Source organism: Melitaea cinxia, chromosome 2 (assembly GCF_905220565.1).
Source record: "Melitaea cinxia chromosome 2, ilMelCinx1.1, whole genome shotgun sequence".
NCBI classification, from domain to species: domain Eukaryota; kingdom Metazoa; phylum Arthropoda; class Insecta; order Lepidoptera; family Nymphalidae; genus Melitaea; species Melitaea cinxia.
Genome location: NC_059395.1, coordinates 6,482,405 through 6,626,583, shown reverse-complemented (window position 1 = coordinate 6,626,583; position 144,179 = coordinate 6,482,405). Strand labels below are relative to the sequence as shown.

Sequence of the window (144,179 nt, the reverse complement as noted above, 5' to 3'; positions counted from 1 at the left end):
TTAGGCACTTACTTCGGCTTGGGTACGAATGTCATTATCTATAGACAATATTGTATTTAGTAACTGGTAAAATTGCGCCTGATCTCCTGCCATGTTGAACCTCTTCGAAAAGGTTCAGTTTTTTTTAATGAAAATTTACGCGCCGGCTCAATAGGGTCGTGTTGCCAGTATTACTGTTATCAGATCATTGTCTAAAAAGTTTTTATAATGTAAAATGTAGTATTATGACTATTATGTTTATTTTTTTTAATGCAAATTGAAGCGTAATTTTAAAATATAACAATAAAAACGTGTGATGCTACTGATAATGATAATATGAATCGTATGCTATGCTGTATTTTTATATGTTGTATATGTATGTACATTTTGTAACCATTTGAGCCGTTAGCCAGTGATGAAAACTTACCGATTTATCGGTGGAACCAGATTTTGGTAAAAAAATATTGGTATAACGAATTTAGGGAATAAATTTCCCAATTTACTCCATTTTAGTACATGAAACTTAAATTATACGAGTTTTAAGGATTGTAATACTGTTTGTACCTAAATTTAACTGTCCATAAATGGTAATTCCCGGAGGCATGTTATATTGGCCTCTTATTAAACAAGCTAATCTAAGCTGTCTTTCATAGGTACTAAGGATTGAATATTATTGTTCTTGGAATGTAGGGGCTCCCCACAGTTATAAATTGCAAATGAAACACAAAAATCAATAAAAAGTAGAGTAGGTTAAAGATTCTAAAAAATAGGACTTTTAAATCAAATTAATGGACTCAAAACAGCTTTATGACAATGTTACCCAACATAAAAAGAAAAATCATAACTCGATCACAATTTAAGAGTACCAATATTTTTGTAGATTTTAATTTTAAGTAATAAACATTGATTTATCTAATTTATGGTGTTTCCTTTGTTCATTTTATTATTTAATCGTTATTAACAAATTATGCTTCTCCGTTGTAACACAACAGCGAAAAATGTAATAGATTTTTAGTACCTTCTCGTCCTCTTTTGGTAGAATTTAGTAGTTTTTAATCTCCACAAGCAGTAGATTCGTTAAATGAAATCTGGTCACACTGGTCCACAGAGTACATTGTAATAGTAGAATAGTAGATCCTGTCCAGTGTTGCCAACTTAGTGGATTTTCCACTAGATCTGGTGGTTTAGACACCCCTTTTGGCGGGAAAAAATTGGTTTTAGTGGCTAGTGGATTTTTTAGTGGTTTAAGTTTGTTCCAGTTAGTGGTAAGCTTCATAGCTTACCACTAAAGAATAATCTAGTATTTTTCTAGGATTTTTTTTCAGACACACACACAACAGGCAAAAAAGGTATATTTTTGTTGTGTAGGCAACACCGAACGAATTCAAGCCTGTCGGCTGTTTGGAATTCCCCGAAAATTGTTTATGAATTTCTTGAATGAACATAAACTTTATATGTTCAACTATTGGGTTAAGTTTTATTTGATTCGAAAGACCAAGTTGTTATTTATTTACTCAGTCGTCAGTCAGTTCAGTGAACAGTACAGTTCGCTATTGATTCCCTATCGTTCTCTAATCTGTAAATGATACTTACTTCTCAATCTTGCTTTAATTTGTTTTTAAACTGTTTAGCGCTATAAAATTATTTTTGAAATAGTATTAAATAGTATTTGATAATGCCCAAGCCACAGTACACCCAAAAGTTTCGAGATTGTTGGTTACGTGACCCAGGATTAAAGGATTCGTTGCAAGTTGTGGAAAGCACTGGTGGTCCAGTAGCTAAGTGCAAGATGTGTGGTACGTTATTAAGGAATCTGGTAATAATGTACATCGCCGGCAAGAAATTGATGGGGTTGGGGGGGGAAATGGGGGTAGGGGTGGGAGGGAGTGTGGGTTTTTCACCCCCCCGGACAACTATTTTGGTCTAAACCCCGTTTTTACAGAGATATCGTGGTTGAAGTTTTGAGGTTCCATTTTTAAATCGGAAAAAATAACCTACCACCTTTGAGGTTAAAATAACGCTTGGCTCCGGCGCTGCGGAAAGTGCAGCCCTTCCGAGGGGTGCCCTCCCTCCGCGCCTCCGGTTTAAAAAAATACTCTAGGGGTAAGGCAGACCAAGACCACGTGGACAGTGGGGTGCTCCGATTCGGTTTTGGATATTTTTCGAATTTCTATACCTATATTCTAGCACACAATGTTACGAATTTTATTAGAATATTATGTCTGACGCTTTATTTTGTTTAAAAGTGTCTATTAGTCAGTCGTTAAAGGTTAGTTCGTATCGTATTTTGATCTTGCAGTAAAGCTCGTTTTTACGTAAATTTGTTCGAAAATAACGCGTGAAAGTCACAGAACGGAGCATGAGTACACTTCCCGCAGAATTAAGGTAGAGTCAGAAATAACAAAAATTTAACCTCCCATAAATTAGTCTACCTGTGATGTACATGATAGCCATGAATTCTTGTACGAACCTGTGTGTCAGAGGCAAGACCTGTGCGAGCGGATATTAATTGAGGAACGAAAATTTTGTTTTCGAATGTTTAATACTAACTAGCTTTCGGGCGTAGTTTGGGTGGCGTTAAATTTTGTGATGAAAAATATATTAAAGAAAAAACTAAAACATAAAATATATATTTTTTAAAAATTCTTTATACAATAATTAATGATATTTTTAATAGAGATTTTAAAAAATTTCATTGTGTATACTTGTTTTTTAATTTTTAATTTCGCGCTCTCACAAGTATTCGCTGCACCAGCCTCTCTGTGTCCTGAATCATTATTTATCATTTATCTTTAAAACTATTAACTTTATCAAGATTGTTAAAGAGAGCAATGTTATTAATAATTAAATTCTCTATAATTTGTTTCTAACAATTTTTTTTCTGGAATCAATTTAACAAAATTTATTTAAGCATGAATCGGAGCATGTAATTAAAATTACTTTTTTATCTGTTTATATTACTTTTTTGTTACTAAAGCAGAAAGTAATTCCATTACAAATTGCAGATGAAGCTGATTCATCAGAAGACGATCTTCTTTAGTAGTTATGTACTTACCTAATTGTTTCCTTTTTTTAACCGACTTCCAAAAAATGAGGAGGTTCTCAATTCGACTGTATTTTTTTATGTATGTTACATCAGAACTTTTGACTGGGTAGACCGATTTCGACAAATTTTATTCTTTTCGAGTTATATCTAATAATGCGTTTTTACTTGACGCTTTTTTCGCGACCTACGTTGTATTATAACCGCATAACTTTCTACTGGGTGTACCGATTTTGATAATTCTTTTTTTGTTGAAAAGAAGATATCTCTAGTTTAGTACCATAATAAGGAAACCAGGATCTGATGATGGGATCCCAGAGAAATCGAGGGAACTTCTTGAAAATCCGCAATAACTTTTTACTGGGTGTACCGATTTTAATAATTTTTAATTTAATCGAAAGCTGATGTTTATCATGTGGTCACATATAAATTTTATTGAGATCTGATAACTACTTTTTGAGCAATCTTTGATAACGCGTAGTTACTTGACTATTTTTTCGTCGATCTACGTTGTATTACTCGTCGATGTAATTGAAGTCGGTTTTTTTTTTCGTTTGCGAGCAAACACAATTATCACCTTATTCTGTAGTTACATTAATTATTGTTTCCTGTAGTACGTAACTTAAATAATTATTATTTTATTTCATGATTAATTACGTACAATAAAATTTAATTACGTTGTTGTTGTTGTATTTTCAAATTATATTTAGGTAGGTAGCCGTTGTCCTTGATTTTTTTAGTGGAATTCTGGTGGTTTGAGAGGCCAATAAGTTTTAGTGGTTTCTGGTGGTTTACACGGCTTCATTTGGTGGGTTGGTAAAAATAAAGTTGGCAACACTGATCCTGTCTAAAAGTGTCTAAAGCACAGATGCACAGAGTACTATACTGACTACTGACTATAGTTTTGGATAGATACATATAAAATTTGATTCATTACTAAATAAGTAAATATGGATATGTAGTCAATTTTAAATACAATATTTTACATCTTAAAATCGAATGTTTCTTAATAAAACAACAAGTTTGTAACCAAAAATGGTATGTATAGTAAATAACCTAATATTTGAAGAAATGTATGAAAACTAGTTTATGATGAAATATAGAATTAAAATGAACTAATTTTCAGGCAAGTTCAATAATACTAGCCGGCTTAGGCATGGCTGCCGTGGGATTCGCTGGTCGATATATATTACGACAAGTGCCCAACGCATCTGTAAAATTTGCAGAAGCAATGAAGAATTTACCAAAATTTGATTCCGAAAGTTTAGCTAATTCAAAGTATTATAAAGGAGGATTTGAACCTAAGATGACGAAGAGAGAAGCGGCCTTGATATTAGGCGTTAGTCCTACAGCTAGTAAAGCTAAAGTGAGTTCATTTTATTATTTTGTAATGTAATTTGTCAATAATTACTTACTAAATGGTTCCTTGATTTCACCCTATTTTATTAAGTAATTTGCAATGAATAATCTATTTTACACCATCAAAACGTGAAGACGTACAAATTATGATTATATTATATATGCTGGATGCGCCTAAAGTATTGTCTATTTTATTGTGCATTTGTCATTCAAATTACAATATTTTTTTTTTATTTAACAGGTTTACCTACAGTTATTTACATTAATATAACTTAAAAATAATTACAAATATTTCAGAATTAAATGTTATAACTACTTACAGGTAAACACCACATGTTTAACAGATAATGATGATATATTATAACGACACCAACAATTTATACTACGCCACCTCGAATTTTCGATAAGTTGGTTTTTTTAATGCAATTTTGATAAAATGTGTTTTTATATGTAATAAAAAAAAATTGTGAAATTGCAATGAATAAATTAACTATTAAAGATACCAAATTTCAAATAAGTTTCTTAATTAATGTAAAAGGTATCACGTTTTCCCCCTTTTATAAGTCTCTTGTTTCACACGCAAAATAGGCGCAAAGTCGTCGAGTTGCGGAAACCAGCCCGTGTTAACCATACCATACCAAGTCTCTTGTTTTGTAATGTAAAGTTCACTTTTATGAATTAGCTTAGTATAAATTGCTGGTGTCGATATAATATATGATAGATGAAGATATATAAAACATAATATCGCTACTAAATGCTGTGATATTATTATTTATTTTATTTTTACACTATCAATTCAGATAAACAATAACATTTTAATATAATTCATTTAACTTTTTCAGATACGCGAAGCACACAGAAGAATAATGTTACTGAACCATCCAGATAAAGGAGGATCACCGCTCATCGCTGCTAAGATCAATGAGGCTAAAGACATACTTGAAAGTGGAAAATCATGAGTTGGTTGTAATTAGTGAGAAATGAATGTAATCTAGTCTGCCTTAATAAATTTAGCTACTTCATTTCAACTCATTAAAATGAAATTTGCCACAAACTTGTAGTAAAAAATATAGTGTAAACTTTTTACTTTAACATTAGTTATAATAAAAACATTATTTTATTGTTTGTTAAAATTTTTAAAAATTCCTATATTCTTAAAAGAGATAATTAAATGATGTTACTGCAATAATTTTACATCTACTCTGTTATTATGATATTTTCATTATAAAGTAGTGATCTGCCGGATCGTCAAAAATGGATATCCGCGGATACGGATACTGATCTTTATTTAGTCACTCAATTGGTGTCAGTGCGTGGCCTTGTAACAATAGTTGACATCCCTCCCACCACAACGATGAGCAGGACTAAGGTTGCCAGATTGAAAGACTATTATCGGGAGAAAAAAACAATTTTTCAGGATACTGGGTCTTTGGCTGGGAGAAAAAAAAATTAATTTAATTTAATACACATATTTTTTAAACAAAAAGATTTAAAGCTATTATGACATCGTCCGCTGCCGATACAAATGTCTATATCGCATGCTTAATGGAATACTGACTTAACTAAAAAAACTCATATTTTGGGAAATCGCAAAAGAAAATTTTGCTAAGACGACTCATCCTACTTGTTGATGCATAAAATGAATACTGATGATTAATAATCACGACTGATTGTTTTTTTTAACTTTTGATAAAGTAGTGATCAAATCTGCGTGAAAGAAATGCCAAAAATATTATATTATGCTACCATTTTTTTTATTAAAAAAAATAGTTTTCAAGTTAAGTCAGTTTTTCATTAAAAGTAAAGCAAATATTTTTAATTCAATTGTTCTATTGAGTTTTAAGTTTGTTTCATTTTAAAATATTTATTTTTTATAATGACTCATTTAGTATTTAGTCTGTACATGATTAATATAGTAAAACACCTTCAGATATTGTGACACTTTTTTCAAAATGAGCAGATAGTGAATAACTAAATATCGGCCATATTCAATTATTTAAATAAAATACATAAGTGTATATATATCTATATAGTCTATTATTGCAGTATTCTTCAAAACAACATAGAAATAGAAAATAAAAAAAAACATAAAAAAAACTTCTAAACAGCATACATTTTTTCAGTCTTATTTATCAATATCAAAATCAAATCGGTTAATTACTGAATTTATAAAACAAAATTGCCTTACCCTATTTAAAAATCTAGCAGTTCTTATAAAATTACTTAAAATGTTGCTTATATATAATCTTAAATATTACTTATATATAATCTAGCAGTTCTTATAAATACTTAAATATTAATATTACATTTGCTATCTTACAAATTAAATAAAATACTATTGTCATGATCAGTCTTAATTAAATCACTAGAAAACATAAAATAAAAATTTCTAAAACGAACATACTTAGTTAAATTTAAAGGACCTTTCTCTTTGGATTAACTTTGGTAGTAATAACCAATATCAATCAATATTAAAATTGCTATTTTATAGAATACTATAATGTAGGTACACTATTAAAGAATAGAGTTATAAAAGTCTGAATAAAAATTTGAGATTAATTTTTTTTCCAGTAACTCTCTCAGATCTTTCTTCTTATTTTCACTTAGCTCTTGCTTTTATGTGTAGACATTTTCTTTCTTTTGTTTCTAATGCTTACTTCCTGGTATTCGCTTTGTTTGTAAGAATTTTTAACGAAAAATAAAAAAGGTGTATCTCTGTTAACTTTCATCACCTTCATTCAGGTCATTCCATAATACAGTTCTTCCGTCATTAGTTTTATTAAAGTTAGGCCCCCAATCTTCTTGAAGTTTTTTCAAGTCTATAAATGACTCGAATGTCAGTTCATGTACTGAAAATTTCTTGCCAGACTTCTTTGCATTTTTTATTACGGCTATATATTGGTGAGGAGAATATATTGGCCTAGATTTTAAAATTTTCGCTATCTCTTTTTCTATGAGGCTGTGAATATTATCACCCTCATTTTGGGTATGGTCTTTTATTAGGAATTTATGAGTGATAGATTGAATGTTAAGATGAGTGACTGCAAATAGTTAAAGAACTACTATGAATTTATTTTTGTTTTGACCGATCAATTATCTGAATATAGAATTAATTTACACCTATTATCATTTGATGATTCAGCTGACAATTTTTCAAAAACTTTTAGTAAACAAGATCCGATTTCGTTGGCCCCGCGCTTAGCATCAGTCTCATTCCAAGAGAAACATTGTACATCATCATACGAATCATTCAGCTGGCCGTCAACCTTTTTGTTTAAAGACGTGACTGTGAAGTTATAACTATTTAATTTTGATCTGTAATAAAATCCTGAGGTATCTCCTTTAGGAGATTGCAGAACAGCTTGCAAATCGAATACAAGAACTTTATTTTTATTATCTATTTTACAGCGGTCATTGTATTTTTCTCGGCGGCTTAATGTTTTTTCTTCTAAGTGGGTATCATACGACTCATTAAGTAATAATTTCTGTTCTGGCGTAGAGTTCGTATATTGTAAGCACAAATCGCATTGATCTTTTCTTGGTCGGAAGAATGATATATTATAATCTTGTGTAAATATTTTATAAAATGTACAGTATTTACCAGCTGCTTTATTATTTTTATTTTGAGCTTCTACAAAGTCCCTGAAAAGATCTGAAATTGTTTTCCCTCCATCAATGTACTCACGAGTAGAATATTGCCTAATATAATGGGATTCAATACTCGGTATCCCATCTATGAACTGTTTAATATCGAAGAGTAGTTGTTCATCAATCTTTATATGATTGCTGTGCTGTCCTCTCTGATCTTGTGCTAAAATTCTGTATTTATCTATTTTCTCTTTTACAGTACGTATAACACGATCCGAAATATCTAAGTTTTAATAAAAAATGTTTTACAGACACGAAGAAGTGGAATGATTGATTACAATTCCTGGGATTGCATGCATTTGTATATTTATATCTTGGGGTTATATTGCTCATACAAGACATAATAAAGGATCTTTGAGCATTAACCTGGCCGAGATTCCAGTACATATCAAAAATTATTTGTCTTTGTTCTGCAGTTATTTTTTCATACCATTTGAGCCTACATTTAACACCACAAGGTGGTTGAACAGAACGAGATTGGATTGTTTTATTTGTCTTACTAATATATTGTTTTCCAGTATTTTTTAAACCTTTTGCTTTATTCTATTTTCCAGTTTTCTTCGTTTCGCTTGCGTTTTCTTCCTTTCTTTGTTTCTTCTTGTGATGTAGTATTTGCACTGAATTTTTGATTCATTAAAATATCTGTCATTATAGATGCATCAGTGTTTCTTTGCTCGGATTCCTTTTCTGCGGTTACCTGATGATGTGATGTTTACTTGTGTTTTACTCTGTCCATTAAAGGATTCTGTATCGGAACTATCACTGGAAGATTCTGAAGACGATGAGGACGAGGAAGACGAAGAAGATGATGAACTACTTGATGACTTTAACGGACTAGGGTGTACTGGTATTTGTTTTTTTTTTTTTGTACTTGGAACTTCGTATGTTGGATCTTGATCACTTAAATCGACATCGCTTTGTTCAGAATATATTATCTCGCCAGTGCAATCATGGACTAATGTTGTGTTTTGAAGGTGATTTTCATTATAGACTGAATGTGAATTTGCCGAAGAATGCATCATAATATCATTTGAGTTGCACTGGTTTTCGGGCTTGTTTTGCCCGTAAAATACTTATTTCTTGTTGTAGATGTTATCACGTAACATCTACAACAAGAAATAAGTATTTTAGTATAAAAAAAAAAAACAAATATCATACACACAATTTTTAAGTCTTGAAGTCATTTAAGATAGTTACCGTAACTTTAGTTGTTGGCACTGATTCGTGTTCTTCAGATTGTGTTGCATGATCTGAATGATTTTGAGCCTCAACAAGCTCTATCATCTTTCTGGACCTATTGAATGGCATTGTCACCATATAACATAAACAGTAATATTATAAGCCTTTTGTACATACTTTTATCGTAATTTGTTTTTAGTAGTACACAGACTTAATATAAAAATTTGCAGGCAATGAAAAAAATATGCATTATAATTCATTATTTTTATTCAAACAAAGACTCAACTAATATAACGGCTCCTAAATTACAATAACTTTTAGTAGTAAACAGACTTATACTTGAATGTCACAAAGTATTACATTAAGTAATGGTTACATTTTAATAGTAAACTGCCTTAAGTCTTAATGGGCCCGGAAAAATATAATAAAGTTTAATGATAAACTGTCTTAATAGGTAATGTTCCATATAACTTATAAATAAAATTAGCAATAAAGTAGCCTAAAATTTAATTTGTCAGTACTAAATTACGAAATTTGATATAACTTACCTTTAAATTTAGTAGTAAATACGCTCAACAACGATTCAGTCTTCGTTCAATAAAATAATAACAACCTTGTTCCGCAAGAGCCCGACACAAACTGGCATAAGTCGTTATTCCGCGCAGACACAATGAAAAATCCCAAAAAATGAAAGAGACGGATATATCTCTGGAGCGTTGAATATTCGTAATTTCGACATAATTTAAACGGTAGACGATAGATGGCGTTTACAGAAGCCTGTCACTGTACATAACTTAATTCTGACCTATGTACTAATGAGTCAATTTTCCATTAAGCATGCGATATAATTAAACACTAACAAAAAAAAATAGAAAATGGTTTTCTTATTACTTATATTATCGTATTATCAATAATAATCAACGAAATTGAATAAGGTAATTTATTTTATAGTTTTCCACGTGTAATTTCTGTTAATTTTCACAGATTTTACTATTTCTTGTGATTTTTCACGATTTAACTTGTAATCCAAACAATTTACCTCAATGTTGAGTGAAATTATTACTTCTGTTTTTATTAAATGAATGGTCAGTAAACTAAACCCTCTTCCACAATAAGCATTGCTTACTGGAATAGACAGCAGTAAAACAAAATAAATACAATTTTTTAATATGTACGGTTTTATTTTTGTGCTACCCACACATTAATAATTCTAAACATTTTTGAATATCATATGTGTCAGACACTGAATAGTTACGGGTTTCTGTAAAGAAATGACTATAGGCGGCGACACGTTTCCGAATATAAAAATCATCATATCAAAAATTTCGATCTAGTCGAAGCTACATCGTTCCATAGCTTAATTGGCTAGAGCGCCGACACGGTCAGTCGGAGACACGCGTTCGATCCCTGCTGGAGCGGTCAATTTTAGTTATGATATTCAAAAATGTTTACAATTTTTTAAAATAACTTTTTACCCTTTTGCAACCTACTAATAAATTAGGCCCATATTTTCTCATTGGACATATTCATTTTTCCTTCTGAGAGGTGATTTAAATTAAATGTTTCTTTTAAAGAACAATAAAAATTATACAATTCATTATTATTGATGTCATTAGAAATGTTCAATTTTTCTACTAGATACAAGAGCTCATTGCATGAGAACAAAGTCTCCTTTTTTAGTGAAAATTGGGAGTCTTTTAAAGAAGGAGTAAAATCATTCTTCTAAGCACTTAATAGCTCGTTTGAAAAACTACTTTATAAAATTGTTCCTTTTTAGCATCAGATACTCTAATTGATATGGATCTGTTCTTACTGCTATAGAATTTATCTTGCATTCGGCCTTTGAGTTGGCTTGTAGCTTTCTCATTACAGCATCTTTTTTTATACTTATAGACGGTTGCAACACCAGAAGCATCGCAAACGCGTTCCTAACCCTACCCCTAACCCGCCCTCAGGACACCTTACTCATCACAGAAACACAAAACTATTATATATCTGTGATCAGTATTATTAAATTCGAGGTACTTCCTACTACTAGTATGCCGTGTGGTGTCGGACGAGTAGAATAGCACCACCCCCTTTTATCCTGTGGGGGTCGTAAAAGGCGATAAACCTGGCTCAAAATCATCAGGGTCCTAGAGAAGGAAAACTTCATTTGAAACCCGGAATGGGGTCTCCGTCAAGCATTCGTGGCATAGCTCTAAAATGCGAAAGACTTCTGCAGCCGAACTGGCTGGCTCCACATGTATCGACTCGTCGTCCTTGTGGGCCTAGCCAGTGAAGTCGAGAGGGTGGCACCGAGCTTAGGCAACTCTGAGTTTTCCTGAAGTGTCCTAGGCGACACAGTGTCTGTCTGACACTGTAAATCGTCTGCAATAGACGGACTAAGGCCAAGCTCCAAGTTTTGAGTAGGATATTTCCTGCTGTGCTCTACCTGTTGCATAACAACATGCCAATACTGCCAGAGCGCCGAGTGGCAACGTTTCGTTTGACGAAAATTCGGAACTTAAAATTATTGTTTTCTAAACCGAAGTTGTCTTTTGAAAGTTTGTTTTTCTTTGTCGGGAGTTGGGAAGGTATACAAAAATTCTGGAGAATCCCGCCAAATCCCGACCATCAGGCAACCCTAGGTAGTATTGCGCGCGTATTACTTTTGTTTAGCAACCAGGTCCAGGAAACATCGGGTGTCTAAAAAACTTAATAAACCGCGATAAAATCCGAAAGAGTTGTTTCAATAATAATTGTGATTGCAGACAAACGATTAAAAAAAAGACTTCAATTATATCGACAAGTAATACAACGTAGCTAGATGAAAAAATAGTTAAGTAAATACGCATTATCAAAGATTACTCCGAAAGTTGTAATCAGATCTCGATGAAATTTAAATGTGACCACATGATAAACATCGGCTTTCGATTAAATTGAAAATCATTAAAATCGGTACACCCAGTAAAAAGTTATGCAGATTTTCGAGAGCTTCCCTCGATTAGGTACTCTGGGATCCCTTCATCAGATCCTGGTTTCTTATCATACACATAACATCACTATTGCAAAGTTATATTATAAGATGGGCTTTCTGGATGCAGCTATTGTATAGAAGAAATATTTTTCTTTCTTCGGTAAAGAAAAAAATATCTCTAATCAAACATAAATCTACTAAAACTTCATTATACTGTATGTTATTACGAATCACAAAGTATTTAACAAACTCGGAAAATAAATAAGACATAGAAGGTTTGTTTAAATGCTCATATAGATTATAAGCCGTTAAAACTTAAAAAAATTATAAAATTGTATAGTTCAATATGGATTTAGTAAATACAAAGAATCAAATATAACAAATCAATAATTTATTTTATTACCAGTAACTCTCAAACATGTATTATTCTAATACACCAACACTCATTAATGGAGTTCCGCAGATAATTAAAACTAAGCTAAGCTTTATTAATAAACACACATCAAGATTTTATAATTATATTCAAATTGACTTGAATAAAGCTCTCACTGCTTTATTTAGAATTCTGAGTGCTACTATAAAATAATATAAAAATATATATATCTGAGTACTATTACATATAGATAAATAAAATATAACAACATTTTTATAGTTAATTGTATGTCAAAGTTCTTTGTTGTCATACTTACTAACATTTTTCTATCATAATAATTCTGACAAGTCTCACACATAGTTTTAATTTTAATAATTTTAATGTACATAGTAAATTCCATTCAAATGACAAATACTAGAAGTATGAGTAATATATGTTTGTCTAAACTTGCTTACTAACTTAGTAAGATTCAGAAGTAGTATAAATACAATGATATAAATAATTAAAAGCACTGTAGAAGTTCTTCATTTTAATGAATTGCTAAAGTTATTTGTGCTTCTTGACTTCATTATAAAACACCAATTTCAATATTACAAGACATAGATATTTACTAGAGATACTAGAGATACTAACAATAGTACTTACTAGTATTATCAATGTATTAAAATCTTCAACTATCAATTTTTTTATTTTTTATTTATCAATAGAACTGTGTGTACGATTAATTATGTAAACTAAACTACACTGTCATTACATTGCTTTATAACGCATCAAATAATTTAATCCACATTTTTACATGTAAATTAAAAGTGATCATAATTAACAAATATTCTCACTCATATAGATGCTTAAATAAAATAAATAATTAAATCTAGAATACCTAGTATAGTTCGCGTCATGTAAAAAGAACGCTGGCCTTGAAGCTGCGCAGAAGCGATTTATCGGTCTATTTGGTGGTACGGGTAGGGGGACGGGAGTGTTTATCACTGTCGCATGCTTGCCGGTGTGCTATTGGTTGACAGCGGTTGACAGTTCGACGTCGACTCAAATTATTATCGCGCACAAAAGTTTTAAATACCAAAATTCTCCATTTACTATTTATTTCACTAAAAAACAATTATCAATTTATCATTTTAAAAACATAAAAACTATTAAGATACGAATATCGAGAGTACAGATAATAATTATTTTTGAATACGACATTTCAATAACTAAAAAAATTTGTTATTGCTTTTGTTTAAAAAAAAATTGTGATTTTGTAAAGTGATAATTATTATACTTATTTAGTCCGAATAATTCGCACTGGTATTTCTAGTATTTTTTAATGTACCTACCAATAACCATTATACGAAGCCGCGAGTGAAAGCCTAATTAAAAAATAAAACAGTAGTACTTGTGCGCGAGTATACCCATGCGCAAACGCACCCCCTCCAGTTTCTTTCAGCGTTCTTTTTACATGACGCGAACTATACCTAAAAACTATTTATTGGGGAATTTTACAATAACAATAAGAAACAGTAATTCTCTGTATATACTTGATTTTTCCATGATTTCCCATTTAAGCCAAGTAGTTTTTTAAAAACTATTATTTATGATCTGTACAACAAATAATTTACAGTATATGCAAACAAAATCATTATAAAACTATGAAATAAATTTTAAATCTATTAAATTCCAAACTTTAACAAGATTAAACAGCATTAATACTGCCTGAACCAAAAATTTATTTTACAATTTTCAATGTTTGAGTAACAATACATTTAATAGATGTGCATATTATAAAAATGCCATTTTTTTTTAAATACATGTAGTAAGAGTTGTAGCACGGATAAACAAGCAAAAGCTACCCTAGCAACTTTTAAAATCCACATGATTGAAATAATAATAAACTTCCTAAACTTTCATTTCTATTACATAAAGAAATTTAATAAAAGAGGTATTTTGTGAGTTTCTGGGCAAGTTTTGCAAAAAAAGATGAAAAACAGTTTAAAAAAAAAATATGTAAATACATACTAAAGTTTGGGTATAGGAATTTTATACTATATACGCAAAAATGATTCGCCTAAATGTATGCACGCGCAAAAATAACCGAACAGCACCAATTTGAACAATTATTATTTTCAAGGTTTTTATTTTAAAAAAATCTTTATACATACGAAAAAAAAGTATGGCAGTTCGAGGGAAGCAGGGTAGCAGCTAGTTTTCTGAAAATATTACGATTCAACTATAAATCGTGTTAAGTAATATGGAAATTAAACAAAGGCAGTGGTTACTTTTTACTTGGTTATCAGTCTGTGCCTTTTGTTATATCTTTTGACAAGATGAGATCAAAAGTTCCGGGGACATTGTCAAACCAATGATTCACCGTGGCTCCTTCTGTTGTTGCTCTCGACGCTGCTTTGCAAATCGTGCTCGGAGCTTTATTATTGTCGAATTTGAGAGAGTTCCAGGTACTTTAAAAATTGACTAAAAAAGGAAATTAAAATTTTATTACTAAAAATATTTTTACCTTATTTTATTAATGTACTATTTATTACAATGACAGTCAGAAAGTGTGTGTTAGCTCCTACATGCGTCTGGAGTTTACTCCTAAAGAACGATTACTAAAATTTATTAATTCAAATGTATTGTTAAATAAATCAAATTATAATTAATTAAAACATTAAAACTCTAAAATCAAAACACAAATTGATGCTTGCTATTCATATCTATGCAGTAAATGCCATATACCAACATACATAACTAAAAGCGCGGAAAACTCCCGTCACTCTCAGTAAAGAAGAGCAGAAGTAAACTCAAAAACTTAATTTTTTAAGGTAATGCTAAAATATGTTATAATTATGTTAAAATGTGTGAGTTATATTTATTACTGGAGTCTTACCTGCATGAATTCATGGCAGTGCAATGCACTGGCATTTTTGACAATTGCCTTAAAACATTCCGCTAAGGATGTAAAATCATTACAGGCCATTATAGAAGCTCGGTTGTTCTTGATCAAAGTCAAACAAACCCTAAACAATATTTTGGAGCCTTCGTAAAAAAGGCAGTCCCAAATTCTCAAAACCGTTTCAATTGGCAGAACTTCTGCAAACAGGCATACAAACCACTTTGTGGTTATAACTGCCCAGGGTAGACCTGTAAAGAAATATTGTTATTATAGTCTACTATTAACAAATTAATACAATTTAATGGAGTTTATGCATTTAATTCCAAAGTCAAAAAATGATAACAATCAGTCTTTATATTATTCCTGAGGTGGACATAAAAACTTTTAATAAAAAACTATAGATGCAAATTTAAAACACTTAGAAGACATCGCTGGCCCCGGGCAATAAAGCGGTATACGCCGGTTACACCCTTTTTAATGTTATTTAATTTTTGGCTTCTCTGAGTATCAATCTATCACTCTTATTTTTTTCAGTTTTTTTTATTAATATTTCGTTAGAATAAATGGCAATAACCATTTTATTGCATGGATAATTCTCTTACGATTAAGCTATGTATTATTGCATTACTCTAAGAAAAATAACACAAAAAACCGGTGAACATCTTTACAGTAATTGTTAATGATCTTGCAATTAAAATAGTATCATCTATGAATTATATTATACATTTTTTTTAATTATTTCATTAAAAAATTATACGATTTGTTTTTAAAAAATTATTTTTAAAAGCTTAAATTGGTAAAAAAAATAGCTTTCATTTGACATATTGAACGTCTGTTTTGGATCACTGTACACTGCACTGTAAACAAATTAGCTTCTTTTATTTCTCCTGTAAAATTTGATTTTTGATATTACCGCTTTATTGCCCGGGGACAGCGACATGTATTCCTTGTTTGATTGTAAGTGACAAAGGCAAGATAGGAAGTCCTATTTTTAAGTAAATTACTACATCTTTTTTTTTAAATGAGATAATAAGAACTTGAATTTCCATACTCTACATATGGTACGCCGCATTGGCGTAACGGTCACAGCCATAGATTGTGCCTGTTGCACTGGCGGTTGCGGGTTCGATCTACGCACATGATAAACATTTGTATTGGCCATACAGGTGTTTGCTGTAGTCTGGGTGTTTGTGCAGTCCTTGTGAGCCTTCCCACCATACCTCGCAGAGCACGTTAAGGCGTCGGTCCCAGTTGTTATCATATACACCTGATAGCGATTGTTACTAATAGTAGGGAATATATCCACCAACCCGCATTGGAGCAGCGTGGTGGATTAAGTTCTGATACTTCTCCTGCATGAGGAAAGAGACCTATGCCCAGTAGTGGGATATTACAGACTGAAGCGACGACAAATGGTACAACCAATTGTTGATAATGATCATGATATAACTCATAGTAACGGAACAGCAATCATATCAAGGTAAAATTTAGAATACAAGTTTTTACTTGGTCATTTATTCATCTTATTTGGCACTCCAATAGCATTATGTCATAATAATATAATACTACATTATTTAAGCATAAATCAAAGAAGAAAAGTCAAAGAAGAAATAAGAGTATTGAACTTTCATAACATAATATTTCATGGGGTTGTTGAAATCATAAATTAACAAATGGACAAATCTACTAAGTCATTTTATGAACAGAGGCTTATAAACCAAATAATACTGATATCAATGTATCAAATGTCAGTTATCATAAATTATCTTTTATGATTACAAAATACATACAATGATTGGATTTATTAATTACGAACATATAAATTACGAACCTAAGTTGATAACATGCTGGTGTACATCTGGTGCTTTAGCTTTGACTAGTTCAGACAATACTTCAATGTCTACTATGAGACCATCCATTGTTTTTGTGTAGTAATCTGGAAGTATCTTCTCCACCAGGACTTTCAACAACCAAAACGATATCTCTTCACTTTTTGTTGAGAGCAGCAACAAACCTGAATTAGGAAACATTGCAGTTAATAAAAAAAAAAATTGAATACCATTTTGGCACATTCATTAATGTTATACATATTTATTTATTAAATAAAAAAAATTAAAGAGTTCACATGTTTTGTAGTTTAAAGGTTTAAATCAACCTAATAATAGCTTTTTGCTTTTCCTATGTTATTGGCATATCAAACCTCAGCAAAAAACCACTACCATTTGTGTAATATATTTAAATTTTATTAATAATATATACATTGAATTTTTGTAGCATTTAGTATTTGCAGTATTTTTTTTTAATTAGTATAAATTATTACATTAATATATTTTTATAATATCACGATTCAGCCTGTAACATCCCACAACCTATAACTTTCTTCATATAGGAGAATATAGAAAAAGAATTAAATAATCCAAAGTATGCTTACCAGCTATATAATTTAATCCTTGACAATATCCAACTACTCTATTATTATGTGCATAAGCTATGAGCACATTGAATAAATGAGCCTGATGATTAGCCTCCTTGGTGAAGTATATGTTATCAGGAAATGTGCGAGGCAGATCTGTCTTCACAAGATCAACTAGTTCTTTTTCAAAAGGACTGTCTAAAATCTTTTGGTATAGATCAGGGCTCTGTTCTCTCATTTTATCAGCTTCGGATATAGCCATCCATACGGATGGACGATGCTCACCTGTAATATAAGTGTGATGTTTTATGCTATGTACTATAACAATTTTGGTTAAACAATGTTTCTCTTCAGTCAATATTTACTTTATTCAAGTAAGTTTCAAGAGCACTTTCAAATTGTCATTATACATATGAAAATATAATTGTTTTAGTTAATTAATTATAGTTAAAAGTAAAGCTATCATCGATTCAGAATTAGTTTCTACAGTGAAGAATCGAAAAGAAACTATGCAGTAACTCTTTAAAAAAAAAAACTATGTTTTACTATAAAATTAGTAAGTCTTACATGAAATACAGCATCATTAAATCCAGTTATTGAATAAAAATAATATTTTAATTAGTTATACCTAAAAGTAGAATTACTGGCATTCACTTTTGTATTTTCAATATCGCAACATACATATTTCATTGATGACTTAATAAACAATTTTAACGTCATTAATATGTTACTAAATTAATCATTAAAAGACGTTCTCAACAACACACTCAGATGTTCGTCTGTGATAAGATAATACTGATTATATTATGAATTAAAAACTGTTCAATGTGATGAAAAATGGTCTCTATTATAATTATTATTCTTATTGTTGTTAGATTAACAATAGCAAAAGCAAATTCTGTGTATATTTGAGCAAAGCTTTTTTGGTACTTTTGATATATGATGATATGGGTAAATTTTTGGTACACAAAAAATAAATACAACTATTTAAACTATAAAACTTACTAGGTATTCCTTTGCGCACATATCTTTTCACAGTATTAGTCCGTTTGACCGACTTTCCTTCACCAAGTAAAGTAGACCATTTTTGAGCTCTGGATGCCAAAACTTTTAAATAAGCGGACATAAATTCTTCATAGCTTTCGTAATCGAAATCATCATGTCTCTCGAAGCCGTATTCATCTACAGCACTAGAAATATAGGTAATATTTGCGTTTATGTATTGTTAATTCTAAATTAATTTGCAAACGATATATCTTAGATATCTTAAGTCGTTACCTGAAACTTGAGTGAGCCATTGTTACTATTTTATAAAAGATTATTGTCTTTTATTTAAAAAATGCATAATGTACGATTAATGATATTTACAAATTAGCGATTATAAATATGAACTACTACGCCCCCAAAACACCCCACTTGTAATTCAAGTTCTATCAGTCACACATGACAGACGTAATTGCAGGACAAAATTAAATTAATCGAATGAAGTTTGAATGAATGAGTGCATACATAGATAAAATATTTATATTAAGCTATAGATACACTGTTGACTTTTTATAACTAGTTTAAAAAAAAAGGAATAGAATTCTGATTGGTTTATAGGTGAACGTCGTAAAAAAGTTATTGGAGCATTACATTCCAAAGCTTATAAAAGATGAAACAACCAACAATTATTTCTGATTTTTGAGTAAAATTGAAAGAAAACAAGAAATATACATATAAGTAGATGCGGGTAGCCAAAAGCATTTTCAGACGTTTGTACAAATGCGATACGTGATAAAGCATCTGCATGGGTACAAAAGGTAATACTTAATTTTCTAAATGTACATATCCTTATAATTTTATTAAATTTTCCAGCTTTTTTAACAATTTGTAGAACTTACCTTGAAACTGTAAGGGGCATTTTTTAAGCAGCTGTATTTCATTTATTAATGCTTAAATTTACTTCCCATTCGTCAATTCTATATAAGCATAATACTAAGAACGGATTTTCACATAGAAATACTCAATATTGCCTACTTTTTAAAAATGATAAATTCGTTTAATTGATACCATTTTTTTTAAGAACTAGCCATGTACGTGGTGTACGATCCACAAGTCAAAATCAAAAATAACTTTATCAAATAGCCTTCAAAGCATTTTTAAAACTTCATTTTATAAATTACAAAGATATTTTTCTTTTTTTTTGTAAGTTAATTATTGGTGGAGCAACCACCGATTCGAAATGTAGAAAGCACACAGAATACAGAAAAGTCATAGAGACTTCGGGTACGTTTCACTAAACGCCCGCAAATATTATTTTATTAACTTTTACTCCAATCCATGCGAAATATTTACTTACAAGCTACAACCCCCACAGCTGCAAATTTTTATCATGTCGCCATATTGTAAGCACACAGTGTTTAAAAATGCGTTTCACCGTGTCTACCTACAAAATTCACCTACGATGCCTGCGGCGTTTTTACGTTAGTGGAACGGCAATTTCAGCGGTCGTGGACGACGGCGTTGCGGGCTTTAAGTGGTACGTAGCCTTCGTAGTAAGATAATAAATACCAGTATATAAGTGTATAATCTATGATAATAAAATTGTGTCAGAGGGAAAAAGCGCGGGAACTTTGAAGTGAAAAGGCGGTCTTTTTTTTTCAAAAATATTTTATTAATTTTATAATTCATTCACTGGAGTCTTTTATAAATAAATACTTATAAATTAATCAAGAGATGGGGAGAAGTAAGAAAAGGAAAAAGAAGGAGGAAGGTAACGCTGAGGACGACTCGTTGAGCTCCGACTCCGAGTCCATAAAATCTGTTGAGCTAACAGACGCCGAAAGGTATGCCCCGTTTCGGGTAGCCGATTACGTGCGGCACTACCCTGAGAACGGGGGTAATTTTGACTATATTGTATTCCTGGAGAGTACAGAGGCTGACAAGCCAATCGGAACAAGAGACATGATGACACTCGCTAATAGCATAAAAAAATATAATAAAGGCGTGAAACAACTAAAACGCATTAATAAAAGTAAAGTTGGAGTTATCTTTGATAGACCTGCTTTTGCTAACGCGGTCTTAGGCAACAAAAAATATCTTGATGGGTACAAACTTAAAGCTTCCCTTCCGGCTGCCGCTACAGAGGTCACTGGGGTAATTTCTCATGTGCCTATAGAATTATCCAATAAAGAAATATATTCAGCTCTAACTAGCACGAAAAATATTATATCTATACGAAGATTTATGAAACGTGTAAGAGAAAATGGAGAAATAAAATTAATCCCCACAAAAACAATTTCTATAACCTTCTCCTGTCCCAATTTACCAGATAGTGTGGACCTCAACAGCTGGCGGTTCGAAGTACGGCAGTACATCCCGCCAGTAAAGCAGTGTCTAAAGTGTTTAAGGTATGGTCATATTGCAAAATTCTGTAAAAATTCACAAAGATGCAGCATTTGTGGCGAAGGTCACAATTTTAAAGATTGTCAGACTCCTTATACTGCAGCCAGTTGCTGTCACTGCTCTGGCAATCACATTGCCATATCCCCTGCATGCCCTGTTAAAAAAGAAAAAATCCAGCTTAACAGAGATAAATTTCAGAAAAAAAGCTTTGTTGATGTTTTAAACAGCTCTCACTTTCCATCATTAAACAAAACTGATCAGTTCTTATCTCTTTTAAATTCCGAAATAATACTCAAATCTATTACAGAAGCTTTAGTAAAACTTATAACACTAAACAAAAATAATGAAATACCTATCTCTTCCCAAAATATTAAAAATGTCCTGCAAGATACATTAAAAAAGGTTACTAATAAATAATTTGTACTTTATGGATACTTTAAATATTGTGCAATGGAATGCTCAGAGTATTCTACACAATCAACATATTTTTAATTATTTCCTTTTGGACAAAAATATTCACATTGCGTTAATTTGTGAGACTTGGTTAAAGCCTTGTCAAAAATTTAAGATACGTCATTACAATGTAATTCGTCTTGATTCAGGAAACACCCACAATGGCGTAGCCATATTAATACATAGCTCTATTTCTTATTCTAAAATTGATACTTTTTATGATGACTCCATTCAAAATGTTGTTGTTCGTATAAAATACTCTAGCAACAAAGAACTTACTATCATAAGCTTTTACAGTCCAACTAATTGCAATCCTGCTTTTTCTAAATCTAAACTAGACAGGTTAATTAAAAGTTTACCAGAACCAATCTTCCTAGCAGGAGATTTTAATGGCCTAAACTCAGCCTGGGGCTGTTCTACTTCTAATTGTCGAGGCAAAGACATTTTAGAGTCTATCAATAACAATAATTTGGTTATACTTAATGACGGAAGTATGACCACTGTTGGTTCGCACATATGGAGACAGAATGCTCTTGACTTAACCATAGTATCACCTTCATTGGCTCTAGAGTGTGACTGGTCAGTACATGACGATCCCTTAGGCAGCTACCACTTTCCTGTAATCACAAAAATTTTACTTAATAACAATCATTACAATGCCACTCCTATTCCCAATAGTAGCTCACTACCCTGCTTCCCTAACCTGAACAACGTTGATTGGAACATTTATAATTTAAATGTCCAACTATTGCTCACTGAATTTTCTCTTGATACACAAGACCCCCTTCATAACTACACAAAATTTACAGATATTTTACACTCAGCACTGTGGAAATCATCTTCTATTTCTAAGCACTCTTTGGTTAATACAGCTTTATCTTCATGCTCTCCTTCTAACTTAAATAAAAAAAAAAACTTCTTCCTTGGTGGAATTTCAATTGCACCAAAGCCGTATTAAATAGCAAAAACGCTTATTTGACTTTTAAATCTGATCCCCTTGAGGCTAATTACATTAATTTTAAAAGACTACAAGCCACCAAAAAATATATTATCAGAAATGAGAGAAGAAACAGTTGGATAAAACTTTGTGAACAATTTAACAGATCGACTCCTATATCAGTCATTTGGACGTATATGCGAAAATTTAACAAAAGCTATTCTCCACCTTCCCATAACAACTCTGACTATTCTTGGATCTTTGATTTTCTCAAAAAATATACTCCAGATACTGTAGAGCCAGCCTTTAATCTTAATTCTTTCTGCCATATTCTTCCTAATCAAAATTTTATTATAAAATCTTTTACCATTGTCGAATTAAATTCTGCTATTTCATCCAGAAAAGACTCTACACCTGGCCTTGACTACATTTCATATAAAATGCTTAAACACCTGTCTTCTCAATCTAAACTAATTTTATTAAATATCCTGAATCTTCTTTGGGAGCATAATCTTATTCCTATGGATTGGAAGGTTGATTGTTTAGTACCTATCTTAAAACCCAACAAGGACAAGTTTAACTTTGATTCATATAGACCTATAGCATTGACTTCTTGCATGGGAAAAATATTTGAACAACTTTTAAAACAAAGATTGGAACATTTCATAGAGTCTAATCATATTTTACCTTCTAATCAGTTTGGTTTTAGAAGAGGCAGGTCTTCAAGGGAGAGCATTGCTCACTTACATCTTGATATTTATAATGCTATACAATCAAAGCAAGCTCTCGCTGGAGTTTTCTTCGATGTAGTTGGAGCCTTTAATAATGTTAACCATCATATTCTATCCACGGAATTAGCTGCGATTGGTTTACCTGTAAAAGTTATACAATGGATTTTTAATTTTTTGCACAGTAGGAAGGTATTTGTTAAGTATAATAATAGACTTATTGGTCCAAGGCTTTCTCATAAAGGTACATGTCAAGGTAGCATTTTGAGTCCATTGATTTTCACACTTTATATACATAGATTAAACTTAATTCTAGGCTCTCATATATACAATTTACAGTTTGCTGATGATTTGGTAGTCTATTGTTCTAGTAATAATATAACTACCCTAAATCTTAAGTTAAACGAAGCTTTAGTTAAATTAAATTCTTATTTTAATTATCTTGCATTGGACATTAGCTTTGAAAAGTCTAAAGTCATAGTTTTTAATAAAGTAGGGTCTGAAAGAATTAAAATAAACTATAATAATATATCTCTTCTTATCACAAATGAAGTTAAATTTTTAGGTGTTATATTCATGAATAACTTATCATGGAACAAATATGTAGACCACATAGTTGATAGAGCTCTTAAGGCTCTTAATATTTTAAAGTCTCTTGCAAAAACATATTGGGGTTCTGATCCAAAAATCCTTCTTACCCTATATAAATCTCTTGTACGCAGTCATTTTGAATATGGATTTCTATGTTTTTCTGCTAATGACAAGTTGGTTAACAAATTAAATATTATTCAAAATCACAGCCTGAGACTTATCACTGGCGCCATGAAAACAACCCCAATTAATTCGTTACAGGTCGAGTGCAACATTTCCCCTTTACACCTTAGATTTAAATATTTGAAATACTGTTTTTTGCTAAAACTGTTTTCCATTAGTAATCATCCTCTAATTAAAAAGCTTAATTACTTACATAGTAAATATCCTGTAAATGCTCCATTAACTTCTAATAACCCATTTATTCTCTTCGAATATTCATTCATGTTAAATCTAAATAACCAACACAAAATACACAGTTCTAGCAATTGGATGTGTTACGAAAAGGAGTTTGACTGTCTTATTAATCAAATCGATATTATTATTGACCATAAGCTAAAAGAGCGCCAGGAAGTTTACAACCTCATAGCACAATACTCTGATAAGTTCAAACAAGTTTACACAGATGGATCAAAAAATGATATAAATGTTTCCATGGCCTATTATGTACCTCATCTGAAGTTTGGCCAAGGCGTCAGATTGAAAAAGGAGATATCAATATTTACAGCTGAAGCTCTAGCAATTACTGCTGCCCTAGAATTCATTAAAAAACAAACTAATCAATATTGGCTGATCATTACTGACAGTATGAGCGTTCTAAAGGCTTTAGATAATTATCAATTCAGTGCTAATACAAACTTCATCATTTTAGAAATAAGACATCTCCTTTATCAACTATCCAGAAGAAACTACAACATCAAATTATTGTGGACACCTTCACATATAGGAGTAAGGGGAAATGAACATGTGGACTTTCTGGCACGTTCAATTGTTGACAGTGACAGCGGCAGCCCTGTTGATGAGAATGTTGCCGTACCATACACTGATCTATTAGTTGCTATTAAATCAAAAATCCTATCTGATTGGCGTGATCTTTGGCGACAAACCTTGTTAAGAAAAGGATCTTGGTATGCTCAGATAAATCAAGATATTGGAAAAAGTCCTTGGTTTACTAAATCGCATCAACATAGAAGCAGAAAATATTATACAATACTATGCCGCTTGAGATTTGGACATTGCAGATTTAATGCACATTTGAATCGTATGCGTATCATCTCATCGCCCGTTTGCCCACATTGCACCAACAACTCTACACAGTCTTTAGATCACATATTTTTTGAATGCTCCGCTTTTAATCTGGAACGCCTCTTATTTATAGCCAACTTGTTATCAACTTCTGGACCAAAAAATGTCCCGCGCAATACACAAGATTTATTGACTAATTTGGATAACTATACTAGTATATTTGAATTTATTTGCAATACTATCAATGATATTTGAAACAGGATCAGGACCTTCATTCATCGGATGTGAAATTTTATTTTGATATTTCAGGCTTCGGCCTATTACAGACTTGGTTTCGACCTCGCCTATCACTTATAGACAAAGAAGAGTAGACGAAAATATGAAATTTCAGACTTGGTTTCGGCCTTACTCTACCAGTCATCGAATCAGAAGAACAATAAAGTTACTTCAGACTTGGCTCCGGCCTTTTGATATATCAGAACGAAACTTACAAATTCAGACTAGGCTGTATGGATTATAGTCCTTTGCCTTTCCCTATTGGGGATAAATTTTAAAACAACAACATAAAATTGTGTCAAATTGACAATTTGACAGCAGTTTTTTTGACATTGTTATTAAATGATTCTTGGATTTATTGTTTATGTTTAAATATTCGATGCCCATAATTTTAAAGTAAGCAATTTTTTTATTAATAAAGTAAAAACGTATATTGAGCCATTATGGGTCCACCACCTGTAGTTACTGGTATTTCTCCAAAGGAAGGACCTCCTGGAACTAGAGTAACTATAAGAGGGGAGTTTTTGGGTACCAGTGCTACGGACTTAATCGGTAAGTTCGAGTCTAATATATTATTTTTTTGGTAATAGTAATAATTTATTTAAGTAGAATTATTAGGTAAATTTTAAAACATTGTTAACTTTACACTTAAACTTTCAAAATCTGTCGAGCACTCTTTTCCTTAATTTCACCTACAACAACAATTGATAGTAAACTTGTTTATAAAGCTATTTTTTACATATTATATATATAAACTTGGAATAATTTTTTAGGAATTTGAATTCTACCTGAATAAATTTGTAGAATCATATAATATATCTGTACCATACCATATTACACAATACCATAATATATCTGTGTAACTTACTGTCTGTCTATTGTAGGGTTGAAAATCTGTGGGTGTGAATGCCTACTGTCTGCAGAATGGAAAAGTAAGAATAAAATTGTTGCGAGATCTGGTCCCTGTAAGGGCCGTGGTGATATCATTGTTACCACAAGATCTGGTGGTGAAGGAACATCAACTGTTCAGTTTAGAGGTTTGTTTTTAATTGGAATTTCATTTCTTTAAATATTAAGTCAGCCAGCATTTGTATAAAAAACAATTTTGTCTTGTATTTAATGGAAAATTGTATAAATTGAAAAGTCTTCTTTAGAATTTGTACGTACAGTAAAAGTAATAGTTATAGTGAAAAACATTGTCGTACACCAAAATAAAGAACAAATAGATAGAATAGAAGATAAAAGTTGTTATATATAAGTGTTTTGCAACCAGAAGTACTGTAAAGCAATTTATATATGTACTGTAAAGCAATACTGTGTAGCTGTAAAGCAATACTGTGTAGCTGCATGTACTGTAAAGTGGCAAAAGCAGTACATTAAAATTTTGTATAAATTAAACTATAATATTTACATTTGTAGGGTATCACGAGTCTATAGGACCTGTGAAGGAAAGTGCAGTATGGGTAGAGGAAGCCGCTCCTCCTTCATTACCTTGGGGTCGACGTCCAATGTCTCCCACTGCCTATACCCCTCCTGATCCACTTGGCTTGTCAACTGAGGGGGATGACTGCAAGTTCCCTGAAGATGAACTAAATGAACTATTTCCAGATGGGTAAGAAATTTATCCTTATAAGTATATAATATGTGATAAGTAAAAATTAGAAAATATCATATGTTATTAACATATAAACACAGCTAAAAACAACAACAACGGCATAGTTCCTAAGTTAGGCAACTGAACTTATGTTTTAGGTAAAAGCCAGCTGAGTTAGACACATATGTACTTTATTATGAAGTACATATAAAATAATTCTTCTGTCTAGATTAACACAAGTTTGGGAGGATAAATTAAAGTATTCCTGTATACAATTTTATTTCTAACCAGTTTTATTTTATGCATGAAATTGTTGTTATTTTTATTTAAACTCCATTCTAGTTCTGGAAAACTGTGTGATGAAAATTTCCAACCAGGCTGGTATCTCTTGGAGCATCATAGTAATACATCATTTGAAGATTTAAAAGCTGGAATGGTTTTCCTACAGAGAAAGGTAATAATTTCTTGTTATTAAATATGCAATTTATCAGCTTAAGATATTTTTATAGCAGAAATAATTAAAATTTACGAAAAACAATTAATGTTATACTAATACTACATAATAATTGTGTTTGCTCGCAAACAAAAAAAAACCGACTTCAAATACATGGACAAGTAACGTAAAGTAAGATGTAAACGTAAGTAGACGAAACAAATGAACAAATGCACTAGTTGTCACTACGATTTTCGAGGGTTTCCCCCGATTTCTCTGGGATCCCATCATCAGATCCTGGTTTCCTTATCATGGTACCATACTTGGGATATCTGCTTTCCAATAAAAAAAAGAATGATTAAAATCGGTTCATAAACAACGAAGCTATCCTTTTACTAGTTAGTTTGGTTGGTTAAAAACTATAATGTCTTGGTGAAATACACTTACATAGAACATATGCAGTTTAAAAAAATAATATTAATGACTTTTTAATAAGAAAAAGTAACTCTTTCTTCACATAATTTTTGGGATAAGTTTATAATGCCAAAAAGAAAATGTTAATAGGACAAACTTGTAATAATGTTTAATCATACTTTTAGGTGGAAGGTCAAAAAGAAGGGCAGTTGAGTTTCCTTAAAGCAAATACAGGTGCAGTCATGGATCAATTAGATAGACTGGTTTTGTTGAAAAATATGTATGAAGATGATCAGAGAAAGAATGGCAAGGAGCCCCTGCCTAGCTTGCAAGCCGCTATTGAAGGTTTGTATTATCTACTGATTATATAGAAAAAAAAAAAATTCAATAATATGTAGGTCTAAGTTATTATTCTCTTTGATATTATATAGAAAATAAAATTTAATCCTATATAAATATAAATATTGATATGAAATGTACTTAAAATTTTTATTTCTATTGAATAGAAGATAATATGATGAATATAGAAGGTAAGAATAAATAAAAGAGGTAATTGTCCAGAATAAAATTCAAAAAACAGTTTTTTTAAGAGTATAGTTCCAAATATAAAGCAATAAAAATTGCTGGTTAGTCAACCCTTTTTATAGTAAAAGTCATATAGCATACTATTTACAAAAGATTAATTTTTTGCAAATAATAGTCAATCGACCATCTATATTTTGATAAAATCATCTAATATACTTATATTGTAAAATATATCTTACTTAATTCGTAATAAGAATTAATTAATTTCAGAGTCAATATCCCTCGCCGATTCATTGTTTTCTGAGATTCTGTCACGAAAAGAGAATGCAGATAAAACTCGAGAAGCACTGTCACTTCTCACGCGTCACAAGTTTCTCTTCCAACTACCTGCGTCGATTGATAAGAATATAAAGAAGAAGGAATATGATTTGGTGGTCAATGATTACACGAGAGTGAAAAATTTGTTTGGAAATACTGATGTTAAGGTACTTTAAAATTAATCAATGTAACCCCACTACAAGTATAATAATCATGATATACCTTTTTAAAATCCTTGTATTGTGCCCTTTAATTTGATACCCATATTGTAGTATTCGAGAAAAAAATTTTTTTTTCATTAAATACAGTGGCTTCGCACAGCCACCATGTTTGATTTTTTTTAATGTCACCTATCTAAGAACACTTGGGCAGCTAAGACGAACCTAACGATACCTCAATTATGTAAATCCGTTCAGTGGTTCTGGAAATATGAGGTAGTAAAAAATATTATATACATACATACAAGATACGCGCGAAAAACATAACCCTTCCTTGGCAGTCGGGTAATAATAAAAATATGCAACGGCACAGCACAAGAATTACGGATAAATATAGGATAATAGGGGGGGTCGTTGTGGGTTAGTCTTTGTAAATGACAAGTGTTTGTATATAGACAATACAAATCTTTGTCATAGTCTAGTTTTTATTTATGTTGTGGGATCACCGTTTTAAATTGGGGCTGTAGAATTAGAGGTATTACAAATGCTAATTATTATTCTTAACAACTCAATAAAATAAAACTTTTTGTCAATTGCAGCTATTTCAAAAAATACTCGGTGAAATCGATAAGAAGATAGAAGATTTAAAACAGAATTTATACACTAGAATGAAAACTATGCCTATTAATGTTCAAGAGCAGACCAAGTATATAAGGTATGTATACAAAAGATTAATAAAAATATTTTGTTGTTATTGTAAATATATTGAAAAAAAAAAACTTTTTTGGAATATACAAGGGAATATTTTTAGGTTATATTTATTTTATTACAGGCTACTAATTAGTTTGAATTGGGAGGGTGACGCTGCTTGGACAGCAATAATTACACGGAAGGAATACCTCATGAATTTAATGAATAAAGTGCGGGATCACTTTAAACAAAAAGAGGAACAGGAGTCAGGGGAGAAAGGTATATTATATAATGTGTCATTCTTAATGAAAGATTAATTAATTTATTTTTAATTAAGTGTAACTATTTTACACTGTAACAGCCATAGATGTCCCACTGCTAGAGAATAACAAACCGGCCTATTTTTTTAATCCCCAGATTTTAAATTTTACAAAAAAGGGTTAAAAACACATAAAAATCAGTTTTTATTCAGACTTTTGAAATTGTAATCATATTTATCTAGTCTGTCTATGATTTTTAAATAAATGTGTTTTTTAAATGCATATAGTTATTTACTTATATACACGATATCAAACCGCTAACAAAGAGTTTTAAATATCTAAGATTTTTATTTTTGTGTTACCCACATTAGGAATTCTAAACATTTTTGAATATCATATCAAAAATTGACCGCTCCAGCGGGGTTCGAACCCGCGTCTCCGACGTACCGTGTCGGCGCTCTAGCCAATTAAGCTATGGAACGATACACCCGCTCGAGCGAAATTTTCGATATGATAATTTTAAATTACGGTTTAAGCGAACCGTGGCGCCGTCTATAGTGAGCTCTTTACAGAAACCCGTAACTATTCAAAGTTTCATATTACAATGAAAATCTTTGACAGGAGACGACACCGTGCTATTTTTAATATCTAAGATTTTTATTTTTGTGTTACCCACATTAGGAATTCTAAACATTTTTGAATATCATATCAAAAATTGACCGCTCCAGCGGGGTTCGAACCCGCGTCTCCGACGTACCGTGTCGGCGCTCTAGCCAATTAAGCTATGGAACGATACACCCGCTCGAGCGAAATTTTCGATATGATAATTTTAAATTACGGTTTAAGCGAACCGTGGCGCCGTCTATAGTGAGCTCTTTACAGAAACCCGTAACTATTCAAAGTTTCATATTACAATGAAAATCTTTGACAGGAGACGACACCGTGCTATTTTTAATATCTAAGATTTTTATTTTTGTGTTACCCACATTAGGAATTCTAAACATTTTTGAATATCATATCAAAAATTGACCGCTCCAGCGGGGTTCGAACCCGCGTCTCCGACGTACCGTGTCGGCGCTCTAGCCAATTAAGCTATGGAACGATACACCCGCTCGAGCGAAATTTTCGATATGATAATTTTAAATTACGGTTTAAGCGAACCGTGGCGCCGTCTATAGTGAGCTCTTTACAGAAACCCGTAACTATTCAAAGTTTCATATTACAATGAAAATCTTTGACAGGAGACGACACCGTGCTATTTTTAATATCTAAGATTTTTATTTTTGTGTTACCCACATTAGGAATTCTAAACATTTTTGAATATCATATCAAAAATTGACCGCTCCAGCGGGGTTCGAACCCGCGTCTCCGACGTACCGTGTCGGCGCTCTAGCCAATTAAGCTATGGAACGATACACCCGCTCGAGCGAAATTTTCGATATGATAATTTTAAATTACGGTTTAAGCGAACCGTGGCGCCGTCTATAGTGAGCTCTTTACAGAAACCCGTAACTATTCAAAGTTTCATATTACAATGAAAATCTTTGACAGGAGACGACACCGTGCTATTTTTAATATCTAAGATTTTTATTTTTGTGTTACCCACATTAGGAATTCTAAACATTTTTGAATATCATATCAAAAATTGACCGCTCCAGCGGGGTTCGAACCCGCGTCTCCGACGTACCGTGTCGGCGCTCTAGCCAATTAAGCTATGGAACGATACACCCGCTCGAGCGAAATTTTCGATATGATAATTTTAAATTACGGTTTAAGCGAACCGTGGCGCCGTCTATAGTGAGCTCTTTACAGAAACCCGTAACTATTCAAAGTTTCATATTACAATGAAAATCTTTGACAGGAGACGACACCGTGCTATTTTTAATATCTAAGATTTTTATTTTTGTGTTACCCACATTAGGAATTCTAAACATTTTTGAATATCATATCAAAAATTGACCGCTCCAGCGGGGTTCGAACCCGCGTCTCCGACGTACCGTGTCGGCGCTCTAGCCAATTAAGCTATGGAACGATACACCCGCTCGAGCGAAATTTTCGATATGATAATTTTAAATTACGGTTTAAGCGAATAGTTACGGGTTTCTGTAAAGAGCTCACTATAGACGGCGCCACGGTTCGCTTAAACCGTAATTTAAAATTATCATATCGAAAATTTCGCTCGAGCGGGTGTATCGTTCCATAGCTTAATTGGCTAGAGCGCCGACACGGTACGTCGGAGACGCGGGTTCGAACCCCGCTGGAGCGGTCAATTTTTGATATGATATTCAAAAATGTTTAGAATTCCTAATGTGGGTAACACAAAAATAAAAATCTTAGATATTAAAAATAGCACGGTGTCGTCTCCTGTCAAAGATTTTCATTGTAATATGAAACTTTGAATAGTTACGGGTTTCTGTAAAGAGCTCACTATAGACGGCGCCACGGTTCGCTTAAACCGTAATTTAAAATTATCATATCGAAAATTTCGCTCGAGCGGGTGTATCGTTCCATAGCTTAATTGGCTAGAGCGCCGACACGGTACGTCGGAGACGCGGGTTCGAACCCCGCTGGAGCGGTCAATTTTTGATATGATATTCAAAAATGTTAAGAGTTTTAAACTTTTCGTGTCTGTCTGTTTCTGTTTGGTCGGGCTTATCTCCGGCTAAACTGGAAAACAGAGGATGTTATAAAGTAACATATAGGCTACTTATTATCCACGAATCAGCGCAAAAAGCGCGTTTACCGTGCGTGAGGAACTTTTTTTTTTTTTTTTTTTATGTTTTTTTTAGGTCGGCAAACAAGCGTACGGCTCACCTGACCATACCATCAGGTAAGCGATTACCGTAGCTTATAGACACTTGCAACACCAGAAGCATCGCAAGCGCGTTGCCGACCCAATCCCCAATCCCCCCCAGAAGCTCTGGTCACCTTACTCACCAACAGGAACACAATACTGCTTGAAAACAGTATTATTTTGCTGTGGTCTTCTGTAAGGTCGAGGTACTACCCCAGTCGGGCTGCTCCATATTTTGAGCAGGAAATTCCTGCTGTGTCCTACCTCAGTTACCTACCGCCTAAATAGATATGAAACGGTATACGGATGTTGTATTGCGAAAATAAGAACGTAAAAATAACAAAGAAGTCAATGTCTGATCAGTTCAGAAATTAAAAGTGAAAACAGGGCGCGCGTTTAGTTTTTCCTATGTCCGGGTATTGACAGAACTAACGGAACTATTTTTTTTTTATAATTCTAATAGGTTAAGAAAATATGTACCAAGGTGGGATGATAAGTAACTAGCATAATAAGAAAACACTTAACTTTCCGTGATAAAATTAATTTTATTTTTCGCCAACCTCTACGCACTTATTTTCCATCTTCGTGACCATGTGTGATTTCTTTCGAGGCTTGCAAAATACTCCTCTACAGCGGCTATGACTTCATAATTTGCTGCAAATTGAGCTTAGGGAATAAGTGGAAGTCTGATGGCGCTAGATCAGGCGAATATGGTGGCGAGGTGGGTGGGGCAGCAAATCATACTTCAATTCGTTGATTTTTGCCATGGCATTAACATATGTGTGAGCTAGCGTTGTCTTGGTATTAGATGATTTTTTTTTCCGCCAAACCTGGCCGTTTTTGCTAAATATATTGATGAAGCGTATCTAGAAGATTAGCGTAGTATTCTCCATTAAATGTTTGACCTTTAGGAAGGTAATCTGTCATCAAGATCTCATCTGCATCCCAAAAGACGGAAGCCATCACTTTTCCAGCTGACTTTACAGCCATGGCTTTTTGTGGAGCCGGGCATCCCGATTGAGTCCACTGTTTTGATTGAATTTTTGATTCTGGCTTGTAATGATGAACCCATGTTTCATCTGTTGTTACAAATCGACGTAAAAATCGGCCTTATTAGTCTGAAAACGGTCTAGACATTCTTTTGAGTTTTGCACCCGAATCCTTTTTGAATGTGCGTAAGCAATCGCAGCACCCAACGGGCTGATAACTTTTTCATATTTAATTCCTCAATTAGGATATGGTGTACCCGTTATTTTGAGACACCTGTAGTGTCAGCTATTTCAGATAACTTCAATCGTCGATCTGCCAAAACCATATCATGTACTTTCACGACCGTTTCCGGAGTCGTGATGCTTTTTGGACGTCCGGGGCGGTCTTCATTGGACACATGTACGACGTTTAAACTCAGCCACCCAGTTTTTTACTGTGGCATAAGAAGGAGCACATTCCCCCAAAACATTCTTTAACTCTTCATAGAGATCTTATCCCTTTATGCCCTTTATACCAAGAAACTTTATCACCGCCCTTTGTTCAATTTTATCCATTTTGAAAACAGTTGACGAAATATATTTTCAAATGAAAAAAAAAATCAATAAAATTTTCACCAAACCAATTTTCAGTTGCCACCAAATTCAAATTTAAAACACAGGTGGCCAGAGATATGAATTTAAAACTGACATATATATTTTTTTTAATTTTAACTTTAAATAGCACTGGCTAGTTACCTATCATCCCGCTCTCGTATAAGAAATTATTTTATTAAAATCTCGAAAATCCCGGGACTCTTCAGATGTAATCCTGGGATTTGAATTCTGAAAAATGATCCGGGATCTCGGGATTTCGAATTTCCTACCGACTGCTGGGCATAGGATTATCTAGTCGGTGGATTTATTGTCCGAGGATCGTCTCAAAGTATGATTATACGATATCGAAGGTAGACGAAAGGCGAAGGAGTCGAAGGAGGCGGAGAGCGAGGGCTCGTGGAGCGCGGGGCGCGGCGCGTGGTGCGCGGCGGCGAGCGGCGCGCTGGCGGCCGAGCTGCACGCGCTGTGGCCGCTCGCGCGCCGCTACTTCGCCGGCGAGCTGGCCGGCGCGCCTTCCGAGCCGCAGCGCCACGCCGACCTCAAGGTGACGGCTCACTCGCTACAGCGTGCTCACTGCTCTTCACCAGGACAGAGCTCTTAGCCTAAGCGCGCACTGGCGGCCTGCGAAATGTATGTACATCGTATCATAGAGCGCGCACACACGAGATCATTGCGGCGTACCTGCGGCCAGCCGGCCGCCGCGGCCATCGAGATTCGAAGAATTGTACGATCGTGCGCTAGTGTGCGCGCACTGGTCGCCGCGGATAGATGTTTTACTGTTTACGGAGTGTTCAAATTATATCGTTATGGGCTATGGCGTGGGAGTGACGCTTGCGGCTGGTCGCGACACTCGCGGCCTGGTCGCAATACTGGCCGCTGTGGCCTGGCCGCCAGTGCGCGCTTAGCCTTAATCTGAGATACTGTTATCTAACTCATTCTTAATACATTTCTTTGTACCACCTTAATTGTAAAAGTGTGAATTGTTTTTTTTTAAATATCACTAGTTCAGCTAAACAAGCGTACGGCTCACCTGATGGTAAGAGATTACCGTAGATTATAGACGCCTGCAACACCAGAAGCATCGCAAGCGCGTTGCCGACCCAATCCCCAATCCCCCCAGGAGCTCTGGTCACCTTACTTATCAACAGGAACGCAATACTGCTTGAAAGCAGTGTTATTTAGCTGTTCTTCTGTAAGGTCGAGTCCCCAGTCGGGCTGCTCCATATTTTGAACGAGAAATTCCTGCTGTGCCCTACCTCAGTTAAACCTCAGTTACCTATTTATTTGTAACACATAATTTTTTTTAAATATAGTTTCATGTGTCAATTTGAATTTATAATAAATGCTGATTTGTCTATATACAGTTAAAAGTTAGTAGTGTAGAGTAGAGCATACGTTTGGTCCGCAGGAGATGATAACGGCGGCGGTGCAGCAGTTCTCGGAGCACACGCGCGCGTGCCTGCTGGCGGGCGGCGCGGCGCCGCCCTCGGACGCGCTCCGGGCGCGCCTGCTCGCCAACCTGCGCAGCTTGCGCGAGGCCTACGAGTCGCTGATCAAGCTTGATTTGCCGTCGCAGGTACGTGCACCCGAGCGTACCCGAACACAACCGAACAAACCCGATTGCACCCGCCTGCACTCGAGCACCGGCCGTGACAGTGAAACTTATTCGACGTTTTACTATTACAATTCAAAATACATCCAATACTATCTCTTTATAAAATTAGTAAACGATAATTATGTTATCGATCGCTGCTGAGTATATTTTGTTATTTTACCAAACAAATTAACAACTGATGTTTGTATTTTATGTTGCTTTACTATGTTTTGTTTTCTCGTCATGAGTTACGGAACCACGAGCCCACGAACATGCTGACGTACCAAACAGATGTAATGTTCTCAGGCGATCACCTCACGAGTTTCCCATATTGGCCGAGTTCTCCATTAGCCTTTCAATGTCCCATTGTTCTAATTTTTAACTTATTAATTGTTTAATTATTCCAGTCACTTTTTATATAATATATAATAATAAAGTAGTCGTTAGTCTTAAGAATAATTGTAATAATTTAGTATTAATGAATACTTATAAATTATTTGGTTTGTTTTCGACCTCCTGACTGCTGCAAACGTAATTCATGTCTCCGTTGTAAATATATAAATAATAATAAATAAATATCTTTAACATACACACACTGTCGTCTGTTTCTAAAATAAGCACTTTAATGATAGGTATCAAAGATTATCTTAAGAATAAAATTCTGTATTATTTTATTTTCAGCCTCTGAGCGTAGTCGAGAAAGTGATATTTGACTATCGTGTCCATGGCATGACGGTGTTTCTGCAGCGCGCTCACAAGCGGGTGAAGGGTCTGGTGGACAAGGAGACTTGGAAGATTCAAGAGTTCTCAGATTATGGAGCTGTCACTGATCTGGTGAGTTCAAGTTGGAACTCTTGTGTTTTTTGATTGTGTCTAAAATAGGGTAACTTTGAATAACTGTGTAATTTGTAGAGATTGATGACACAGTGACGCTGTATTTCATGCAAAGGTATTACTAATTATGTACTTAAAATACAGTTTATATATTACTAGTTGACACGGCGAACTTCGTACTGCCTTATTTTTTCTTTAATATAATAATTATATATCTCAAAATAAAATATAGCCTATCTTTCAAGTTGGATCAAAGTGCATACGGTGTGCAAATTTGATTAAAATCGACATTTCGAAAGTGCTTTTAAAGCCTATTTGAATAAAGATATTTTTACAAGCTTTTATTTAACTTGCAATGTATGTATGTAGTTCGGGTGTAATCTTACAACTTAATTTTGAAGCAGACATCTTTAACCAATTGAGCTGAATTTTTGTATACGAGTTCAATTTGGATGACAATGCATGGTCAACTTTGTGACGTCATTCTAAATCTAACATGGCGCCATATCCAAGATGGCGGACTAGTTATTTTCAATGCACTTCTACGATATGGGTATCAAATGAAAGGGCTTGCTAAGAATAAGTCGAATAAAGTGACGTCAGTCTAAATTCAATATTATGGACTAATTATTTTATGCCTATTTTAGTTTAGCTAGAATAACAGTTTTTGTTTCAATAATAGACTGAAAAACTTTCCAGCGATAACTTGCCGTTGCACTTAATGGTGACGGTTTCGATCCCCGTTCAAGATAAACATTTGTATAAGCCCATACATAAGTTTGTCGTGATTTTATTTTTTGCGTGTTTGAGATCCTGATGTACATCTTATCCAACTGGATCTTATCCATCTATTTTGTTTCTAGTTATCAATTTGTCTTTTAGTATGTCCTATATCATTATTTTGTAATGTTTTCAGCCACAATTACTGGAAACGCATTTAACTGATGCCCTCTCATCGATCCACAAATGCGTGTACGCGACGGGCCGGCGGGAAACACCACTGTTTGCTGAAGGGAGCGAACCTCTGAACATTCTACAGAAACATACCCAGCAGATCTTGCTTGCTTTCGTCAGCGTTCTACAAGAACTTGCCCTGCAGCATGATGACCAGGTAACTTACTACAATTACTTGATCTATCACGGCTTCATTGATCGAATAAATGAATGAAATATACTTTAGTGCATACTAGAAGTGAATACAAGATATAAAAATTAATAAGTGAAGAAATAAAAAGATATGTAATTAGTGGCCTTATTTTTAAGATAGCAATATCGTCCAGGTGTACAGGTGTGTATAATATCGTGCTCAAAATCTAGAGCAGCATGTCTGGGGAAGCACCTCAATCTTACACTATCACATCACTGCTAAAAAACACTGTACTCAAATAGTGTTGTGTTTGTGTGGTGAGTAAGGTGGCCACAGTTCCAGGGCAGGGTCGGGGGTTGGGTTGGTAACGTGCTTGCGATTCTTATGGTATTGCAGGCGTTTAAAGGTTACGTTTCGCTTGCCCTCTGATGAGTCGTACGCTTGTTGGCCGACCTAGTTGTATAAAAAAAGAAACGACGCGGTATGTGCCAGGACTTCAACACGACGAGCCTGTCGGTGGCGCTGGACCAGCCGCTGGGCGAGCGCGAGGCGGGCGCGCGCTGGCAGCAGCGCCTGCTCATCGCGGCCGCCAACGCGCAGTGCACGCGCCGCCGCACGCTGCCGCGCCTCGCCGCCGCCTTCGAGAGGTACAGCGACAGGCGCGGGCACACTCACACACACACACGCGCCGGCAGCAGCGCCTGCTCATCGCGGCCGCCAACGCGCAGTGCACGCGCCGCCGCACGCTGCCGCGCCTCGCCGCCGCCTTCGAGAGGTACACGCGACAGGCGCGGGCGCACTCACACACACACACGCGCCGGCAGCAGCGCCTGCTCATCGCGGCCGCCAACGCGCAGTGCACGCGCCGCCGCACGCTGCCGCGCCTCGCCGCCGCCTTCGAGAGGTACACGCGACAGGCGCGGGCACACACACACGCGCCGGCAGCAGCGCCTGCTGAATCTACCTGAAACCTACTCGGCTAGTCTTATAGGAAATTCGCTATGAAGAATAGAATCGACTTTTCTGCCCAAATTAGTGATGGACAAGTGACCAAGTCAGATACTCTAGTTGTATTTCGTTAACGCTTTCTTGCTTGTACTTTACCATACTTTTATATTTTTGCGATATAATGTAGAAAGAAATTAGCATTGTAAGCGATAGATATTTTATTGTAAATGAGAAATGGGAAAAACAAACTATTATACTTATTTTAAGTCATAAACTTTTTTTTTCAGTTTCGAATTCCCTAAACCCGTACTCGCTCTACAAACAACGAAAGACGCTCTTAGTAATTTGGAGTCTAGTATCGCTGAAACGTACTTGGAGCACAAGGGAGACCCACTTGTGGGCACGATAGAGCCCAGCATGTACATGGGAAGGCACAAGATCGACCCGGACGCGATCGTCGACGACGCGAGGCCCTACGTGTATGAGATTATAAATAATCTTATAGCTGTTCACGCTGAGGTGAGTTACGTTATTTTTTTTATATACCATAAGGATGCCAAAACAGCGTATGGTACGCCTGAAAATAAGCGGTTACTGTTCCCTATAGATGCCTGCAACACCGAGAGTATTGGATGGTATGTTAATAGTTTATTATTAACTAGCTATGCCCGCGGCTTCGTCCGCGTGAAATTTAATGAAATAATTATTCTTCAGTTCGCAATTATAAAAAAAAATCTTAAATTAAAGTAGCGTAAGTTACTCCTTATTATATCAGCTATCTGAGCCAACCAGTGAAAGTGCCGTCAAGCTTCGGATTAGCCGTAACAAACAGACTGACAGATAGAGAGACGGACAAAAACTGTAAAAAATGTTATTTTGGTAATAATGAGATGGACATATGAATTTAGTAAAAAGCGGTTATTTTAATATTACAAATAGACACTTCAATTTTATTTATTTGTATAGATTACTAAAATTCAAGCTTTTTTTAAAACGTACCGCATTTTCAAATAATAATATTAAATGATTATTTTTTAGATTATCGTCAAAATTTTCATCAATATTTATTATAATGGTTTTAATAATTTATACATTTGAAAGGTAAAATATCTGCATCATCATTACATAATGTTGGGACCTTGTCTAATGTCGGCTACTATTTTTAAATATATATACGCTATACCCGTACGAATAATTCGCACTAAATAAGTATATTAATTATCACTTTACAAAATTACAAAAAAAGGTATAACATCTATTAAAATAAAATTAATCAAAATCGGTACCCAGTAAAAAGTTAGGCGGATTTTCAAGGGATTTTCTCAATTTCTATGGGATCCAATCATCAGATCCTCGTTTCCTTATCGTGGTACCACACTTAGGATATCTCCTTTCCAACAAAAAAAGAATTATCAAAATCGGTTCATAAACGACGAAGTTATCCCCGAACATACATAAAAAAATATATATGTTCTAATTGAGTAAACTCGTCCTTTCGGTTAAAAAAGAGGCAAACAGCTTAACCTTAGCGTATTAATATATAATATTATGATGAATGAACAATTCTCCTCACAGCGCGTTGATCTAAAATTTTAAATTATTCAATTTGTCAATTATAAAATGCCGAGCCCTGTTTTTTTGCAGAGAATTTTAAATCATAGCTTATATAATTTTACTAACGCAACACCAGTGCACTAGCTGTTTTTAAAACTGTACCCTCCATAGTCCATTTTAAATACTACATTGTTTAAAGTACTTAAAAACTTTATTAATCACTTGTCATTCTCTGCTATCAATTATATTGATAAATTTTTATCTTTTTCGAACAGATGGAGTATGTTTATTTTTCAAATTAATAGAAATATCAGAAAAGGGAGAACTTCTTATTTGTTATTTACCATTTAGTCGTAAGCACATAAATGCTTATAATTTTACAAAACTCGTTTTTATAGGTTGTCTCCGGTAATAGAAACCGTTTTGCTTTTATAATAAAAAAAAAGAATTATTTTTAATTGCCAAGTCATACAAGTTTTGTTTAAAAAAGCGTAAAAATGATTATCAAATATTAATAAAATGTTATTGACCGTAATTAAATATGTCTAACAAAATTATAAAAGATACAATCAATGTGAATACAGCGTTGTAATTACCATACACAGACATAATTTAATACTATTAGGGGTTAATAGTGTAACATTTTGTTTATAAAAGTTGTCAAAAGATGGCGCTGGCGTCGAAATAAATCGCGCTAACGAGTTGTCGACGACAATTCTTATATAGTTGAGGAGGAAAGTTTACAGTTAACTTTGCGCAGAGGCAATATCGTAACCAATGAGGTTAATCCGAGGTGCGATTATTGCTAGTTGAAAACTTTACCAATACCCCGCCTTGTGGTCGTGAAATACCGACCGCTATGGCAATTTTTGAAAGGCCTTCATCGGCCACAAAAGAGTTCAAGATTACAGGTTAACTTAGGGTAATCTCAAATTCATATTGTCGTTTAATATTAATATGAATGAACTAAAAATTTGTGTTTAACTTGTAAATTATAAATAGGGATGTGTCATTACATAAAAAAATATCACTGATATTAATTTAATTATAATTTAAGAGATTAAAAAATTGTTCTTCGTTTTTTTTATAAGTAATTAATTTTTATCCATATCTCTTTATTTTTAGGAAAGATTATCATCTCGAGTACCTATAGTTATATTGAAAAATAATTTTAAATTGTACTGTCACTTACTTCAATTGGTGACTTTATATTACATTTTTTTATCTGAATAATTGTATTGATTGCTAAGTTTAAACGCTTATTTTTATATTTTAATATATTTTTATCATAAAGAAAAAAAATCTCCAGACTTAATTATCAGCTAATATGTTAGAAGAACTAAGTAAATATTACTAATTAATTTAGCAATACATGTTTTAAAATATTTTGTCTTAATATTAATAATATTTAAAAAAAAACAACAAACTAGTTCAAAAAGGAAACTTCAAAAAACTAAATAATTAAATAAAAACCGACCAAGTGTGAGTCGGAATCGCGCACCGAGTATTCCGTACAAAAATTGTATTTAAAAATGTAATTAAAACTTTATGCTTTTCGCAATTTTTTCTTTATCTGTGGTATAAGACGTTCCTTCGTACCGAATTTCAAGATTCTGAGTTTACGGGAGGTATAGTTCGCGTCATGTAAAAAGAACGCTGGCCTTGAAGCTGCGCAGAAGCGATTTATCGGTCTATTTGGTGGTACGGGGTAGGGGGACGGGAGTGTTTATCACTGTCGCATGCTTGCCGGTGTGCTATTGGTTGACAGCGGTTGACAGTTCGACGTCGACTCAAATTATTATCGCGCACAAAAGTTTTAAATTACAAAATTCTCCATTTACTATTTATTTCACTAAAAAACAATTATCAATTTATCATTTTAAACACATAAAAACTATTAAGATACGAATATCGAGAGTACAGATAATTATTATTTTTGAATACGACATTTCAATAACTAAAAAATTTGTTATTGCTTTTGTTTAAAAAAAAATTGTGATTTTGTAAAGTGATAATTTTTATACTTATTTAGTCCGAATTATTCGCACTTGTATTTCTAGTATTTTTTAATGTACCTACCAATAACCATTATACGAAGCCGCGAGTGAAAACCTAATTAAAAAATAAAACAGTAGTACTTGTGCGCGAGTATACCCATGCGCAAACGCACCCCCTCCAGTTTCTTTCAGCGTTCTTTTTACATGACGCGAACTATACCCTGTAGGTTTTGATTCCCTTGCGAGTGCCGAGTGTCAAAAATTTGCAGCATAAATGGCTGTATCTTTTGATTGCTTTGGCTTAGAAGTTTGATATTTTTCACAGCTCTAAGGGACAGTAGATCTTTTTTTTTTTATAAATTTCAGCTTGACACCTCTACGCGTTCCTCAGAAAAAGGGTCTTGACAAACAGACAGTTCCGTTTTTTCCTTTTGAGGTACGGATCCCTAAAAATATGAAAAAAAAAAATAACAAACGCACTAGTCGCCACTACACTTTTCGAAGGTTCCGAATTTATTAAAATATAGTAAAGTTTTACCACTTTGTTAGGGAAACAGTAAATCCCAGTACTTGCTGAAGCAATCACAGAATGCTAATAGGTTTATTCTATAACTTATAAAAAGCATTTGATTATGTGGAACATGAAACTGTATTATGTAAAATTGAGTATTAAGGTGTTAATGGCAAAAATCCAAATCTTATTCTAGATCTGTCCAAAAGTGGGCACAGATATCCGGAGATGGCGTGTTTAAATATAGAATTTAAATATATTTTAATAAATTATAATTACTGAGCCACAGCAACGCGTGGTTGGGTCAGCTAGTATTATATAAATTTTACTGATAAAGACACATGAAAGGTATTTATGATATTGTATTTTTGATGATGCGAATGAAATATCACTTAGTTTTAAAGTTAATTGGACAAAAGTAAATTTTATTCACATGTTTCAAGTTCATACTTACGGATTTGTGTTCTGCATATAGTTTTATATTGTTGTTTTTATCTACTTGTTATAATAAAAATCTTTATCCTTAATCCATTGAAAATTTTTAAACTTAATTGAGATAATTAAACTCAATTAGTCTGTGAATATCCCGCTGCTGGACAAACGTAGTGTATGGTGCATGTATCGTGTCGACGGCGCCTAAACACCAACGGTCGCGGGTTTGCTTCCCGCTCGGAGTGGATGTTTATACAAATATTTGTTTCCGGTCTGATTGTTAGTCATTGTGGGTCTCCCCATCGTGCTTCGTAGAGCACGTTAAGCTGTCGGTCCCGATCGTTACCATGTACACCTGATAGCGATCGTTACTCATAGTAGGGAATGTATCCGCCGACCCGCATCGAAGCAGCGTGGTGGATTAAGCTCTGATCCTTCCTGCATGCGCAAAGAGGACTATGCCCAGCAGTGGGATATTACATACTGAAGCGTATATGAGAAACTCCCAGCATAAAAAATATACACGTGCAGGTGGACAGTATCTGCGGCTCGGCGTGCTCGCGCTACGTGCGCGACATCAGCGAGACGGTGTGCGAGGAGGTGTCGCGCCTGGCCGCGTGCGCGCCCGCGCCGCCGCGCGCCGCCGCCTTCCGCGCGCGCCTGGAGACCAGCCTGCTGCGCCTCGCCTGCGCCGCGCACCTCACCAGGAAGGCCGAGTGAGTCCCACTGCGTGCACGAGCGACACGTGGCGCGCGACACGTGACACGTGACACGTGACACGTGCTTGGGGCGTTTTTTTGCGTTCAATTGTGATAACGAGTATATCGTTTCTTGAGTGAATACTTTGTATGTAAGTTGTTAAAAATTTTTGTAATCAATAAATTAAAACTAATGTAGTAATATGATTATTTTGTTTTCAGGAATTACCTCGTCGAAACGTTAGCGAGCATCCCACCTTTAGAAACGGAGGAAGAAAAACAGTGAGTATAATGTTATTTGTATATATATTTGGTCTGCTTAATTTTATTACGTGCCCGTTTAGGCAGTATACAAATCAACCGCATTTTATAACGTAGATAGTAAAGAGACACATATAACGTCACTTCAACCTATAACAATCCACTGCTGGACATAGGCCTCCATTGCGTAAAAAGTAAAAAGATAAATTTATTAAAAAAAATAATAACTATTGCAAAAATACTAAAATCCATAAAATAATTAATCAACAAAATTCGATTGATGTTTTATAAAATTATAACAACATAATATGTAATTGCGTTAGTTGCTCATCCGCCAACCCGCATTGGAGCAGCGTGGTGGACTAAGCTCTGATCCTTCTCCTACATGGGGAAAGAGGCCTATGCCCAGTAGTATGATCGCTTCTTTTATACACCTATTATAAAAAGTATATAATAAGAATAATAATATTCTTTATTGCACATCATTAAAAGATACAAACAAAAGTAGTATAGAATTAGAGGAAGATGTAAAGGCGGTTTTATCGCTAAAAAAGCGATTTCTTCCAGTCAACCTTTGGGGATAGGACAGGGCATAGAAAAGCGGTTAGGAAGTGTACAAATAATTGTTATATAAATTAGAATAAATTGCAATAGGATATAAGATTATACATATTTACGAGTATATACATTATCACATCTTCACTAATGTTCTAAAGCTGAAGTTTTTGTTTGTTTTTTATTTGTTTCACTACTGGTTCGAATTGAAAAAATATTTTTGTCTTGGATGTTTGAATGGAAACGGTTTTCCCTCAAATTAACGTAAGTGCAACCGCGGAGCACAACTAGTGTATGTATAATCATACAAAAATGTAGTTTCGGATGTTAGATGTAATTAGAATTAACATTCCCTATGTTTTTATTAACGTCTTTATTAGCTACTAGCTGACCGAACAAATGTAGCTAGCTGCCTTGCGAACCATCAAACGTGTAATTTTAAAGTTTAATTCTGCACAATTTTTTATAACAAAGTTTTACAGAGTATTAGAAAAACAAAAGAACTGATACACTTTTTTCGAGTTTTAAGCTTATCAACACATTCCATTTTTTATTTAGGTAGATACTTGTTTTTTTTTTTATGTCACTAGGTCGGCAAACAAGCGTACGGCTCACCTGATGGTAAGCGATTACCGTAGCTTATAGACACCTGCAACACCAGAAGCATCGCAAGCGCGTTGCCGACCCAAACCCCAATACCCCCAGGAGTAAAAAATAATCTTTTTGCTTCAGACGTATGGACATGATAATACAGGATTTTAAGAAGAGAATGGAGCTTCAGCTGTCATGTCTTAACTGCGATATAGAGACCATTTAAAATAAACATCTTTATTTGTTACGTTATTTATTTTTATATTTTATTAAAATCGTACTCCAGTATTTAATTCGTTAATTTATTTTAAAAATGTAAACATTAAATATATTTAGAGATATAAGCTATAAAAGACATTGTATTGAAATAAAATTATATTAATACTATTCGTCTTGTTTCATTTTCTTATAATTCTGTAACAAATAATTTATAATATAATTACAAATTGATCGTTAGTAAAACTATAATTAGATCTAGAATCTAGAAATCTAGATTCATACATACAGGCAGTTAGATTAAGCATTTATGAGAGAGGAGGTATCTGAGTATTAGATGTAATTCTGTAATTGTTTTTAGAAAATTTCAATTGTGACGCACTGCGTCATTTATAAATAATAGTACAAAGCGTAATAATACCTAAAACTACACGCAGAAGCAAAAGTTAAATCTATTTTTAACCGACGTCAAAAAAGGAGGAGGTTACTCAATTCGACCGATTTTTTTTAAAATGTATGTTCGGGGATAATACTTAAACGTTTATGAACCAATTTTGATAATTCATTTTTTGTTGGAAAGGAGATATCCTAAGGGTGGTACCATGATAAGGAAATCAGGATCTGATGATGGAATCCCAGAGCAAACGAGGGAAACCCTCGAAACCCTCGTCGTGACGACTATGGCTTTTGTTAATTTTTTCATCTACTTGCCTTGTATTACTTGTCGATATAATTGAAGTCGGTTTTTTTAGTTTGCTAGCAAACACAACTAGTTACAATAAAATATTTAATGACACAATCATACTTACTTCAGCTGCAAGTTTATGCAATATCTGTGCCATAGAGAAACCGGTCTCAGCGACCATTTTCCTAAAGTAACCCTTTTTATTTTGTAAAAGTATGTGCGGATGGTCGAACTCCATCAGATGACCGGCGTCGAGAACAAGGATCTGTGAATTATACATATTGCAACTATAAAAAATTAGTTGTTTCAAATTCTTTTGGCCGGATACTATGTGTATATACCGCTTGTATTAGAACTTTAACGTATTTCGAAGCAGTGTCTTTCTAATAACCATAAAGTTCTAAAAGAACCGCTCTGGTGTAGTGATGTAGTAGTCACCTAAAACACCAACGGTTTGCAGATTCGATTTCCCCTCGGGATGGATTTTTGTATTTGTACAAATATTTATTTCCGGTTCGGATGTCTGTCTCTGCGGGTCTCCTTATCGTGCCATGGAGAGCATGTTAAGCCGTCGATCCCGCTTGTAATCATAACTAGCTGATAGTAATCGTTACTCATAGTAGGGAACATATCCGTCAATCCGCAGTGGAGCAGCGTAGTGGATTAAGCTCCGATCCTTCTCCTAAATGGAGAAAGAGGCCTATGTCCAGCAGTGGGATGTATCAGGCTGAATGAAACTGCAACATGTTCTTAAGAAGGAAAACAATATATCTGTAGAAGTAGTTGTTCGATAACCTACCAGTTCTGCGAATCCTATATATTATATATATCGCATAACTAGATAGGATTCATGCATGCATGCATGCATACGAAATCCCTAGTGTTACAGACGATGCATTTATGGATGCATGCATGCGAATCCTATCTAGTGTTATGAACGAAGCAATTTTGTAATCTTTGTGTGTTGTAAGTGTTTATTGTCTTTCAATCAAGTTTGATTTTCTTCACAATTTTAAATTGTATAGACAGGATACATACATAGTTAAATAAGGGTGAATAGATATCTATATTGAGAAACAATTGTCTTATTTTATGTTATTAAACGTTTCACTCTTTTACCTTATCAGAGTCAATAACTGTATGTAGTCTGTGCGCTACAGTAAGCACTGTACAATTTTTGAAGTGTTCCCTAATTGTTGTTTGTATTAGAGCGTCAGTCTGTGCGTCCACGTTAGCCGTAGCTTCGTCCAACAAAAGTATCTTGTCGTTGTTAACGATAGCTCTTGCAAGACAAACAAGTTGACGTTCACCCACGCTAAAGTTGGATCCAGAGTCCGAAACTTGTTTATATAAAGTTTCTAAAATAAATACAATTATGATGGTAGTTCCCATTATTTTAGTTTGTTTGGCAAGTCTTTAGATTAGGACCCGTCGAATAAAATTTTTTTTAACCTAATCTATTTAAGCTCAAAATTTTACCGTTTATCGGCATTATTTAATTACAAAAAAAAAAAAAAACCCTAACCTATTTAACTTCAAAATTTTACCGTTTATCGGCATTATTTCGTTACAAAATTAATTCGACGGGTCTTAATCTAAAGACAAGCCGTTTTTTCTAAATAGTCTTAATTTTTTCTTCATTTACCTAAACTCTCCTCTTCTGATAAAAGCTCTACTTTTTTTAAAGCATTAACTAATAAATCGTCAGGATATTCATCAAAAGGATCGAGATTTTTTCTAAGTGTACCGCTAAATAGGACAGGTTCCTACGAAAAAGAAAGAAATGTAGAATCATGTTAAGCTTAAAATTATACTCCGTCCATTTGTTTTTCTTTTTAACAGTTCAAGAAAATTTGAAATTTGTGACTCCCCTCACACGTCACCAATTCGATTTGAAATAATAATCGATTTTATATAAGAAGAATTTACAATCGATTTAATGTTTTTTTTTTTTTTAGTTTAAATATATTAATTATTTATTCGTTTATTAATTGTTTTATTAAATAAATAACTAGGTGTGATTTTCAAAGTATATTTGCTCATAACTCGATATATATTTATAGTGTGTTAAGCGCACTTACCTATTACACTCAAGTACATTATATCAAATTTTATCACACAATCATCAAACATTTTTATGTATCTTTTACATGATTAATGTTTGTTTACCTGTGGGATAATAGATATTTTCTGTCGTAAATATTTAAGCCCAATAGACGTTATATCTACACCGTCAATCGTAATAATTCCTTCAAGGTAAGCCAATCGAAACAAAGCTTGTATAATTGAAGATTTTCCTGCTCCAGTTCTTCCAACAATACCAATCTGTAGTAATATTTCTTTCAACATTATTGTTATAGTTTGTACTCCAAAAACATTAATTAAACTTCTTTATGCGAACCTTTTCTCGTGGTAATATGTTAAATTGCAGTTTGTTAAGAACATTTGTTCCATCAAGGGTATATTTCAAGCTTAGCTCGTTAAAATGTATTCCACCTTCAGTAGGCCAACCAATTGGTGGCTTTTTATCTGGAGACTAAGTATATTTAAATTAATTTGCTATACATTTCAACGTACGCCTAACAATAATATACAACAATATACAACTGTGTAATTACTGCATAAGTTTAGCAGGAATTTACTTTAAAACCTGATTAAAAGAAATATATAGAAGACATTTTACTAACACTAGATAATTCAGATTCTTGTGTCAATTTAGTATATTCTAGAACTCTTTCAACACTTGTCATCTGATTCTCCATTTCGGCAGATTGACGCATGCCCCATTGAAATATACCAGTTAGTGAAATAGATTGGGTGATAATGAGCCCAACGTTACTACCATCGATATCTAGTATTAAAGGCCATTGTAATTTGTTAATTAGTTCATACGATGGGAAGAACTATTAAAAGTAAATTGGGCTATAAAAAGCTATTAGACCTTATCATGAATTATTCTGCTGCTTTTAATATAAAGACATTTGACTAAAATCTATGGTATTACATTGATATATCTTAGAGATAAAATGTGATATGTGGTTAGTGATGTATTTCTGTGGTAGTTTCTGTTTCTATATGTGGGGAACTATTATTGGCTTTATGTCTCTATGTAAATTTTGTATTTGTGAAAGTATTTTAGCTGTTGTTCCTCCTCAAAATGAAATAAATAAATTACAATTTTCATTTCTGATTATCTGAGTTACATGGCTGTAATAACTGATTTTAAACTTTAGAAGTCAAATAGAAATTTTGTATAAATCTTACCACTTTTCATTAGGCAGGTGAATGTAACGCATATAATGAATAACAGACAAATAAGATCAAGAAAGTATCCAAAAGCACGACTGCAAGAGATGAATAGGTACCACGCTGCGCTGTGTAGATCTTGATGACGGTCAAATTCTTGAGCAAGAAGTAATTCTGCTCCGAACGATCGAATTGTGGGTAAACCCAATATAGTTGCATTAACATGTCCGAAGACTGGGCTACGTGCTTAAAAAAATTATTATGGTATTTAAATTTAGAAAATAATAATTAACTTGCGGACGATTTCCACTAAAAGACAGGAAAATCTAATAACAATATTTTACTTACTACTTTTAAAAAGAGATATTGAATACACGGACGGTTTTAACGTTATCTTTGGAATCAAGTGCTTAATTATTTTTTAAGATAACACTATCTTTTAATAGATAACCCCATTAGAGCCAGAAGACTACTAAGAGTAAAAATTATGTGCTGTCATGGGACACCAGTTAGGAACGAAGTTCCTTCGGATAGTATAAAAGCAACACAATTTGAAAAACATATTATTTATACCATGTATTTTATATATATTTTCTTGTTCTTGATTTTTTTAATATTGTTGATTGGTTTTTATTAAGTACATAAGTATTTAGGAAATTTAGTATTTTAGAAAATAACAAATACCGCAAAATAAAATAAATCAAACAAAATAATAATAATAATAATTCAAACTATTAAGTGAAATAAAAAACATATGTCTTAATTTATTTTTGTCGACAGTATAACATTATATAAATAATTAAAAAAAAAGTTTACTAGTAATATTTTAGTTTTACAAACGTCATATTATACAGTCGTGTGACTGATATTACGTCTCTTCCGTTATACATTTTTCTTACGGGCTTAGTATCACATTTTTTTCAGTTCAGTCGCCTAGCCAAATGTGAAGCTTGCCGTAAGGAACTTCGTTCCAATATAAAGTTAATATAAGAATTTAACTGTTATTTTTAGTATCTACGATTTTATTTTTATGTTACCCTTACATTAGGAATTCTAAACATTTTTGAATAAGAATTTGAATTGTTATTTTTAGTTTATTTAGATATAAAAAGAACAAAATTTCATTGCTATAAACAGTTTTTCTGGAAATTTATGGTAAGTATTTTTCCATATGGGCTATTAAGATAATAAAACATTTGATTAAGTCTGTCAAGCGAAGTATTTTATTTAAATGTAGGTATATTTATTTTATGTAGGTAGGTGTATTTTATGTAGATACTAGCGACCCGCTCCGGCTTCGCACGGGTATAAAATATAATTATAGCCTATGTCATTCACTGAAAAAATGATTAAAATCGATCCAGTAGTTTTGATTTATTCATTACTGCCCGTGGCCCGCACGCGTTAACTTAGAGTAAAAGCCGGCCGGAACCGCCGCAAACGCTACGTACCGCGATTTTTAAATCTGTAATATCTTCGAAAATATTCATTTAAATCATATGCTGTAAAGGGCCATATAGATCTATATTAAATCAACAATGTATTTAAGGTACTTAATTGGATAAGGATTAATGCTGTATTGGTTAAAATCGCTTCGAAAATTAGCCATTATTTGTCGTAAAAAGTAAATGACAAAAAAATGTTATTGTGGGATATCCATAAGAGATAGGTATATACCATCGCGGAGTTTTCTGGAGACCTTTTCAATGTGTACAATACTTAGTACATTATTTTGATAAATCTCGTAGGGTTCAGCCTGCGTTTGCAATTTAAGCGAAAAAAAAAATAATTATTTACGACATAACATTAGAAAACTCAAAAATAACAGTATTTCTCCACTATTTAATGGATGTTATTATACATATAAACCTTCCTCTTGAATCAATCTATCTATTAAAAAAAACCGCATCAAAATCCGTTGCGTAGTTTTAAAGATCTAAGCGTACATACATGTGCAGGGACAGAGAAAGCGACTTTGTTTTATACTATGTAGTGATATATGTAATATTTATGTGTATGATCTTTATAAGTAGTAGTGTGTATATGTATATAGTATGTAAATGTAGCGTATATATAAATAATATATATACATATATTGTATGCTGTTAGAATATTATTTAATTAGCTTTTTATTTTTATTTTTAAGAATCTGTATATATCTACATTACTGCACTTTCTTGGCCTGCTATATAACATTAGTTCTCACTATCACAGGTTGGCTGGAAGAGATCTCTTTTAGAGATAAGTCCACCTTTGCTAACAAAATTTGTATATTAATATCTGTACAAAAATTTTAAGTGCAATAAAGAATATATATATATATATATATATATATATATATATATATATATATATATATATATATATATATTATGAAAAATAGTATCCGAAATCAATTTAAGAAAAAGAACAAATTGCAATGAAATACTTACTTATTCCTTCTAGACGTTTTATGGCACCCGTCGTTCGAACGTAAATTAAGCGGAATATGTAAAATATAATGAGTGATGTAACAATTGGTATGAGTAAAGCAGCTTCTGTCATCAATATGACTGCGATTACGCCAGTTAAGTTTAACATTATCTGAAACGGATGAACGACGAACGGATGTACGAGCAGTAGTAACATTAAGAATATGACAACCTGTTTTAGATATTAATTATAAATATTAACTATTAATTTTCACCTGAACACAATCTAGCATTGCTTGTGGCAGTAACTCATCAACAGAACCCATATCTTTACTGAACCGATTCAGTACTCTTCCAGAAGGATTTGAATGAAAAAAACTCATGGGCGAAAGAGATATGCACTCGAACATTAAGTCATGTAGCCTAAAATATTTATTTAATGGTTATGTATAAAACAGGAATAAATTTTTCATGACCCAAAATATGTTAAAAGTTACCAAACATTTGAATTAATTTAGTCATTTAAGTATTACTAACTTTATTGACGATTTCATGCATAGTGAGAAGAACAGGAAGGCTCGTATTAAGGCAAAGACCACTGTTGCAATAGTAAGTAAACCAAAAACTAGTGCGAAATCTTTTCTTCTCAATCCGTATTGTGACCACAACATATTATCCATAGTTTGGTCGCCAGTCAAATGATCTTCAGCGTGACTCCTGTAATCAGATAAAAATGCGTTTCCTTCAAGTAAAATCGGATACAGTGTATACCAATCTACATTAAAACTTAAATTCAATTGTATATTTAATACAAAGATTATAGAAAAGACTGCTTTGCTGTGAGGTTACGGTAATGAAGAATATAGCCACCCCCTCTCTTCCCGTGGATGTCGTAAGAGGCGAGGGATAACATAGTTCCACTACTACCTTGGAACTTAAAAAGCCGACCAATGGCGGATAACCATCCAACTGCTGGCTTTGAAATACACAGGCCGTAGACGGGCAGCAGCGTCTTCGGTGCGATAAAGCCAGCCCTGCGGTGACCAACCCACCTGCCCAGCGTGGTGACTATGGGTAACACACATGAGTTCACGCCATTTTTGGCGTGAGCTTGTGGAGGCCTATGTGCAGCAGTGGACTGTGATAGGCTGAAATGACGATGATAAAATATGATGATGATAGAAAAGATATGTGGCTATTTTAAAAACATTCATCATTACAGCCTATACAGTCCACTGCACAACATTAAAAACATTACCATCGACTTATCCAATAATCACTGGAGCTCGCACAAAATTGTGCCAAGACAAACATGAATAAAACAAAAGAGACAAAGGGACAAGCAGAGTCTGCGAAAAAATATTCCTTGTAGACGGATCCCTGTACCCTTCCGATCGTTTGTTTTTCTGTTTCTTGCTTTTGATCCTAAAAAAAAAACTCAAATAAAGTATACCAATTATATTTTAACCTTTTCCCTAAAGATGTTAAGTACTCGTATTATTTGTCTTCTTCTGTTTTTGTCTTCCTACCACGCACATCAACAGCGTCCTTTGTGTTCTCAGCTACATGAACTTACGAGTTTGTGGCCCAAGTATACCTACCCTACTAGGGATAGGCCTACCCTGATAGGGTACTTTAGTAGTACTTTCAGGTTTATAGATCGTCTGCTAGGTTCCTCAATTTGGATATAAGAAAACCTATCTCAAAATATAATAATCAATAGTATAAATTTGGAAAATATGAATTTTAAATGGGTTTATACCGTAGCCTCGAAAATCATCGACCAATGAGACCAGTGTGAACGTTTTAAGCTGACACCACTAGAGGGTTGAGTTAGTTTGCTTGGTGACGCAGCGATTTCTTTTCGTACTTCGTGAGATTTGTCTTGCATCACTTGTAATATTGGTAGATCGCGTTTCTAAAATAATATATGCGTTAACTTACAGTAGGTAATCATAAATATTAAGTGAGATGAATGCTATGGTATAAATAATTTGATAATTAAAATTATATACACTTAGGTCTTCATAATTGCCATCAGCAAGAATTCTTCCCTTGTCCATAACAACGATTTGATCAACAGATTTAATGAACTGAAGTTGATGGGTAACTAGAACAACTGTTTTGTTTTCCAAATATCTGTGTAAGGGTAATTATTACATATCTTATTTATTTTCTTATCTATTTCATATATAGTTTAATTTGTTACTTGGCAAGACTAACTTAATACCCTACCCTACCTTTTAATACAGTTTTCAAAAATGTGTCTTGCAACCTGAGTATCTACTGCTGATAGAGGATCATCTAATAAATAAATATCAGCCTGAAAAACATTGATATAGCAATTACAAATAATTCTTATTGACATCGATACTAACTATTCGTTTAATCGATCTACCTCTTTATAAACTGCTCTTGCTAAGTTAATCCGAGCTCTTTGTCCCCCGCTGAGCGAAACGCCTCGTTCGCCAACAACGGTTTTGTCACCATGAGGGAACAATGAGATATCTCTTTCTAGAGCGCAAACCTTGCATACCTCCATGTATCGTGTCCTTACAAAAGGTTGACCAAAGAGGATGTTTTGGCGAACTGAACCTATACTTATAAGAATATTTTTTGTAGTTTTATAAAAGCGTAGTAAAGTAGTATATTTAAGCGATTATAAAAACGATAAATAGTCTTTGTCACGAAGTCAGGTTTCAACAAACTGTATCTATGACGACATATCCGACTAAGTAATATAAAACGTTGTTAAGATATAAAAAAATATTATTATTATTTCAACCGAGATACGGTTGTTTTTTTCGTTAAATGAAAAATACTCACTATTTAGGCTTAGAACAGACTTACCAACGAAAAGCCAAGGATCTTGACTAGCATAACTAACGACACCAGTAATGTCCATGCTGCCAGATAGCAGAGGCAATTCACCAAGCATCATATGAAGCAATGTTGATTTGCCTGAACCTACTGCTCCAATTATAGTTGTTAATGATCCAGTATATATCTGATACAAATGAAAATTTCTGATCGTATTTTTCTCGTTTTAATTCGATAAGATACTAAGAACAAAATAGTACGATACCTACCTTCAAATTTGTATCTAAAACGTCGTTCTTGTCTGATGTTTTCATCCAACGGCTGCAGGCGTCGTCAAATATTATAGCTAATTGCTCTTTTCTTATATCTTTTTTTTTTTCAAGAATATGTATGTAAAAATTATTTATTAGTTTATTAAGAAATGTAAAATATTAATTAAACCTATTTAAATATACCTTTATTTTTGTCTTGAAATTTCAACGTGCGTGTAGATGTGCTAGGTTCATTGGGCGGATAATGCTTCACAGGTTGAACAACGGGATTTGCTAAAAAAGGAATAGTGTCAAACAATTTGTTCCGGTTCAACCTATTAAACAGTATTACACAACTTATATATGCCTTCCTTAGGTACGCGCTAAATATCCCAGTTGTCCATTATCCTCAGCCAGCTTCCGTCGGCGATCTTTGGTAGAACGTCGAACAAAATACATTCCTTATTTTTAATAATCAGTGACTTACGTGGTATTGTAACTCGTTTCTTTGGCTTATTTTGAAGCATTTTTAAGTCTATTAATTGGACTCTTGGCCTTAGGTGGCATTCTTCAATGAGTAAGAAATCATTAATTCTCTGTACCGCTACATTCATTTCAGCAATCTTTGAATAGTGCGTGCAGAAAATAAGTTTGCATAATATCAAACAATATAAATAGTACTGGTTTATTATATAATAGCTGTGCCCGCAGCTTTGTCCGCGAGGAATTTAACAAAAAAGTTATTGTTCAGTTCGCAGAGTTGTAAAATGAATAAATTTCTAGAATAAAAGTAGCCTAAGTTACTCCTTACTAAATAAGCTACCTGCCAGTGAAAGGCCCGTCAAAATCGGTCAAGCCGTTTCAAAGATTAGCCGGAACAAACAGACAGACAGACAAACAGACTGAGAGATTTAATATATTTTGACACAATATACTTAAACATATATTTTATAAAAGGCGGGAAAATGCAAAATGCATTCGCTTCCAGTCTGCGTTATGAATTATAATTAAGGCACACGAAAGAAAGTAAAATCTATTTACAAATTAGTACTTTTTATAAGGCGAATAGTAAATACATATTATACAACGTAATACATGGAATAAATTTATACACATACACAAAAAATATATATATAATGTAATAGCATAATATGCCTATTGCATATCGACAAATGACTACGTACAATATTGATGACTATCATTTAAATATATTAGGTAAGTTAGGTAGGTATATGAAACAATAATGTAACTTACTTGACCGACGGCTTGTGGAAAGAAAAGTGTCATAGTCTGTTTTAAAATATTATAATAACACGTGAGAAAGAATACATTCTCAACCGTGATTCTATTCACATAAATCACGTATAGTAAAACGGTGATAAAAATACTGAATCGTGACGTGAACATGATGAATGACATTATCACACCTCGTATATAGGAAGTCATTTTAATATAGAACACTTCCTGTCTGCAATAATATTTGTGATTAAAATTGGTTTTTAACTAAAATAGTTATTTTAACCTTATTTTCTACTTACCTTCGAACGATATCAATGATTTTTCGAAATGGCTGTTCCCATGTGTACATTTTTATGACTTCAATACCCATAACAATTTCTTCCATCAGTCTTACCCTTTCATCAGATTTCAACGCTGTTTTTCTTCTATAGTAAGCCGTTCGAGTACCTAAGAATACTAAAAAGAGAGTAGTATGTATGTATATATGTAGGGTGGAATCAGGCAATTCAATTTTGAAGCATATATATTTAACCGATTATAATAAACAACTTTTGCGAATTTTATCGCGGTTCATTAAGTTTGTTAAATGCCCGACGTTTCGGATACTTTACGGCAACCATGGTCAAGGCAGGATGATTGAGCTGAAATACATGTCTAGGTATGTGAAGTCATTCTAAATCCAAATCCAACATGGCGCGATTTTCAAACTAAGTACGAGTATTTAAATCTCGCGACAAGCTTTTAAGTATGATATACTTAAAAGCTTATTATGATATACTTATTTTGTGTAATGATTTCATATGTTGATAGTAAAAGTTTTGAAAGAAAATATTTTATTCTTTTTTGCGCTATTAAATAAAAGCCTGTATTTAAAAAAATACTTTAAATTTAGCATTTTTTAACCGACTTCCAAAAAAGGAGGAGGTTCTCAATTCGACAGTATTTTTTTAATATTTATAATGAAAGCGTGGCGCTATTATTAACATGGATTTCTTACTTTGAAAAGGTACAACAGCTATAATAATTAAAGCTCCATAAACTGCAGGCGTTCCCATCTCTCGATATAAATAAACTGTCATTAACTGTAAATGACAGCAATTTTTACTGAAGTTAATATAATACAACTCAAATTTTATGTTATTTTCTGTTAAAACTCTTACCAAAGTCTCTATAGGACCAATCCAAAGATAATGCACGAAAAGAGGACCCGTATCAAACCGATTGACATCGTTTGCCATTAAATTGACTATTAGTCCTCCTCGGTTATCAGACATTGCCTGAAGATTTACTTTCAAAGCCTGCAATAATTTTTTTTAAAGTTGCCCAATTTATTACTAAATAACCACCAAAAAATGTTCCCTTCCTATATTGATGTGTCTCTGTGTCTATCTTTATTAAAACATTAATCGTCACTTCTCATTGTACACCTCCCTACTACTTTCACTACACTGTGTCCTATGTGCCCAAAGGATATCTGGAAGAGATCGCTCTTCTAGCGATAAGACCGCCTTTGTACACTCTTCTTTATTTGTAATATGACATTGTGTTGATTGTTGTTGTGTACAATAAAGAGTATTATTATTATTGTGGTTAAAAACAAGTTGAAAGTTACATTTGGGTAAGAAAAATTATAAAAGAAATAATTGTTAAATTAAAGTAATACCTTTCTAAATATCAGACTACAGACAGCAACACGCATTTTCATACCAATATGCATGACTCCCATCATAAAAGGATGTTGGACCATAACATTAACCATACTACAAAAAATTACACCAAAGCAGAAAAAGACTGCTTCACCCCAAGCAATGCCACTTGACATGTCATAATAATTAAATAGTCGCGAAAGATATGTAGAATTAGCTCTGCAAATACAAGTTAGTGTAATAGGTCAATGTACGCATTGTATTATTTTCATTGCCATTGTTTTACATATAATATGCTTACGTGCCATTATACAATTCTTGAGTTGGACTGTAGTAGCGAAGCAGTAATCCCAGAAATAATGGTTGCTGTAATCTGCATATAGTTTCTATGTGTTAATATATTGATTATATCTGCTAGAGGTAAATGCTAGCTATATGCTGCTAGAGGGTAATGACTAGTGCGTTTGTTAATTTCTTTCGTCAACTTACGTTGTATTACTTGTCGATGTACTCGTAATTGAAGTTGTTTTTTTTTGTTTGCGAGCAAACACTTTTGCAATTGCTTGCAACTTTTCAAATAACATTATATGCATTGTTAAAGTATGACATGATCAATAAAAAACGTGAAGAAAATCTTATTTGATTACAACAATAAACCTTATCAGGAACTCCATTGCAGCTAGTATTAGACCATACAACATGAGCTCTGTGCCGTAGACTTTTAAAAGTACTTTCATTAGACTCGGCTTGCGTCCATCACTGTGCAATGAAATATTTTCTACCTCTTGTTCCCACGCGGACTGTAGCGTGTCGCCTGGTATTATGTAAAACTCAAAACATATTATATCATGTAGCAATTAATTACGCTAACGATTTCAAAATTGTTTGTAATATACGTTAAGAAAATAATCGATTAAAACTGAAAGAAAGTTAATAAGAAAATGTACTCTATTTGATTTAAAACATTTGTAAATTTAGATATTTAGTAATAGATATTGAGGTTTAAAGAATAAAAATTTCAAGTTATAAATTCATACATAATATAACAACATTAATAATCGCTTATAAGCATACTCAGCGATACCCAGAGAATGAAAATCCAGGATCTTGGCAGTAAAATATACCATACCTAATATATCCCATACCTAATATAAACACAAATTCCCAAACCGTGACAAATATTTGAATGGAAAATCCAAAAACAATTATTTTTCACGGGAATCGAATCCGCTTCTGCCACTAACACCAATTAGTTGCTCCAATTACTTCGGCAACAATATTTGTGTATAATTAAAAAAAATAAAGTATTGACTTTGAATATTGATTCATTAATTTTAAATTGGTAGCACTCAATTTTAAAGTAAACTCGAACTGTCTCTACCTAAAATATCCGATCGATGTTCTGGAAGAGGCGCGTAGAGATCTTCTTCTTTTATATCACGGCTATACCCTAGTTTGAACGTTTCTAGGGTCCATCTAAAATTTTTAGACAAAAATTGAATTGATTGATTGATTGATAAATGTGAATTATATATATATTTTCTAGTTCTTGATTTTTGTTTAATTTTGTTTATTGATTTTTAATTAAGTACAAAAATATTTAGGAAATTTAGTATTTTAGAAAATAACAAATACCGTAAAATAAAATAATAATAAGAATTCAAACTGTTAAGTGAAATAAAAAAAACATATGTCTTTATTTATTTTTGTCGACAGTATAAAATTACATAAATAAATTAAATAATTAAAAAAAAGTTTACTAGTAATATTTTAGTTTTACAAACGTCATATTATACAGTCGTGACTGATATTACGTCACTTCCGTTATATATTTTTCTTACGGTTTTAGTATCACATTTTTTTCAGTTCGGCCGCCCAGTCAAATGTCAAGCCTGCCGTAAGGAACTTCGTTCCAAAAAAATAAAAACGTACTAGTTTCAGATTGCCCGCGCCAAACCGCTGGTTTATAATTTTAATTAAAATAACTTTAGATATGTAATAAGGTATCTTTATGTGTTTATGTTTGTCATTCGCCTTTTATGATGATCGCCACTTAGACGTAGGGAGGACGTTAGGAACTAGGTAAGGAGACACGTGCAAATTTTTAGAGTATGTTATATTTATATCTATGGGCGCTATAAAATAAAATAAAAAATAGACTTATTTGTTCATCTTAGACAAAAAATATTATTTTAGCAACTATAGCTTATTCTGAACAAATGTACATATACGTACCTACCTAATTTAAATGTTTTATTTAATACATACCCAAAAGTAAGGGCCGATAACCAGTTCGCTGTGTAACGGGGATTAATTTGCCGTCTCTGTTTTGGACCGGTATCCATTTTAAATGTATGTTAAATAATTAAACTTTTTCAAACAATATTACGTGTCAACGATTTAATCCGTGTGGTCATGACATTAGAATGTTACTAATGATAGTCGAGATCAAAAAGCTAAATAAGACTATAATTTACTCGTACGTCGGCGTCGTGAGGAACAGTTAAAGGTATAAGTATGATATAGGGTATTCCACAGGTGTGAAGTGTGTACCATTTAATTTACGAAAATACAAAAAAATTGCGTGCGTACAAAGTACTCGTGTCAGAAGTGAAACTTCTTTGGCAAACTAATTAAAAAAATTAAAAAAAAACAATTGAAAAAAACAATAACCGCTTTGTACTAAATGCATATGGATGTATACACGGTACATATACCAAAATAATATTTCTTGCAATTTTTGTCTGTCTGTCTTGTCTGTCTGTCTGTCTTGTTTGTAACCTCTGAAACGGCTGAACTAATTTTGACGGGACTTTCAGATAGATAGCTGATATAATAGGGAAATTTATATATTTTATAACTCTACAAACTGAACAATAACTTACCACGAGGACGAAGTCGCGGGCACAGCTAGTATGTAAATAAGAATAAAGAAGTAACTGGCAATATCACTTATTTTAAAATCCATGAACCACAGAACGTGCCAAACAAATCATATGAATTTAAAATATTCTAAAGGCAAAATATTCAAAAAAGGAGGAGGTTCAACCGTATTTTTATGCAGGGGGGGGGGGGATTTGCCTTGGCCAGTTTTCTATTTGTAAAACTATGTCCCAAATAAAGAGTATATATAGTATCAATCTCAATAACATAAAACTTAATATATATTTTAATATAATATATGATAAATTGTCAGAAACTTGAATGAAAGTCGTTTTAAAGATATAGGTACTTACTTAATTTCGGCTCCTCTAAAATCGTGGCGGGTAGCTCCGGCCACCATACTTTTTAGCTGTCGAATCGACATTTTGGAACATAAATGTCGCATATGCAATACAATTTTCTGTATTTAAATTAACAAATGCATCATCAACTCCATCTTGTCATTTTTTTTTTGCATTTGTACCCAATGTTTGCCAAAGTTTCAGCACAAATTATGCATTTAGTATTTTTGTTTTGACCCGCGATTTAAGTCCACCTTTTTTTATGATATTTTTTTATCTTCATCTTATCTTTAGCTTTTTTTATTGAATTGTTGATCTCAATTAGCTCACTTTGATAGAGAGGGGATGTTATTTGGGTTCGTCTTTTTAAAAACTACCGTCTTCTCTTTGCGGCATATGTGTTTGTATAATAAAGTGTTTGTATTAGTATATTTATATTATATCCTTTACTTGTTCCTGTAATGTTGCTAGGAATGTTTGCTAGGAATGTTATACCTTACTGCGGCAGCTCTCTGAGGAAATTCACGTTCAAGTATCGCTCTTTTCATGTTTTTTTAACCGACTTCCAAAAAAGGAGGAGGTTCTCAATTCGACTGTATTTTTTTTTCATGTTACATCAGAACTTTTGACCGTGTGGACCGATTTCGACATTTTTTTTTAATCGAAAGGTGTCAATTGGTCCCATTAAAATTTATTTAAGATCTAACAACTACTTTTCGAGTTATATCTAATAATGCGTTTTACTTGACGCTTTTTTCGTCGACCTACGTTGTATTATACCGCATAACTTTCTACTGGATGTACCGATTTTGATAATTCTTTTTTTGTTGGAAAGCAGATATCCCTAGTTTAGTACCATGATAAGGAAACCAGGATCAGATGATGGGATCCCAGAGGAATCGAGGAAAACTCTTGAAATCCGCAATAACTTTTTACTGGGTGTACCGATTTCGATAATTTTTAATTTAATCGAAAGCTGATATTTGTCATTTGGTCACATATAAATTTTATCGAGATCTGATAACTACTTTTTGAGTAATCTATGATAACGCGTAGGTACTTGAATATTTTTACGTCGATCTACGTTGTATTACTCGTCGTAATTGAAGTCGGTATTTTTTTCGTTTGCGAGCAAACACAATTATTTTCAACTCAATTTCCTCAGTTCTTGGTTCTCTCTTTGAACTTAGGCATTTTGACGTCCACTTACGATAAACCAAGGACAGTTAATTGCAATAAATATTATTTATGAACTTTGGAAAAGAAATATGCCAAAGTTATATGGCTAGGGCTATCCTCCAAAGTGGTGGCCGGAGCTACCCGGTTCAACTTAGAGAAAAATTATGGCTTTAATACGAAAATAAATAAATAAATAAATAATAATAAGTAAAAAATATCTACGTATTTATTGATATGTTTCATTTCGTTGTAGATAGTTCCGTTTAGTAATGATAGTACGTAATTATTTCAATGAGAAGAGATAAAATACATTATACGTGCGTAGGTGTAATGTTACTAAGACATACAATAGTTTTCTCCGTAAAATTGTACGCAATAAAGAAATATAGGCCGTTACAAACTTATCCATTAATAGAAGTTGTTTTGTAACAATATAGTTCAACAACTCTATATAAAACCATCCCCGAACCCATAATATCATAAAACATTAGAAAATGGGGGCAAAGGAGTTCATTATTCTTACCCTTGTCTTGGGTATAGCCATGGTGAGTACTACTGTTTTTAACCGACTTTCACAAAAGAGGAGGTTGTCAATTCGGTTGTATTTGTTTTAATATATGTTACCTCAGAACTTTTGACTGGGTGGACTGATTTCGATGATTTTTTTTATCGAAAGGTGGTACATGTAATGTGGTTCCTATTAAACTTGATTAAGATCTGACAAGTACGTTTCGAGGTGTACCTAAATGCGCGTATTAACTTGACTAATTTTTCGTCAACCTACGTTGTATTATACCGCATAATATTTTACCGCATAATATTTTACTATGTGTACCGGTTTTGATGATTCTTATTTTAATCGAAAGATTGGCTTGTGGTCATTAAAATTTTATCGAGATCTTTACTCGATTATTTTTTCGGTAGGTAACAAAACCATTACTTTTTATAATTAAATTCTGTTTATATTAAAGTCTATTGATTTTTCTAAACTGATGTATTAGATATACGTAAAAAATATATAGGTAAAGTCGATTGTTTGTCTTTGTTCAAAATCCATCTTTATTATTTAAAATAATAAATATTTATTTTTGTATTTTACAGGAATCTCAAGCACAATATTACGGTAGAATGCGAGGATTAAATGGCTTAAGTAAAGAGTGCTCTTGCACATGTGATGATCTCGCTTCTCTTATAGCGTTGGCGCGGGTTTTAGAAGAGAAAGAAATTACTCGACCGCCGCCACCACCTCCAAGCAATACAGGTCTTAGTAACGTTGAAGATCTAATCATGAAATTAGTCAATGCCTTGGTCTACACTACTACGGAAACAACTAAAAATAGCTGTTATTGTTCACATTCAGCTCACGCTTCTTGTCCTAATATGCCTAATAATCCTAACAACAACGAGGGAAATGGAAATAACCCATCAGGACATCAACCATCGGGACACCATCCGTCGGGACACCACCCGTCGGGACACCATCCATCGGAACACCATCCGTCGGGACACCACCCGTCGGGACACCATCCATCGGAACACCATCCGTCGGGACACCATCAGTCGGGACACCATCAGTCGGAACACCATCCGTCGGGACACCATCCGTCGGGACACCATCCGTCGGAACACCATCCGTCGGAACACCATCCGTCGGGACACCATTCGTCGGAACACCATCCATCGGGTCACCATCAGTCGGAACACCATCCGTCGGGACACCATCCGTCGGGACACCACCCGTCGGGACACCAACCGTCGGAACACCATCCGTCGGGACACCATTCGTCGGGACACCATCAAATGGGACATCAATCATCAGGTCATAATTCCGATACAGGATTAATTAACTTAGACCTTCTTAATCCTAATAGTCCGTCAAACGTGGCTGAATTGGATTTAGCTAAACAAAAAGTTCTGGGTGTGGGCTTAGGTGGTGGTGGAGCAGGAAATGGTGGAGCAGGAAATGGTGGAGCAGGAAATGGTGGAGCAGGAGGTAGTGGGGGCGGGATGGGTGGTATGGGCTCGTCAAATAGTGGACAAAACTCTGGAGAAGGTTTAATTAACGTAGACTTGTTGAACCCAAATAAACATGGTAATGTAGCGGACGTGGGTCTCGCTGGTCAAGATTTGTTGAGTGTTGGACTTGGTGCACATTGAAAATATTTAAAGGAAAAATCCTTAATAATAAATTTATGAGCAATTTTTCAAGTTTTTTTTTATACCAAGTATTTAACTATAGCCTAAATTGACGATTTAATTAGATGATAAATTATTTTTCTATATATATATATATATATATATATATATATATATATATAAAATATCAAAGACACCTAGACATAACGTAAAATATCAGACTATAATATACAGGCGTAGAAGTAACCACTACATTAATACAGATAAAATCAGGCGATTCTATTATTTAAAAATTGGGTACTAATGTTCATTTTGTTCAAATTCATTATATACATTCTAAATAAAATACACTTCTTGTGAAATTATTAATGGCTATTGAACAGTCTAGGTAAAAATATTGATCAACTTGCTGTGGCCGCGACTACGTCCGCGTGGAATAGTGCCTTTGGACAGTATTTTTTGAATATATGTGTTTTTTTTTTGGAATATAAACACCGTCGTTTGACATGATCAACGTGATTCTTTAAATTGGCATATTTTTTTATTTATGAACCGATTGATATGAAACAAACACTAAGTGTTAAGTGAAGCCTACCACAATATATTAGTGAAAACCACATCTAAATCGGTTAAGCCCTTTCTGAGATTAGCGTGCACTAACGCACAGGACAGACAAGCAAAAATTCTAACAATCATTGTTTTGGGTGCTATTGTGTTGATAAAGGTTCCAATAACATTTTTTCTCAAATACCTTTCATGAAATTATTATATCGTCGCTGCGCGTGCGAAACCGCGTAAGAGCAGTTTGTAAATACCGCGTAACTGCAAAACGCGCAAAATTCAAATATCGTGCTGGCAGATTCTAAACGCTTATTGGCTTATATTAGACTTCATCTAATTTGAATTATCCAATTAGAAACGTCAGTTTTGCTATCGAAACAATACCGCGGAACAATAGGAGGCCTGACGTTAGAAGCAAGTGCGCGTATTTACTACGTCCGTGAGAAAAATTTAATGAGAATTCTGTGTGCTCCCGAAAATAATTATTTTGTCGTGATTCACCACCGTGTAAGTATGTTTTAAATGTTTATTATTTTTCGTTTGTAATATGCTCATGCTAGAATATTTAAATTACACGTAATTCTGTTTTAATTTATTAGTCCTGACTAATATAATCCCAAACAAGTATTTACGCGGTCTTGACATCGCTTGATTTATTTGTTTTGTTAAGTTACGCAGTATTGCATTTTACTGAAACAAATAATTATACATTTTTTATTTATAGATAAATTCTTACATTCTCGCCCAAATGATGGAGGACCAAGAAAACTTTATTTTAGAAAATGCAGATTTTAATGATAACGTCGTAACTTTGCGAGAGCTATGTGAAAGGCGAAAAATATTATTACAGAAGAAGAAAGATATATTAAATATATGCAACTATCAAAATAAAGCTGCAATACAACCAGTGACGACACCTTTGTCTCAGAATCAAAATCTAACACCAGAGATACCTTTGTCTGAGAATTTAACATCCGAGTTTACTACACTTACTACGATTTTGGACCCGCCAGAATCGATGCAAAATGTAGATTATAATATTCCTACATCGATTAAATCTAATGATGTAACAGAAAATCACAATAATGACATTGATTTTACGTCTCATGACAATTTTTTTGACAACTTATCAGACATTACAAACTTAAAGTCATTATCACCAGAATGTACAGAGTGGTTTCCCGAAAGGGAAATAGAAGAAAATGAAAAAAATATAAAAAAAACGCAAAGGAGATCAAAATAATTGGAAGAGAATGAAAAATAAAAAACAGAGAATGATGGGAAAAGAGTACATTGGATTTAAAAAAGACGGCACAAAATTTGTCCAGAACGATCCTAAACCACCAAGAATAATGGGTCCAATATGTATGTCAACAAAATGCTTCAGTGGCTATGTATTGTTCAAAATTAACAGAAAAAGATCGATCTGAAATATTTAATAACTACTGGAAGATGACTTGGCAAGAAAAAAAAATGTACGTATATTCAATGGTGGATAAAAAACCTACATCTAGAAAAACCAACACCTTAAATTCAAGACGACGTGATACTAAAATATACTATTTAAAAGTTAATGATAAAAAAGAAAGAGTTTGCCTGAAAACGTTATTGGAGACATTGGGTATAAAAGAATGGACGGTTCGCTATTGGCTCGGAGATGAGACAAATATTAAGGAGCCTGAAACAACAGAAGTCATACAAAAAATATCCAAAAAAGAATTAGCTAAAAATTATTTAACTGCCCTACCGAAACTACCGTCTCATTACTGCAGACAATCTACGTCAAAGTTGTACTTAGAACCAATTATACAATCAAAATCACAATTGTATCGTCTTTATGTCGATTACTCGGTTTCGGGAAATAAACCTGTGGCATCTAGAAAAGTATTTGAAAGCGTTTTGTTTGAGGAGAATATTGGATTATTTCAACCAAAAAAAGATGCTTGCGACCAGTGCTGTGCTTACAAAATTGGTAATTTATCAGATGAACAGTATGCTAAACATATCGAACGAAAAAACTTAGCTCGAGCTGAAAAACAGTCTGACAAAAAATTAGCACAAAAAGGAATCATACATGCATTAACAGCAGATCTTCAGGCAGTCAAACTATGTCCTTTCCTCAATGCCAGTGCCCTTTACTTTAATAATAATAATAATAATAATAATAATGCTTTATTCATAAAAATAGTTACATATAAAATAATGAGTTCCCTGGTTCTTGTGATAGGCAAGGCCTGTGCCACAATGAACCAGTGTGCTCTTCCATTATTGATTTCTAAAGCAATCTTTAAATTAACTAATATACCTTTAAGCAAACTAGACATAATCAAAAAGTAAAAAGTAAAATATAGTACAGGATAAGGTGCATTTCTATGTGTGCATATGTGTATGTGTTTGTGTGTGTGTGTGTGTGTGTGTGTGTGTGTGTGTGTGTGTGTGTGTGTGTGTGGGTGTGTGTATGAGTGGTGTGAGTATGAATGTTTTTATGTCTGCGCAATAAAATTGTTTAAGAAGTGCATACTAACTCCAGCATGCCTTGAGGAGATCTTCAGTTTTTTGGTAGTCCAGCGAGGACAGCCACTTGAACACAATCGCTTTAAGTTCTTTCAGGGATAGAGTATAGTAATTTAATATTTTATTAGCCCGATTGTACAAATATATGGACAGATAATTGCTCTGTTTTCTAGCCAGAGCAGTGCGAACCTTGGGAAGCACAATAACATTCCTAACCACGCGCTTACCGCTGCTCACACTAGGTTCGTACGGCGTGTACTGATGTTGACGAACAATAGACTGCATTATGAACAGTTGCCTAACAGTTAATACTGAGCATTTCTTATACAATTCCACAGTAGGAAATCTGTAAGGGCTGTATGTCATAGTTTTAAGCAGTGACCTTTGAGCTCTCTCAACTAATATCATATGTGATTTAGAGGCACCCCCCCAAACAACCACGCAATAGCTCAAAATAGATTGAACTAAAGCATAATAAACGCTACGCAAAGTATCGAGGTCAACTACATCTCTGAGTTTCTTGAAAATCCAGATGAGCTTGCGAATACGCGTTGTTAATAATTCAATATGCTGCCGCCAGCCAAGCTTATCATCTATTAGAACACCCAAGTATTTGATCGTAGAGGATCTCAAAATAGACAAGCACGCACAAGAATTAGTCATAGACGGATGGCATGTATGGACCCTAAGTTCCACGTCAGGGGTACTAATTTTAGCAGTAGTAAATTGTAAAAACGTTGTCTTTTTAACATTTAATGTTAAGCGATTTGTCCGTAGCCAACCAGTAATCCTAAGTAACCCTTCCTGAGCCCTATCCCGTACATCCTCCCAAGTTGCTCCATGAAATACAACAGCTGTGTCATCAGCATAAGTAAAAACTTTGCCAGCTGTTAGAGTCATCTCACACAAATCGTTAATATAAATCAAAAACAAAGTCGGGCCCAGAACACTACCTTGTGGTACTCCATATGTGACAGGTGCCTCATTGCTAATAATATTATCAATTTTGACTTGTTGTGTACGACCAGTAAGAAAACTAGTGTACATAGACAAAGCAGTACCCCTTATACCAATCCTTTCCAGTTTCTCCACCAGGGCTGGTGTCGAGAGAGTGTCAAAAGCCTTCGCTAAGTCGAGAAAGATACCGATACATTTATGCCCAGAATCAATATGATTGGTAACATAGTCAGTTAAGTTGCGTACCGCATCTACAGTGCTTTTTTTGGGTCTAAATCCAAATTGATTATTAGACAGAATTTTGAATTTTTCTAAAAAGTTCATGAGTCTCTTATTTAGCATAATTTCCAATATTTTTGATAATGATGTGAGTACTGAAATCGGCCTGTAGTTTGTGACATCCTCTCGACTCCCACCCTTGTGGACCGGAGTTACTAGAGCCCTTTTGAAAACTTTGGGAAAAATTCCTTGTTCAAAACAAAGTTTCAATAGAATTGTAAGTGGAGGAACGATTATGTCCTTAGATAGCTTTAACAATTTACTAGAAATCATGTCGTAGCCAACAGCACAATTAGTTTTAAGGCTATTAATTATTGATCGAACCTCAGCTTCATCTGGCGGTAAGAAGGCCATAGAGTTAGGTAAGAATGGAGTTTTAGAAGTTAATAGGGTACTACTATAAGAGCGTTCGATGTTACTCGCTAAGTTACTGCCAATGTTTGCAAAATAATTATTTACAGCTGTCACGGCATTAAAAGGTTCATCGCCCTTATGTAAGAGTTCTTTAGGTGACACTTTATTATTTGAGGTACCAACTATTTCTCTGAGAGCAGACCAAGTTTGTTTATTGTTACTAGCGTTCTGAATTAAGGATCTTTCGTATTGGATTTTTAGTTTTCTTATTAGTGAATTACAAAAATTTCTGTACCTTTTATAGCAAATTTTCATAACAGCATTATTAGGTTCTGCTCTGAGTTTTTTGTGCAACTTATCACGGTGGCGAATGCATCTAAGTATGCCAGGGGTGATCCAGGGCTTAATAATTCTTTTTCTACTAGGGATTTTGATCTCTTTTGAGGTACTAGTAATAGCAAAGGAAAGTTTTTCAACGAAAGAAGATGCAGCCAAATCAGCATTAGTGGATAGCGTAATAAATGAGAAATCGGTGTTTTTTATATAGTCTAAGGCAGCATCCAGATTAGTCCTAACATAGTAACCATCGCTAGGTAGTTTCGGGGTACCTAAAGATAAGCTAAGCAAAACTGAGGCATGATCAGTAACAGTGGAATCCATTACAATGACAGTAGCACCAAATTTTGTTTTAATCAGTATATGGTCTAAACAATTATTAACTCTCGTTGGAAAGTAATGACCTGGAAGAAGTCCGAGTTCCGCCATTAGATTGAGATATGACGAGCTATTTCTATCATTATTTCCGCGCTTGATGTCAATGTTCATGTCACCCAACAAAAATACGTTAGCAGAGCGAATGGGCCTAATAATACTGTCCAAAGAGTCAAGAAATGTATCTGCATTATAAAAAGAGGGGGATCGATATGTACATATAAGAACTATATCTGGATTTAGTTTTAAAACCGCAAAATTTCCACCGTTTCCCTCCGGCTCCGAAAAAGCACAACGCAAACCATCCCTAACGTAGATAACGATACCATCATTCTGATTATGCAGAATTTTAGAAAAGTAATAACTATAGCCATTCATAGCAGGCGGTGGTTTATGTTCACAAAGCCAACATTCTGTTAGGATAATGACGTCAGCTGTCACACTTAGTCTCGATAAATGGACACTGAAATTGTCAATGTTCTTATAAATACTACGAATATTCTGAGTGATAATGTTTAAAGAATTATTACTTGACGTATTAATAAGGTGGTTACATGACTCAGTATCACAGAAATGAGCTTCAGCTACAGTTAAATTATCAATGTCCTGAGAAATATTTTTCAAGACTGGATTAGGGAATGTATTGACTAATAGAACACATTTCACAATTCGTGGGAACCAAAACCGTACATAATTTATGAATATAAGCTGGGCTAGCAAAAACAAATGATGATATTAAAATAAAGCGATTCTTTGTTTGAAAAACTGACCTCCAGAGTTTTATGAATTTTGTGTGTACATAAATTGAGGTATGTGTATGAGTGTGAGTGTTGTTTTGTTTATGTGGCGTTAAAATAAAACTAATTTTGCGCAAAACTATTGCTAAAACAAGTAAAAAAAATGTGCTTAAGTATATGTGTGCAAGTAAATGACAATTAGAATTTATCACGAACAGTGTTGAAACCAATGGTGCTATCAATACACAAATTAATACTAGTCACTTGTCCAGACGTAATTTTGACAGGTCTTCCTCAGAATCAACGCGAGTGTACCGTTCGTTTGTATCTCGGCGGAGGTATACTTTACCATAAGAGGTCCAGCAATATTTGTATGCATTATCATTCGCAAATTTGCGAGCGAGATGATACAAATGATGTCCTCGCGGCGTTAGACACTCGGATATATATATTGGTTTCTCAGGACCTTCTATTGAGAGGTGTTGAGTATTAAGTTTATTTGAGCTGTTATTACGGTTATACTCTCGGGTTTTCCTAATTATTTTATCTCTCTTTACAGCGCTCACAAGTTCAACAACAACTATGCCCGGTTTGTCCGATTTACTTTTCGTTCGAAAGATATCCTTTATATCTTGTTGCTGAACGGGAACGCCGACAACACTGCCAGTTTTTACTATAATATTGCAGAGATCGTCTTTGCCTTCTTTTTCTTTTTTGGGGATGTTTTTAAGCTCCAGTCTGGTTGAGTACATCGACCGTTCCAAAGATTCAATCTTTGACTCCAGTTGTTGGATATATTGTCGATCAGCTTTTCGTTCCTTTGATGCCTCATCCAATTTTATTTGTAGCTCGTCGTACTTTTTAGACACAAACTCAATCGTAGACATAATAGTGTTGTTTTGGGTAATTAATTCCTCCAATTTTGATTCGAGTGTCGAAAACTTACTACTATTTTCCCTATTCGATTCGGCAAGTAGACCGCGAATTTCCTCCATAAATACACTCACACAGGAAACTTCATCTCTCTTACGCTTTCTTATATTTACATTTTCCTGGTCAATGATACTCAAATTCGGTGCGGATCCGGAAAGTCCAGGAGCCGAATCCACGCTCTGACTCAGGTTAGTTACGTCCAAGCGTGTAGGGGTCGCAGGTGGTGTGCGTTTGAGTGGCATGATGGAGGAGAAATAGCAGTGATGTAATTATACTTTTTGTCTATTAAAAAGTCACAGGCGCTATGAAAGAGTCCAATGTATTAAGGTCGTATATAGTCTTAGTAAATTTCAGCGACAACAAATAAGTGACAGTGGTGTAGCGGCTATGACACCCGCCTCAAGCCAAAGCTCCAGCCGCTCTCGGTTCAAACCCCGACCGCGTTGACAAAAAACTTAAATTTTTCTTACAAATTTGGGGCTCCAAAACGCAGCCAGGCACGTCTCCAACTTCACGAGGGGCGAAGTCCGGGGCTCCACACAAAATCAATTTAGAGAAAAATAAAATATAACAAGCGCTAGCAACACGTCCTCTCGGTTTCGAATTCAAAGCGGAAGGAACTTTAAAACTAAACTCGCCGTGCATAATTTTTCTGTGTACAATCTTGGCAATAATGGAGTCACGTGTTACTGGTTTGATGAGACAGCATGCGACCTTAAAGCCACTACTTACGCATCTTTTTTTGTAGACTACGTAACTAAATTACTGGAAAATATATATTTTTTTTTTATTTGTTCAAAACGCAAAAAACACATAGTTAAAACTTATACATAAGCCTGCCACGAAAACTCACAAGAGCTTATCCGGACAAGCCGCCGCGTCGCATATCATATTATCATATAATATTTTTATCGTACCGTACCATGTTAGGCCATTAAATTTAAACTAAGGTAATTACCAAAATTTTTTAACTATTAAACGCTTAAAGATTTTAGTAAATGTTCTTTTAGTGATCTTCTATATTTTCGTTTGTCCAGGTATAACTCTTGTAGGTCTTCGGGAAGTTCATTAACAAATTGCAAGGACGTTGTTATATTTACAGATGGTTGTACAGCACAGAATAGAAATAATGTTGTATCGAATGCGTTGTTGCACCTGGCTATGGCTAGGAACGTAGTAATAACTCAGAAGTACTTGGAGAAAGGTCACACGCAGATGGAAGTTAATTCAGTCCACTCAGTGATTGATAGGAAATTGAAAAATCGGGAAATATTTTTACCTTCACAATATGCCACAATAACAAAGGAGGCCAGAAAAGTACCAAGTCCTTATGAAGTTATTACACCTGATTATACGTTTTTTAAAGACTTTGGTCTTGCAGATTACCGGATTTATGAATCGATAAGACCTGGCCGAGGAGCGGGTGATCACTGTGTTATTGATATAAAAGCACTGAGATATAATCCAAATGGCACGATAGATTATAAACTCCACTTTTCAGATGATTTTGTCCCATTGCCTAGAAGACCAAGGAAGATTACGTCTTTGATTAACAGTATGCCTTCGATTTATAAATCTAGGCAACCAATTACCAAGACAAAGTATGATCACCTACAGGAGCTGAAGAATGTCATACCTCAAGACTGCCATGCTTTTTATGATAATTTACCTTTTAAATAATTCAAAGTTACTATTTTGACTGTGAAATGCTGTGATTAACAGAATTTAATTAGAATTTAAGAGCAAATACCAAACATATTATTATTGTTATGATTATTATTTGTTTATGAAAACTTTAGTTAAAAATATTTAAGCACCTGAAACAACGTTAAGTGATTATTATGGAAGAATCTAGGAAAAGGTTTATTTTTGTTATTACAAGTTTCTTATTGTTATAAAAGATTGTTTCTTATCTTCACTAGATATGTAAGTACTTACCTATGCACAATGTTTTAGTTAATAATAAATAGTTACTATTTTTTAGTTTCAGATGATTATTTTGATCTTGTTGATAAGAAGTCTGAACTCTTGTAACAAGATCTCTATTAAAAATTATGAATGAATAGATAATATTATCCTTTTGTAAACTGATTTCGATACTAAATACATAATATTTTTGTTAGAATATATTGTTTCAGGTTGGATTTTTCTAATAATAAATACAACCCTTTACTCAATTGTTTTATTTCAAAACCGCACACTTATATTAAAAAATATACTTATTTTGTAATTAGTTAAAACAAAACCGCGTAAGTGACTTTACACAAAATTTAAGCCAACTACGAGTAAGTTTACGTTATTTTCCAATAAAGATAGTTGTAAAGAACTAACTGTTAAGTTCAGTCGGTAATAAGAATTGAAATCGATGAGATATTAAGTTTTTTCTTCCTCCTGTAAAATCATCAAAAAGCAAATACGCGGACTTTACAAGTTGTACTTACGCGGTTTTGCACGCGCAGCGACGATATATTACATTATAACACATTATGTGTATTGATTTCGTAATCCATCCCTTGTGTAGTAAATGTTTGTTTTTCATGTGTGTCAGTGTCATATTTTAAAGTTTAAGCTTCTGAGAACTTAAACCAGAATTTTATAAAAAAAATCTTTAGAGTATAGAAATGCAATCGAAGACTAATTATTATCATCACTTCAGCCTATCACAGTGCAGTGATTATTGGATAAGTCGATGGTAATGATTTTAAAATAGCCATCATAGCATATCTTTTCTATCATCATCATATTTAATCATCATTATTTCAGCCTATCACAGTCCACTGCTGGACATAGGTCTCCACAAGCTCACGCCAAAAATGGTATGAACTCATGTGTGTTGCCCATAGTTACCACGCTGGGCAGGCGGGTTGGTGACCGCAGGGCTGTCTTTGTCGCACCGAAGACGCTGCTGCCCGTCTTCAACCTGTGTATTTCAAAGCCAGCATTTGTATGGTTAACCCACCATCGGTCGGCTTTATAAGTTCCAAAGTAGTAATGGAACTGTGTTATCCCTTAGTCGCCTCTTACGAAACCCACGGGAAGGGAGGGGGTGGCTATATTCTTTTCCACACAGCAGGCTTAAAAGAGGTACAGTTATTTAATTCTGGATCGGCACATCTTAAATTCGAGAGTTATTTTAACTTTTATTTATGTTACAGTTAATCAAATATATGATTTGATGGCTGTTCTGTAGTAATGGTGGAAAGTTTCATTGAAACACATGATCACGAGTTCGTTACCCACTTGGGACAGATAATTTGCATATTTGTTTCTGGTCTTAGTATACCGTACACTATTAATTATGTAAGTAACTGGGTGACCGAGCTTAGCTCGGTATTTTTAGTAAATCGTGTTTTTTGCAAATCACATTTAAATACGAAATTACATATTTATAAAATAAGAATAATATTTTTTTACCGACAATAATAAAAATATAAAAAATCAAAAAGAAAAAAAAAAAAATTAAAAAATAATAATGATAAAATATGAATAATATTTTTCGATTTTACAGACATTAAATAAAAAATAACGAGTGCAATTAGAAAAAAAAGAAAAAATAATTATCCATCGAGATTTTGAACCATGGTCTTTTCGGTCGATTTCCCACCTGAGCTATTACAACTTTACTAACATTTGCGAAATTTACCTTCGTATTCTAACGATATTTTTTAATTGTCTAAATACTGGGATTAAACGACATTCTCTAAAAATTAATCCTAGCTAGATTTATTTGTCTCCCCCGAAATTCCCTGCATACTAAATTTCACAAAAATCGTTGCCGTTTACGAGATTCAGATTATATATAATAATAATAGTATAAGATTAGCGTTTCAACTAGTTCCTGTAAAGATTTTTGTCAACAGTAGTTCATGTATAATTTTGTTTTTGCTGATTGTATTTGCTGATCGGGAGGCTATATTTTGGTAAGCGTTTCTGTTATAAGTGTAAACTTGTGAGTTATGAGAAAAAACTACGTCTCAAGTAGCGCGCGCTTATCGAATTACGTGGGAGATGCGAGGTCAGCACTGCGCGGACGGTGCGGTAGATCACAGCGGTAGATTGAGTGCTAGGGTTGAATTCAACCCTGCGAGAGACTACAGAGTAAAAAACTTATGAGGTCGTGACATATGCGTAGAAAAATAATCTGAGGTTGAAATCAACCCCGCGGTAGACAAGTCATTAATGGCTTAGATAATATATAACTGTGTGATATTTTACTACCCGTGTTGATACATCTATACTCATATTATCAGGAGGTAAAGTTTCTAACTTTGATTGTTTGTAGGGGGTAATATTCACAAATACTGATCCAATCATGAAAATTCTTTCACTAACAAAAAGCTACACTATTCAGGATTGACATAGGCTATATTTTATTGGAATGAACAAAAAATTCAGTGAAAAATCTTCTATATAAAATTCTCGTGTCACGATGTTAGTTACAATATTCCTTCGAAACGGCTGAACTGATTTTTATGAAATTTCGTGTGCAAATCGGGTAGGTCTGAGAATCGACTAAAATCTATTTTTCACACAGCTAAGTTATAAGGGTGGGGAATTAAGGGGGTTTCAATAATATATATGGCAAAACAACGTTTGCGGGGTCAGCTAGTATTTTATAAAAAAATTAAGAGTTTACCAATACTTTCGGTAGTGAAAAATAAATTATAAAATTTGATAAAAATTAAAATTTATGTAAAAATACACTTAAATATTCTAATTTGGAATCGTAAAAGCCCATTATTGTTTTATTATGTTGAAAATTAAAATCGTATATTTTGAATCTGTATATCACGTCACCTAAAAACACGACCCGCCACTTTTGATTCTTAGTCCGAGACCCGCCATGATATGACGTCATAAGAACAATAACAAAAACAAAGTTATGTCAGAGCTGTAAACAGCTAGGACTAGGTACATATCTATCAACTTTAACTTCAAGGAGTAATACTTGTGCTCTTTCGTTAGTGCATTTCATTTGTACCTATTTATTTATTAAAATGCAAAAAGTTTTTGTAAAAGCAGTTAGTACGAATCTGCCAAAAATTGATTCAATGATGGTTGCAAAGTTTTTTGCATGTAACCGAGACTTCTGTTCTGCCGAATTTCGGATTGTTAAAACATTTTTGTAAGTATTATTTGTTATATTATACTCTTTCTTTTTTATGTAGGTATACTTAATTTGAAAAATAATGTTAGAAAGTGTTAGGTTATGTTTTATTCCTTATGTTACTGCCAAATTAATACTTAATAGTTTTTTTAATGCTAGTATTTGTACAACTAGACACTACACACCAACGATAGCTATTGTAATTCATTATTTTACACAAAAACACCAAATATTTGTAGCTGTTAACGCTGAACGACATACGACAGAGTATATGTATAAAGTATTGAACTTTTGACGTATTGAACGAGTTCGGTCTTACGAGTACATACGTCATACATGACTTTTGTTGCTAACAATATGACGTCACCAAATGGTTGATAGCGTTTTCGCGGAAATAAAAAAGGCTTAAAATGTAATTTAATTTTATGGCATGAAAGCGTGTTTATTTTGCCAATATATATATATATATATATATATATATATATATATATATATATATATATTTGTGGCTTTTTATTAGAAAATCAACATTTTGAAGTACTTTTTCGAACATAATGGAATACCCTATTACAATCTAAAAATTATACAACTATGTAAAAAATAGCGGACGAAATATATGATTCACTTATGAACAACTTATGAACAACTGGTAAGATTTCGCTGTAAATAAAGTAACTTTAATTGATGAAAATAAGTTAAGGTCAATTTCTATGTTTAAAAAAAACACAAAAATATATCGAATCATTCAAAAGGTTTTGTCTTTTAATAGGATATTTATGTATTTGGTACTCCTTGCTTTTTCCGTTTTACTATTTAGACCTTTTAGTTTAGCTGGTAGCTGGCTCAAGTTATTATTATATCTAAGTTAAAAACCCAGTAATCCAGCGCAAATTTCACAAAAATCAAATTCAAATTGACATATATTTGACGTTTGCGCTCTTGACGTATATTTGACGTTAGCGTTCGTTTGCTTTCTACTACGGTTTTGTTTGAATTTTAAGATTTGACAGATGGCATAAAAGCGGTCAACGCTCTGAAAAGTTGTTATTATTTTAAAAATTAATTATACAGAAATTTTCTAAGCTTATTAGAGAAACAGATGTTGCTATGACTTCCGAAAATGACGTCTTAAAAACAAATGAATTCCTACGAAGGCGGAAATTGAGACTGCAACAAGTGAGATATTTGCATCCTTGAAAGTATTTCAACGCACTTGTCACTCTTTGTTTTTAATATTATTGTTTTTTTTATTTTTATTTTAGGTTAGAGAACAATCAAAAGACATAGCTAAGAAAATTAGACAACGTGCTAAAGTAGAAAAGTTGCGGCATGTTGTACATATTGACTCTAAAAAGGAAAAAGAATATTTAGAGTGCCAAGAGAAGTTAGTGAAACGCTTGGAATTACTCTATTCTAAGAACTTGCAAAATGTCGGAACTAGTCATAAACAGGCAGTGGAAGTTAGTGAATCAGGTAAACTAATAATTAAAAAAAAATTAGAATTTTAGCTTTTTTTTATCAGGTGTTTTTTTTTTAAATCAGAATTAAAATGATAAAGTGAAAATTATTGAAATAGTTGTGCTTAATTTCTATAAAATGTTATGCCTTGCTCACCGATAAAGTATATTAAGACAATTACTTATTTTGGATTATGTACTTTCATCAATTCAATGTAAAAAAGAATAAACAGTCCTCTTTCATATTAGAGGCAGCAACAGCCCAGTAGCAGCAATTCATAAGCTATTATAATAGTAATCTGCAATAAAGATTGTTGCCTAAAAATTTTTTAAAATTTTTTAGAAGTATTAGAGAAAGTAGATTTATCAAAGTTACGTGGAAAAGAAGCAGTTGCAGAATTAAGGAAACAAAAACAAGAAAAATTAGATGAACAAAAGAAACTTTTAGACAGGAAGCTACAAGCAAGGTACATAGAAATTTTTAATTTGGAAGTTAATTTAAAAAAAGCTTATATTATTGACATTAAAATTATAAATAATTTAATATTTTAGAGAGGCAGCGAATGAAATAAGCCGTGAGAAATCTTCTACTATTGCTAAGAATTTGACTAGACAGACAAAGAAAGTTGATCAACAACCTAATAAATCAGCAAGTAATTTTGAAAATGTCAATGATAAAAATGAGAATAAAGATTCTCAAAAAAGCAACCCTGATATGACAAAAACAGATATGGCCACACAGTGGGATTCGGGAGAGGTGCCAAGCGAATGGGTTCCTAATGTACCACAATTATTATTACCTAAAGAAAGTGCAGCTGATGAAGCAGTTGAGAACACAGAAAAATCAGACAATAATAAGAGACCTAACTTATTTGCATTGAGCGAGGATATGCCATCCAGCTTACGAGGTGGATTATCAAGTGTTCCAGAACAGCTTGTCCCATTAAAACCTTCTTTGACTCTTGTATCTGAATATTTGCAAAATAGAAATTTACGGTTAAGGCAATTTGAACCAATCAAAAAACCAACAGACGATTTGCAAAGCATTAAACAGACAATCCTTCGTACTAGAGCTTCGAGAACAGATGGTAGTGTATTTGACAATATTTGCCATGTTTTAGATGAACAAGTTATTCCAGTGCCTTCCTGGCAAGCCGAAAAAAACCTTTCCTGTAATTGCCAAATTAAAACTAAACCTTACTTTTCATATCACTTGTCAAAGTTTTCAATTAACAATTTGCATGGATCATCATGGTCAAATCAAAAGCATTTAAATAAATTTTGTGAATTGTCTTCTAGAATTAATAAACTTGCTCATGGAAAAAATCCAGGTGCCAATTAACTTTTGTTGTATGTGGTTTTAGTATGGTAGTAATTTGTCATTTAGAATAATTTAACTAAATTTTAATTATTAGTGTATTAGTTTCACTATCATTTTATAGTATTAAATAAAGACTAATTCAAATTAACAGTTTCAGGTAATAAAGAAAAATCCTTTAGGTCCAATGATCCAGAAGTTACTCGAAAGAAATCTATATCCGTCTATAATCATAATACAAGGGATATCAAGGATGTACCATATGGGAAAGAACCATTTGTTTCTCATGAAAGGAGAAGTGAAGAAGATGCCTATTCTCAAGCATTGCAAGAAACGGCTAGTGCAAGTAATGTGGAGAAAGAAAAGCTTCACAAAAAGCAGCAGGACATGAGAAATAAAATCGCTGTAACTAAACAGAATGTGGATAAAGAGTACAGAGATACTTTAGCATTTTTAAATTCTCTTTCTAAAGACAAGGATGTTAGTCATGTATGTGTTCTGAAAAGCATTTACTTTCTTTTCGCTTGTTATCTATACTTTTAACTGACTTCAAAAACGGAGGATGTTTGCACTTCTACCTTTTGTTATTTTGTTGTTACCTCATAACATTTTACTGGTGAAACGATTTTGATGATTCTTTTTTAATTGAAAACTGGTGCTTGTCATGTGGCCCAATTCACATTTCATAGAGCTCTGATGAGTACTTTTTGAGTATTATATATGTAATTGAAGTTAATTTTTTTGTTTGTGAGCAAACAAACATTGAGTTATCCTTAAAAACGTGTATTTGATTTATTATTTTTCGTTTGCGATTAAACACAAATTAGCTATTGTTTTGATAATGTTATATGGGGATTATTTCCAGACAACATATGTAGATGATCAACGGAGACAAATACAAAATGCCAAACGTCAAAGGGAGATGCAGCAAGAATTCCAAAAAATTGAAAAAGAATGTCACAAACAAAATTGCAAGGTAATTATATATTAATCTATAAATTTAAATACACACTTTTTTAAGTTAATGTTATTATGTAAAAATTAATAAAAATTATTAATTTAACACTCCATACATGTTAGCAGTATAATACCATGTTTTTAAATAATGGAAATAACAGATCAAAGTGCAATAAATATATCGAAAGAACTACAAGTAACTACAAAAACTTTAGTAATAGGTTAGCAGCTCAATTCTAAAATAAACCTTTTTTGGTTGAAGGAATTTGTTTGCTTTAATGAAAAATATAAATATGAATGATTATATCTTTTATATAATTATAGCATAACAAACAGAAACCAAAAGTATTAGTCAAGAGTCGGAGTAAATCTAAATCACCAGTGAACATTGATGATCAACAAAGAAGAAATTTCGAATATTCCTGGATGCCAGTGCCTGAGAGTGACGACAATTTTACAATTCACACTCTTCCTACAACAACCAAAACAAAGTCTGGCAATACAGTTAAGTTTAGTGAACCCAATAGCTACCATGAATACAGATCAAGGCATAAACACACTCCACCGACTAAAGATGTAAATGATGATAGACGTAGCAAGAAAATTGTTGAAACTGTTATTGTACAACAAAATAACCACGATGATGAGAGTATACCTGTCTCCGAAACTAGCTCTGTTGAAAATATGAGTCTTGAAAGTGATGAAACTGAACTTAACGTTGGCTCGAAATTAAGAGACGCCGATAGAATTATTATATACAAGATTTTAGATTCAAGAAGTAAAAACATGAAAAAACACAAAAAGGCTGAAAGTATACTAAATAAGGGAAAATCTGTCATGTCTGTTGATCATCCTTTTGAAAGATCAAAATCGGGTAATTTCGAAAATAGAGATGACAACGTACAGAAAGCCGGTTCCTTTGAACAGTTACAGGAAGGTATGTAACTTTTTAATTAATGTTAAAACTTGTTATTTCCACATTGAAAAAAATATAAAATTAAATATATTTTTTCATTCCAGGAGTCTACAAAGGTGTAAGCAGTAATAGGTAAGTGTTTTCATTGATTTTGTAATTATTATACATAACTTGTGCTGTGTGGCTACGGCACTAAAGAATTTAGCCACCCCCTCTCTTCCCGTGGGTGTCGTAAGAGGCGACTAAGGGATAACAAGGTTCCACAACCACCTTGGAACTTAAGAAGCCGACCGATGGCGGGATAACCATCCAACTGCTGGCTTTGAAATACACAGGCCGAAGACGGGCAGCAGCGTCTTCGGTGCGACAAAGCCAGTACTGCGGTCACCAACCCGCCTGCCCAGCGTGGTGACTATGGGCAAAACACATGAGTTCACGTTATTTTTGGCGTAAACTTGTGGAGGCCTATGTCCAGCAGTGGACTGTATAGGCTGTAATGATGATGATGATGATGATGATACATAACTTGACCTCTATGAATACTACTATTAAAATTAATGTATATAGTCTTACCCTTTCCTAGCAAAACTCCTTATTATTTTTATTTATTCCTTTAGACTCTCCTACAACATTACTAGCTATTATACAACTAATGTAGAGATGTGGCAAATGTCTACAGAGCGCAAACCATGGTGGTAATACATGTTTTTGGGTTCCTATAATATTTATAGTAATTATTAATAATAGGTCTGCGAAAATACCCTTTTATTAGCTAGTTATTTTTTTCTACCATTCCTTTTTTCACCTAAACACGAACAACATTCTAAAATTTTATTTTGGCGAAGTACTTTTTGATTATTTTTTCTAGTTAATACAGATTAAAATATTGATATCTTATTATTATAATTTGTAACAATGAAATAAATAAAGGTTTCTAGTTAATGACAAATTAACTAGTACTAATCCGTCTACACGGAAAAAGAGGCCTTGCCCAGCAGATGTTACGGGCTGGGTCGTGATTGTCTAATAATTAGATGCTTATTTGATGAGTAGTGCTGTGTGGCTACGGCACTAAAGAATTTAGCCACCCCCTCTCTTCCCGTGGGTGTCGTAAGAGGCGACTAAGGAATAACAAGGTTCCACAACCACCTTGGAACTTAAGAAGCCGACCGATGGTGGGATTACCATCCAACTGCTGGCTTTGAAATACACAGGCCGAAGACGGGCAGCAGCGTCTTCGGTGCGACAAAGCCAGTACTGCGGTCACCAACCCGCCTGCCCAGCGTGGTGACTATGGGCAAAACACATGAGTTTACGTTATTTTTGGCGTAAACTTGTGGAGGCCTATGTCCAGCAGAGGAATGTATAGGCTGTAATGATTGATGAGTAGTTTGTTTTTGATCACTGGATACAATTAGTAATCAGCAATAAGAGCTAATTATAATAATATTATTTCAATTTGATTGTTTGCTAGACTTGTTTTTTTTTTTAATGTGTAGGGACAATATAACATCTATTAACATTCAAGATGAAGAGGAAAATGTTGAAAATCAAACCAGAGGAAAAGGTAAACCACTCCAATCTTGTGGTTGTGGCAAAGCTCCTTCGAATACAAGCGAAAAGGGTAATAACATTATTTATTTATATTTTTAATCCTATCTTAATCATTTATAATAATCTAATATATAAAATTCTCGTGTTGTGGTGTTTGTAGTTAAACTCTTCCGAAACGGCTTGACCGATTCTCATGAAATTTTGTGTGCATGTTGGGTAGGTCTGAGAATCGAACAACATCTATTTTTCATCCCCCTAAATGTTAAGGGTAGTCCACTCCTAAATCTTTTTTTTTAATTTTTAGAAAAATATTTATTTTTTTATTTTATTATGATTTGGCGTTAAAAAATACAACCCTAAATTTTCATCCTTCCACTAACCCCTATTTTTAAATAGCGTTTAGCGGTAAGACAACATTTGTCGAGTCAGCTAGTAATTATTATATTATTATTATCTATCTATTGAAACTATTTATTAGAATTATTTTAAATATTTTATTATATTTCAAATTACAGATGTTCAAAAGGATGGAGGAGATAACACATCAAGGTAAGTGAATATATTTATTTAAAATATTTTTTTTATCGAATTGAATATTATGTACCGTAAAGTAGAATAATTTTTATATAATGACAATTTCAGATCAATGAAACCAACTGTTAGTTGCCAATGTGGGAAAAAGATCCAAGACAATAATTTATTACCTCAATCCTCTGTTACATCTGCAACATCTTTCAAGACTGCTCCTAATGATAAAACTAATGTTACCCCTGATACTGGATTTCTTAAACTAATAGATGAAGGTGGATTTGAAACTGGTAAATTTTATATTGGTGCTTCAGGTTTTATAAAAGACGACAATTACGAAGTTGTTATTCAATTGAGGAAAAAAGAAGGAGAAAAAAATAACAATCAAGAAAGTAGAGATGCCCCTATTCCTGACATAGTAGCCGAAAAACTTGGGATAACATCTTTTGAGAATAAACAGAGTACAGTAGATGAAAGAGAATCAAATCGTTTATCGAAAAATGTTGAGGAAAATCTAGTTAATTCTCAAAATTTAATTACAAATATGGAAACAAGCAAAGTCGAAGATAGCAGCAGTGATGAAGTGCTGATCAAGAAACAACAATCATTAAGTAAAGAAAAAAGTGGAGAAAATTTGTCAGAATTAATTGGAAAACCGCAACCAATGAATATGTGCGAAAAAGCAGTACACACTTCTTTCAATGATTGTTATGCTATTCCAGTTAATTTACCTAAAACTGACCCATTACCAAGACCTGCTACTTCTACTTATACACAGACATCATTCAACTCGTCGATACAACGTCCAGCATTTTTGCATATGACTTCTTCAACATCTACGGCATATATGAGTCCCCCTGAATTGATCCTGCCAAATTTTTTAAAACATGATTATGTGATGACACAAGAAGAACTGTTTGAGTCTGTTAATAGTATTGATCACACAGATCCTCAATATGAAGTAGTAAAAGATGACAAGGATTATAAAAATTGTAGTTGTAAACATTGTATTCATGGCAAAAAAACTTCTGCCCTTAGTTTAAATATCAAAAGAAAGGCGACTAGTACTCCACCAAATACTGCTAGAAGCCATCATTGTAGGGTCAGGAATAAAATAAAACAAATTGAAAAGAGAAATTTTAAATGTCACAAATGCAGATGTAGTAGTGAAATGAAAATATGTCATAAAACACATAGAAAAAGTACTAAAAGTTGTGAATCTAATACAACAAAAGAATATTCGTGCGAAAATAAACACATGAAAGTACAGCCAAGTAAACATAAAAATCCTACTAAAAACAAAGAAGATCGTACAATAAATCCTATAGTTAAAAACTATGTCAATAAACTTTTAGAGTTGAATAGAGAAGGTCTCAAAGCAGTTGAAATAATAAATCAAGAATGTAGTACAGCATCAACGCCGGGTAGCTCGATTATTAATATACCTACTAATAAATGGCAATCAAGCAAAGCTGTAGAAAATAAAATATCCCTGGAACAGATAAAGAATATTCTTAAGCAACAAATTTTAGAAAAGAATTACAATCAATATCACAAAAATATGAAACTAACTCATGTCAAGAATCCTGAAAGACAAACTGAAAAAGTTCCAAAGTTGTTACTAAAATGCCCAAAAAAAAAGTCAGTACATAAGGTAAAATCATTAAACATATCGCGGCAGCTTCTTCATAAAAAGAAACATGATACTCATCGTCCTATAGTTGTAAATAAATCAAAAATTTGCACATCGACATCTTCATCTACAAGAGAAGAAAATAAAGTTACTTGCACAAATACAAGAGCTGTTGCATCTAAAAGTGCTCCTAAAGATACATCAATTGAAAATTCTGAGTACAAAAACAACACCAGTTCTGATATAGCAGAACCTTCTGACAAGATAGAATTTAATAAAGTTGTTAAAAATTTTACAAGACCAGTAAACAATGATCACACGACGGCTCTAGATTCTCGCAAAATAAAACCAAATGTCTCTAAACAAAGTTATAAAATCTTGAATTTACAACCACGTGGAGCAAAAGTTACAGCATCATCATCTGATTCTGAAGTACCCAGTGTTGTGCTCAGACATATAAAGCCACAGCTTTTTCCGACTAATATATCAACTCAAACGAAGGAAACTATTGACGTCGAACAAAACTTCTTGAAGGTAGCAGAGGACAAACTACAAAATATGGAAAAGATAGCGGATTTGACTGATAAGTGCACTAAACGTTTATCAAATTTAGCAAAAGTTTTAGAAGAAGTTAGAAGAAATAAATCTTTGGTTTACAGCCAAATTTCAACCTCTGATTCGGCATCCGAATCTGAAAACAAGGCTGATAAAAATAATACTGAAAAAGTACCTAGTTCAGAACAAGGTATAGCTCCTTCTTATAAACTTTTAAAGGAAGACATGAATAAGCAACTTTTTTCTTCACTTAGAATTCCAACAAATTTAGATGAAAAAAAAATATCTGTGGACGATAAAACTCAATTTATACCTTTTTTAATCGATATTCCTAAACCTACAACTTTTAAAACACCTTTAAATGACGAAAATATATCCATGAATGATAAAACTATGCCAACACAAAGGGGAATAACAGAACCTGCCAGTGTTAAAGTTAGAGGAAGACCGCCTGCTGCATTATCACGTATAAATCTAAAAAATGGATCAGAAATAAACGTCACGCCGCATGAACTGTCAACTGTCCTTGAAGTAGATTCACCAATGAGTGTTAAGCTTAAAAATAAGTCCTCCCGACAAGATACTAAAATTAATGTGCCTGAAAAAATTCAAATATCCAGAGATAATGAAAAAGAAACGTGTTATGTTTCTCCAGAACATAAAGGAACTCGGATTGATCCAGACTTATTACAAAGCAATGTAACTGCACCTAAAGTTCAATCTAAGGTACTGTCTACAGATTCTTCTGATGAATCTAAAATTCAAATGATTGATCTAAAACAATTTAACAATATTATGCTTAAACCTTTTATTACTTTACAAGAATATGCAAAGCAATGTAATTTTGGCCTAGAAGACGGATCGAACGTAGAAGACGTTGTGAAAGGTGAACCAATAAACGAAGACTTAAGTTCCCTACATTCGGATGGTAGCTTACCTGACGTTATTGCCGAATTATTAAAAAGAAATATTATTAGTGAACCTTTCAAGTTTGACACTGCTTCTAATGGTAATTCGAGTACTATGTCATCTGAATCAACACTGTCGATGTTAGCTTTATCAAAATCGAAGAAAAAGAAATCAGGGATTTTATTAAAAAATAAAGAAAACGTTGCAGATACTTCTGAAACATTAAGCATATCATCTAATCCTGATTTAGAGAATGCGTTTCAAAAGCTTGGTATGGGGTGGGCCTCTTCTACATTAAAAAAGACTAAGGAGAGGTTAGCTTTGTCTTCATCAACCAATACTTCTAGTTCAAGTTTGACACAATTCAAAATAAAACCTTTTAGCCAGGTCATGCCTATTTTAGCAACTGATTCGACATCATCCTTGATTAATAACTCTAATGATGAACGAAAAAAGTCAAACTCGCCAAGTAAAGTTACAAATAACCATCAGAAAAATGCAATACAGCAGACTTCGTTAACCAATTCAATGACCGTAAAGGAGTTTTTGACAAATGAATTAGCTAACAAAATAACGTTTAGTAATAAGTCTGCGAGAAAAGATCCAGATGAAGAATTTATTTCATTATATGAAACTAATATGCCTGATGAATTGAAAAATACAAATATTGGAATACAAGAGGATGGTGATCAGTCAACATTAGCCAGTAATAATGTTAAGGCACGCACTTCCACTCCAGTGCAGATATTTAAGTCTACAACATATAAATCCACTTCTAGTTCTAATACTTCTAATGGCTTATTCAGTAATGCTGATGACTTGTCTTCCGTGAAAGGAACCTCTAATTCTATGCGTAATCATTCCACGTCTGACAAGGACGATTTGACTATTCCAAATTATAGTTTAAAAACGAAAAAAGATTTATCTGACTTTAGTAAAAGTGACTAGTGATATTACTTAACGGTTGTTTATTTATTCGAGCAAATATGAATTTTTATATAAATATTTTAATGGCATGTTACTTAAAATTGTTGTAATTTTTATGTATATTATGAATATAATAAATATTATGTAATATTCAGTCGTTTAATTGGTCCAAAAATCCAAGCAAAATGTAAAAGGAAAGCTATTTCATATTAAAATTGCTTTGTTCAAGCTCTTAGTCAAAGTAATCTTTAAAAGTAACTTCCTTAATAAGTTCACCGACAGAATGATGGTGTTACAAGCATACTTTGTTTCTAGTACTACGATTATCACAATTTTAGCGACCCTGTTTTGTTTCAGTACATTGTGTAGGTATTTCGAATTTCACATATTTTGTTTTATCACACAAATTGTTTGCAGTAAAACTCTTGAATGTCATGTCGAAATTAAAGTTTAGGATAGGTTAGCAAGTAATACAATATCACGAAATCGCTTTCTAAACATTTTTTATAAAATAATTGTTTGCAGGCAAACGAAGCAAAACCGACTTCAATTATACCGACTAGTAATACAACGTAGGTAGATAAAAAAAAATGTCAAGTAGGTAAATAGGCGTTATCAAAGATTACTCCAAAAGTTGTAATCAGATCTCGATGAAATTTAAATATCACCACATGATAAACATCGGCTTTCGATTAAATTAAAAACCATCAAAATCGGTACACCCAGTAAAAAGTTATGCGGATTTTCGAGAGTTTCCCTCGATTTCCCTGGGATCCCATCATCAGATCCTGGTTTCCTTATCATGGTACCAAACTAGGGATAACCATTTCCAACAAAAGAAGAATTATCTAAATCGGTTCATAAACGACGGAGTTATCCCCGAACATACATAATATATATATTTTATGTATAAATCTGCTGTTCGTTAGTCTCGCCAAAACTCGAGAACGGCTGAATGGATTTATCTTATCTTGGTCTTAAAATGTTTGTGGAGGTCTAGGGAAGGTTTAAAAGGTGAGAAAAATTCGCATTATTGCCGGGAAACTAAAAACAGCCCTTTTCTTTTTCCCATATAAACTTTTTCTAAATAAAATGTAGAGTCAATTTGAACTTTATTGCTATTCAATAAAATTAATCTTATTCGTAGACCGCATTTTAATTTAATTTACATACAGTAAAAATGGTATTAACTAGCAATTTGACATTACTAATTATATTGTTTCGGGCGCGTTAAAATGGAAAATTCCCGTTTTTAACAATCGACTCCGAATTTGGTACGAATCTCCTTTATGAGATGTAGAAATGACCGATGAGCGGATTTTAGGATAACTCATGCCCAATAAGGATTACGGGGGTGGTAACAACAAAAATTTCAAATGTATGTAACTCCGAAACTACTGAACCAATTTTTATCAATTTTTTTAAGCATCTGTAATTTGGTCCAACTTGGGAGATAGGGTAGTTTTTATCTCAATTGGACCCGATAGGTGGCGCTGCTATTGGTATGTCACTCCGAAACTACTGAACCAATTTATATCAAATTTTGTGCGCATCTATAATTTTGTGCAACTTGGGAGATATGGTAGTTTTTATCTCAATCGGACCTGGTAGGTAGCGCTGCTATCACTATCTAACTCCGAAACTACTGAACCAATTTTTATCAAATTTTGTAAGCATCTGTAATTTTGTATGACTTCGAAGATATGGTAGTTTTTATCTCAATTGGACTCGGTAGGTGGCGCTACTATCTGTATGTAGCTCTGAAACTACTGAATCAATTTTTGTAAATCTCTGTAATTTTGTCTAACTTGGAAGATACAGTCGTTTTTATCTCAATTAGACCCGGTAGGTGACGCTGCTATCGGTATGTAAGCTATCAAATTTGGTAGCTGTTTTCCGGGTAGGACAGCCAGGTCCACTAGTATATATATATATATACGGGCGAATTGAGTAACCTCCTCCAATAAAATAAAAATGTTTTAAAAATAAAGAAGAACCTGTAATTGAAACTTCTTAGGTATTAGATGTCTATTGACCGAATAAACGAAGAAGACTTTTTTTTCAAATACACTGCAACAGTGTCTAGCGTACATTTTTCAAATCAGCAACAACAAAATTATACATGAACTACTTGTTGGAAGTTGTTGACAAAAATCTAGGAAATAATTAATAGTGACCAGAAATAAATATGCAAATTATCTGCCCCAAGTGGGTAACGAATTCGTGATTATGTGTTTCAATGAAACTTTCCACCATACAGAAAAGTCATCAAATCATATATTTGATTAAGTGTAACACAATAAAAGTTAAAATAACCCTCGAATTTAAGATGTGCTGATCCAGAATGAAATAACTGTACCTCTTTTAAGGCGGCTGTGTGGAAAAGAATATAGCCACCCGCTCTCATTCCGTGGGTGTCGTAAGAGACTAAGGGATAACACGGTTCCATTACCACCTTGGAACTTAAAAAGCCGACCGATGGCAGAATAGCCATCCTACTGCTGGCTTTGAAATACATAGGCCGAAGAATAGCAGCAGCGTCTTCGGTGCGACTTAGCCAGCCCTGCGGTCACCAACCCGCCTGCCCAGCGTGGTGACTATGGGCAAAACACATGAGTTCACGCCATTTTTGACGCTAACTTGTGCGATAGGCTGAAGTGCTGGGATATGACCTCTTTTAAGTGATAATATAGTTGTGAAGAGAATGAATTGTAAAACTTAGACATATATTTTTCATTGCCTTGAATAGGAAAGCCAGAAAGAACGACATACTAATGAATTCAGTCATACAGACTAACCTATTGGATTGAAAAGAATATGGAATCACAATCTCTAAGAGCAATGCAATAATGTTGTTATTTAAGACAAGTATTCAAAAATAAAATAAAATTTATTTCGTGAACATTTAATAAATATTTTCTTTGTTTACATATATTTCAGTAAGCCATAAGAGTAGCATTCAAGCAATTCTTGTTAAAATGTCTGTTTATGAAAAAATAAACTCCTTAAAATTTAAATAATTATGTACATCAATAATTAATGATTACTGTTGTTACATGCTAGATCACAGAACACAAAATTAGTTTCTACTTATAATAAATTAACTTAAACATATTTTAAGCAATACATACAGAACCATTTGTGTCTGAGTTATAAAAAATGAGATTGAATAGAGATTTTCAATTTGTCTACAAAAATACTGTTACATTCATACATCACTGATATTTTACTAAATGTTAGTTTTGCTACAAATTTCAAAATTTATTCCTTTTTTGCTTCTTTTAGTAAATATCTTTGGATCATAGAATACCCAATGCCAATTGTGAGTGCTGCTACAACAGTACCCTGAGCTGCAACTCGGAGCTGCATAAGGAATACACTTGTGCTCATTTTGCCTCGGCTTTTAAACTTATAAGCTCCATAGCTACAAACTCCTAGTAGACCAGCAATACCTGAAATTATTAAATTTCTAATGAATCCCTTTTAGAGTAAATATTACTAATACATTTATAATATTAATATAATCTTTAATTCTATCACAATATATTAATTTAAAAAAAAAATCTCTACTTCACTTATTTATATAAACACAAGAACTACTAAATTAATTTGTTTTCACTGATAGATTGATTCATGAGAGACATTTAAGTAGCAAGTTTTTGTCTAAATTTATTGTATATGAGTATATATGTTGAAAAGGTCAAAACAAAAGCACGCCACTGGTAATTAATTAAATATAATTACTGAAGCATTTTAATAAACATTCTGCGGTGTAACCCCACAGGTGACTTTTTTATATATAAATAATTTCTTGTTATAATAATTGTCTTAAATCACTTTTTAAATTATTTACAAATATGAAAAATGTGGGTGAAAATATGCTATTCTATGGTTTTAAGATTAGACCATTATTACCTTTTCTAAAATTCCTATTTTACTCGACACATGATGAAAGACATTTTTATGTTAGTTTGCCAGTTGGCAGTATAGCAATCTTGGTCACATGCATTATAATTCAAGAAAATGTACATTGTACAGTAATAGTTTTAATGAATAAGGTTATGAAAATATGTCTAATATTAATTTACGACAACTCTAAATTACCAATTATCATAAATGGCGAATCTTTTGATTTTCTTGCGATTCGCTCAGCCTGAGATTCTTCTCTGTAATCAAAGATTTTTTGTGGATCCATTGTGGTTCTGGTTACTGAAAACAATTAGATATAAAATTTGTATATTATGACTTTTAGTGAAAAGTAAATTATAATTACACTTTAACAAAAAGAAATAATTTTATTATAGTAATTTATTATATTGCTAATTGGAAAGTTTAATTTTACTTTTAATATCTTTTATTTCAATAAATTTGAACTATCTACATAAACGTAACTAATAATTAGTTTGAAAAACTGTAATTACCTCGATAAGCAATATCCAATGTATTATTATGTAATTTTTATAAATTTCTTTAACATTGCATCACTATTTCTAGTAACCTTGTCCACACTTCGTAATTTTCGCAATTGTACTAAATGACATTGACATTAAAGTTTTTGCGTCATATCACTTGACGGCCAATAGCACAGACCAGTGATTATATAATAGGTAGGTAGGTATTCATAATATGGAGTGTAGAAGAAAGGAGAATGACATTGGCGAAATCGACAGTGTCCTCTGGTACAACTGAAAGCCATTAAGCCCAAGAATAATAATAATAAGAAAGGAGAAATAAGTTTGAAAGAAAAAGGCTTGAAAACGACCTACCCCACCTCAGCCTGCAAAATAATGATATTTGTAATAAAAAAAATACTAATCGACAGATTTTCAATTGCTCAATTCAACTACGTTGTCCTTTTAAATTGCTCACCTTAAATTATTTAATTAAAAATCAATAAAGTTGTTGAAAAATATTCATTTATCAATATTTTCAAACTCCTATATCTTTTGATGTATACAATATTTTGAATTGCTCAAAGTGTTAAAAAACTGCTCAAGTTGCATTTATAATTGCTCAAGTATAGTTTGAAACAGAACCACTTGCCTTAATTTTTAAATAAATATAAATAAATTGAACAGATAAAATAATGATATTTGTAAAAAAAAAAATACTAATCGATACATTTTCAATAGCTCAATTCAACTACGTTGTCCTTTTAAATTGCTCACCTTAAATTATTTAATTAAAAATCAATAAAGTCGTTAAAAAAAAATCATTTATCAATATTTTCAAACTCCTATATCTTTTGATGTATACAATATTTTAAATTGCTCAAATTGTGAAAAAACTGCTCAAGTTGCATTTATAATTGCTCAAGTACAGTTTGGAACAGCTCCACTTTCCTTCATTTTTAAATAAATATATATAGTTTGAACAAAAACGTTTATATCTTAAGACATGTGAGCGCTGCAGATGCACATAGACAATGATGGGAAGCAAAAAAAATTGTGGATATTAGTAATAAAAAAGATACTAATCGATAGATTTTTAATAGCTCAATTCAACTACGTTGTCCTTTTAAATTGCTCACCTTAAATTATTTAATTAAAAATCAATAAAGTCGTTGAAAAAAATTCATTTATCAATATTTTCAAACTCCTATATCTTTTGATGTATACAATATTTTGAATTGCTTAAAGTGTTAAAAAACTTCTTCTCTCTTCTCTAATTTTTTTCAACGACTTTATTGATTTTTAATTAAATAATTTAAGGTGAGCAATTTAAAAGGACAACGTAGTTGAATTGAGCTATTGAAAATGTATCGATTAGTATTTTTTTTTTTTTTACAAATATCATTATTTTATCTGTTCAATTTATTTATATTTATTTAAAAATTAAGGCAAGTGGTTCTGTTTCAAACTATACTTGAGCAATTATAAATGCAACTTGAGCAGTTTTTTAACACTTTGAGCAATTCAAAATATTGTATACATCAAAAGATATAGGAGTTTGAAAATATTGATAAATGAATATTTTTCAACAACTTTATTGATTTTTAATTAAATAACTTAAGGTGAGCAATTTAAAAGGACAACGTAGTTGAATTGAGCAATTGAAAATCTGTCGATTAGTATTTTTTTTATTACAAATATCATTATTTTGCAGGCTGGGGTGGGGTAGGTTTGAAAACGTGTCTAACTTTCAGCACTAAATAACAGTTTAAAAACCCCCAACAATGGCGCTACTGTAGGCACAGGTGTGATATGATTATGAATTAAGCAGTTTTTAATTAATTTTAATGCCAAATTACTGACTTAGAGGGATAACTTATACCTTAAAAAAACGGGGTCAGCTTGTATTTGGTATTTAAGCAACCTAAACAGTTACTGTGAGATAACTTTGAAAGTCAATAATTTATTGTGATTTTATAAAGAGCTTTTATAAGTGAATATAAAGTATTGTGATAAAAATTGTAAAAATGTATATTATTATGGGTATGTTCCGGTATGCACTGTGACCACTGTACAGTGTGACGTCAAATTAGTATACTGTGAAGCTGTTCGTTTATAGCCAGTTATACTGGTTACTATTTAAAACGGAACGCAATCCCATATACTGTCAGCCGCATTTTTTGACGCAGCATTCTAATTTCAAATAAGTGTTTTTCTAGTTCATTAAAAAAATTGTTTTTGGAGTACTATCAAATTAGAAATATTTTAATTAATATTAATTGTAAACTGAATGTATAATATAATAAAAATAAGTCGTTTTTCATTAAAAAGAATATGTTTTTCATTACACAACTTATATTAAATTTGTATATAAGTTAATGTACAGAGGTTATGTAGGGTAAAATTTGGGAGTTTTTTAAATTAATATATATGCTAAATTGACCTATATTTGCACGATCAAAAAATTCCTGCGTAACTTTCAGCTTGTATTGCACTTGTACGTTGTACGTTTGGCAGTTGGCACTCGAGTGGTAGTACTTTGATCACGTGATTAGTTAATTATTAGACTAACCATATTAACCACATTAGACTGTGTTAATTTTTTTTTTTTTGTTTTTAACACACTCATTTGAAATTTGAGCACCACGCACCCACGCAGGACTAGAGGGGAATGAGCGTGCCGACCATCTGGCCAAGGAGGCTGCGCTGAAGTCCAAACGTGCGTTCGACTACGACAGCTGCCCGGTTTCGTTCACCGAGCGGAGCATTCGGTCATCTTTTACGACCCCCACGGGCCCCACGGGAAGAAAGGGGGTGGTGCTATTCTACTTGGCCAACTTCACACGGCATAAAAAAAATTATAATGCATAAATATTTTTTAGGTTTAACTAGCGGGCAATTGGAATTGACGTAAAGGCAATTTTACAGCGCTTATTAGATTTTCAGAAATGTTTTGGTTATAATGATACGATTATTTAAAGTTGGGATAAAATTTAAATTATTTATTTTTCCTGAGAAAACTAGAATTAAAGGGCAGATCAAATCTATAGCCTAGTATTTTTTTATTAACAAATTATTATATTTGCAGGCTGGAACAGGTGCTGTCATAATTATTGGGGTGATTTTGTCAATTTTCGATTGGAACCGTTTTATTTATTATTAAAACATATCCACATATAACTAATTGACTAGCGTATGACAATCCCGAACCACGACAAGACTTCAATCAAAATGCTGAACTTGCTTAAGTTACGACATACGTTTGTAATATTGCTGCTGTGTTTTTTATGCATATAATACCGAGCAGGAATTGGTACCGATACTAATTACAATTATAAATACTGGTATAATTTTTAACAGTAATTACCGGTTGTTTTACCGGTAATTAGAATTACAATACCGATAACGTTACTCCAGACGTCAGACGATCTTATCTGTACTCTCGATTATTTGTACTCTCGATATTCGTATCTTAATAGTTTTTATGTGTTTAAAATGATAATTTTTTTTTAGTGAAATAAATAGTAAATGGAGTTTTACAAGTGTCCGTATGCTAATGTGTTGTGAAAGTGCGGAAATGCGGAAAAAAACGTAAATTACGATTGACAGTGGTTTGTTTAACAAATAAGACTGTTCCAAAAAATGGACAGTACAAAAAAGTTTTTTCAAGAATTGGCAACACTGTAAATCGCCTTTGCGCATTTTGACAACCAGCGTTCTTTTTAAATGACGAGAATTATTATAAATAATTTTTCTCACTTCTCTATGTAAAACTATTTCGTAATTTAAAACTTTTGTGCGCGATAATATTTTGAGTCGACGTCGAACTTTCCAACCAATAGCACACCGGCAAGTATGCGACACGTGATAAGCACTCCCGTCCCTTACCCCATACCACCAAATAGACCGATAAATCGCTTCTGCGCAGCTTCAAGGCCAGCGTTCTTTTTACATGACGCGAACTATAACTTATTTAATATTCCATTATTGCTTTCCAAAATAGAATACAAACATGCACACTAAATCAAGGCGAATGAATCTGTAAAGAGAATGGAAGAGTAAGTTAAATAAAGTATCAATTAAAAAACAAAGTTCTTTGTACAATATATAATTATTTCATTTTTTACTTCGAAAATAATAGACCGAAAAATAAAACGAATTGATTTTGCCAAAAATCCATTTTTATTATTTTCTGATTTAATTATTACATAATAAGGTTTAAAACGTGTTAATGTTTTTTTGCTTATACAAAAAAAAAAAGAAACATTTCATTTAATATGACTTTTCTCGAAAAAACACACTACAATTATTTATTTTATATTTCAGTTATTTTATCTTAAGTCAAATAAAATATCAGTTTCTAATATCTAAGTACGCTTATATAAATACAATATTAACATAATGGTAAAAAATACAGTATTTTTGGATGTAAAAAAAATGTAAAAAAGTATAATAAAAGATTTATAAAATTATTTTAATATCTTCCTTGGTATTTGTAATTTTTTACTTTAATTCGTAATCGCCTACACTTGCCCATATTTGTCTCACATGCACTAACTTTCATTTACTATTTTGTTTATTCTGTTGGGTTACCTTATAAATAATTATAATAATCAATTTGGTCCCATTTGTTTTTTATGAAATGTTTGTTTTCGCACTAAGCTCCAAATGCTCCAATCTACAAGTATATATATACTGCGTAATACGCGAAACAAAATCTTTGTACCCCTTTTTTACGAAAATTGCGCGGACGAAATAGTATAAAATATCACACACTTATAGTAAATAGAGGAGTGCAGAGTGCTAATATTATTTAAAATTAATGCATAAAAATACATTAACTCAATAAAAAAAACATTGCAACCATCATGTATTTGAGACACACACGAATAGGTATATACTCTTTTGTTTATTAAGTATTATAGAAATACAATAATATTTTATTTAGTCATTGATAACAGAACCTCACTAACGTATAAAATTATATATTAATTAATTACGGTCGAATTTCGACCACTGGGCGACCACTACTCCTCATAACTACACTTATATTAAGAATAATATCTTCGAATTTCCCCTAAAATAATTTCATAGCTCGATTCATCAATAATAAGAAAACGTTTAGCTCGTCTACTAAAATAATAAATATCTCCTGTATAGATATCAAACCATAAGGCATGTATGTGCAGATCATGTTTTTCTAATCGCTTCTTTAACATTCCATAAGATGCTATGTTTTGTAGCTGTTGCAGGGTATTGACCTTAAAATAAAATACTGCATCGTTAAACGAAATAACGAGAATAATACAAAAGAGAATATTAAAAAAAATGTACCTGGGATAATTTATCTTCAATACAAAATTTGTTTTCTGGATCAATATATGCTACAAATTTTCGTTGCGGTGTCTCAGCAGAAAATAAAATAGGTTTATCAAGATTCTCTTTTACATCTAAGAATTTTTTTAAACTTGATTTTCCATGTGTACAAAGCCAGGATTTTAGTGGTGAGATTCTACGTTGTTCCTGTCGGAATGTTTTTATTATTAGTAAGAAAAACAAATCTACTTTTTATTCTGATATGGAGTGCAGTGTTGTTAATATATTAACCTCTTATTGTTCTCCTTAATAAATGTAATTTTTTAGGTGAATTTACAAGCTATAGAATGTATTTTTCGAACTTACTTTTTTTTTCAATAAATAATTACCTGACTTGATTCTTTTTCACTTTTTAATTTGTAAAGAAGATTCATAGCCTTACAGTCACTGTGACCACAAACGATTACATGTTTGATATCATTTATAATACAACTAAGTTCTAAGCCCGCAGGTTCACAACTTGTCATTTCATCCACAAAATGTTGAGAATGAGGGATGAGATTTCCGGCATTTCTTACTGCAATAATATTATTGTGTTAATTGGAAAATCTTCTCAAAATTCATTCGTAAATAATCTAAATTGATATTGATATACAAACCAACAAACATATCTCCGACAGAAGTTTCCGTAAACCTTGTAGGAATCATTCTACTGTCCATACAAGTATAAAAGATGGCTTTTGGCTAAATAAGAAAGAAAACTTAAGTGATAAGCAATTCACATATAAATAAAAAAATATTACGTATATCGCTTCAGTCTGTAATATCCCACGACTGGGCATAGGCCTCTTTTTCCATGTAGGAGAAGGATCAGAGCTTAATCCACCACGCTACTCCAATGCGGGTTCGCGGATATATTCCCTACTATGAGTAACGATCGCTACCAGATGTACATGATAACAACCGGGACTGCCGACTTAAAGTGCTCTCCGAGGCAAGGTGGGGAGACCCACAAGGACTGCACAAATACCCAGACCAATGCAAACATCCATACAAATGTACACATGGCCAATACAAATGTTTGTCATGTGCGGGAATCGAATCAGCAACCGCCAGCACAACAGCCACAAACCAGTGCTGTGACCATTGCGCCAACGCATCGTTATTACGTATATAAAGTAATATATAAATACGAACAAACAAAAAATTAATTAAAAAATGTAGTCATTATTTTATTTCAGATTTAGTAAAACATAATATTTATAATTTCATTTAGAATATCCAGTTTTTTTTATATATTAAGGACATCTAAAATATATAAAAGAACGGATATAAAAGAAGGATATTACAGGCTGAAGTACGATATACTCTATGATAAGTACGAATACTTCCAATGTTTAATAAAAAAGACAAGGCCAACTTAGCCTGCTCTCGTATATTAGCGATGAATATAGAGAAAAGTATGTAGGTAGTATTATTTAAATTGTACTCATTTATAATCCTTAATTTTTCAACTATGCGGTTCGGTGATACCTTTGCCTTCGCTTATAAGAAAATTCGAGGAAAGAAAATGTCAACTGTCAAGCTTACGTCAAAGTGAATGATTTCATAATAGTATGATAAAAAGTATATAAATGAAATTACTTCAATTCTAAGGAATATAAGATTGATTCTGTCCCAATTTATTCGTAGTTGTTTTAATGCACTAAGCCTAAAAATAACTTAAAAAGGTTAGTTTTATACGTACCACAGGATTGTCGCGAACTTGTTGAAACTGTTTGACCATAGTTGCTCTGTCTAAAACACGATAGGTCATTCGTTAGTTAAGTGGGCTCCGATTTATGGGGTGAAATGGGGGTGGGGGGGTAAAGGGTGGTGGGGAGGGTGGGTTTTTTAGCCCCCCGTAGTGTGCTTTTCGCGTAAACCCCGTGGTTTCGAAGATATCGTGTTTGAAGTTTTGGGGTTAACTTTACGTGATTCAGAGATATTACAATACCTTAGAGCTCCGCGTCGACTCCACCTTAACTCCGGTGCAGCGGGAAGTGCACTCATATACTCCATTCACCAACTTTCACACTTTATTTTCGAACAAATTTACGTAAAAACGATCTCGATTGCAAGACCAACAAACGATACGAACTGACGCTTAACGACTGACAAATCGACACTTTTAAACAAAATAACGCGTCAGACATAATATTCTAATAAAATTAGTAACATTGCGTGCTAGAATATAGGTTTAGAAATTCGAAAAATACCCAAAACCGAATCGGAGCACCCCACTGTCCACGTGGTCTTAGTCTGTCCTACCCCTAGAGTGTTTTTTTTGTGCCGCGGAGGCGCGGAGGGAGGGCAGCCCTCGCCCGCCGTGCGAAAGCGCGCGAACGAATGCGGAGAGGAGCGGCTGAGGCTGGTCGCCGAAGGCGACCAGCCTCCGCTGCGGAACGGAGCATGAGTGAGCGTGCTTTCGCACGCAAGGGCGGAAGGGCTGCACTTCCCGCAGCGCCGGAGCCAAGCGTTCCTCTAACTTTCGAAATTCTTCTTCTAACCTCAAAACTTTAACCATGGATATCTACATAACCATGGGGTTCTGAGGTGTGACAGTGGTACCAGGGGTAGCGCCCCCCCCCTTCCCCCCACGGTCCCGAAATTCGGTTTTTCCTAATCTAAAGCTTTGTGTTTTAAAGGAAATGCTAAGTGACGCCTTATTTTGGTCAACGGTGTCTATTTGTTAGTCGTTAAACGTCAGTTCGTATCGTTTGTTGATCTTGCAATCGAGATCGTTTTTACGTAAATTTGTTCGAAAATAAAGTGTGAAAGTTGGTGAACAGAGCATATGAGTGCACTTCCCGCAGCACCGGAGTTAAGGTGGAGTCAGACGCGGAGCTCTAAGGTATTGTAATATCTCTGAATCACGTAAAGTTAACCTCAAAACTTCAAACACGATATCTTCGAAACCACGGGGTTTACGCGAAAAGCACACTACGAGGGGGGTAAAAAACCCACCCTCTCCCCTCCCTTCACCCCCTCTTCCCCCAGGACCCCATAAATTGGAGCCCACTTAACTAAAGATTTACCACACGATATCTCATAATACCTCTTAAAATTCTATCCATTGTACAGTTAAAATTAGCCAAACTCGGCTAAATTTACGTCGTGAAATAGGAACATCAAACATGTGTACAGTTTACTTTTGACGTTTCTGACCTTCATTAGCTAAGCTTATCGCGGTCACCGTATATTCACTGAGGTGCTTATAGAAACAATTTAGAACGCGTATTTAATCAGTGGCAGATGATAAAATGGTCGAAATTATTTAATCTATTTGATTGTAATCATATTCTATTACGCTAGCTATCTATTTAGTTTTTAGGAGATACATTAAAATCATTTAATTTGACTAATTTGATTGACCTTTTGTGTTGATAGTGTAAACACTATTAGTAAACTATTAGTTTTTTATTGAGTAAATTTTAATATATAATTTGTGTGTTATTCACAGATGAATAGAGATAGCGAAATTGGTGATGGTAAAATGGAGAAGGCACCTCCTACACTCCCAATTAATCACCGATTTTTGGAGCCAGAGAAAGCAGTAAAATCAATAACAGATATGGCAATTTGGGAGAAATCTGAAGCTTATATGGAGTACACAGGCTTTATAGCTACTCTTAATGAAGCAATTAAAGGAAAACCACTGTCAGTAGACTGCAAAATTTCAAATAATGTCTCTAGATTTGTAAAACTTTTGGAAAAAATTAATAAAACAATAGACGAGTTTCCACCAGTTGTACAGCCACAGAGATTTGGTAACACTGCATTCAGAGACTGGCTAGCTAAAGTAAAACAGAATTCCTCTGAATTTCTCCAAGAAGCCTTACATCCACAGTTGCATTTAGCCATACCTGAGATAAAGGTGTATTTAGAGGAGAGTTTTGGTAATGCTACAAGAATTGACTATGGAACAGGACATGAAATGTCTTTCATTATGTTTCTTTGCTGTTTGTACAAAATTGGTGCCTTGGATGTTGAGGATAATGTCGCTACAGTGTTCTTTATATTTAATAATTATTTACAAATTGCTAGAAGGCTACAACAGACATATAGGATGGAGCCAGCTGGCAGTCATGGTGTATGGAGTTTGGATGACTATCAGTTTGTTCCTTTCATTTGGGGAAGTTCACAACTAGTCGATCAGCCTAGAATATACCCACCAGTAAAGTTTCTGGAAGACGATGTCATCGATAAGTATGCTGATGAATATATGTTCCTCTCTTGTATTAAGTACATTAAAGAAGTTAAAAAAGGCCCATTTGCCGAACACTCAAACCAGCTCTGGAGCATCAGCGCTGTCGGTTCGTGGAGTAAAATCAATCAAGGTTTGATTAAAATGTACAAAAAAGAAGTACTCGCTAAGTTCCCCGTCATACAACATGTTCTCTTTGGATCTCTTCTTCCAATTCGAAGATTCCCTATTCAACAATGAAAAAATATGTAGCTCTGCTTTTTATTTTAACTAGACTTATAATAAGAGACTTACAAGTTTATTACTAATGTTATTTATTTTATTATCCTAAATCATTAACTGTTATCTTTTATTCAGTATTAAAAATATTTTCTTTTATATAAGTGTCTATGCACTTGAAATATTGGTCTGAATCAAATAATGAAATGTGATATTAAATTAAAGATATATATGAATATAATATATCAAAATTCTTGTTGTGTGAAAGTTTTCTTTTGATTAAATTTTTTATACACTAAAATGCATGAACGTAGATGATGTTCACAAAAGATTTTGATTGAAAACACATCTTAAAAGAGTGTAGAAGTATGCTCAACTTTTTATATTATTTTGTACATTTCAAGTCATTCAGTAGCTGTGTTAAAAGTATAATAATAAAATACTACCACTAGATTTAGATTTTTTTTTACATCAACTATATCCACAATAAATAAAATAGTATCTTGCATTGAACTAAATTAACTTAAAAATGTCCGACAGTCCCACAGGTGAGTAAATGCCTCTAGACAGTTCAGAAAGATTGGAGATTAATTCACTTCCACTTCTCCACCACTGCATTTTGACAGATGATTTTCCAGCGTAGCAATCCTAATAGGATTATCCTATCATGCTTTTGTGTTAATAATACGACCAAAAGTTTTAATTATGCTGCTTGACGCATAGTGGGGGATTTATGGACATTAACACATATTAGAAACAAATATTATAAAAACAAAAATATCTGTCCCGATTTAAATCAAACCCGCAACTGCTGGCGTTGTGTCGACCACTACGGACACTGCACCAGAACAGTCGTCGAAATAAAAAGCATAATACTAGCGAATTTGTTTTATTTTAAATTAGTACTGATTTTTTCATTCTGAGATATTACTATATCAAATATGTTATAATTTAATTTATGCATCTAAGAGTTTTTTACTTAGTTTGGTAATTACAAAAGTCAAAAATAATTTTTAATATCAATAAAAATTATGTATTGTATTATTTAAAAAAATATATTACATTGTTAGTGTAATTCAATACATAGTTTACAATCCTATATGTATCTTGAATTTAGTATTGAAAAATTGGTGGTGTAATGTGCAAGCCTAACCCAACGTAATATATTTAACGTGTTAAGATGGCTGAAACAAATAATACTTTAAATAAAACCAAACTACGTTTCTCTTAATAATATTTGTAGATGCCAAAAATATTTTATAGAACCTATTACAATATCACATATATTACATTATAAGTTATGTATCAGAAATTATGTGTGTTCATTTTTTATCGCTTTTGGCTTATTAAAGTGGTTATTGAAGAGTGTGTATGCCATCCCAGCGGTGAGTGCACCTACGACAAGACCCTGAGATATGACACGGAATTGCATCAAATAGACGCTTGTGCTCATGCTTCCTCGGTTTTTGTATGCATAGGCGCCATATCCGACTGCAGTTGCGAGACCCGCCAATCCTAGAAGGAAATTCAAAATAATTTTTGAACCTTATAAATTCGACAAAAGTTAAGAGTTGTCTGTGATTTGTGTGAATACGAGGGTAAATTTCAATTCACGGCAATTCTGTCTTAAAAGTTGTATTAGCTCATGTAGGAAATCGGTCGGTCGGTCAGGTCCGTCCGAGTTGACCGTGATTCAAATCCTCACGTTTCCAGATCGGCTGTTTTTTTTCCTTTTTTCTAATTGCTCTCGTGAATTTTTATATAAATAACCAGTTCATATTTTTTATTATTATGTCGGTAAGATCGAATAATATTATTAATATTCAATCAATATGTAATTCGTATTTAAATATAATTAATATATTTAAATATAATTAAAAAAAAAAAAAAATTAAATATAATTAGAGAGAAAGAAAGCTCAGTCACCCAGGTACTTGACACCTGATATGAATAACATTGTATGTAACTAATGAAACAATATTTTCTAACTATACCAACAAAATACCGACAGGAAAAATGTATTTTTCAGTCTGGGAACCGGTAGAGCAACCAATTATCTATAAAATTATATTTTATATAATATATGTTGAGTAATTGTTACGTTTTTTTCTAAAAAAGGGGCAAACATTTTAACCTTAGCGTATTAATATATAAGACTATATCATTGTAACTTGAACAAAAACAGCTTTCCGTTTGATTTATCATAACGTGGTCATCAGTTACAGAACGCAAAAATTAATAGTAGAACAATTTACTTCATTACGGATGCGTCTTTATTTAATATCACTTGGCCACTTTTTAAATGCAACAAAATTCTAAAACGCTCTTCTGTAAACAACAAAATCAGATAGTTCTGTGGATACAATGTTCTTCATATAATCAGGTGTCAATACCACGTAATCAATCATTACAAATATCCCCTTCTGACCTTAAAGTAATTAATTTTTTTTTTACTATGACTAATTCATATCTTACCTATTATCATGAAAGGAGATTCTTTCGACTTTCGTGCTAATTTTTCTCCGTGAGTTTCTTCATGATAATCGAATGTGGGTTTTTCTTGGGCCATGTTTATTTGAATATTATCTATAAAAATACTCTAATTAGTGAAGTGCATAAAAATCTTACATAAAAAAATATTAAAGTAATCTAATTGAGGTCTTATCATTTTAGTAATACTTAAGTACCTATCTACTTTTCGGCGTGACGCATAACTATTATATAAGGAAAATTAAAGTCGAACCGCCAATTCATTCCATCCATTAACACAATCCATCTATTTAAACAATTATCTATTTACCTACTTCATTTAAAGAGAAAAAATGCGATGGTTGTGAGGATGAACGTATGTTTGATGTTTATTAATGTATACTCTGCAGGCCCTAGTGGTTTTCGCAGCGTCACCGGTTAGGAAGACAAGGTCAAGGTATTGAGACCCAGCCAAGAAAATTGAGCCTTTTAAGAGGACTTGTAATAATGGGGATTTGTCCAAGTAGGGTCTAGGCCTAGGCTTAGGACGAAGTCGAAAGGAAGGGAGCGCTATATGCTGAGCGCTGACTAGGAGCAGCTTGTAATGAGACTTGGTGCTGGAGATCCAGAACAAAACATGGACTAGTTTTATGCTCACGTTCTCACGAGATCGAAAATTAGCTATAAATTATTGTATGGGGTTAAAAATACTTTTAAATAAGTACATAAGTCCTAATGTTTAGTTGCACATTAGATATTGCATCTTAATTTTTCATCACATCACATGCTTAATCTTCTATAGGTAGTTCTTAAATGGTGAGAACTGATTAAATGGGGTGCTAAAATTATTCCATAAAGCCGCCCAGTACCTAGATTATTCATAACATTGTAAATGTTTATTACGTCAGAATTTCAAGTGTAAGGCACTGTAGTATAATGTCGTACGTGCATACGTTAGTAATCAAAATTAAAAACAGCTTTATTCAAATAGGACCCACAGTCACTTTCGAATCGTCATTTTAAAAACTTTAAAAATAATTTATCATTTTTGTAAAAGTAAAGTTACCCCACCGAATCGGAAAGTAGATTCTGCAGAGATGAATCGGCAAGAAACTCCGCAGTTACTCTTTTGAAAAATAATATATACTGAAACTGTGTATGTTGCATAAAATACAGCGTCACTAAGTCCACACATATTTATCAATTATGTAATCCTGCACCGAATAATACGTTTTATTTATAAAAAAATTTAAATAGGTAAAATCTTTACATTTATGTCGAGACAATTCCAAAATTGTTTGTGGGATTTTATTATACATGCGAATACCATAACCCAGAAAGGAGATGTTTACTTTGCGCAGTCGGAAACTTGGGAGTTACAATTTTGTTATTTCTTCTCGTGTAATAATAGCTCAATGGTTTAAGGCTGTTGTACAAAATTATATCACGCTTTTAAAACAGTAGTCGCTTTAAAATGCTTATTGTATGTCCTGTTACATTTACGTACATCGTCATAAAAATAGGTAATATTTTATAAAAATCTGAGTGATAGTGTAATTACACAAAATCTTTTGCAAGTAGGGTCTAACACATTGAGACTATTGTGGATTACCGCACTTTACTACATTAGTTTTGAAAAAAGAAAACCATCATAAATTCTCAGTCTGTTAATAGCATTGCACTCACACTGTAACAGTAGTTATCACATGATGTGTTATTTTTATTGAAATACTAGCTGACCCCGCAAACGTTGTTTTGCCATATATTTTATTAACCTTCTCAAACCCCCCCCCCCATAACTTAGGGGAATGAAAAATTGATGTTGCCCGATTCTCAGACTTACCCGATATGCACACAAAATTTCATAATATTTTATTTAACCTCTTACCCCCCCCCCTCCCTTATAGCTTAGGGGTATAAAAAATAGATGTTGTTCGATTCTCAGACCTACCCGATATGCACACAAAATTTCATGAGAATCGGTCAAGCCGTTTCGGGGGAGTTTAACCACAAACACCGCGACACGAGAATTCTATTTATTTAACCAACCGTGATTCGAATATCAAGGGCACTACATAAAAATACTAATAGCAGAATTTAGACACTGACCTAAAATATCCTTAATAAAATGATAATGAACACTTCACACGCTGAACGTTAATAGACTACTGCTCAAGTGCTGATAGCTGAAAGACGGTAATAATCACATTCTACAAAAATGTTTGAGGAAAACGTAATAAAAACCTATTTTCACGTTCTTATCGCTATAAACGCCTTACACTGATGGTTTGGTAAGGTATTTGTAATATTCTTTTGCTTTAACGGCAATGTATGAATCAATTATACCTAAAATGTATCGTTTGAATCAATCATGGAAGTAAGGAATGACGTAAGGTTGTGAATGTTGCCGTAATATTTTGATACCTACAATACCTATAATATACTAATAAATCATCGAGTTTTATGCAATATTTGGCTGTGATGTGACTGATCACTACAGCGTGATATATTGAGTGATGTTTTTTTTTTTCGAATATCAACGAATTTTGGGTTAATCTATTTTAAGTTATCAAATATAATATACGAACTTATAAATTTTATAAAGAACTGATTAGGAAAAACGTATTAAGCAATAGGTTTGTAGAGAATTATAAGCAATATCATTACTTATCTCACCAATGCTTGTATTTAATGAGTAGTAGCAATCATTAGATAAAGCATTTTATTATTTACAATTTTAATTTTGACTATTAATTAAATAAATTTATTTACGTTGATTAGAAAATAATAAAAAAAAACAAATACGTAATTATTTAATGTTTTATTTCGATCAAATGTACTTCGTATGTTGTTCAGTATCAGACAAAATGTGGCATTGTTAAGGATTTATCAGATTAATACCTACATGTCCATAAAAGAGATAACATTGCCAATATTTGGTTATCGAAACATTTTATCAAAACCGCTTTGTTAACGAACTACTGTCTGGTAACAACTGCGTCATACATCACAAATTTCCCTGTTGGTAATCAACCTATAATTATGCTTATATATAATAAAAAAAAACGACTTGAATTTACATTAACAAGTAATACAAGGTAGGTACTTGCAAAAAATAATTAATTAAATATGCGTTATTACGGGTAACTCAAAAAAATACTCGCTAGCCCTCGATCAAATTGAAATAGGACCACAACGCAAGCACCAGCTTTCGTTTAAAGAAATAATCCTCAAAATCGTTACATTCGGTAAAAAGTTACGAGGTAATAGACTTAAACAAAAAAAAAAAAAAAAACAATACAATTCGAATTGTGAACTTCCTCTTTTTAAAATAAATACAGCACAGGTATAGATTAACCAATGTTTTATTTACATAATATGCACAATTTATTACCAACATACAACTTATTAATAAAGTAAATGTTTAAAATTTAAAAAAAGATAAACGTTTAATTTCTAATCAATATAATAAACAATAAACTTTCGAAACAACGTATGAAATTGGTGCTTAAATCTTTACTTTCTTTAACATGTGTATGATATGAGTACGATTCACTTTATTATTCTAGGGTCTGATTAAGCTCTAATATTCCTCCTTAATGAGAAACGCGGCACATGCCCCATATGTGGGACATTTTAGGATAATAAAACGACAACTCAAAGGAATACGCCAACTTATGACATTTTCAGTATATTCTCGAGAAATTAGTCATATTTTAATATGTTTCTATTGCTATGAGCTAATGCTAAACCAGTACATTTCATAAATTTTTTACAGAGTTGGCATAGATTTCCTTGGTGTTGTCGAAAAGTCTGAAAATCTTAAGCTACAAATCATGATAAATCACAGATCAAAACTTACGTTTAAAATGGAAACAACGAATTCAAGTGTAATGATTAACATGAATTAGAATTAAATAAGGCAAAATAGCTTTTAGTAAGATATAAACAAAATGTGCTCCAAAGCTTATTTTACAATGGACCTGCGATGAGATATTTTGCAAGACAGTGTTGTATTATCAAATTAATAAAGTATAAAGGTCATTAACCTTACCTCATAGTCTAAATTGTATTTCTAATAGCTTGTATTATTTGATAGTTTAATCACAAAACTTGGAAAATTCATCAACATAAAAATAGTAAAAATATTCCTCACATATTTTTGTGTTATAGAAACAAGTCAGGAACATAGACATGTTTCAGATTATCGAGATCTAGAAGTTTTTCAAAATTAATTCTAAAATATAACTCCATTTTGAAACTCTAAAACTATTTATTTTAAAAACATTAGTTTTTACTTTTCAAGACCATAAAAACATAAAAGTAATCTATTAATTATACTAAAAATTAATTTAATAAATAAAAGAGTGAATTAATTTTATAATAAAAATGGTAACTGCAGACTATTAGATCTTGGCTGTTAGTAAATTTTATAATTAAAAAATTTGGATTCTATATAAAAAAAAATCGATTCGTTTTCCCTCAAGAAACGTTCAATTGTGAACATGAGATTTTCTAAAGCCCATGTCTATTCGTTAACTACGCTTAAAAACGTACCGCTTACGAAATTTACGAAACTTCAAAAATGTCATGACCGAAGATTGACGGTCAAGTAAAACGAACCGTTTTTGAATACAGGAACCGTTCTTCTAAATATACGGCCGAGATTTAAAATGAACGTTTTATTTTTTGAGCAAAACGTATTATGTGAGAAAAACGAATCGTTTTGAAAATAGAAACCGCGCTTAAATAAAGTGGAAAAAAAATATGATTTACGAAAAATTAACAAGTGTCATGTGGGATAACTCCAAAAGTGTATTGACTATTAAATTATTTTACTCACAGTAAAAAGTTTTTAAATTTTCTTTCTAATATGTAATATCTAATTATTGTTCCTTATATAAACAAATTATCAAATAGTTGCGCCAGGCACATAGTTAATTTTCTATAATTTAGTTTACAATATATTGTTTTTTTTTTATGTATATATAAATATTTAAAAAGTTTTTTATCTCCTTTATAATGTAGCAAAATAACTTATTTAATTCATTGATTGTAACATATTCGTCTACATTCCGCGTCCAGCATAAATAGCAGTTTCAGATACATTAAAATTAATGGCTTTGAATTAATAATTTTATAATTTTTTTACCTTGTTGAATTTTTATATTTTGGGTATATTTAAATTTAAAGCAAATCAAAAATTACTATCTGTTTCTTTTAGGCTTATTATTGTCTTATAAAAACATACCAGAATAAAGAAAAAAAAAAAAAAATCCAACACTGAAACATGTATACTCAATTATTTAATCTGTGCAAAGTATCATGCATCGTTATGGCAAGGCGATTGCAGCCCAGTTCCTATATTCAAAAAAATGATTTGTTTTGATCACAAACAAATAAAACTAATCTTAATTTCGAAGTACCAACTAACACATGTTCGAAATTTAACAGTTAATGAGCAAGACGCATCGTTTTTTAAATATAGAAACCGGGCTTTAATGACTGTTTAGGGAATTCTTTTTTTTATCTCATTGATACTGGTTGGATGCGCTTGATGAAACTTTTTCGAGTTTCTCAAAATGCTTTCTAGCGTTGCGAATGTTGATGAGAGTTGCTTCCGACGGGATCTTCGGGTCTGACATCTCCACCATGACGTATGTGTTGCTCGTAAAACCGTCGATGAACGCCGCGAACACACTGTTCCGTACCTTGAAACAATAGTTAATATATAATTATCTACATTAGGACAAGTAAAAAGGGTTAGTACATAAGTATACGATTCAGTCTGTAATATTGCTCTGCTAGGCATAAGCCCCTTTCTGCATCTAGAGGAAGAATCGTAGCCTAATCTATATGTCATTATGAAAAGTTTAAATAAGAGTTTGGAACTTCTAAATAAACAAAATTGTGAGATTTATTTCCTTATCAATATGGATCTCCAACATACATAAGTACTTATTTACTGGAACTAGTCACATAATTATTCAAGCTAAATTATAGGAGAGAACATCATTCTATATATGATAAGAGAAATAGTCATATATATAGTAGGTACTTACTTCCATACTTTGAAACTGTGCTGCCAGTTTAGAACACGATAATTTAAATTGTTTCACTATGTTAGACACTTTTTCGAAACGGTGAGCGTCCCGGTGCGGCCGCCGCTGACAGTGTGATACTACTAAAAATGTTGCCCGTTCAAATAAAAGTACCTACAATTATTGAAAAAAAAAAAATGGTTAATTAAATAAAATTTAAAACTGAAAATACTTACACTGAATATTATAACGACATTATAAAGAAACGATATTTGTTCGATTCCTTTTAATCGATAATGTTTAAAATAATTTAAAGTGATTTTGATAATAGCATACTACTACACATGTCACACTTAACGACCGTAGATAGATATGAATTCTGAGTCAGGGAATTTGGAAACACACACACACACACAAAAGTCCAATCCATAATAATTATCTTTATGTTAACACTACCAACATTTGCAATTGAGCCCACGATACCTAGCATATCAGCCAGTTGTTTTGGACAGCCATTAAGTGAATAATAGATGACAATTTATATATTAAAATAAAATAAATAAAACAATTTGAAATTACCTCATCCGCATCCACTATAGCTGCAAACTGTTTGAGTGATGATTCCAATGCCTTAACATTAGGTATTAATTTGTATACTATGCTTGACCACGCCCTGAGAATGGGTTTGAATGGAATCAGTAAATTATTTTGAATAAAATCATTATTTATTTATAAACATACACACTTATCACTACCATAATTTTATTTTCTTAATGTGCTAGTGTAGTTAAATTTGAGACACATTCAAACTATAAGTAAATAAATTCACAAACAAATATTTTATGTAAAATATATACTAATGAAGAAATCTAAAAATTTGATTATAAATATGATTAGTTATAAAATAATAAAGGTGCAGAATTAAATACTTGCTAAACAAATATAAAAAAAACATTGATGAATTTTAATAATTTGACGTCTTAAAATCACATAGAAATGAGAAATCAAGGCAACACTAACATCTATTAATAAGTGAAGAGTTAATTCTAGTTACTCACTTGTATAGTGTTTCATCCCATATACTAGTTCTAAAGCACGTACATTCGAGTGGTTTAGAGAGCCTTATTAAATCCTCTTCCCGTGTTTTGAAAATTTCTTCTCGCCTTTCCTCAGCCACAAGGTCCATTTTATGTACAAGACAGAATATTCTGGCTTCTGGGGAGTTCTATAAAAAAAATATAACAATTTGTTTTTCTGTCAAGACCCTTTGATTAAAGTTACAGGGCTGGCTATTTAAATATTTTATCTCCTGATGAGAGATAGAGATATATCTTTAGGCTACAGCAACCCCGCTTATCTACAGGTGGCTTAGAAATTTTATTGCCATCCTTTCCACCATTTTCCAAAACAGTATCTATTCTATTACATAAAACAATTTATACACACCAAATCTGTAACTTTTATACAGAATGCACTTTTCCTACGTTTTGGAAACAACACTAATTATGAAACTTATCAATAGAAGTATATTTTTTATTTTAATTAATATCAATTACTTATTTAGCAAATAGTAGCACAAACCCGAATCTAAAGTGCGTCTTAGCCTCTGTCTTAATTTTGGCAGTAAACAAAATTCTATTGCGACATTTTTTATTTACTATTGCGTGATGAAATAAAGTGTTTATATTTTCATGTGATATTGTTATTTTAAATAATGTTGAATGATTTGCATGATGAGAAATGATATAAACGCGTACTGTACGTTGGCTGCGTTATTTACAGACTTTTATTTATAATTAACGATAAGCATTAATGATAATATTAGCAACAACTAAATTGATTACTAATTATTAAATTTTACATGGAGAAACTAAAATTATTGTGTATACCTTTAATATTTATTTCAAATAAATATTTTTTATTTACTTTATAACTACACATTAGTTGTACACTCAACTTTGTTTCCGTTTGTCATCGATAGTATTAACTATCCTTCAAAAAATATTTTAAATGTTCTATTTGCTTATAGTAAAGTTTCTAAGCTATGTACAAAAATTCAGTCAAATTAAAAGAATTGGTTTGAGTTCAATTGAAAACCTAGCTTGTGCATAAACTGTTCGAATAATTATAAGCATGGATATTGAGTGCTGACCATCAAGTTTATTTTAAAATTTTATTGGAATAGATTTAATGAGTTCTAAATAGTTTCACATTTTATTCATTTTCATTTTCATACTGAAAACAAAACTATTTTCCGTTTACAACCACACACAATGCGTAAAGCGATCCCCAGTCTGTTACCGAACTCTGAGTATCCGAGCCATTACCTATGCTATATGTGATTTAATTTAATGTGTCTTATTTTACCCACTCTGTATAAATGAATCTTCCTATCGATTTCCTTCCCGTAGTTGTTTTGACCTATTTGAATGGTATGGCCCAGGAAAACTTAATGCTGAACACCTTCGAGAAGGGTAAAATCTACCGCTACCGGTCTCGGTTGGACTTGGTTAATAAACATAATTTTCGTTTTGTCCAAATTCATACCGAAACTGGCTCGTCGGGAGGACGTCTTTAGGTGCCTAGCATTTGGCATAGCTCCTCCAACCTCTACGCAAAGATGACGGTATCGTCGTTAACGTTAATGCCACGTCCACCCTAATTTAAGCTCTTAAAGACATCCTCGAGGGCAGTGGTAAACAGTTTCGGAGACAATACACCTTTTGTCTTAACCCGCGATGAAGGAAATGGAGCTTGTTCGCTAGTCTTGGATATAGGCAATCGTCACAATGGTGAAACGGACCAAAGATCTGGATTTGTAATTTTAATTCTTTCAGTTATGTTTAATTTTCGAAGTGAATCTTCCTCTCTACTTTTTGTTCCAAAAGTTTCACGCTATCTATAGAGTTATTATTTGGTTATATAGTTATAATACTACAAGTTGCAGGTTTTTTTTTCGCCGGCTTGTGTTATTATACCGGGAAAATATAAAAACATAGCGCAACTTGTATTGTTTTAATTCCTTTTGCAATAGATCGCTGCGAAATCATCCGAATCTTCTATGTCTGTTTTTGTTAAGGTTACGAATAGATTTTTATTTCGGATATCTGATAATTTTAGTTATGGTTGCGAGGCTTCAAGACATCCCTCGTTTGCATCTTAATATTTCTTAGTATTCTGTAAGTAACTACAATGTAAGCAACTTCTGTGTTGACGCAGCTGTAAATATAGTTAAATATCTTCACCATTACGCATCTATAGCTAAAAAAACTTTTAAGAACTATCAAACAAGTCTTTTATCTCAATGCCAAAGAACCTGTACACTTAAGAATGACGCTCTATCTTTCAATAGAATGGTTATTTTAATGGCTCCGGATCCGGTAGATACAAAATGATGCCGGGTTGCAATCGCTAGGTTTTAGAAAATTTTCACCTCCTATTCTGCTCGATAAAAGTTGTAATTTCTCTCGTATTAGAGCAGCGGAGGTCTCTGCGTATATTTCCCTATTCTCATCTAAAGAGCTTTCTGTTTTGGCAAAGCAGCTTGACCAGCGGCTATCTCGCGCCTCCACCGCAACAGATCCAAGGCATCGGGAGAAATTTTGGATTACTTCGTTGACTTCATCGGCGGAAAGTGTTTGCGGCCTAGTGTACACATCGTCTTCACCACGTTGTCAGTCATCTCATCCACGTCGTGGTTTCCAGCGAATCGAAATGATTTTGGAGTTCTTGTTGGAATCGCTCGGTGCCAGATAGTATTTGGGAGGACGTAGGCCGGAGAAAAGATTTGTCCAAGCATAATTATATTCAGAGTACCCCGTAACAGCCGGTGGTCACTGCTGGTGTTAGCCATATTAACCACTGAATCTTCTCTCTGGACAGGCAGGCCGGGTGACTGCAAGGCTCGCTTTATCGCACCGATGGCGCTGTTGCCAGTTTTCAGTCTGTGTATTTGGCAGCCAGCAGTTGGATGGTTATTCCGCCATCGATCGGATTCAACACTTACAAGGTGGTAGTGGTACTTTGTAATCCCTTACTCGCCTTTTACGAAACCCCCGGGAAGAGAGTGGTTGGCTATATTCTATACTGCCATAGCCTCTTGTAACGTTGTGCTGGAACGTTACTCTAATAAATAAGATCTTGTAGTAAAGATTAAGTTTTTTCACTTTATTTTTATCATGCTTCTACTTGTGGCGCCATCTATCGGCATGTTTCAACACTTCGTGACTATTGGTGTTTCATATCGGCGTTTTTCTCTAACGGACTTGATAGATGCCGCTGATGTTTTTTGGTAATTATTGATCTTTCTTTAATAAAATCAATTTAATTGTAATTAGAAATTCTAAATTTAATATTCCTGTCTACTCCTTAAATTATAAAATAATTTAATATCTAAATTTAAACTTAATAATTTATAAAAATACAGACTATGCTTAACGCATAGACTTTTGCTTGTCAATATAAGGAGCGCCTTGCTCGCGTGTCTTTGTTTCTTTTTCTTTGCACTTCGTTGCCGCCGAACCTCGAAACCTAACCTCGACCCTAACTCGGCTTAAATCCCGCTGGGGTGAGTTCTCATGATATCTATTATAATTACATATTGCTGGTGTTCTTAACTTAACGAGAAATTGTAATTATTTATTATTTTGCTAATTGTGACACTGGTTTCTGAATTGTTCTTTTTCTGACTCGGAACTTTCTTCGTTCCAGGATTTATTTTTTACTTTAAGATTTATATCTTTAATTATACTTTGCTACAAATCGAGTCACTGCCCTCGATTAATAACGGGCTGACTGATTACCGGCATTTACACCGGTGGAGATCTCCGCCGGTCATCGGACAAAGACGGAACTGAAGACCATCATCGCCGGGAATTAGTCAGGCCAGTGTCCTTCCATTTTACTTTCTAAGGTACGTTGTCGCGGCGTGGGCCAGCTAAGGAAATAAAGGCTGAAAATCAGGTGCCTAACGCGCCTGATTCCGAACCTACCCCCTGTTTTCTGACCGCGTGCTATTAAAATTCATAACTTTAAAAACTAGTTTACTATTCTATTTCCACAACTACTCAATCTACAAAGCGCGGCAGTGGCGCCCTTAACGTGTAATTTCTAAGGCCTGCTCACGTTGTGATAGCGTATTTTTTCGTATTTTGTGTAAATCTAATTTACCTACACTTGCTGCATTGTGAACGTGAGGTGACCTATCGCCGAGCGAACTGGTACGTACTTATTTATTTGCTTAATTATTGTTTAATTGTCACTATATTTCCTATAATTGTATAATTGTTTCGTATGTTATAATTTGCTACAATATTTTGTTATTTCGAATCGGCCGTGCTATACGTCAAAATTTTTAAGTAGTTATTTAACATATCGCTTTAAAACTATAAAATTACTACAAAACTCTAATAATTGTTGTAATACGTGTTAGTTCGCGGAGCTATGGTAATAACTATTAAATTCAATTTATTTTTACAAAATTTTTTTTCAACTACCTACAATTAGTTTCATTTCTGAATTCATAAATTTTCTATCGTTGTTTTTACATTTTATTTGTCACTAAGCGTAATTCTGTGTAGGTAATAGGTAGCATACTTTGTAAAGAACACCATTTAACTATACTTACATGTAAACAGCTGATCTATTATTCGACAATCTTAACTATTTGCGATTTGTATAACTTCTATAACTTTTAAAATTTTAACTATTTAAGATTTCTGTAACCTACGTTATCTTATTGTTTTGTATAACTTAATAGTAATCGTTTTGATCGCTAGATATCATGGAAACATACCCCATTAAATTCTTTTTGCTAAACAAAAATGAATTAAACTATGAAGTATTAATCAGAGGCGAGGAACCTGCTTCAACCGTACTAGGGTTGCGTAGACAGATAAATAAATTGACTCCTATTATTCCCACTACTCCCATATAGACTACAATGGACCCCCATTTATACTAAGACTAAATACTGCTGTCAACTTTAATATTTTTAACATCTACTACCTAAATTATGCTGTATTAAATAAATTAAATAATACTATTTAATACTCTTAAACTAGCTTATTGAGTGAACAACATAGTGCTGCAGTTGTTTACTCTGTGTGTAAGGATCTTTGTGTCGCTACCTACTACTGACTAAAAGATTATTATGAGAGGTGAAAGAGTGTATGTGATGTGATGTATGCAATGTGATGTATGGATATGATGTATGTGATGTGATGTATGTATAGAATGGAAGTGTAGTAAGTTTAGTTGTTATGCATAGTTGGTGTGTAGGACTGCAATTAAGTATTTTGTCTTGCAGTGAGTTTAGTAGTTAGTTCAGTCGGATTTTGCTCTAGTAGGCAAAATCCTACGCTTTTTGGCGGGGTACTGTAACGTTGTGCTGGAACGTTACTCTAATAAATAAGATCTTGTAGTAAAGATTAAGTTTTTTCACTTTATTTTTATCATGCTTCTACTTGTGGCGCCATCTATCGGCATGTTTCAACACTTCGTGACTATTGGTGTTTCATATCGGCGTTTTTCTCTAACGGACTTGATAGATGCCGCTGATGTTTTTTGTAATTATTGATCTTTCTTTAATAAAATCAATTTAATTGTAATTAGAAATTCTAAATTTAATATTCCTGTCTACTCCTTAAATTATAAAATAATTTAATATCTAAATTTAAACTTAATAATTTATAAAAATACAGACTATGCTTAACGCATAGACTTTTGCTTGTCAATATAAGGAGCGCCTTGCTCGCGTGTCTTTGTTTCTTTTTCTTTGCACTTCGTTGCCGCCGAACCTCGAAACCTAACCTCGACCCTAACTCGGCTTAAATCCCGCTGGGGTGAGTTCTCATGATATCTATTATAATTACATATTGCTGGTGTTCTTAACTTAACGAGAAATTGTAATTATTTATTATTTTGCTAATTGTGACACTGGTTTCTGAATTGTTCTTTTTCTGACTCGGAACTTTCTTCGTTCCAGGATTTATTTTTTACTTTAAGATTTATATCTTTAATTATACTTTGCTACAAATCGAGTCACTGCCCTCGATTAATAACGGGCTGACTGATTACCGGCATTTACACCGGTGGAGATCTCCGCCGGTCATCGGACAAAGACGGAACTGAAGACCATCATCGCCGGGAATTAGTCAGGCCAGTGTCCTTCCATTTTACTTTCTAAGGTACGTTGTCGCGGCGTGGGCCAGCTAAGGAAATAAAGGCTGAAAATCAGGTGCCTAACGCGCCTGATTCCGAACCTACCCCCTGTTTTCTGACCGCGTGCTATTAAAATTCATAACTTTAAAAACTAGTCTATTATTCTATTTCAACAACTACTAAACCCACAAAGCGCGGCACTCTAGCAAATAAATACAACATAGGTAGACAAAAAAATTGTCAAGCCAACACATTATTAGAGATAACTCCAAAAGTACTCATCAGATCTCAATAAATTTAAGAGACAAGCACAACTTTTCAATCAAAAAATAACCATCAAAATCGGTCCACCCAGAAGAAAGTTGTGAGGTAACTAACATACATTTAAAAAATACAGTCAAATTGATAACCTCTTCCTTTTTGGAAGTCACTTAAAAGTAAGGTTTTTTATATGTTAAAGAGATTCACGTCCTATAAAATAAATTGAATGTAATATTTGACTTTATGATCAGTTTCTTAACAAAAACTAATTTGAGATTTTGAAAAAAAAAAAAAAATTATATATATATATATATATATGTGTATATATATATATATATGTCTAACGTATGCTTTGGGCCACATTGTGATTTTTTAATATAGTCTTAAGATAAGCCTCATAATTAACATATGTTCATATGTTAACGTATGAACAAATATTTTCGATTATATAACAATTCATATACTATAACGATGGTTTGAGGACTCATCAAAATATGGTATACTTTGGGAACTGTCTCTAAAATATACATCTTACATTTTATCAGCAATCATGTACTATAAGTATGGTTTGAGGACTCATCAAAATTTATTTTATTATTTATTTATTTATTTAATTACAATTTGATTCTTTACAAATAAAATTAAAGTTTTTAAATATTACGGTGATCAGAGCTGACAAACACATGCTTTTTTTATTATTTACAATTCAAATAAATTATTTAAACTACTTACACGCACATTCTTAACTACGTTAAATCGAAGTTTTTATTGATTGATAATTCCTAGAAATCATAAAATGTATCACAAAATAACATTAAACATATTCTATTAAAACACATATAAAATAAATCAAAATCAGATGGCCTTTTTATCTAATTTAGAACGAAAATCTAGCTGAAACCACAGATATACAGATTTGAAGACAAAATTATTCACCGTATAACAAATATACTTTTTTTCCGACTCTCGTCAATGTTGATGCGAGTCTGATGCCTATGCTAGGTATAAAGTACCTGTATTACAGGTCATCAGTCTCGCACAATCAAAATTTCGCATACAATGCGACTGTCCCCACAATATACTGTAGTATGTATATAGGTATATATGAGTATACTTTGGGAACTGTCTCTAAAATATACATCTTATATTTTATCAACATAATCATAATTATCATCATTATAATATAAGAATGGTATGAGGACTCAATAGCACACAATATACTACATGGGGATACCCGCAATATACTGTAATATGTACACAGAGCCGCGCTGACCCCTCACAGCGCCTTTTGCAAAATCTATGAAGCGCCTTCTTTTTCAAGAATCTTCATGTTTCAACTTATTTTTTTTTTAGATTTGTTAATTTTGACCGAAATAAATTTTTCCAGTTTCATATATACTTAGATAATATTTTCCTAAATGTGTAAAACTATTTTGCTTCCGCTTGCCAATTACTGCGATAAATAAAACACGGATTAAATTTTTACATACTTATTTGTGGTGTTATATGTAATTGTATATCTACTTAGACATGAATAACAAAATAGCTGACTTTTGTCTAATAATGCTAAATTTACTACGTATGCGATGTTTAAAAAAAAAACAAGAGTAAAATGTGTAAGAATATAAACATACTTAAATTATATTATTTCCACTCTTCTCGCTTTTTTATTTGCGATGTCTATACACGGTCACCAACCCGCCTGCCCAGCGTGGTGACTATGGGCAACACACATGAGCTCGAGCCATTTTTGGCTCGAACTTGTGGAGGCCTATGTCCAACAGTGGACTGCAATAGGCTGAAATCATGATGATGATGATGATGATACAAATAAAAATGAGTGTTGCTTAGCGTTATAACTCGAAAATGGCTCGACCAATTCGGTTACTTTATTTTTTTGTATTATATGTTCCATAAGGTCCACGGAAGGTTTAAATGGTAAAAAAAAAACAAAATTAATTAATTTTTAGTATTAACTTTTGACAGAACGAAGTCTGTCCGAGGACCTCCGAGGACGTCCTTACCTAATAGTTTCGTGTTTGTCTATATGGTCCAATATTTCTTCCTCTATGGATATTGTTGCTAAATTTGTTAATCTTTCCTGGCTTATTGTTGAGTGCAGATAATTTTTTATAAGTTTTAAACGACGTCAATAGGCGACAAGAAAGCCGTACCACAAAAATATTAATTAAATAAAATTATTTTAAAAAAATATTTCTAATATTTTAATTCAACGTATCTCAAAACAGAATATCCCAGCAACATTTGAGTATAAAAACAAGTCTTTTAGAAACACGTACTTAGAAACGAAATAAAAACATGCATTCTTATTTCACGTAAATGATATTATCCAGAACGCCGAATTCGTCCTATACATATTTATTACGTAAGAATCTAAAGGAAAAATTAATACACGTTTTGTTTGTTTTAATTTTTATTTTTATTTGTACTTACAAAGGTGCTAATAATTTTTATTTTTGGTAGTATGTACCTACCTACCTAATAAACTTTTGTTTTGAATTATTCATCTTTACCTACACAAGATTTTCATTCCAGAGGCCAAAAAAAGAAACAAATAAAAGACTATTCACACACTTCAATAATACGAAACTTCAATAATAATAATTCAATTACTATTTAACTACAATATCAAAATCATCAATGCAATAACGAGTGTTGTTTACGCAAACAAGTGACGACTAGTCCACAAGCGGGGAGTTCCCCGGGGCCGCAGTACGGGTGGCGTGGGTTCGTTGCCATGGAAATGGAAATTATTATCGTACAGGTAGGTTTAATTATATAAGTATCCGAGCGAACCTCGGCAATCGAGGGGTTGTCCGCAATTTTTTAAGGTATAATCTAAACTCACTATCACGTACTCTGCATTTGTGTATTGATAAGCCATACCTAATTATTACTAATGACAGGTCTCATTCGCACACGATATATTAGGTATACGCGTAAGATCGATCGCTAGGCGCGCGCGCGGGACGATGGACGCGCTACGTCATACGAACCTAGTAGGGTACCTACTTTCGGTAGTGAAAAATAAATTATAAAATTTTGATAAAAATTAAAATTTATGTAGAAATACACTTAAATACGCACTGGATAGGCGGATGAGTTCAAATATTTTTATTTTCAAAACGTCGTCGCGTCGAGGGACTACTAAGTGAGAAAAACAGGTGTAGTCGCAGATTGCAACATAAGAATTTATAAAGAAATGTGTACATAATAAGACCGTGCAAACTATTTTTTCCAAATGTCACTTTTACTTACTATTAACTGAGGTAGGGGGCACAGCAAGAATTTCTTGCTCAAAATATGGAGCAGCCCGACTGGGGAAGTACCTTGACCTTACAGAAGATCACAGCTAAATAATATTGCTTTCAAGCAGTATTGTGTTCCTGTTGATGAGTAAGGTGACGAGAGCTCCTGGGGGGAATTGGGGATTGGGTCGGCAACGCGCCTGCGATGCTTCTGGTGTTGCAGGTGTCTATAAGCTACGGTAATCTCTTACCATCCGGTGAGCCGTACGCTTGTTTGCCGAACTAGTGATATCATCATCATTACAGCCTATACAGTCCACTGCTGGACATAGGCCTCCACAAGTTTACGCCAAAAATAACGTGAACTCATGTGTTTTGCCCATAGTCATCATGCTGGGCGGGCGGGTTGGTGACCGTAGGGCTGGCTTTGTCGCACCGAAGACGCTGCTGCCCGTTTTCAGCCTGTGTATTTCAAAGCCAGCAGTTTGATGGTTATCCCGCCACCGGTCGGCTTTTTAAGTTCCAAGGTGGTAGTGAAACTGTGATGTCCCTTAGTCGCCTCTTACGACACCCACGGGAAGAGAGGGGGTGGCTAAATTCTTTAGTACCGTAGCCACACAGTACAGTACCGTAGCCACACAGTAGAACTAGTGATATAAAAATAAATAATTGTGTTTGCTCGCAAACGAAAAAAAAACTGACTTCAATGATATCGACGAGTAATACAACGTAGATGGACGAAAAGACCGATTAACACACACCAACTTTCGATTAAAAAAAAATTGTCGAAATCGGTCCACACGGTCAAAAGTTCTGATGTAACATACATAAAAAAAAATACAGTCGAATTGAGAACCTCCTCCTTTTTTGGAAGTCGGTTAAAAAACTTACTCAGAAGCTGAACACGTGTTTGTAAAATATTTGTTAATTTTTTTATGAAATCGTAAAATTTTACAATATTTTATATTAAAAGTCGATTTTACACTAATGTAATATATTAAAACATAGTAATGGTTCAACAGTTTTGTATTTAAACAGTCATGATTTTCTTATGCTAGACAAATTAATTTTGTTTAGGGGATCGCTGAATGTGTGACTTAGCGTGACAAAGAGGGAGCGAGGGGTCTCAAATTAATGATAAAAATTTGCGTGATATATTTTACGTTAAAATTAATAAAATAAAATAAATTAATAAGATATGGCATCCTAATATTTTATAAAACTAACAAGAAGATACTACCTACTCGTTGTTACTGATTTTGTCGAAATTTATATTTCTCTAGTGTCCTGTGCCGGCTTTGTACGGGTGACTACTTACCTAGTACAATTACAATTATTAACTCAGCAACAGCGGGGGGCGCGGAGCGAAGGTTACATCGAGCGGGTGACGTCGTCGGTATCTAACCCGTCATTGAATAATATTTTCGCGTGCATATTTAATGCATACATACTACTAATAGATATTTATCTATGGTTATATATATATTGTTTTCGATAAGTTACAAGTTTATTAGAATAATTTTTTGAGTGATGATTCGAAAGGTTCATTTATAACAAAACGTTCATTTATTTTTATTATTCAATCAATTTCGTTATGTATGTATCTTATTTCTTTACATGAAATAAATATCGTTTAATAGAATTAATTGTAATATAAGTATCCTCATTCCTAAGGTAAAATTCCTGAGAATAAAACCTTGATAACTCAATTTGTCGATTTTTTTTTGGCATCTTTTAAAACAATGGAATCATAAATTTTGTTATTAAAAATTCCGATTAATTAAATAACGAAAAATACATTTAATAAATTGATTACTAAATAAGTAATAGTTCTTCATAAAACAAATTTACGCGTCAGCTTCATAATGTTACAACTTTGGTTTCCTTTTCGTCCCCGTTCAATACCGTAAGAAATTCAAGCCATTGAAATAGCGTTTTCATCGGTATATGACTTATCAATTACAGTCTTTCATTGAAAATAGATATTGTGATATTGTGTGAATAGATCAAATAATGGTGGAGTGTATGTCGTAAAGAAAATCGATGGACTTATCAATGTTTGCTATAGGAACGCTATCTAAAGATTGCCGTATATAGTCGAGTGCGACTTACAGTATACGTTAAATATCATGAGCCAGATGACTCCAGATGGTATTCGAATAGTAGAGATAATTTAAGGATAGTCCCCGAATCATACTCTTAAGGGGATCCCAGAAAAATTCGGCCGTTTTCATGTGCTATAAAGTATACGTTAAAGTTACGTTAAAAATATCAAATAAATATATGTTGTAACTCGGATTCAGTTTATTAATGTTACTGTAAGATAATTGTATAAAACTCTCTAAATAAAGAGAAAAAATTGTTTACCTGGACCTCCTTTCGCGTACAAAAATCGTGTAGGATTTCTAATTTTACTACTTACAATAGTGAATATTTTTTTATTAATTAAGAATCCTGTACTTAATAATTCTACAGAAGGGTTTTTTATTAAGTGCAGTATTTTATTAGAAAATCGTAAAAATATAATTTCTGGTTATTTGCCGGGCGACGGGCGGCCCGCGACCAGCGTTGCAAAAGCTACCGATTTATCGGTAGATCTACCGATTTTGGCCCTTATCTACCGATATACCGATTTAGCAGTGCTATCTACCGAATTTTTGAATTTTTAACTAATGTAAAATAATTTTCTAAAAAAAAGGTAAAATAATATCCTTAATACGGTAACATTAAAAGAAAACGGTAACACAAAATCAATGCACCGGGACTTCTCGAAATTCTTCCCACCACGTCGAATATGACCGTTCAAATCCGCGGTGTGTTAAAAAAAATTGTACTAACACGTCATATAATAGAGTTCTGCTCGCATATATCAAAGGGCATGTTAATATTACATGCTTAGATAATTAAGGAAAACCTGTTATTAGGTTACTATAAGATTGTAGAGTGTGTGAGTGAGAGGAGTGATATGTTTAGTAAATAAGGCTGTTGGTTTTGTAAAAAAAAAAAAAAAAATTACTTCTTTTTGTCTCCATTGTATGGACTACTTCTATAATTAATGTTTTTTAGTGATAAAACGTATTGCTTTTGAGTACTTTCTTTTTCTGTAATGTAAATTAATTATAAATAGAACAAAAATTTGTACGCCGTTTAAGGTAGATTATGAGACATTGCAATTAATAACACCTCATGTATTAACTATATTCATGCAAATAAAGAATTTGATTTAATTTAACGGAACAAATTTAAATAAATGAACGCATTATTGACTTAAAATACTTTTGTTTTACTCCGAGTAAAAATCTACCGATTTCTACCGATTTTTAGGAGCCAAATATACGGATTTTTTATTTTACACTTTTGCAACACTGCCCGCGACAGACGGCCAGAGGCCTTTGTACGGTGAATTTGTGTCGCTCGCAATCGCACGCTGCTCTTGCTTACGCGCAAATCTATTTACTTTTTTAATCCAAGATAGGCATGAAAATGTAACAGACAGACAGACTTACTGCTGAATTTTGCAATTGTATTTACTTCAAATAAAAAATAATTTAAATTATTAATTTTGAGCTGTGTAAATAAATGTAAAGCTGCTTAGTTTGTGGTCTAAGATCCGAAACTAAAGTCGATCTTCACCGAGCCGATAATAGAATAAAACATAAATTTAGTATATCTTTACAAATAAAATTGGAGTGTCTGTTTGTAATATTAAAATAACCGCTTTTTACTAAATGCATATGGATGTATACACGATACATACACAAAAATATCATTTTGAAAATTTTTGTCTGTCTATATGTCTGTTTGTTCCGGCTAATTTCTGAAACGGCTAGTCCGATTCTGACGGGACTTTCACTGGCAGATAGCTGATATAGTAAGGAGTAACTTAAGCTACTTTTATTTTAGAAATTTATTTATTTTATAACTGCGAACTGAACAACTAGTAATTAATATAAATTTATAGCCTAAATGATCGACACGACAAGAAGAAAATTAAATAATAATTATGGATGATCACAACTTGTACGCAAGCTCTTGGTCTAGGAAACGGATCAATCTCATGTCCTAGTAGTACAAGCTAGAGCCGGTAGATGGCCGAGTTTAATAACTTTTACGTAACACTGATCAGGTGAAGTGCGGGTGGGTGGGGTTTGGCAAAGTCTAAATGCTCAAGGTCACTGAGAAGGGGGAGCCTCTTAATAGGAAAAAGTACTTGAAAGACTTCTGAAAAATAGGTATTTGAATAAAATGTAACTGTCTCGCTGTATGCCGTCGCCACACCCCGAGACAAGAAAGGGATAGCTGCAGCTCAGACCGTTATAGGTAGGTAGATAATTATTGATCAAAACAAAATTTCGTAGTCGACTATTTCCTCCCCAAAACATGCCCATTTTTATGTAACTAAAAAAACCTTCGGCTATGCCTATGTTCTCGGTTTTTTGTAAATACGCATTATTTTTTAATGATTGTCTGAAAATGTATATAATAATTGTATTTGCTCGCAAACGAAAAAAAAACCAACTTCAATTACATCGACAAGTACGCGGTATCAAAGATTACTCAAAAATTAGTTATCAGATCTCGATAAAATTTATATGTGACCAAATGATAAACATCAGCTTTCGATTAAATTAAAAATTATCAAAATACGGATTACCCAGTAAAACGTTATACGGATTTTCGAGAGTTTCCCTCGATTTCTCTGGGATTCCATCATCAGATCCTAGTTTCCTTATCATGGTACCAAATTAGAAATATCTCCTTTCCAACAAAAAAAGAATAATCAAAATTGGTACATCCAGTAAAAAGTTATGCAGTATAATACAACGTAGGTCAAGGAAAATAGCGTCAAGTAAAAACGCATTATTAGATATAGCTCGAAAAGTAGTTGTAAGATCTCAAATAAATTTAAATAGGACCAAATGACGCAAACCACCTTTCGATTAAAAAAAAATTGTCGAAACCAGGCCACCCAGCAAAAGTTCTGAAGTAACATACATAAAAAAAATACTTTTTTGGAAGTCGGTTAAAAATAGGCAATATTTCTAGTTTTTGAAGACTCTTACTCCCTATGATGATGAAAGCATGGTTATGAAAGTTAATGGTTTTACGTTACAAGAATATTTGATCTAGTGTCATTATCCGGGGAGAAAACAGTCGACTACGTTTGTATGGAGAAAGAACCGATAAATTAGATAAATTAGAAGCTGTCCCCAAACCATAGGCTAGATATGAAAATGTTTTGAAACCATACTCCAAAGTATACAAATGTCCCCTTACCATACGTCCGCTCGAAAAACTGTCGGCAAAACATACGTTATGCCTATACTTATGCATATAAACATATGGAAATCGCGAATCTCAAACTGTAATAAATTTTCAATGTCCTTGAGCCGAAAACACGAATAATTGCGAACATACATCGTTTTGGCTTTGGAGATTTTTTTTACATTTTTAGAGTTAGCTTTCGCTCAGAAAACTATTGGCAACAAGAAAAAAATAATTTGGAAAATCTAAATATGGGCGACTCCTGACGCTAATTTGTTTATACGAAACTTTTTTGCGTTCATTACTCACACAGAAGCAAGAAGAAGAACATACCTAATACACCGTGAGTGTTTTTAATGCCAACGCGATTGTTGGACGTAATCATAATATTTCTACCTACTCTATCCCTATATACTTTATCTATTAAAGTCTTTTATTGAAAATAGATATTGTTTATTTATAAAATATTAGTGGAGTGTATGTCGAAGATAAAATCTGTGAACCCATCAAGGGTGGCAATAGAAACTATCTTGTTACGTATATTGTTGAGTGCGACTTACAGTATACTTTATATGTGAATAAAAATGTCTCCAAACTATACCTTCCAGGTTTTCAAGTAGAAGAGATAATTTGAGGACAGTCCGCAAATTATACTTCCCCATAAACTGTCCCCAAACCATACGCTTAATATAAAGATACTTTGAGGACTGTCCGCAAATTATACTTCCCTATAAACTGTCCCCAAACCATACGCTTAATATAAAGATACTTTGAAACCAGTCTCCAAAGTATACAAATGTCCCCACACCATACGTCCGCTTGAAAAACTGTCTGCAAACCATACGTTATGCATATATATATATATATATATATATATATATATATATATATATATATATATATATACACTCGCGTGCAACTGAATCGACTCAAGCCGTATATTGGTATTAAAGTTCGATTTTTAGAAAAATGGCTTATCCGATTTTCTTGTTCTTTTTTTTGTTTGAAAGCCTAATCTTTTCTCTTAAAAAATGTTATCCTAATGAGAAAAATCGGTTGAGTATTTATTGATAAAATTTAATTTGACAGAAATGCATAAAAAATGAAGAAAAATGAAAACAACAACATAATGAATAAAAAAATTATTTTTGATAGAAGTAAAGAAAATTAAAATTTTCAATACTTTTTATTGCCTCCCCTAGCTTTTATAACGGCTTGCATGCGATTTTTCATTGATTTTATCAATTTTATGATAAAATCTTGAGGTATCATATTCCATTCTTCCTCTAGCGTAGTTTTGAGCTCGACGATGCTTGATGGAGCCGTATCTCTAGCTCGCACCCTCCGTTTGAGCTCATCCCATAAATGCTCAATGTATTTCAGATCAGGACTGAGGGCTGGCCACATCATCGTCCCAATTTGCACTTCTTGAAGATACTGACGAGTAACACTTGCTGTATGGCACCGAGCATTATCATGCATCAATAGAAAATCTTCTTGTATGTACCCTGCATAAAGTACAACATGATCGAGGAGAATGTTTTCCACGTACTTTTGAGCTGTTAGACCACCACTCCGACCACCACCAGGCACGAAAACAAGCTCGGTCTTCCCTTCATATGATATACCAGCCCACATCGTGACTGAACCACCGCCATATGATACTGTTTCAGCGAAACAGCATTGCGAGAACTGTTCCCCTAGATGCCTGTATACTCGGTCTCTTCTGTCATTGCCATGGAGACACATTCTGCTCTCATCAGTGAACAGGATGGAGCTTCATTGCTCAATAGTCCAATTGAGGTGTTCACGGGCAAATTAAAGTCGGGCTTGATGGTGACCTGCGGTCAGTTTTGGGCCTCTGGCTGGCCGTTTAGGAGTTAAATTGGATTTCTTCAGCCGTCTTTTAATTGGTCACTGACTGACAGCCACTCCGCGAACCCTTCTGAGCTCCTGTTGCACATCAACGCCCGTGAAATAACGATTTCTCAACGAAGTTGAGACAATCCCAACAAACATTTTTGTCATATAATCAAACAATTATATGACTTTGAGTCTTATTAAAGTTATATTACAGTATTTTTTTAACTCTACGTCATGTTATGGTGCATTATGTGTCCAAATAGACGTATAGATTTTTTGTCGTATAACATTGTCGTATAGACGTTATTTCGACATTTCTTTACAATCGTCATATAATAGCGTCTATGAAGACATCTATAAAACTTACATATACAACTTTTCGTCGTGTAAACGTTTTCGTAGTGTAAACGTCATAATACTATTAATTTTGTCATATAATTACCTTTTAAACGTCTGCTAAACGAATAGTAATTGTTTACACGTAGTATTTGTAACCATTATATATAAGTCGAATAAGTGTACTAGTGTAACTTGTATACATCCTAAAGTATTACAAAAATGATAATGACCACGGCCATTTCAAATGTGCGCATATCATTTCGATGAAGTCCATCTTCGATAAAAACTTATCAACATCCACATAAATATGGATCATAATTGTGGGGTATATCTAAAAAAAAAGTATTATTCAGACTTAACTAAGTTATATGTCTCGTAAATTCTTCTGTTCTGAAAATATAAATTATTTGAAATAAGTTAGCTAGGCGTTTATTATTTTATTATTGATCCCTAAATCAACTGTCATGGCGTACACATTTACAATATGTACGCAGTATATACGTCGGGAAGTTATATAGTTGTCATATAACGCAGTCACTTAATAAATTATTAATAAAAATATACGAAAACATTAAAATTTTAAAAGCGCATGAAAATTTTGTTACAAAGTTACCTCACATTAATCAGTAAATTTGATTGCACAATGGTTTGTAACTGATGAAATGGTTTTATCACCTCAACAAAGTAAAAAATACAATATTTTAACTCAGCTGTCAAAAAAACTGCCATATTCAATTAGTGTGTGTTATGTTTATAATCTGTTACAATTTTTCATTCGTTCAATATAAAAGTATCATCTTTAAATGACAATAATACAACGAATACGTTAGATAAACGTCATATTGTGTGCCATTACTCGACACGAAGTCGAATACACGCCGCGACAGCTATCTAGTCGTGGGTCGTAACGTCTTTTATGTGTAATCGGTTATACGTAGTTTCGTGGATACGCGTAACTAGTTTCGAAACTGCTTATTTTTCGTAACTAGTTATTTTTGTATACAGTATCAGTACGGGACGGCGACGTTATATTACTTTTGTTTGTATTATGGTTATGAAGTAGTTATATGTTATAACTTGTAACTTAAACGAATGCCGTTACGTACGTTAATATTGATGGATAGTATAATTAAATTAACTTCCCTTCATATTTTATCCAGGCTTACGACTGGCTGCAAAACATGTTATTTAAATTACTTTTTGATTTTTGTATAGACATTATAATCGATGCAGGCGTATTTAGAAGTTCATTTGATTTTATGTACAGTTTTTAATTATTTTTCGAAATACATACATACATAAATATAATTAAAAATACAACAAAAGACCCATACTGTTTTAGTATATACTTCAACACGAGACAATAACATTAATCGTTAATAATTAATCACTCGTCAACTGTCTTAACTTAATGCTAAATAGTAAATTCGAAAATATTTAAAAAGAAACACGACCGAAATTAAAATTTCTTTAAAAAAACTGTGCGTATTAAAATAAACTTAAGCTCATAGTCAATTACGTACAAAATCCCATGAGCATATTCGAAAACAAAAATGCATCTATAGTACTTATAGCCATCTCTTTTTATCCTACGCGTAAGCGTATCTGCGTATTGAAATGATTAATATTAGTAACCTGTTACGTTATTAGGCAAAACGCTTATGCGCCGGTCGTTGTGTCAAGTTTTTGATAAAACTGCGTACGCAAAAAAACTGCGTACGTAAAATAATCGTTACATTCGTATCGGCGAAACTACGTATATGGTTATTGGCTTCGTAACTAGTTACTGAAACCGATTACGTTAAATAACGCCCACCGCTACAGCTATCATTACATGACATGTAGTCAAATCGCCAACGTGTATATGACTCCTGTGCGACTATATAGGTATTTATATGACTGTTACACGAAACTCTTAGCGCCTTAAGTTGAATAAAATGGGCCCTAATGCCGTCGAGTAAACGTTCTAATGTCGTTTATACGATTATACTAAATAACATTAAGTTGTCACCAAAACGTCTACTCAACGTCGTAAATGTTTGTTGGGAATGAAGCGATCGTCCGTCTCAGATGTGCTCCGGTGTCTATTGGTTTGTGGTCTCCGAACGAAGCTACCGGTCTCTTGAAACCTTCTGTATACTCACGAAACAGCTGATTGGCTCATGTTAAGTTTTCGAGCGACTTGCCTTTGATTATGGCCCGCTTGCAACAAACCTACAACTTGGACCGCTGCATCTGAGGTATTGTCCATTGGATCGCGATTAAAATACTGGGAGCTTAAGGAGATGTGTACCTGTCAACATCTAACGAGTGATTGATAAGAAATATGGGTCACGTGAGCTCTTATACATGATTTAGTCTCGCAACTCATGGGTACCGCAACGGGTAATTTCTGTAACGCTCATGTTTGACCGTATTTATTTAAAAAGTTTTTTCATTGTTTATTTGAAAATGGCTATATTTATGAAAAAAAATATATGTCTTTGGAATAAAAAAACTTTTACAAAAATTGGATAAGCCATTTTCCGAAAAATCAAACTTATATACCAATATACGGCTTGAGTCGATTCAGTTGCACGCGAGTGTATATATATAACCAGATAACCTGTAATTTATTTTTACTTTCATTTTCGTTGTATTCTCTTCTTTTAAGAATGGGTTTTATCCTACTATAATTTTTTTCACCTTATACCATTTTCAAAGGGTAAAAGCACTGGTCTATAATGAGTAAGTTTATAACAATTAAAATTAAATTTTTCTAACAAAACATTGTATTTTTATTCTAAAACTTACCTGTAAGATAGCTTCCAAGCACGACTGATAGTAATGCATATCTTTTTCCATTTCCCTGCTCTCTACATCAAAAACATATATTAAGACTTCCACATTCCTGAAGATATTGTCCCTCTGTGATGCAAAATAGTTTTCCATAAATGCTTCCTGTCCACCGCAGTCCCATAAATTAAGAACAAGGTTCCCAAGGAATCGGACGTGTGAGTGTTCAACGTCAACTAGAAGAAAAATGTATTTTAGAATTTTATTCCTAAAATCTAAAATATGCAGACTTTTTTAGTAATCACTTTACTATTAATAAAGCATTGATCGTAGAATACTACATAACCCTTACACTACAATTACTACAATTATTTAAACATAAGAATAATAAACAATAAACTTTTTAACAATTTCACCTATGACAAGACTGGAATAAATATAAAACTATTTTATTTAGGAATTTATATTATATTGGACTTCATTTAAAGTACATTAAATTTTTGCAAATTCTTATTTCTTGGTAGAAGCATAGGTAAGTTTTATTTAAAAAGTTTGAATTTGGGGATTACCACTTATGACAGTTACATCCAGATGATCTATTGTTCTGTGACTATGAGTGATTCTTCCAAACTTTATATTTTAAAAACTATGTTATATTGTGTTTATTAATTTTTAAGTTTATACTGTTCCTATTCATATTACAATGTTGTGTAAACATTGTACAAACATTGACTAAATTTCACTTTATAGTCCAATCTATGATACGGAAATATTACATTATCTCTCGTAAATAGACATATTATTTAATAAAACATTTATAAGCAAAATATGGTTATTACGTACAACATAGGTAGATTTTTTTATCAGAGGTTAAATTTTTGTTGAACACCGCTGTTACTGTTAAAATTAGCCTACCACCTTTAAGGTTAGAGTAACGCTTGGCTCCGGCGCTGCGGGAAGTGCAGCCCTTCCGCCTCCCTCCGCGCCTCCGCGGCTTAAAAAAAACACTCTAGGGGTAGGGCAGACCAAGACCACGTGGACAGTGGGGTGCTCCGATTCGGTTTTGGGTATTTTTCGAATTTCTAAACCTATATTCTAGCACATTGCGTGCTAGTTACTAATTTTATTAGAATATTATGTCTGACGGGTTATTTTGTTTAAAAGTATCGATTTGTCAGTTGTTAAGGGTCGGTTCGTATCGTATTTTGATCTTGCAGTAAAGATCGTTTTTACGTAAATTTGTTCGAAAATAACGCACGATAGTCGCAGTATGGAGCATGAGTACACTTACCGCAGCACCGGAATTAAGGTAAAGTCAGAATAACAAAAATTTAACCTCCGATAAAAAAATCTACCTATATTGTACATAATAGCTCAAAATATAAATCAACCTATGGGTACTGTAACAAAGTCATCATTACAGCCTATACAGTCCACTGCTGGACATAGGCCTCCACAAGTTTACACCAAAAATAACGTGAACTCATGTGTTTTGCCGATAGTCACCACGCTGGGCAGGTGGGTTGGTGACCGCAGTACTGGCTTTGTCGCACCGCAGACGCTGCTGCCCGTCTTCGGCCTGTGTATTTCAAAGCCAGTAGTTGGATGGTTATCCCGCCATCGGTCGGCTTCTTAAGTTCCAAGGTGGTTGTGGAACCTTGTTATCCCTTAGTAGCCTCTTACGACACCCACGGGAAAAAGAGGGGGTGGCTAAATTCTTTAGTGCCGTAGCCACACGGCACAACAGTAACAAAGTCAAGATTGTTTAAAATAAACATAAAAACATACTTGTGGCTCCTAGTCGTCTTGTATCCCTCGCAATATAGTTGGCAAATATAATGGACCTCATACTTGTCTTCCCTGAGCCACTCTTCCCCATTAAGAGTACCTAAAAACATTTAATACGTAAGATTAATTGCCTTACATGGGGAAAGAGGCCCAGAAGTGGAATATTACAGGCTGAAGCGATTAACGTAAGATTATTTTCTAAAATAATTTTCATTTTCTAAAAATAGAGTAAAGTAAAAAATCGTTTTACCTTTTTCTTCATGTTGGAAGTCTATTGAGTCAGGGTCCAAGATCACAACAACTTTTATTACTAGAAATTTCTTCTACTTAGTAAATACCTTTGATTATTACAAACAACTTTTAACACAGTTCTAGGGTATGGTGTTGGTAACGACTTTACTATGTGTGACTAAAAACAATCAGGAAAAGTAGGCGTAACGTTTTAATTATTTTCTATAGTATGATTGCGACTTTACTATCTATATAATAAATTGTGAAGGTTTACTCGTATGACAGTTTTGACATGTAATTAATAGAACGCTCATCCTGTCAGAAATGTAGATGTAACGAGAGATGTAAGTTATAACTTTTTCGTAAAATAGTTTTCTCATAAAAATCCTTCTATACAATTAATGGCATTAATTATCACTTGTTTGCGCTAATTTGAGTACATAAATATTATTCCACGACATTATAAACGTTTGAAAAGGCAATGGTTACAAGTAATATTCTTACTGACCTTACAGAAGTGCCGAATGATAAATTTGAAATTATACTTTGAAACATTAACAGTTGATTTTGTTAATAAAACACTTTTAATAAATATCGAAGCAAGAGAAAAGATATGAATTGTCTAAATTTTATTTATTATGAACCTCAGAGATAATTGTTTTTGAACATAATGTTTTTATCGAAAAATCATTGACATTAAATGTCAAAAGCGTACGACGTTGTTACATACTCTTTGGTCAAAAGCACGTTAAATTGTTTCGGATAAACGTGTGAAACAATTAAAATAGAAAATATGACTTTGAAAGAGTAATATATTTGAATTTTGAATCGGTAAAATGGCTCGCCATCGCAATGTGAGGAACCGTAGTTATTCGGATGATTACGATTTCGATGATGTATACGGGCATTCTGTCGAAGAGGACAGCTGTTTATCGCCAAGCGATGCAGCACAATGGATGTATGATCGTTCCAGAAATCAACAGGCAATAGCAAACTTTCTAGATAATCACGATGATATTCAAGAGGAATCAGAGGATTTACCGGAACCTTCACATCCCACTCTTGAACGTCGAGAATCGATGGATTTACGTGGCCTTAACTTAAACGAAGATGACGAGGCGAAACTAATGTCGTGTCTTGATGAATTACGCAATGTTTTAGGTGATACAATTTCTGATAATATATTAGTGCAATCAGTGCTGAAGCATAAATTCAATTACAATAAAGCTTTGGATGAAATATTGAATAGCAAAAGTAATCAAGAGGAGAAACCCAAGCTAGAACCAGTTATACAACCACCTCCTTTAGTGATTGAGCCTATCAAGGTACCAGTAGCAACAACTCCTAAGGTAATTGCTACAAAAGTTGAACCCAACAAAGCAGCTGTGATTAAAGGATTCAAGATTGATGATGGAAAACCAAACAGTTGTCCTCAGTCTCCTAGAGATCAGTCTCCTGCTACTAGAGACAGAACCCCATCTAGATTAGACCAAGCAGACGACAACAAGGTTATGTTAAAGATAATAAAAGAAAATAAAAGTGATCCAAACGTTCAGTTTCAAAATGAAAGGGGCTCTGAAAAAGAACATTTGTATATTGTTGTCATAGGCCATGTTGATGCTGGAAAGTCTACATTAATGGGACGCTTGTTGTGTGAATTAGGTGAAGTTAGTCAAAGGACATTGCACAAGTATGAGCAAGAGAGTAAGAAAATTGGTAAACAAAGTTTTATGTACGCCTGGGTATTGGATGAAACTGGTGAAGAGAGGGTTAGAGGAATCACAATGGATGTAGGAAGAGCACAGTTTGAGACTAAAACAAAGAAAGTTATTATCTTAGATGCACCAGGACATGCTGATTTTATACCTAATATGATTACAGGTGCTGGTCAAGCAGATGTTGCACTTTTGGTTGTAGATGCAACAAGAGGAGAATTCGAGTCAGGTTTTGAGCTTGGTGGCCAAACTCGAGAGCATGCCTTACTAGTTAGATCATTGGGAGTCAATCAGCTCGCTGTAGCTGTAAATAAGTTAGATACCACTAACTGGTCTCAGGAAAGATTTGATGAGATAACAAAAAAACTGAAAACTTTTTTGAAACAGGCCGGCTTTAAAGATTCAGATGTTACATTTGTACCTTGTTCCGGTTTAACCGGTGAGAATTTAGTTAAAGATTCAACTGAGCCTGAATTACTAAAGTGGTATAAAGGTCCATGTTTACTTGACGTAATAGACAAATTTAATGTGCCTCAAAGACCCGTATCTAAACCATTACGAATGTCCATCAATGATATCTTCAAAGGCACTGGTTCCGGATTTTGCGTGGCTGGTCGTATTGAAAATGGTGTTATAAACAAAGGTGATAAAGTCTTAGTATGTCCTACAAAAGAAATGGCTGAGGTTCGAGGTTTAAGCATTAATGATTTGGCTAGCAATGTGGCATTTGCTGGTGATCAAGTTAGCGTAACCCTGTCTGCAGTTGAAATGCAGAATGTTTCTGTTGGTTATGTATTAAGTGATCCGATTCAACAAGTGCCAGTTAGCTCAAGATTTGAAGCCAGATTGGTTGTTTTTAATGTAAAGGTACCTATAACCAAAGGTTTTCCAGTTCTCATTCATCATCAGTCTTTGGTAGAGTCAGCGAGTATAGTCAAGTTAAAGGCATTATTAAATAAAAGTACTGGAGAAGTATTGAAGAAAAAGCCCAGGTGTTTGGGTAATAACTCAGTAGCTGTAGTGGATATAGAAGTATGCAGGCCTATATGCATTGAACGGTACAAAGACGTGAAGGAGCTAGGTCGTGTGATGTTAAGAGTTGCCGGAGTCACAATAGCAGCAGGACTTGTGACTGATATTTTTACATCTTGATTGATCTGATATGAACAGTAACTAATATGGCTTCTAATATCTAGAATATTATGTAGAATCAATTGTGCCGATAGTTCGGGTGCTCAGAGTTTTCAATAGATACACCTGAGTATTTTTTGTACAATAATGTATTGTGCTATATATTTAATATGGTTATAATTTTATTGCTAAATATTACGTTTATTTATATAATAAATAATTGAAATAAATAATAAATGCTGAAGTAATTCTTTGAGTTTTTATTAAGTTGTACTATAACCTCTTATATTTTTTTTTTTTAGGTTTAAGAACTTTATTTCTTATAAGAATAATACAATTCACTTTCATAAGAAACAATTAAAGTTTAAACATAACACATAAATAGTAGGCAGCTACGTACAATCAAAAAATGTAAAAAAATATTGGAGGTAGTTACATAAAGTTTGTTTACAAATGAATATTATGTTTAAAGATTCCTTAGACTATGCGAAACTGGATGTGGCATGTGTGTACTTTAAAGATATATTAATTTTGTGTATATTATTATTGCGTAATTATTTAGTATGTAGTGGTTATTAATATTTGTTTCTTTAATATCTATTTTTTATTTTAATTATATATTATTATTTTATCTTATTTTTATTTTTTTTTATTTTATTTGTTTATTTAGAATATAAAATTTTAAAAGCTTTTTAAAAGTTATTGTCGTCTTAGAACTTCTTATATCTAGAGGTAGTTTATTATAGTGCTGAGCGCCTTCAAACATTATATTTTTTTTACCGTAATTTGTTCGCGGTCTATGTAGTACAATGTGATCAGCGTTCCTAAGCCTAATTTTACTAATTTGAGATTTCTTTGTGAAAGTTAGGTGAGTATGTATATCTTTATTAAGAATCTTTCGAATCAATATGCATGTTTTGTATATATAAGTTTGCGAAATGTCCATTATCTTAGTTTCTCTATAAATTTTGTCAGTTGAGGTTAAAAAGTCATAATGGAATAAAACCTTTATGAGTTTATTTTGCGCTATTTGCAAAAGTGCCAAGTTCGTTTTTGCAGCTGTACCCCAAATCTCTATAAGGTAATCCAGGTGTGGCTTCACAAGTGAATTGTATACATTATACTTCACCTTTCGCGGCAAACATTGCACAATACTACGTACTAAACCCGTAAGAGAAGTTAATTTTTGTTTTACCCTAGCAATATGTGGCTTCCATGAAATAGTGCTATCCAGAACCACACCTAGGTATTTATCTTTATCTACCTTATTAATTATTTGGTTATTTATTCTGAGCGGTTCGTGATCGGGAATCTTTTTATTTTTCGCCGAAAATATTATGTAGTTAGTCTTAGATACGTTAATAGTAAGCAAGTTACCGTGGAACCACCCTTCTAAGGTATCGAGATCACTCTGAGCACAGCACAATATGTCCTTAATTGACCTTCCAAAGTAGAACAAAGTAGTGTCATCAGCATAAAGAGAAAGATAACCTTTTAATCCAATCTGACTAATACTATTAATGTATATTAAGAATAAAAGAGGCCCCAATATGGATCCTTGGGGAACTCCAAAGGTAATATTTCTAGGACTACTTTGAGCATTTCCGATTTTGACTACTTGACAACGATTACTGAGATACGATTTAAGCATTTTATGTGCGTTTCCAGTTATACAAATTTTAGTTAATTTATTAAGCAATATGTCGTGACTTACCGTGTCAAAGGCTTTTTTTAAGTCGATGAAAATACCAACTGCAATATGCTTTTTATCAATATTTAGTTTTATTTTAGTTATAGTGTCCGTCACAGCCGAGAGTGTATTTGATTTTGGTCTAAAGCCATACTGCCTTTCATAAATGAAATTTTGAGAGGATAGGTACTGTTCTAGGCGATTATAAATGACCCGCTCAAAGATCTTTGATAACACAGGAAGAACCGAGATGGGGCGATAGTTCCCTGGGTCGGTTTTACTTCCAGCTTTATAGACTGGAGTAACTTTTGCAATCTTAAGACTATCAGGAAAAATTCCCAATCGTAAGCAGTTGTTTATAGATTGAGTGAGCTCATAAATTATTAGATTTTTTACACATTTAATAGACTTAGTGTTTATCCCATCGACTCCCGAACTGGTATTACTATTTAAATTATCTATTATTTTATTAATTTCATCTGTGGTTGCAGGTGAAAAGTCAGTGAGTGAATGTGTAGTGGATCCAGTTTCGCATACTGCGGAATCACCAGATAAATTGCTTTTCTTGATTTCACTTGCCAAAGACAAGCCAATTTTGGAAAAAAAGTCATTAAAATATTCGCAGATTTCTTGCGTACTTGTTATATCGTCGTTGTTGATATGCAGCTTAGCTGGTCCACTAGATTCTTTGAATTTGTTGCTTGAAAGACTGTTGATGAGGGACCACATTTTGGCAGGTTTTTTATTACAGGCAGCAAATGACTTTAGGTAATATGAACTTTTTGTTTGTTGAATCATTTTAGTAACTTCATTCCTTTTCGTAATGAACTCTGCATGTTTTGTTTTGTCTTCTGGGTTATGTTTATGTTCTTTCCACAGAGCATTTCTGCAGTTTATTTCATTTATTATTATTTTATTAATCCAGTCTTGTCGGGGAGAATTTAGAAGTTTATATTTTGATACTTTACTTTTAGTTACACTTGCAAAAAGCCTTTCTTCCAAAATATTGAATAAATTGTTTTCATTTTTGTCTGCACTGTCAGCCATTGTTTTGTAAAGAAACTCATAATCAATAGCTTCATATGGTACCTTTTCTGGAGTTTTTGGTTGATACCTTTTCAATTCAAAATAAAGCTGTTTGTGATCTGACATTGATGATTCTATTATAGCTAGATGGTAGTTGTTTTCCTTTAGATTACAACTCACGTGGTCAATGAGAGTCTTTGATGTAGAGGTTTCTCTGGTGCAGTGAGCTTTATCAATTTTATTCATAGTTTTATAGCCATTCTCTTCCAAAACATCTCTGTACATTGAAGTCGATTGTTCCGATGCGAGTAAGTTAATATTGAAGTCACCAAAAACAAGACCTCTTTTAACCTTATTAAGTTGGTGTGAATATTTATCAAGAAAGGCCTTGATGTTAGTGTCTGGTTTTCTGTAGATGGCTCCCACATTCAGCGAAAAATTCCTGAGATAGATCCACAAAAAGTGATTGTCGTCTAGACATTCACTTTCAACTAAGATATGTTTAAGATTGTCGTTGACAAATATTGATACTCCACCACCTCTCACATTAGTCCTGTTATTGTAATAATGCGTATACCCACCAATCCTAAATCTTTTGGCTTCGTCATCACTTTTTAACCACGTTTCAGTCAAGATTATCAAATGGAGGTGATTTTCAAATGATTTCACTACACATAGAAGCTCATCAAATTTACCTGGCATTACAATGCTTCTTACATTAGCATACAAAAATCTTAGAGACTTTTTAGTTGTATGAATGCAATTATAATTTTTAACAATTTGATAGATTTTGTCACTCTTGTTTGTAATTTTATTGTTTTTATCCAGTCTTATATTGTCACTTTCGTTAATAGCATTTAGTTTTTTGTAGATTTAGAAGTTTTTAGTTGTGAGACAATGATTTTTGGTATACCATTAAAATATTTTATGATCAAATTTTTTTCTCCATTTTCCGATCTAGTCTTAATCTCTTCAGTTAACTTTTTAAGAAATACTCGCTGCTGTGGTGTTTGGTCTGAATATATCTTTATACTGTGACTTTGTATATTATTTCTATTTCGAAGAATATTTTTGCAGACTTCTTCAGACGTAAACATAGCCTTTATAACACGTTTTTTTCCTGGATCATACTTCCCAAGTCGTAAAGTAGTATGCGGTGCTGGGCAATCAGGATTAATTTCTTTAAGTATTTTCATGACTTCATTCTTATCTATCTCATTTCTCTCTTCCTTCTTAAATGATTCTGGTTCTGAAATCCCTATGAAAATAAGATTTTTCATTCTTCTTTGTCTTTCATTTATTTCCTTCATTATTTCTTCCATCGAACTAGTAACAGGTGAGTAAATAGCAGGATCAATTTTATTAATTCTATTTAATTCAGATTCCACGGTAACGAGTTTACTTTCTGCTACAACACACTTATCTCGTAGTATAGCCATGTCAGATTTAATTTCGATTTGTTCTTTGACAACGTTTTGTATAGTAGACTTAATGTTACTTATCTGCTCATTAAGAGCAGCCATGTCTGTGGATATCTTATCCATAAATTCCTTTTGATCATTGGCAAGAGAAGCTAGCATTGCCATTACTTGTGACATCTGATTTTTAATTTCACTTACTTCTTCCTTAATTAGTTGTATATTCTCGTTTTCTTCAGGTTGTTTCCTCTTATGGCGAAAAGTAATCTTTTGAACATCCGATGCCTCAGAAGACGCCACTAGGGTAGATAGGTTTGGTTGCGAATCACTCATACCTCTTCCAGTAGACATTTCGATCTATGATGCTTACTCACACACTAGTAGTAAGGTCTGTTTTTTTGGAATTGTCCTAATTGGTAAACAAATATGGCGTACTTATGACCACAGACAATCAGAGTATAGTGTAGCTTAGTGAAGTGACACAAAGAGCAAATGAATGAACAATATCAATAAGCCATAGACAAAGTAAAATTAATTTTACATCGAAATATTTAATGATACCATATTGCTGAAATTATTTCAAAAACTAATAATATATTAAATAATTTTGTTAATAATTAGTAAAGGTATAAAATTACGAAAAAAAAATCGAACATCTTTATATAAACAAATTTATATTTCTTAAATATAAATAACCTGTTAGAAATTAGTTGCTCTTTGACTAGAATAGATAATTAAAAAAATACGTACTGATTTATTCATTACAATAGTAAAGTAAAATATTGAAATACAAAATAAAACGCCAATAAGAAATTTATTTACTTTATTTTCTAATAACTGTCCATACTTCCTAATGAATCGCAAGATTCTTCAGAGACGTGGATATTGAAACCTGGGGATTCTGATGCAGCATCCATGATTCCGTCAAGCTGCATCATTTTATCTTCTTCTTTTATGATATGTTCGATATTTTTTTTTCCACGACACCGCACTTATTTGATTTAAGCCTTCTTTTAAAAGCTCCTTGACTTCTGCCATTTTGAAACTTTTATTATTTTTGCCTATATAACCTTTTACTTGAGCCCATATGAGTTCTATAGGGTTTAACTCGCAATGGTAGGGCGGAAGACGTAAGACTATTATATTTTTGCGGGCTGCCATTTCGTCAATAACTTTTTTGTTACAATCATCTTTATTAATTTTTTTTAAAAGCTCAGCTTTTAATTCGTTTACATCATAACTTAAATCATTTTCTAACAACCACGCTTGTATGTCTGCCTTCCGCCAACTCATGTTAGGCACTTTGACAGCTAGTTTTGAGTGGTACGGTGCGTTGTCTAAAATTATTACTGACCCAGGTTCCACTTTTATTTAAAATATTAGCAAACCACTTCTCATAATTATGTGCATCCATTTATATTATCCTATTATTATTAACGAACAATCGATTTTAAAATATTTTTAAATCAATTATTTGTTAAAATCGATTAAAGGTATTGTTAAATCGAATTAATAAGAAAAAAGTCTAAAAAAAGTCTATAAAAGTGTATTTAGTAAAAAAACATTTAACTTTGGTGAAAAATAAACTATTTTAGAAACATTGTTATTGACTAAATAAAAAGCAAGCAATTAATTATATTAAATTCGATTATCGATTTAATCGATTTATTTGTTTATTGAAAATATTATTTATTATGGCAACCCTAAACTACAGACTTTTGCTTCATACATTCATTTGACTTCCATATTTCTTTCATAGTGATATAGCAACCTACTATAAGGTTTTCCGTCAACCGAGAATTCATCACTACTGCGACGTAAAATACACAGTAGGCATATTCATAAGTAGGAAATTATATTTTGTATTTATTTTCTATGTAAACAATAAAGGACAGGCAGAGAAGCCATAAAAAATATTATTGCAACTGCATGGTTGGTCGACGGACAGTAGGTTGTTGTGCCCATGTCATGAATTTATTTGGTTTTTGGGCTGAAAAAGGTTTCAAGATTTTATAAATCTACCTGCCTAGTTTTTAGATAACATTCTGTTAACGTACGAATCCGATTAGTAAAACAAAAATAACAAAACAATGATTTTTTATTTCAGAAACCTTCTTGTAATTATCCACAAAAAAAAAAACAAAAAATGAAACACCTGGACCTGCAAAACTATATCATTTTTCTAATTCATACTTGTTAGTACTACTAACTTAATATATAATTATTATTCTCAGTGACTGTCCACTCGGGGCCGAAACCCCCATACAAAGTGCACAGTCCCCTATATATTTCGTTTATGTGATATGGTCGGTAAAAAAGATGCCAAAAATAAAATTTACAACAAAATAAGGGGGCCGTCTGTGTCTAAAAAAAGTCAACCCTATTAATATTATTGTCACATTATTTGTATTTACTATGAATAAAAAACCTTGCGCCGGCGGCACATTCTCTCTAACATCTAAAAAAAGGACTAATAACATTGTACTCCACGAAGCTCTCATTGGGTAATCCTAAGTCTCAAAATTTTTTCCTGTGAACTACAGTAAACGTTTATGCCGTTGCTATGTGGTATACTTTAATATTATATGGAATAGCATTAAAAATGTTCAGAATGAAATTGATATTCAGAAATATTCATAATATAAAAGAAAACCTTTACAATGAACACTTTACCATAAATGATTGACATTTGCAATATTTTGTAAGCATTTTTTTTGTGCGCTCAACATAAAAAAAAGAAGAAAAAAAAACAATTAACAACAAAATACAAATAAATAACAAATCGCTTTACTGTAATATTATTTAACAAGTTATAATTCGTGAAATTTTAAAATATAGTTAAAGAACATGGCCTATTTTATCGCTCATGCTGTTCATTCACTTATACTCATTCACTTCTAAAAATATTATGACTACATCCCTATTTGCCTTATAAAAAAAGATATTGAAATGTCATATTCGAAAATATTAGTTATCTGTACTCTCGGAATTCGTATTTTGTAGTTTTTATGTGTTTAAAATGATAAATTGATATTTGTTTTTAGTGAAATAAATAGTAAATGGAGTTTTACAAATGTCCGTAAGCTAATATGTTGTGAAAGTGAGTGATAAATGCGGAAAAAACGTGAATTACGATTGACAGCGGTTTGTTTACCAATTAGGACTCTTCCAAAAAAACAAGATATAGATACACACTCAGCGGGTGTGTCGATTAAAAACCAAAGTTGTTTTTACTTAACACCAAGATTCAGTCCACTTTAGCTCTTTTAGATTAGTATATAAGGTTGAAATTTAGTTGATAGTAACTACAAATGTTTAGAAATTATTTGTGACACGTCTGCTCGGTACGCTGCCCAGCCGAGTAATCAATCACATTATATTCAGTACTAAAACAATATTTTTTAATCTGTATTCGCGGATAATCCAAGGGTTGTACAATGATAAGGAAACCAGGATCTGATGATGGCATCCCAGAGAAATCGAAGGGAACCTTCGAAAATAGTAGTGACGACTAGTGCGTTTGTTATTTTTTTTTTAACCGACTTCCAAAAAAGGAGGAGGTTCTCAATTCGACTGTATTTTTTTTTTTTTTTTTATGTATGTTACATCAGAACTTTTGACCGGGTAGACCGATTTCGACAAATTTTGTTTAAATCGAAAGGTGGTGTGTGTCAATTGGTCCCATTTAAATTTATTTGAGATCTAACAACTACTTTTCGAGTTATATCTAATAATGCGTTTTTACTTGACGCTTTTTTCGTCGACCTACGTTGTATTATACCGCATAACTTTCTACTGGATATACCGATTTTGATAATTCTTTTTTTGTTGGAAAGGAGATATCCCAAGTTTAGTACCATGATAAGGAAACCAGGATCTGATGATGGTATCTTAGAGAAATCGAGGGAAACTCTTGAAAATGCGTAATAACTTTTTACTGGGTGTACCGATTTTAATAATTTTTAATTTAATCGAAAGCTGATGTTTGTCATGTGGTCACATATAAATTTCATTGAGATCTGATAACTACTTTTTGAGTAATCTTTGATAACGCGCAGTTACTTGAGTATTTTTTCGTCGATCTACGTTGTATTACTCGTCGATGTAATTGACGTCGGTTTTTTTTTTCGTTTGCGAGCAAACACAATTATTGTCTATTTACGTTGTAACTTGTCGATGTAATTATATATATAAGTCAGTTTTTTTCGTTTGTTAGCAAACACTTATTATTCTAGGCATAATCACATAAATTATCACTATCACTATCACTTTAGCCTATTGCAGTCCATTGCTGGACATAGGCCTCCACGAGTTCGC

General features: G+C 33.1%; 14 protein-coding genes and 1 non-coding gene across 18 annotated transcripts in view; 8 read left to right on the top strand and 7 right to left on the bottom strand.

Moving 5' to 3' along the window:
* Positions 1 to 123, bottom strand: part of LOC123663544 (importin-5) — a 10,059-nt gene extending 9,936 nt beyond the window's left edge. The window contains exon 1 of the mRNA XM_045598223.1: positions 13 to 123. Coding sequence (XP_045454179.1) covers positions 13 to 93 — 81 coding nt within the window. The 5' untranslated portion in view covers positions 94 to 123. The remainder of the gene's footprint in view (positions 1 to 12) is intronic.
* A 3,721-nt stretch (positions 124 to 3,844) lies between these two features.
* On the top strand, positions 3,845 to 5,589 carry LOC123663534 (mitochondrial import inner membrane translocase subunit TIM14). Its single transcript, XM_045598214.1, has 3 exons — positions 3,845 to 4,060; positions 4,149 to 4,388; positions 5,224 to 5,589. Exons 1-3 carry the CDS (start codon positions 4,058 to 4,060, stop codon positions 5,338 to 5,340), a joined length of 360 nt encoding a protein of 119 aa, XP_045454170.1. The 5' UTR covers positions 3,845 to 4,057; the 3' UTR covers positions 5,341 to 5,589.
* A 9,053-nt stretch (positions 5,590 to 14,642) lies between these two features.
* LOC123663524 (growth hormone-regulated TBC protein 1-A) lies at positions 14,643 to 19,138 on the bottom strand. Its single transcript, XM_045598205.1, has 6 exons — positions 19,119 to 19,138; positions 18,846 to 19,030; positions 17,859 to 18,125; positions 17,259 to 17,441; positions 15,422 to 15,675; positions 14,643 to 15,006 (listed from the first exon to the last, which is right to left on the bottom strand). The coding sequence occupies exons 1-6, from the start codon at positions 19,136 to 19,138 to the stop codon at positions 14,902 to 14,904; spliced, it is 1,014 nt and encodes a 337-aa protein (XP_045454161.1). The 3' UTR covers positions 14,643 to 14,901.
* A 6,673-nt stretch (positions 19,139 to 25,811) lies between these two features.
* LOC123663516 (exocyst complex component 2) lies at positions 25,812 to 45,675 on the top strand. The gene is made up of 17 exons (XM_045598193.1): positions 25,812 to 26,009; positions 26,342 to 26,494; positions 26,877 to 27,069; positions 27,394 to 27,505; positions 28,084 to 28,243; positions 28,694 to 28,908; positions 29,499 to 29,614; positions 29,732 to 29,868; positions 34,577 to 34,770; positions 35,635 to 35,802; positions 36,502 to 36,654; positions 37,571 to 37,765; positions 38,234 to 38,388; positions 38,977 to 39,208; positions 43,715 to 43,899; positions 44,104 to 44,163; positions 45,430 to 45,675. The coding sequence occupies exons 1-17, from the start codon at positions 25,901 to 25,903 to the stop codon at positions 45,512 to 45,514; spliced, it is 2,622 nt and encodes an 873-aa protein (XP_045454149.1). The 5' UTR covers positions 25,812 to 25,900; the 3' UTR covers positions 45,515 to 45,675.
* LOC123667326 lies at positions 40,992 to 41,131 on the top strand. The gene has a single exon (XR_006745421.1). It is a non-coding gene; the product is annotated as a U4 spliceosomal RNA (small nuclear RNA).
* On the bottom strand, positions 45,577 to 60,147 carry LOC123659039 (probable multidrug resistance-associated protein lethal(2)03659). The gene is made up of 29 exons (XM_045594317.1): positions 60,071 to 60,147; positions 59,184 to 59,278; positions 58,460 to 58,616; positions 58,104 to 58,175; positions 57,820 to 58,021; positions 57,317 to 57,454; positions 57,154 to 57,238; positions 56,456 to 56,612; positions 56,172 to 56,385; positions 55,405 to 55,540; positions 55,122 to 55,211; positions 54,936 to 55,033; positions 54,697 to 54,853; positions 54,245 to 54,441; positions 54,087 to 54,169; positions 53,862 to 53,985; positions 53,609 to 53,764; positions 53,105 to 53,271; positions 52,384 to 52,563; positions 52,122 to 52,269; positions 51,868 to 52,018; positions 49,454 to 49,681; positions 48,877 to 49,040; positions 48,591 to 48,725; positions 48,359 to 48,514; positions 47,835 to 47,955; positions 47,309 to 47,547; positions 46,314 to 46,454; positions 45,577 to 45,702 (listed from the first exon to the last, which is right to left on the bottom strand). The coding sequence occupies exons 1-29, from the start codon at positions 60,145 to 60,147 to the stop codon at positions 45,673 to 45,675; spliced, it is 4,098 nt and encodes a 1,365-aa protein (XP_045450273.1). The 3' UTR covers positions 45,577 to 45,672.
* Positions 60,148 to 63,973: 3,826 nt separating this feature from the next.
* Positions 63,974 to 64,407, top strand: LOC123660017 (acanthoscurrin-2-like). Its single transcript, XM_045595163.1, has one exon. It carries the CDS (start codon positions 64,006 to 64,008, stop codon positions 64,360 to 64,362), a length of 357 nt encoding a protein of 118 aa, XP_045451119.1. The 5' UTR covers positions 63,974 to 64,005; the 3' UTR covers positions 64,363 to 64,407.
* An 872-nt stretch (positions 64,408 to 65,279) lies between these two features.
* On the top strand, positions 65,280 to 66,145 carry LOC123660006. Its single transcript, XM_045595152.1, has 2 exons — positions 65,280 to 65,409; positions 65,627 to 66,145. The coding sequence occupies exons 1-2, from the start codon at positions 65,356 to 65,358 to the stop codon at positions 66,143 to 66,145; spliced, it is 573 nt and encodes a 190-aa protein (XP_045451108.1). The 5' UTR covers positions 65,280 to 65,355.
* An 11,294-nt stretch (positions 66,146 to 77,439) lies between these two features.
* LOC123659027 lies at positions 77,440 to 87,382 on the top strand. Its single transcript, XM_045594308.1, has 11 exons — positions 77,440 to 77,670; positions 77,757 to 77,967; positions 78,295 to 78,418; positions 78,504 to 79,123; positions 79,424 to 79,758; positions 80,135 to 80,245; positions 80,584 to 81,163; positions 81,247 to 81,274; positions 82,642 to 82,766; positions 83,212 to 83,245; positions 83,339 to 87,382. The coding sequence occupies exons 1-11, from the start codon at positions 77,602 to 77,604 to the stop codon at positions 87,267 to 87,269; spliced, it is 6,168 nt and encodes a 2,055-aa protein (XP_045450264.1). The 5' UTR covers positions 77,440 to 77,601; the 3' UTR covers positions 87,270 to 87,382.
* Positions 87,383 to 90,137: 2,755 nt separating this feature from the next.
* Positions 90,138 to 91,807, bottom strand: LOC123663505 (HIG1 domain family member 1A, mitochondrial). The gene is made up of 3 exons (XM_045598181.1): positions 91,670 to 91,807; positions 91,353 to 91,457; positions 90,138 to 90,700 (listed from the first exon to the last, which is right to left on the bottom strand). Exons 2-3 carry the CDS (start codon positions 91,441 to 91,443, stop codon positions 90,510 to 90,512), a joined length of 282 nt encoding a protein of 93 aa, XP_045454137.1. The 5' UTR covers positions 91,444 to 91,457; positions 91,670 to 91,807; the 3' UTR covers positions 90,138 to 90,509.
* A 3,995-nt stretch (positions 91,808 to 95,802) lies between these two features.
* Positions 95,803 to 100,163, bottom strand: LOC123663494 (beta carbonic anhydrase 1). Its single transcript, XM_045598171.1, has 6 exons — positions 100,042 to 100,163; positions 98,703 to 98,765; positions 97,615 to 97,699; positions 97,345 to 97,532; positions 96,974 to 97,162; positions 95,803 to 96,900 (listed from the first exon to the last, which is right to left on the bottom strand). The coding sequence occupies exons 1-6, from the start codon at positions 100,069 to 100,071 to the stop codon at positions 96,691 to 96,693; spliced, it is 765 nt and encodes a 254-aa protein (XP_045454127.1). The 5' UTR covers positions 100,072 to 100,163; the 3' UTR covers positions 95,803 to 96,690.
* LOC123663450 (serine/threonine-protein phosphatase 2A activator-like) lies at positions 98,549 to 101,873 on the top strand. Of its 3 annotated transcripts, none has more exons than XM_045598141.1 (2): positions 98,549 to 98,685; positions 100,458 to 101,873. In XM_045598141.1, the coding sequence occupies exon 2, from the start codon at positions 100,458 to 100,460 to the stop codon at positions 101,439 to 101,441; it is 984 nt and encodes a 327-aa protein (XP_045454097.1). In that variant the 5' UTR covers positions 98,549 to 98,685; the 3' UTR covers positions 101,442 to 101,873. The 3 variants fall into 3 exon arrangements, with proteins under 3 accessions (XP_045454097.1, XP_045454103.1, XP_045454091.1); XM_045598147.1 differs by lacking the exon at positions 98,549 to 98,685 and adding an exon at positions 100,133 to 100,205; XM_045598135.1 differs by lacking the exon at positions 98,549 to 98,685 and adding an exon at positions 100,152 to 100,260.
* A 411-nt stretch (positions 101,874 to 102,284) lies between these two features.
* Positions 102,285 to 106,127, bottom strand: LOC123663475 (HIG1 domain family member 1A, mitochondrial-like). 2 transcript variants are annotated; one of them, XM_045598155.1, is made up of 3 exons: positions 105,999 to 106,127; positions 103,896 to 104,006; positions 102,285 to 102,935 (listed from the first exon to the last, which is right to left on the bottom strand). In XM_045598155.1, the coding sequence occupies exons 2-3, from the start codon at positions 103,987 to 103,989 to the stop codon at positions 102,733 to 102,735; spliced, it is 297 nt and encodes a 98-aa protein (XP_045454111.1). In that variant the 5' UTR covers positions 103,990 to 104,006; positions 105,999 to 106,127; the 3' UTR covers positions 102,285 to 102,732. The 2 variants fall into 2 exon arrangements, with proteins under 2 accessions (XP_045454111.1, XP_045454118.1); XM_045598162.1 differs by lacking the exon at positions 105,999 to 106,127 and adding an exon at positions 105,576 to 105,659.
* Positions 106,128 to 109,097: 2,970 nt separating this feature from the next.
* On the bottom strand, positions 109,098 to 133,133 carry LOC123663440 (ras-related GTP-binding protein A). The gene is made up of 7 exons (XM_045598125.1): positions 132,902 to 133,133; positions 132,652 to 132,751; positions 130,882 to 131,099; positions 110,989 to 111,155; positions 110,510 to 110,603; positions 109,952 to 110,104; positions 109,098 to 109,600 (listed from the first exon to the last, which is right to left on the bottom strand). Exons 1-7 carry the CDS (start codon positions 132,911 to 132,913, stop codon positions 109,421 to 109,423), a joined length of 924 nt encoding a protein of 307 aa, XP_045454081.1. The 5' UTR covers positions 132,914 to 133,133; the 3' UTR covers positions 109,098 to 109,420.
* Positions 133,134 to 133,606: 473 nt separating this feature from the next.
* Positions 133,607 to 135,921, top strand: LOC123663429 (HBS1-like protein). Its single transcript, XM_045598115.1, has one exon. It carries the CDS (start codon positions 133,719 to 133,721, stop codon positions 135,747 to 135,749), a length of 2,031 nt encoding a protein of 676 aa, XP_045454071.1. The 5' UTR covers positions 133,607 to 133,718; the 3' UTR covers positions 135,750 to 135,921.
* The last annotated feature ends 8,258 nt before the right edge of the window (positions 135,922 to 144,179 follow it).

What these genes read in the sequence shown, in the direction of transcription:
- LOC123663534 (XM_045598214.1), top strand. An exon ending in CTACAGCTAGTAAAGCTAAA is followed by an intron (nt 4,389 to 5,223) that starts GTGAGTTCATTT and finishes TAACTTTTTCAG; the next exon opens with ATACGCGAAGCACACAGAAG.
- LOC123663524 (XM_045598205.1), bottom strand. Translation starts at nt 19,138, where the DNA reads ATGGCTCACTCAAGTTTCAG. An exon ending in TGTGCGCAAAGGAATACCTA is followed by an intron (nt 18,126 to 18,845) that starts GTAAGTTTTATA and finishes CTTATATTACAG; the next exon opens with GTGAGCATCGTCCATCCGTA. An exon ending in ACTGCCATGAATTCATGCAG is followed by an intron (nt 15,007 to 15,421) that starts GTAAGACTCCAG and finishes TTCCTTTTTTAG; the next exon opens with TCAATTTTTAAAGTACCTGG.
- LOC123663516 (XM_045598193.1), top strand. Translation starts at nt 25,901, where the DNA reads ATGGGTCCACCACCTGTAGTTACTGGTATTTCTCCAAAGGAAGGACCT. An exon ending in AATGAACTATTTCCAGATGG is followed by an intron (nt 27,070 to 27,393) that starts GTAAGAAATTTA and finishes ACTCCATTCTAG; the next exon opens with TTCTGGAAAACTGTGTGATG. An exon ending in TTATAGCTGTTCACGCTGAG is followed by an intron (nt 39,209 to 43,714) that starts GTGAGTTACGTT and finishes ATACACGTGCAG; the next exon opens with GTGGACAGTATCTGCGGCTC.
- LOC123659039 (XM_045594317.1), bottom strand. Translation starts at nt 60,147, where the DNA reads ATGGATACCGGTCCAAAACAGAGACGGCAAATTAATCCCCGTTACACA. An exon ending in TTGGTCCTATAGAGACTTTG is followed by an intron (nt 57,239 to 57,316) that starts GTAAGAGTTTTA and finishes TGTCATTTACAG; the next exon opens with TTAATGACAGTTTATTTATA. An exon ending in CAATGCTAGATTGTGTTCAG is followed by an intron (nt 52,019 to 52,121) that starts GTGAAAATTAAT and finishes CATCCGTTTCAG; the next exon opens with ATAATGTTAAACTTAACTGG.
- LOC123660017 (XM_045595163.1), top strand. Translation starts at nt 64,006, where the DNA reads ATGGGACATCAATCATCAGGTCATAATTCCGATACAGGATTAATTAAC.
- LOC123660006 (XM_045595152.1), top strand. Translation starts at nt 65,356, where the DNA reads ATGAGAATTCTGTGTGCTCCCGAAAATAATTATTTTGTCGTGATTCAC. An exon ending in TTGTCGTGATTCACCACCGT is followed by an intron (nt 65,410 to 65,626) that starts GTAAGTATGTTT and finishes TTTTATTTATAG; the next exon opens with ATAAATTCTTACATTCTCGC.
- LOC123659027 (XM_045594308.1), top strand. Translation starts at nt 77,602, where the DNA reads ATGACTTCCGAAAATGACGTCTTAAAAACAAATGAATTCCTACGAAGG. An exon ending in GGAAATTGAGACTGCAACAA is followed by an intron (nt 77,671 to 77,756) that starts GTGAGATATTTG and finishes TTTTTATTTTAG; the next exon opens with GTTAGAGAACAATCAAAAGA. An exon ending in GACAGGAAGCTACAAGCAAG is followed by an intron (nt 78,419 to 78,503) that starts GTACATAGAAAT and finishes TTAATATTTTAG; the next exon opens with AGAGGCAGCGAATGAAATAA.
- LOC123663505 (XM_045598181.1), bottom strand. Translation starts at nt 91,443, where the DNA reads ATGGATCCACAAAAAATCTTTGATTACAGAGAAGAATCTCAGGCTGAG. An exon ending in TTCGCCATTTATGATAATTG is followed by an intron (nt 90,701 to 91,352) that starts GTAATTTAGAGT and finishes TAATAATTTCAG; the next exon opens with GTATTGCTGGTCTACTAGGA.
- LOC123663494 (XM_045598171.1), bottom strand. Translation starts at nt 100,071, where the DNA reads ATGGATAGAATTTTAAGAGGTATTATGAGA. An exon ending in AAGTTCGCGACAATCCTGTG is followed by an intron (nt 97,700 to 98,702) that starts GTACGTATAAAA and finishes TTTCTTATTTAG; the next exon opens with CCAAAAGCCATCTTTTATAC. An exon ending in GTGAAAAAGAATCAAGTCAG is followed by an intron (nt 97,163 to 97,344) that starts GTAATTATTTAT and finishes ACATTCCGACAG; the next exon opens with GAACAACGTAGAATCTCACC.
- LOC123663475 (XM_045598155.1), bottom strand. Translation starts at nt 103,989, where the DNA reads ATGGCCCAAGAAAAACCCACATTCGATTATCATGAAGAAACTCACGGA. An exon ending in ATCTCCTTTCATGATAATAG is followed by an intron (nt 102,936 to 103,895) that starts GTAAGATATGAA and finishes ATTTCCTTCTAG; the next exon opens with GATTGGCGGGTCTCGCAACT.
- LOC123663440 (XM_045598125.1), bottom strand. An exon ending in CTATAGTGGATGCGGATGAG is followed by an intron (nt 110,105 to 110,509) that starts GTAATTTCAAAT and finishes CAATAATTGTAG; the next exon opens with GTACTTTTATTTGAACGGGC. An exon ending in CACAGTTTCAAAGTATGGAA is followed by an intron (nt 109,601 to 109,951) that starts GTAAGTACCTAC and finishes TATTGTTTCAAG; the next exon opens with GTACGGAACAGTGTGTTCGC.
- LOC123663429 (XM_045598115.1), top strand. Translation starts at nt 133,719, where the DNA reads ATGGCTCGCCATCGCAATGTGAGGAACCGTAGTTATTCGGATGATTAC.